The following is a 121,896-nucleotide window of genomic DNA, read 5'->3' as shown; positions in this document are numbered from 1 at the left end:
CTCCAAACCTGTTTCGATCATGTCTATAAATTGAAACTATATCAATATCTGAATTGTCTATGAAGTAATCCAGATGAGTTTCAGAAATCATAAGTATGTCTATTTTGTTTAGTTGCAAAAATAAAGACAGGTCTTGAATTTTGTTCCTTAGACTACATATATTAATATGTGCAAGAATTTGGTTAGTGAGAGTTTGCGATAAGTGTAATGTTCACTTCATTAGTTATTCTTGTTTTCTTTTTAAGTATTTGTTACATGTTGGAAATCAATGGATCAATCAAATTAATCAAAATGTCCATGTACGTAGAATGATGCCATAAAAAGAACACTTAACCTAAAATATGTCTGTCACAAAAGTGTTACACGCTCCTATGTGGTTTGAGGGCTCTCCGATTTTCCAAAAACAACATCATCCCCTTTACCAATTCGGTGTAGAAAGTACGAATATGGCTCCTCGTCGACGCAAATATTTCAGTAAATCAAGACTTTTTAAAACTGCATGTCTTTAACTCGCCTAGCATTTTGCATATGCTGACTTAGTCCTGATTTAGCCGTTTTTCTGTTGTTCTGTTTTTTTGTGTCAACTGGCTTCCTTTTTTCCTTTCCTGAATTTGACTACCCATCTGCAGCCGGTCTATTCTGGGTGTTCAGGTTTCTGAAGGTGGTAGTTTGGTTAGAGGTGTGATTCAGTAATCACAGAGCCGTCCTCTTGTGTGTGTGCAGTTTTTTTTTTTTAGCTCTTACTTTTTCACATACCCGTCAGTTTCTATGCACAGCACTCTGTTGGCCTGGTATTAATGAAGGCATATTTTTGTACCTTTACACAGTGCATTTTCATAAAATAGTTATCCTGCCTTCATTTCCTTTTGTTTCCGTTTTTTTTACTTTTACTGCTGCAAGTTGGCCACCTATTCACTTTCACCTATGCTGTAAAACTCAAATATATTGTACATCATGTATATTGTATAATGAAAAACATATAGCAAAAAGAAGTGTGTATACTTGTATATACTATGGCTGTGCTCGATTGAAGAAATTCTTAGTCGACTAACGCTCATTCAATTGTATCGACTAATCGATTAGTTGATTTAATCGACAGATCTGTAAATCTGAGTTTCTCCGCAAAGAGTCATGCAAAAGCACCACTTTAATTATTGTGTTTACCAGAGATGTGCTCGTACGTTTCTTGGAAATAAGTCATTCAGCATGAAAAAAGCATAAAACATGACTAATCGACTAAAGAAATCTAAGTTGACTAAGACCAAAACGACCGATTAGTCAACTAATCGACTAAGAGGGAGCAGACCTAGTATATACATATATTCACATATATATATATATATATATATATATATATATACATACACACACACACACACACACACACACACAGACACACACACACACACACACACACACATATAACTACTATTTACATTACTTGTTTATGCTTATATATTTTTATTTGCATGCTTCTGTATTTGTTCCTCCAACAGACCATTTTAGGTTTCATCGTTCTAGTTTTATCTGAGCTAATCTACCTCAGCACAGGTTGGAGTAAATGTTACATGTGAATAAGCTTTTGGCTGTGACTCAACATAGAGCCAAGTCATAGTTGTATCTGGGCTTCCTCAAATTCAACTTCTTGATTTGTTGTCTGACACATGCATTCACATGATTTACATACAGATGTGCCTGGAGGGGAACCAGGCACATTTACCACACGTCTCAGGTATGGTCCATAACTGCATTGTTTTATGTTTTAACACATTGTTCTCAGTCTATTGGAGAAAGCTTTTACAACTCCCTGGGCCAATCAGAAAGCCCATTATTGGACTGGTGTGCTGCAGGGACCCAGGGTCAGTTCTCAACAGCTGTATATCTCTAACTTGTTTGCTTGTGGGAAGCCAGTGAGGGATCATGTCAATGCATTAGTAGTCTCGCATTGCCAGATCTTCCTCCACAGCGCCGCGGAGGAGGGTCTGGCTAGTCCGCACAGCATTCCGGGATGGGAGAAAAAACGTGTTCTGGTTTATTGGCATTTCGTTAAACCAATCACAATCGCCATGGGTGGCGCTAAGCGGCGCACAGAGCCCCGGTGCTGCTGCAAAATAGCCTCAGGAAGGAACTTGTTTTGGTGAAACATGAACATTCAAAAGTTGTTTTAGTCGTGCAACAGAAAACTCTGATTGGACAGATAGTCTAGCTAGCTGTCTGGATTTACCCTGCAGAGATCTGAGGAGCAGTTAACCATAGTCCTCATATATCAAGCAAGTTTTAAACGTGCTTTTAGCCTCTTAACATGTTCGAAATTTCATCACAGGTGCCTACCCATGTGAAGTGATTCCTTCCGAGTGAACAAAGTGAATCTGACTGCAGTAGATGTGAAAGAAATGCATAAATGTTGTGCTTATTCAGCTCGGTTTAGTTCTGGTGTTGAGACGGCAAGACGAGTGCTTAGGGACTGTCTACAAAGTACAACACCGAAAAAGCAATACAAAAATATGTTAATTTAATGATTAAATAAGGTAGTGTCTCCAAACTTACCTCAATTATATCTTGTTTCCTGCTAGTTGTACTACAGCACTTACTTTTAAAAAATAAGCATATGCCTATTTTTGAAAATATTTTTGTATCTCTTTTCAACAGAGCTATGTGTTGAAATCTTTCTCCTTTAATTTCCGGTTACGCATGTGACGCTGAAGGTGACGTAGCTTTGTTTGTTTCGTAAAGTAAAAAACTTTTATTTTCAAATGGGACATAAACCCCGGTCCCTTAGGTGAAAGTCCTGTGTTTGTTTAACCAATCCACCACCCCAATCTGCCTCCTTATGCGGAAATTTGGCGCTCTTACACTTCGTCACCTTACTTCCTGCTATGCTCCCGTCATAATTACCACGGCCGCTAGTGGGGGCCATGACTATAAACGTAAATCCAGGTCGTAATTGCTGCTTGAACAAATAATCTATGTGGGCGTTTTTCAGGTAGGACAGTCTCTCTTATATATATTTTGTGCGCGTATGTTTGGAGGTTATTGTTTGATGACTGGTATGCACCAAAGTTACGGCAAGTAGGCCAAGTTTTGTAACCATAAACTACGTGCATCCATCCAAACGACTGTCAAATTAGTGACTGAAACATTTTAGTGCACGGTCCATCATTAATTTCCATAACTCTGTGACCATTTCTCTCTTCTAAAATACTCGCTGATCAGTTGAGGAGGGGGCCAACTTGAAGTGTTGTGTTTATAAACCGCAACGGACAAATCCCACTCATTCTGCCTTAAAAATGTGCCAAGGCAGAACCAAAATCGTATGTTGTAAAAAAAAAAAAACTAACACCTTTAACGACTTGTAACCCCAGAATTTCCGGCATCTAACAGCTGCACAGCAAAGCCTCGCCGAAAATCTCAGTGACAAAAAGTCTGTATGAAACCTAAAGCTTTTTATTCAAGTGCTTTGTGTTCTTGAACTTTAGGTTCTACTCCTTTTCTGATGCCCTCTCTTTGCTTTACTCACCTTGATCTAGTCATATAAATACATAATGAATAATTACAGTAGGTTATAGTTGAGCAAACAAGTACCGTGTGAGATTTATTTAATAGTTTAATATGTGGCTGCCACTTTGTTTGAATGCCACATGGAGCAATTTGCACAGATTAAGGACATTAAAATAAAGCTGTGCAGGGTTGTTGTTTTTTTTTGTACCCATACTTGGATCAAAATGAATCTCTGGTTATGTCTGGTTAATGTCTTTAATATCTGCAGGTGTAAGATAATTCAGTGTTGTATGTACTCTCAGTCTAAAACTAGGCTGCACATGGCCAGAAAGATCCTGAGAAGTTGATACGAGAAGTAAAGCAGAGATGAAACCGTGAAATCTGCTCTGTGTTCAGTGAAGAGTGAAACACATGGTGTGGGATTGTGTGACAGTTTCACACTGATGTCAGGAAAGTGGGCTTAATCACATCTCTCAAAAACCATTAATACCCGGTAAAAGTGAGTCACTGTGGTCAACCTGTGTATGTTAACTTTAGGTTAAGGGGGGGCACTACCAGAATGACTTGTTGTAGATTGATAGTTTTGTTATAATGTTTAGGCCAGTTTGTGAAAAGACATTTGAATAAATTGAACCAAAACGAGTGCTTGCATAAGCATTTATCCCCTTTTAACAAAACACACTTTTAAAAGTGGAATTGCGAGGTAAACAGATGAACAACTGTAATCAAGTGGCGATGGTGATTTTAATCCAAAGTAAACCTGTGTGTGAAAAGCTTTTCAGTCAACAGGAGTTTTTGTGGAGACATTTTGACTTGTCATAGCAGAAAAAAAAAAAAAAAAAAACGTGTTTAAAGGACAATTCTGGTGCAAAATGAACCTAGGGGTTAATAACACTTGTGTACCGTAGTCTACCGTTCTCTGGGATATGTTTTCATGCTAATCAAATGCGTCTCTAGCTTGAGACAAGCTATCGTCAAACCGGTGGTTAGCTGCTAACGCTACCTTTCGGGGCAGAGGGTAAATTGCTATTTCTATACCGCTAACAAGGCTCAAAATAGCAACACACTTCAACGGTAGCACAATGAAGCTCCCTACATGTAAACCGAAGCATTGAGAACTCTGTAAGTGTACAGGCAGTTTATTAAAAAGACAGTTTATAAAGACAGTTTCGTTCATGTTTACAAGCGGGCGCCATCTTGAAAACAGTCATGAGCAGTCGAATCACGAACGCCGTGAACGTACTGTCTTTATAATCTTTTTAATAAACTAAAATGATTAGCTAAAACCACACTATCACAGTATATTTCACATGCCAATGTCACCTTTTGGATTTTACCGGGCGGATGGGGTTTGTTGTAACGCTAGCTAGCTAGTCAACAAGGATGAGAGACGGGTGTGTGTGTGGGGATTGCAGGGGGAATCTCCAGGATGGCAAGGATGTTCTATTGCCGTTGTCAGCAGCAGGAGAACATTTCCCAGCTGCCCAATCTCCCCCTTCACTTTTCTGTAATCTTAACTATTCGTTTTGGTGCTTAACCCACCTTTTGTCGGGTTAATTTAGCTAGCTAACTGTATAGACAGCTAAACGCGAAGGGGGGAGAAATTCGGCAGGGAGGAGATTTTCGGTACAAACACAGGTAGCTAACATTATGGATGGCCGATGTTGTGACTAGGATGCCTGGGTCTGCTATTCTCTGTTTTCCGACGCTTCATTAAACTGCCGTTAGAGTCATAAGCTCCCGGCACCAGCTGGGGCAAACGGTAACCAGCTATTGCTACATGTCCCGGCTGTGTTGTCAGCTATCATCCAGAATGAAGTCTCTTTATGCCGGGGGAGTGAGGCAGGCAGAGCGGGGTGTGCTAGCTGGCTAAATTAGCATTAGATTAATCGTCTATCTACGTTAACGTTACTAGTGAACGTATTTGTGGGTTAGCGCAATGCTGCTTTTATCCATGGTCAAAACAATCATAGCCCTACTACTAATAACTTTATTAGCGTGCTGAACGATTGAGTAACCCTATAATGTTATCAACCAAGCATTAACATTAGCTAATTGTCAACCAGCACATACATTGTAGTAACATTAAGCTGGATTAATATTGATAGGTTTCAATAAATAAGGTCTCTGCTGTATTACTGTGTTGCAAAGTGGCATGTAATAATCACAAAATGATGCCTTTTGGCAGAAAAAGCAGTGTTACCAGTATCTTTTTCTGTGACATGGTATGATTTACAATTACTCTCGAACGTAGCATCTGGGTGACCGTGTTTTGATTGAAGTTACAAGTAACTAGATGGTGAAAGGTTATATGACGCCACTGACGGGCGACTAAATGAAACGTGATGTGTCTGAAAATAAAATGACAGATTTCTCTGGGTTTGCCATTTGGTGGAAACATTTGGGATAGTGTAACTACACAACTCAAAAAAATTCATAACATAGGTATGGTCGTTTTTAGACATGTTAATGCAGAAAAGTTACATATTGTACCTTTAACTCACAAGGGCCCATGAAACGTGCCAGAACTTTATATATTTTTGTAGATATTTATGTCCATTGGTAGAAATAGGTTTTTGGTACATTTTCTGTTGATTATTGTCAAAATGTCCTAATTACTGAACATCTGCTGTTCATGGGGGAAATTTTAAAGGCACTGGCATTGGTCTCTGTGTGTGTGTGTGTGTGTGTGTTTGGATGGGAGGGCACACATTTCACACACGGGGGGGGGAAGTCCCAGGTCAGGCAGAGAGCTGGTACCCAAATGAGCTTCCATTGCTGAAACACAGGTCCATCTCACTCTGGTCTTCAAACCGAGGAGTCCCCCACCGCTTCTTCATCTCGCCAGGTGAGTGGCCGCTCTTAATAATGTATTTAGAGATGGGTTTAAAATAATCCATTCTCCAATTGAAGTCTATCTTTGTTTGAGTGATCTAAAATTGATTAATACAATCACAGAATCGATCTTTTAAGTTATGCATTTCCACCATGGACGTGGTGACTGGATTTCAATTCGTAATGTAAACATTGACAGCACAAGTTCTCTTAGAATCTCTTGTATGCAAGAAAAATTGGCATTGTAACTGAAATTTAATACTAGTTTAATACTGAATGGGGAATGTAACTGAATCGGGACCTTTGGAATCGGAATCTATTTGTGAAATCATTGGTGATACCCACTCCTAATCGTTTTTAATCCCATACTTGGTCACATCAGCAAACTGAATGTTGTGTTTTCAGAATGTGGCGGAGGGGGGGGAGGGGTGTCACTATTTGTGGTCCAGGTAAGATTTGAACCCTCAACTTCAGCCAGCGTTGCCACACTTTCTACCATACTATACTTGTGACAGCTCTGCGGCTCATAGCGAGCTCTCTGATCACCAGAAACGTCTTCACTTTGCTGTGAACGCAGTCCTGTCTCCAATTACATTCGCGCACACACACACACACACACACACACACACACACACACACACACACACACACACACACACACACACACACACACACACACACTTCAACAAACTTCAAAAATGGTAAAAAGGGCAACAACAAAACTCAATAAGGAAGCACAAAAATAGATAAATACATGAAAAAAGAAGACAGCTAACTCTAAGTAATGAGTTTGGTTTGTATGGAAATAATGCACTTCTGTTTTGATATTGGCAAACATCAACTATGTGTTTGTGATAAATACACATTGTACTAACTTTACATGGAATCTGAAGGGGGCGTGAGTAAGACACTGAGTGCTGATTATCCGGGTGTGACAAATACACTGTAGTACACAGCAGTGGAGGGCGGAGGAGGGTTAAATCTTGTGTCTTTCACAGTCCACCGACTCAGTGGTCAACGGAGCGAAGAGGACTGTGGTTGCGAATAAAGACATGAGTTCTGAAAGGATGGAAGTTTGGAAGCCTGGCATGTTGTTGATGGCCCCCTAATCTTTCAGTCACTGGGCTCTTGTGCATGCTTTACAAGGATTGCAAACCAAAGGAAAGCAAAGGCATAAAAAGACCTTCCACAGTCCCAGTGTCCATCAAAACACAGGGTTTCACTGGTGCTAGTGCAGACTAGGGCTGCATGATATAATCGACTCAATATCGTTATCCAGGGCCGGATTGGGACTCATTTTCAGCCCTGGAGTTTCATGCCTTAGACCGGCCCACTTTAGTTCACGACTGACTATATTAAAATGTAATTAAAACCTCAGAATATAAGTCTGCAATAGGCGCACTGTTCTCTACAGCCTTGTAATTCATTGTATTTTTGAAAAATATAATTTCCAATTCAGTGCAAAAACAGTAGCCTAAGTTTTGCTTCACAGTGAACACATAATGGGTCACTAGTAACACTTGGGCATAGAAAGTTGTTATATTGTAACTAATGTGATCACTGCAAAAAAAGAAGCTTTTCTTACTTACGTATTTTTGTCTCGTTTCCAGTCCAAATATATATATATATATATATATAAAAAAATCTTACATCAAGATGCATTTACTAAACAACACAGATGGGAAGTAACGAAGTACAAATACTTCGTTACTGTAGCCTACTTAAGTAGATTTTTCGGATATTTCTACTTTACTTTACTATTTTTTTTTTGTGGCGACTTTTTACTTTTACTCCTTACATTTTAACACGAATATCGGTACTTTCTACTCCTTACATTTTAAAAATTGGCTCGTTACTTTAGTTTTGTACAAGAGGTCGTAATGTCGGAGAATAGCGCGGACACGCGCCTCAAACCGCGAGCGGGCGCGTGCGCCACACAGGAAAAAAAAGTGAGAAAAAAAGAAAGAGAATCTGCTGTCCGGAGGATAATCAGTTGAGATGGTGTGTGTGCGTCCTTGAGAACTGTAAGTCGTATAACTTATGTTGTCAGTTCATTTAAGCCTGTTGTTGTATTGGTCTATAGTTCCTGCACAGTTAAAGTAGGTTAGCTAGTGATTTAGTTGTTTGTGTTCTTCACCTGTTAGCTAGGTTTCACGTTGCTACACGCAACGTCATTCTCAAGCATCAAAAGAAAGAAGTTGTCTCTGTCCGTGTTTTACAGACACACCTGGGGGGTTTGGGGGGGGGGGCGAAGTTTGAAACCAGCATCAGCTTTAAATACGGTCCTAATCTAGTCCTCACTAGCAAATTTCAAATAATTTCACTGGAGTTACCGTTATTATTTATCACGTGATCAATACCGAATTCAATCTAATTGGATGGGAATATACTGTAGGCTACGTTGCATGTAACGCACCACTACAAGACGACTCGACAGATTCGGCCGCATTCTGCATTCATTTGCGGCAAATAATTGCAACATGATGGTGGTAACGTTAGCACTAGTAGTATGGACGGCGACATGATTGAAAATGAAGAAAACAGAGATCCCAGAGATTAGGCAGACAAGCAGCAAGACATTCCCAATCATCCCTGGCCTTATCTGAGAGAGATGTTTGAGATAGGCTAGGAGGCGTCAAGTATGACTCCTGGCCAATGTGCTGTGTAACTCTAAAAGTATGGGGAACTTCTTAATTAATCTATGTTTAGTAATTCATATTGTATCCTTTATTTTCTTTCTATATTTGAGCACACACACATGCATGTCGATTCCTTTAAATGTTAAGGGGACGATTAAAAAAGAGAAACTGGATCATTGAATTCATATCTTGCTACTCACATCTCATATCTTGTAACGTGTGTGGTCCAGGTAGCTTTGCATAAAAAGTGGTTGTCATTCGCAAGGCTACTTTTACTTTTATACTTTAAGTACATTTCAAAGCCTGTACTTTGTTACTTTTACTTAAGTAAAGAAGTTAAATCAGTACTTCTACTTTTACCAGAGTATTTTTTAACACAAGTATCTGTACTTCTACTTAAGTACGGGAAGTGAGTACTTTTGCCATCTCTGCTAAACAAGTATGAATGAATGATGAATGATTCTTTGCTTAAAACAAGCTACATTATCTGCCAATGGGGTAAGAAAAATAATAGTTTTAGATTTAGCTTGTTTTAATTAAGCAACAACAAAAAAACAATCACTTCACTTTTTTTTTTTTCAGAAAACAAGACAATTTCTTATGCCATTTCACTTGTCTAGTAAATGTATCTTGAATTAAGAATATTTAGATATTTGAACTGGCAACAAGTAAGATACTACGTAAGAAAAGCATTTCTTTCAGTGATAATGTTTGCTTATTCACACACTATGGTACAACAGCAGCTTACCTGTGTCTTTCACAGTGAGAGCATTATAGTCTGGGTCCTGGCTATGTTTCTGACACTAAATGAAATTTTTTACATTTATTTCTCACCACAAATATCCCCTTTTTACAAAGCTTTCAAATCAAGTCAAGTCAGTTTCATTAATGTATTGCTGAATCATCAGGTGTCATTAATTATCTCAGGGCATTTTTCATTGAGCAGGGCTCTTCATTACTATTAGTTATTCTGAATGACAATCCTACCTGCCCATTCTGGTGTGCTGGGCTCATTACTGGAGCTTGGTAACGTTACCGGGCCTTGCTCTTCACTGTTAGCCGCAAACCGGACTAGAGGTGGCTGCTGCTGAAGAGCTACAAGAAAAAGTTTGATACATGAACGGTGATTTGCAGACAACGTTGTTTTGCACGGTCGCTAGCATCTTGCACTGCTCCTAACGTTAGCTTACTTACCGTCCTCGTCGTCTTCATTTGTTTTTTTGAGGAAAAATGTGCTCAGCTTAGAACATTTGGCCGCGTCAGTTTCCAAAGCTTTCTTCTTTTTTATTCTGGTCTTTTCAGCGCCGCCTTTGCGCTTCCTGTTATCCATTTTTATCTGACTTTTTTTATTTTGAGCAACTTGCAAGGTGCCATGTCGGGGGCGGGGCCAGGGAGTCAAAAGATAATCACGTCATCATTATCCTGCAGGCTGCACTCTGCGAGAAAATATTAAATAAAAAAAGAGTGGGACTGCGGTAAAATAATAAATAAAAAGAGTGGGACTGCGGTAAAATAATAAATAAAAAAGTGGGGCTGCTGCGAGTGCAGGCAGCCTAGGGACAGCATCCATATTTCAACCCAGTGCCATGACAACAACGGCCCTCGCGGCCAAAAAAACAGACCGGCCCACCGGGAATTTTCCCGGTGCTCCCGATTAGCCAATCCGGGCCTGTCGTTATCGCGATATCACAATGCTCAACATTATATCGAAAGCGTTGCGATAAGTATGCAATATTTTGTTTATTTTGTGGAGCGCTGCGTCCCGTCCGTTGGCTGTGTGGCTTAGTTGTGTTGGATTTAGAGCCCGCTTGAAACGCTACAATGATCATCATTTCACTGGCCAGTTACCGTGCCACTTGCACACGTCAGCGCACGGGGCCACTATGTGACAAACCCTATGGAGCGTACCACGTGTGTGCATGCTTGTTGTGCTAACCTCGGCCCCATTGCCGTGCGCTAGTGTTAAGAAAATTCTGAAAGACGTGTCACTTAGATTTCTGAGGACGAAGGAGAGGCTGGGGTCGAATTGAAAGTTAAGCAAAAGGTTTAATAAAACAACACGATGAAAAACGACAGTCAAAACACAATCAAACATAAAACACTGCCAGCAGCAGACTGCAGACATGCTTCCCCTTGTGGGGACACAGATTGCAGCCACGCGACATGACAAAACAATACGCTGTAAATAGCGGACTTCAACTCGCTTCCCTTGCGGGGTCACAGATTGAAGTCCCGAATCTCTCTCCGGATCCGAATTATATGTCCCTCAGGTTAAGGACACACCTCTGATTTCCAGTTTGCTCCAGTTCACAGACAAAGGTCATTTATCATGGTAGTGCTGATTATATTCAAGTTTACAGAGATACACATTTTCTTTGTTCTAAACAAGTCTGGCCCAACAGGGGGTGGCTTCCCAAAAGCAGTAACAATAGTTACCTTTCCTGTGTGGACAATGAGTCTTCTTCATATGCTAAATGTCAGACATGACCTGATTAATTCTTTAGAAGCTAGAGTAGGTGTGAGCCAGACCAATGCTGATTAGGTGTGGTTTGATGAAATCGGTATTGATTCAGTGTTCATTTAACTAAAAGTATATTTTTTATCAGACATCACCAATGGTTTAACTTTTTATAACCTAACACTAGCCTCGTCTGCTAACTTGTCCGCATCCCGGGCCAGACCTTCAGACAGTCAGACACTCGCCCATTCTAGCCAACGAGCTAACGTAAGCTCGTTAGTAGCACGGTGCGAGGCGTTTTGTTTTATTTGCAGACAACTGGTTGATTCGCGCCCGAGCTTGGATGTTTAGGGCCAGAGCTTGCGCACCATGTCCATGGATTTATAGTATAGTAAAACACCATGTTGCGCCGTTATTATTATACATCCATTTGTCGCGCGCTCACCGCGCACACTCCATGGTCAAGAGCATAAATAAAAACAATGACAGAAACAGTACCCGTTGTATAACATCAGGGTGACCAGATGTCCCAATTTTAGATTTGCGTGTCCTGAGTCGGGAGTCGGGACGCTAAAATGTCCCGGTTTACACCAACCACTATGAAATGATCCCGGTTGTCTGCGATTACATAGCCGACGTGGTCTTCTCATAGCCCGACCATTAACTAAACCCATGTAGAAAGACTAATAAAGAATCCAGCGTATGATTTTAGCAATGTGTGTGTGTGTTTGTGTGTGTGAAGTGTCGATTCCTGATGATTCATAAGATATAAAGGAATGAAGTAATGCACAAATCATGAATTTATTCATGGATGAATTCATAATTCATGTACCCTTCCCGTAAAGTGTTACCATAACTTTAGTTCAAGCCTGTGGCAGCAGTTTGAAATATTTAGTTATATTTAGTGCCATGCAATTAAAAAAACACTTTTTCACAAAGGTTCAAGTCCAAGTTCAGTGGGTGTGTTTTCCAAAAGAGTGCTTTAATTCTGAAAAATAAAGTCGGTCGCACACAAAACTCACTCAATTTCTTTTAATATTATTTCTTAGATATGCAGGCTACATACAAAGAACATTCATTAATATTAACTGAGATACCCCATTATGTTGTGAGCAGTAGGCCTACGTGTGCTGTTGGCAAAATTGTGTCTAATCTGTGTGTCTATGTCTGACCTGGGCTGACACACCTTCATGCTAAAAAATTTAATCCTACGAAATGACAATAAATAATTGAAGACCTTTTGTAAAAGAAATTTAATAGCCTATACTTTGTGAACAAAATTTAAGAGAATATTAAATTTAAGAACACTGCAGTATAAAAACACAGTTAAGACTTCAAATTCACTGAACTAAGATTTCCCAACATTAGGACACCAACATTATTATATCAACAAGATACACATCGCTGCAGTGCCCACTGCTAGTTCCTCTTTACTTATCTTTCTGTGTATGTACCTTTGTGTGTTTGTCAGCGGGAGGGTCATCAGGCCTGATGGCTGGAAGCTGCCGTGGGGGTCAATACTGGGATGGTTTGCTCAAAGGATGTATTGGTTGTCAAACACAATGCAACAAACCACATGTCATCCCCAAATGCACCAGTTACTGTGGTGAGTACACACACACACACACACACACACACACACACACACACACACACACACACACACACACACACACACACACACACACACACACACACACACACACACACACACACAATGCGTTTTTCACTCTTTGTGGGGACCCATCATTGACATAATGCATATAGCCCCTTACCCTAACTTTAACCATCACAACTAAATGCCTAACCTTAACCCTTACCCTAACCCTAACCATAACCTAATTCTATCCCTAATCCTAAAACCAAGTCTTAACCCTCAAACAGCCCTTTAAAGTTGTGGGGTTCATTTTGGCCCCACAAAGCTGTCGGGACCCCACAAGTATAGTGTATCTCCGGTTTTTGGACCCCACGAATATAGTTAAACAAGAACACACACACACACACACACACACACACACACACACACACACACACACACACACACACACACACACACACACACACACACACACACACACACACACACACACACACACACACACACACACACACACAGTAGGTCAGAGGTTCAGGAATACATGAATCCATTGGTTGTGCCAGGAACATTTTCCTCACATTTAAAGGGTAACTTCCACATTTTTCAACCTGGACCCTATTTTCTCATGTTTTTTTTGTGTCTAAGTGACTGATGGGAACAATTTGTTTTTAAATTGGTCTAGTATTAAGCAAGGCCGCTGCAGTCGGCAAAACAAGCTGCAATGTAGCGTTAATGGGCAATTGTGCAACTTCAGTGTACTGTATGTCATCTTAAAGGGGCTGTTTTTGCCACCGACATGCTTAGATTATTTGGTTTTAACGTTATGGAAAATGATCCCTTCAGAGATAGACCTTTTTTTTTTGTTCAAGAATAAGACGACTTTTTTGTTAACATGAAACAGTCCCGAAATTGCTATCGCCAAATCCACCAGACTCCATTGCAATAAACGGTAGTTTAATCATCGTAAAAGTAAAAGTATAGTTCATTTAAATGGAGTCTGGTGGGTTTGGCGATTAGAGGGCGGTTTCTGGTTAAAACAAAAAGGATTTTACTCTCTCTCTGTAGGGTTCCTTTCCATGATGTTGGAATGTTGTAAAATACCTACCTGAGCCTGTCAGTGACAGAAACAGCACTTTAAGTGGACGGCAATTGACGGTGCACACACAGCTTTCTCACTCAATACTGGACCAATTTCAAAGATGTTTGTATTCTATTCCTCATTAGTCACTTAGACACCAATGCATGGGAGAATAGGGTCTGGGTTGAAAAATACCTAAATGTACCCTTTTATTATGGCACTTTGTAGGCTTTGACCATTGATAGAACCTGGGTATATACAGTGGTGGAATGTAACTAAGTACATTTGCTCAAGTACTGTACTTAAGGACACATTTCAGGTTCTTGTACTTCACTTGAGTCTTTTCTTTTCATGCCACTTTCTACTTCTACTCCGCTACATTTCAGAGAGAAATATTGTACTTTTTACTCCACTACATTCATCTGGCTGTTAGGAGTTTTGCAAACAAAACACATGTAATTTATAAAATATGATGTTTTATTATAAATTAAGCCACCCAACAATATACAGACCTACAAGTCCAGCTGAAATGATTAGCAGATTCAACACTTAGTTGATTGACAGATCTGTTTGGATCGTTTCCCATTTCTAAAATGTGTGGATCTTTTGCACTTTTACTTTTCACTTGAAATACTTCTAGCATTGGAAATTACCAGAATTACTTTTTAGAACAATAAATATATATATTTAAATGCTATATGGACAGGACAGAAGTACATTCAGTTTATTATATCTCCTTCTCCTTCTTTAGAGTCTGCACATTGTAAAGCACTGCTTGGCCACTACTACGATAGGCTGCTGAAGATATGTGTGAGGTGCGCTAAGATTTGTGGCAGTCATCCACCAGAATGCTCCCAGCACTGCCAGAGTGAGTACTGACCCCGCTGGCCTGGACTACAGCTTCAGTTATTTACTGACTATCTCGGTTTTCTGGAGGCATTACTGTCGAGCTAGGCCTCAGTGGACCAAGTGTTCAAAGCACGAGTTGAGGTCAAGAAAGGAACTCAAACTCAAACTAACTACAAATGAATACCGATCGCAGTAGTCTCGCATTGCCTGATCACAGCGCTGTGGAGTAAGGTCTGGCTACACCACACATACATTCTGGGATAATAGAAGAAAAACCGCTCTGGGTTGTTTTGCATTTCTTTAAACCAATCACAATCGTCTTGAACGGCGCTAAGCTCCAGACGGAGTGACGGTGGCTCTGCAAAGTAGTTTCTAAAAAGGGAACTTGGTTTGGTGGAACATTTGCACCCCGCTAAAGAAAACACCACATACAATATTAAATTAAGTTAACTGTTCACACAATATGTGAGCTATTTCAATTAGCTGGATACTTAAACGCCATTTGCTCTTACCAGTGTATCGCCGCGAGTGCTTCATCCACAGCAATCCCCACCAATCGTTCCCAAAACGCCCCAGTTAGAGAGGAAATGCCTTAATCATATTCTTTGTAAATCTTTACCATCATTCCCTGAAAGAAGGCCTGCCTTGTTGCGCGGTCCAAATTTCCTTCAAAACTTACCATTTTCAGCATGTAGCTTTGTTGTTGTTGTCGGGGGAACGGCAACACACAGAGAGCGGAAGCTAGAAATGTACTTCTGTTGATCCGGATTTGACTTTTCGGAAGGTGAGCAGCTAGCTAACAAGCTCACCCAAATCAGTCCTTCCAGAAAAATTAGGTCTTTTTTGTGATTGTTGCAGGCAAAAATCCTTGATTATGCTGCACGTTTTCTTAAAAAATGCAATGGAATATGCGGGATATTTATGCAATTTTATGCGATGAAATTGCGGGAACTTGCAAAAACTGCGGTTTGATGAAAAAGAGAGAAAAAAAGTGACACCCTGCTTTTCGATGATGTTCACGTCGCATAATTACGTCACTTCATAACGTTTTGGCAGCTCTTGTGTGAAGCGAACGCAACATTTGTCAACTTTCTGCTAAGATATATGTGACTTTTTTGCAACGAAAATGCGGGGATTAAGAAATCATGCAATAAATATGCGGAACTTTGGCTGATTATGCATTGAATTAGGCAATCACATAATCACGTTTTTCTGGAGGGACTGCCAAAGACATAAGCTATAGCTAGAAAACAGTGGTGTAGTCTAATGTATTGTAGTTGGTATACTGTACTGTGTGTGTGTGTGTGTATATATAAAAAAAAAAATATATATATATATATATATATATATATATATATATATATATATATAGAGGCCAGAATCTGCCTTCGGGGAGGTGGGGGGGATATTGGCCAGAATCTGCCTTTGGGGGAGGTGGGGGGGGGGATATCATAGTGGGGGGTCTGGGTGTCCTCCCCCAGGGAAGTTTTGAGCATCGACGACTTCATTTCCTGTATTCTGATACACTTTTATGCACCAATTTATGGTGTTAATACCTTTATTTAGCCTATGTGGAGAAAGTAAAACACATGACAATTCAAAATATATCAAAACTATAATGGAAAGTATGTTGTTGGGCATTTCTTTGTGGGTATATGGAAATCCTGGCACTTTCTTAGTGGGTATACTGCGTTTCCTGTCATTTATTTACTATCAGCTGCCCATTAAGGAATAAAATGCCCAAACAATGCTTGTCACCATACAGTTTTGTCTTGGTCTTTCAGAAGTATCCCTCCCATCTACCCCCCGAGCTCCGACACCTCCTGTGACTACCAAAAAGCTCCTGGTTGAAGTTACCTCACACGTGCCAAATTCCAGAGGGATCTCAGGGCTGACAGCCCTGGAAGACTCCACCATCCTGCTGTACTCCCTGCTGGGCGTCTGCTATTCTCTAGCTTACAACCTCGGTAATAGTCTACTAAGCGAAAAGAGAAAACCTCAAACAAACAACACCGCTGGTCCGCAGGGCCAAGACGTTAGTCGCAAACGAAGGCAGAGGTCCAAAGGTTAGTGCGGTATGGATACATCAAAGGCTACAAATCACTGCAATCAATCGGTGCGTTTACATGCAGTTTAAAAACCTGATTATAGTCAGGTTAAGGCAATACCCAGGTTTCTCAAATGCCACGTAAACACTTCTCTTACCCCGGCTAACAGACCTAGTAAGTCCTTTAGTAACCGAGGTATTCGTGCATGTTTACATCCAACAGTCTCACGGCAGTACGTGAAATGGTCACGTTATTTTTAATCTATTGATACATGTTCACAGGGACGTTTTTGCCATTTTTTTCGTGGTGGCCAGCACGAAATGGTCTATAGGGAGATTAACGGGGAAAGCAAACGCCACACCCCGGGGGAGGACGCCTCACAAGCCGGAAGACTGGATGGCGTAAGTTGGGTTTAGGAAAAAAAAACAACGGGGAAAGGACGCCTAACACGCGGGTCCGGAATAGTTTGACCCATCCACCACCCCAACCAACCTCCTTACGCGGATTTTCGGCATTTCATACTACTCGCTACCGTAGTCGTGCTGTGACCACGACATATGGTTCCCATTTCTATACAATAGTTTACATTGTCGCGCCTGCCACCACGGAATACTTAGATCTTAACCGGGGTAAGCTGGGGTTACGCGTCTGCGCACGCTCTGTAGGTTATAACTTCCCCTCCCCACTCCGCAGCAGAGGTTTATGACTCGGAAATACAAGAGAGCAGTTGGAAGCAACAAGCTTTAAACCTTTAAACCTACTGAGGTACTATCAAGAAGACCCAAGTCTAGACGGACGAGGAGGCACAGATTTTCTTTTGTTGTGATTTTGACAAAGCTCAACCTGAAGATTTAAGCCCTATTCTGACGAGTTGTATGTTGGCCGAGCACCACCTACTGTACCGGAGGTAGAGTCACTCCTCTCATTCTTCCCTGCTCATGTATTCGGAGAAAAAAAAACTAGCATATCCCGGTTATTTACTTAACCGGGGTAAGAACGTGCCCCGGTTACTGCTGTACATGTAAACACACTAGTATAGACAGTGTAGCCATTCTTCTTCAGAGAAACCTTTTTCCATTAATTTCTTGTATTTCAAAACTTGTGTTTTCTAAATTGCAGTTTAAATATATCATGGCATTTTTCTCCAATGTGTGCCCTCTACCCTCTCCATCTTTCCACAGATTTTGTAACAAATTCAAACCGCACCAGAGACCGTGAGCCGTCATATGACTCCATTCCTACCGAGACCTGCGTATGTGTCCACTGTTTCCCTGATCTGAAAGCACTGGGCCAGGGCAACGACAGGCCGCTGAGAGCCCCCTTCTCATTCTACCAGCAGCCCTTCCTCCATAGAGGGCCTGTCCGGGCTGAGGAGAACCTACACATCTCTGGACTGGAGGTGCTGGAGGAGGCGGCAGTTGGATGAGGCTCATTTAGCTGTCCCACGGGGACAACTGGAATGTCCAAATGTGTCCCCAGGTCATAGGAGAAGATTGTCAGCGTATTTGATTGTTTAATCAGACTGTGAGATAACATCACCGCAGTGTGATAGATTGTGAAACTGATAAAACAAATAGGGAGTTAAAAGGGTTGCACGCTCATCTACGACCCCCATCAACCTCACCTGACACCGATTGCCAACCGTCATCTTGGCATGTCCGCTCACATTTCCATAGGACATCATTTCAGTAACCTGTAGTTACAGGAAGACGCGACTTGCATGTCTTAAGTTCATGACCCCTGCTCTCCAGATTACTTTTCAACCAAAACAAGTGAACCACACCACCCATAACATTACTTGGGGTAGTCTAGTGCAGGTATCAGCGGAGGAGAATTTATAATCTGCCAACTACAGTTACATTTCATTTCATTGTCTACTAATCGGTCGATTATTATTATTTTCTGGATTAGTTGTTTGGTCTATAAAATGTCAGAAAATGGTTTTAAAAAAGTCAATCAGTGGTTTCCAATGCCCAAGTAACACACAACTCCAAAAATATTCCGTTTACTGTCACAGAGGATAAAATATTCACATTTAAGAATCTGGAATCGGATAATTTGGGCCTTTTTCACATAAAAAGAGACTCAACCCGATTATCAAATTAGTTGGCGGACAACTTATTGATTAATCTTTGCAGCTGTAGTTTTCCTGACAAAAATCAGTTAAGGGTGTTTTTTTTTATACAACCACTGGGAGAAATGTTGAAGTCCTACTGATTCCTCTGTTTGGGCTTCAAGTATAGAAATGTACATGTGCAAGTACTGGCACAACATGCGTACAATGTATGTATGTCAATTTTGTGTGATACTGTGAAGTATATATTTGTGGGGTGACTGTTTGTATTACGATTGAGAATCTTCTTGTACCACTAATAAAAAAAATAAAAATCATCATTGATATCAGAAACATCTGGAGAGAAGCTGTTCGAAAGTGTTCAAATCGTCATCCATTTTTAAAGTGCGTCTGCAGACACAGTTCAATTCTAGATAATAGTATGTTCAATCAGCAATATTCCATTAAATATTAGCAAATAGTGTACATTTACGTGGCCGGGTGGGTAGAGCAGGTTCACATATACTGAGAGGTTTAGGCCTCGACGCAGAGGTCCGACCTGTGATGATTTCCTGCGTGTCTCCCCCCCTCGCTCTCTCCCCTTTCTCACCTAGCTGTCCTATCAAATAAAGGCGGAAAAAGCCCCCAAAAATCTAAAAAACTGTACATTTACAAAACAAAATCTCATTAACCCTCATGTTGTCCTCGGCAAGTGAAGTTAAAGGACAATTCTGGCACAAAATGAACCTAGGGGTTAATAAAATACGTGTACCGAGTCTACTGTTCTCTGGGACATGTTTTCATGCTAATCGAATGGGTCTCTAGCTTGAAACTAGCTACCGCAAACCAGCGGTTAGCTGCTAACGCTAGCTTTCGGGGCAGAGGGTAAATCGCCATTTCTATACCACAAACAAGGCTCAAAATAGCACCGCACTTCAACGGTAGCATAATGAGGGTCCCTACATGTAAACCGAAGCATTGAGAACTTTCTACGTGTACACAGTTTATTACAAAAGATAGATTATAAAGACAGTAGCGTTAACGTTTACATGCGGCCGCCATCTTGGATAACAGTTATGAGCAGTCGAATCACGAACGGGGTGTTTGAGCTACGTTAATGGTTGCACGGCGTTCGTCCATTTGTCAAAAATAATTCATAATTTCAGCTTTTTTCTAGATCAGAAATGAGGTATAATTCCATATAAATGAGGCTTGTTGATTATGAAGTCCAAAATGGAGTGGAAAACTAGTGGAAGAAAAAAAATTGACGTTAGTAGTGAATCCGGTGGTAGTGAAAAAAAGCACAGAAAAAAAAAAAAAGCGACAAAAACTGAAAAAAAATCGCAACAAAAAAAAAAGAAAAAAAGGTCATTTTAAATCTTTTACCCGAGACGACAAGTTGCATGGTTGACGGGAAGACAACACAAGTGTTAAATGATCAAGGGCAACAAATAAAGAGGCACAAAGGTGTTAACAGATATAGATTTTCTTTATTTTGAGTGTCTTTTTTCCATCACTGTGTCCAGTTCTTGCAGCAGTTACGTGTGTGTGTGTGTGTGTGTGTGTGTGTGTGTGTGTGTGTGTGTGTGTGTGTGTGTGTCTGTGTGTGTGTGTGTCTGTGTGTGTGTGTGTGTGTGTGTGTGTGTGGAATGATTGACCGGGTCAAGTTCAAAGTTTTCTTCCGATTAACGAGCCCCGTTGCCCGGATCCGGCGATATATAGAAGGAGAAAATCCACTTTGAGGTTTCGCCATTTGTCTCTTTACATACAAACTGTACACGTATACTTTTACATACATCATCAACATGTGGATAAAAAAAAAAAAAAAAAATCCTATCAAACTGTGATGCCCAGCTCAGACGGCATGCTGAATGCAAGTACTGATTCAGTACACGAACATACGGTACACACGCACGACACACGTGCATACAAACGGGAACACACACGCACTTTATGTTTTTCTCCCTTTACGTGAAAATAACAACATTTTAATACAAACACATCTACGCTGAGCTTTTTTTTTCTTTCCCTTTCTCGGGCATATACAGGTACCCACGCACGCACGCACGCACGCACGCACCGAATTAGAGCAACATGCGGCCGACGGTTAACACTGCAGGATCGAGCTTCGGACCCATTACACCTACTCCATTTTTCATTTCTTTTTTGTTGTTGCCGTTTACCTGAAACAGCATGACGACGACATATCTCGAACATGAAGAAATATGCCTCTGTAGCGCCAAAATGTTGTCAAATTAAACAAGATGAATAAAGACAACCAAAATGAAGTTTCCTGACTGGGTAACGCTGTATTTGAAGGGGCGTGCTTTAAGACTGACACGACACGGTCATAACTGTGACATGACACCTGCCGTGAACATTGAAGGGAGTCTTTCTGAATGTTGACATCAAGTGTCACTCGTTGCATTTTGACACTTTTAATGCAAAGTTAGCATTGTTTGGCATTGTTTGGCATCGCTGTATTATGTCAACTTGACATTGAACCTTGTGAACCGTATTGAAACAGTCGTAAATATGTCATGGCGGGCCTAATTATCAAAGTTTAAGAAACTATTTAGCTTTATGTGTTGTGTGACATGACATTAAACTGCCATTGCGCTGACACAAACATCTCAAACAATGCGGTAACACTTTACTAGAAGGTAGCTACATAAGAGTGACATGACACTGTCACGAACACATGGCACTGTCATGACACATGAACCCTGACCCTAACTTGTCATGACAAAAACCCAATGACACTTACTGAAAGTGTTAGGTCATAAACGTTTATGACTGGTTTATAATGTTTTATGACACGTTCATGACCGTGTCATGTCACTCTTATGTAGATACCTTCAAGTAAAGTGTAACCAGCAATGCTTACTTAGCGTTAAAAGTGTCCTCATGTAGCGAATGACACTTAACGACAGCAGTCGGGAACATTCAAAAGACGCCCTCGTGTTCGTGACAGGCGTCACATCATGGTTATGACGGCGTCATGGCAGTCTTATGCCCACCCCTTCAAATGAAGTGGCACCTTGCCGTGACCGTTATCGGCACTATTTTTTGCTTTTGTGTGTACAAAGAAGAAAAAAAAAAAAACACGATTGACGGCGCAAAGTGATGCAGGCGAACAATGCCGAGAGTTAAGGGAGAACGCTACACCGTAAACAAGACGATTTAATTACAGCATGTAGAAAAATATAATATTCACGGCGTCACTTATTCCCCCCGGGGACTGTTGGGAAGCAGCATGAGAGGCAGAAAACAACCGACCCTTTGCGTACTACTTGTTAAAGACAACGTTTCCTATAGGTATCTGACTGACTACAAACTCACGAGTAATAAATGGAATTAACGGTCTCTCTGCACAAAGTTTTTTTTCGCCCCCTCCGCTTTCTTTTTTTGCATTCTGAACAAAAATTTAAAAAAAAGGATAATAAAGACAACTTCCATCCTTATGAAATATTTGGTCATTTCGAGGAGTGCGGGTGTGTCAGACAAGTGTGCTTGTGTCCAGGAAGTTGCGGTTTTAGGTCAAGCGCTTTCTTTAAAAAGCAGAGCCTCGAATCCCTGTGGAAGGCTGCGACGCCGCGTACGGTACCGTTCACGTTCTGGTGCTATTACAAATGCAGCGGTGCGAACGTGAAAACACGGTGAAGAACAGCATTTGTGATTAAGTAAACCTTCCCCGGATAAATGAAAGCATTTAGCCAAAAAAAAATAAAAAAATAAAATAAACCTTCTGCCCATCCAGACTGATCTCATGAAGTGGCGTATGTATGACACGCCAATTCGTATGCCGTTCCGGCGTGTTATCAAGACGCATAATCGCTTTTAAGCGTGTTTATCAACGCCGTTCGGCCGCCATTGACCTACAATACGTGTGAATTTTCACCGTAGCGAGTAGTACGGAAGGATGCGAGTCCGCGTGGCGGATGGGTAAAACACAGGACTTCCACCCAGGAGAGCCGGGATCGTGTCCCGCGTGTGGCGTTTGCAAACCTTTTTTTTTTTTTTAAGCCTTCCCCAATGTTCTTTTCCTAACCCCAACCGTTTATTGTTTTACACACGCGTGACATTGTTCTCGCGATAGCACGGCACGTTCTCGCGATAAGACTCCACGTGGCGCCGCTGTATACAGCGCAGACGTACACGTGGAAAGCTCAAAATGCGTACAGATAACACGCCATTTGGCTTTAGGAAAGTGGCGTGTATGTTTACGCAAAGTCATGATGCCACGTTGGCCCATCGGTCGGTTTCTTAAAAAAAAAGAAAATTAAAAAAAAAAAGTGGAAAAAGGCGGGAAACGGAGCTCTCCGTCCATCGCCTGAACTTGTTGAGTACACGCTGATTTTGCGGTACAGCAGGTGATCACAGCTGCTTTTCTCCTTTGAATTCAAGTGAACAACATTTTGTACAATAACCCATCAGGGCCCATACAAATGTCCATCCCAAATGTCTGGTTCCTAAACACTTGCACGCAGTTCTTTTCATTTTTGTTGTTGTTGAATGTCGTACGAGTGGAACTAGATTAGTATGGAGTAAGGGGTGGTTCCATGTTAAGAGTGAGAGTTGCGACTTAAAAGAGTGACTCAGGCAGGCGTTGCGTTTCCGTTTCCCATGCCTCTCTCTCTCTCTCTCTCTCTCTCATCACTCTGGGTTACCTTTTCCCATGCAACTCATCCTTGCATCATCCCTCGTCTCATCCCGCGGGCGGCGCTGGTGGAGGGAAAACTACTCGTACTCCAGGAACTGCTTGTGATAAAACAAAAGGTACCTGGGGAGGTGAAAGTACCGGGAGGTCACATCGCAGCAAATCTAATCAAAAAAGGAACACAAAACACCAAAAAGGGCAAAGTGCTGCGACCGGGCTCACCCTTCGCTATCCAGGACATCCTTGATGCTGGCCTTGGTGATGATGGCGTCGTCACATTTGAACCACTGGTCCTTGTGCTGGCGGATGAAGGTGGTGTAATGGCCGCTCTCTAGTGTCCCCTGGTGGTTCACTACTGCAAATAGACTGTACCTTGAAAACGGACAGGGAAGAGACAGAAAAGAAGAGGCTTACTGGTGCGTTCCATTTTACCTCGGAACACGGCGCTGGGAAGGACGCCACGCCCGAGTTGAACGCGTTCCCCCCCGGAGAAGAAAATAGAGGGAAAACAACATTTTCCCAGTGCTAAAACGATATATATATATATATATTTTTTTTTTTAAAAAGGAGCACAAAACGACAGTCAGCGACATTAAAGAACGGCTAGTTTATTGCTAATGATTTATTAAACATTTTATAACAATAACTTATAACAATAACTTATTTCACCAGTAAATAGATGTTTCGGTTGCCTCTAACGTCCGAGAGAAGCGCAGGCATTTCAGAGGCACCGAAATCCACGTTAAAATTCGGTCTGATAGATGATGGTCGTTAAGGCACCGGTGCTGTATTAGCTGGAATAGGAGAGGTTTTACATTTTTTCATAAAAAAATGACTCAAACCGATTCATCGATTCATTTCATAGTTGACAACTTATCGATTCATCTTTGCAGCTCTGGACTAGTTCCTTTTGGAATATCTGGCGGTACAGATACTGGTTTATTTGCCTTATTTCAAGATTCAAGATGTTTATTGTCATATGCACAGGAAAGACAACTTACACGGTGCAATGAAAAGCTTGCTTTGCTAGTCTTCCTTACTCAAGGAATAAAATGAAGTTAAAGCGTAACTCTCGCCAAAATGCAACCTAGGGTCGTTTTTATGAATGTACCCGAGTCAAACTTTGGTTTAAAACCATATTTAGGACAGAAGCGCCACTTTTAAGATTTACCGTATTTCCGTTTTTCGGTCAAATGGCCTTTTGAATGGGAGTGCTAGGGGCACTTTTATGCTAGCATCAAAATCACTATTTTTAAAACACTAAGAAGGCTCGACACAACATGAAACTTTGCTCTAAGTCTCACCAGGGGCTCTACACCTTAACAAAAGCATTGACAACATTGGTTGTGTACCCAGAGTTTACTAAAAAGAAAGGTTTTCAACAACTCACCGTTGTTGTTTCCGGCCGCAGCCATTTTATCAGTCAGAAACAATCGATGTCCGAATGCAACGTAACAGGGAGGAGAGTAAAGACGGAATTCTCCTAAACCTTAGTTCCATATGAATGCACGGATTATTTCTTGTTTTGTCGTTAGTGAAAAACAATATTGACCTTGTAGTTGAAAAAGGAGCCTCACATGGAGTCCGTTCATTCGCATTCAGATATCTGCTCGTTTTGACTGCTGAGGTGTTAGCAGCCGGAAACGACAAGCGCTACGGTGAGTTGTAAACTTTCTTTTTAGTAAACTCTGTGTACACAACCAATGTTGTCAATGCTTTCGTTATGGTGTAGAGCCCCTGGTGATACTTGGAGCATAGTTTCATGTTGCGTCGAGCCTTCTTAGGGTTTTAAAAATAGCGATTTTGAGGCTAGCATAAAAGTGACCCTAGCACTCCCATTCAAAAGGCCATTTGACCCAAAAACGAAAATACGGTCAATCTTAAAAGTGGTGCTTCCGTCCTAAATATGCCTTTAAACGAAAGTTTGACTCGGGTACATTCACAAAAAGACCCTAGGTTGCATTTTGGCTTGAGTTACGCTTTAAAAAACAAACAATAATAAAAAAAAAGTTATAAATAGTTTGAAAAAGAGATAAAAATAGAGATAAGAAAATGGATGAAGTGCCATGTGTGTGGACAGCTCTGTATGTGGTGTGAGTCCAGGGGTTTAGGAGGGGACGATGGAGTGTGTGTGTGTGTGTGTGTGTGTGTGTGTGTGTGTGTGTGTGTGTGTGTGTGTGTGTGTGTGTGTGTGGGGATATTGCAATGTTCAGGAGTCTGATGGCCTGTGGACAGAAGCTGTTTGCGAGTCTTGTTGTCCATGCTTTCACACTCCTGTAGCGCCTTCCTGAGGGCAGGAGTGTGAAGAGACTTTAATGATATCGGGGGTCCTCCTGATGACTCTGGTGACGTACATGTCCTGCCGTGATGGGAAGGGCTGCTTTACTGCTTACTTACTTGTTGTCATTGTTGAAGGGGTCCACGGTCTGCTGGTACTGCCCATTCATCCTGCTCTCTTTACTGAAACACACAGCAGAGAAAACGCGGTCACGGCAGCAACGACTGTTCCTGCAAGAGCCGGCAAAGTGGCTTTTATAAAGCACGTCAGCAAAGCCGACGAACAAAGTAAGCGTTTACTGCGGTGGGGCTTTCCGTTTGGTGCTCCTCGTCCTTCTTTTAATTCCTGTATCCTCATTCTTCTACATTCTACGGTCATACAGTCCGTGCGGATGTGAACAAATACAAATAGATTATACAGGGGTGTGAACAGATGAAGTGCTCTGAACAGATATGAAGAAATGTTTGGAGTTTGTGCCCACCTGGAGGCCATGAAGGGGGTCATGTCCAGCTCCAACGGGAAGGAGACATAAGTCGTGATCTTCCGCCGCAGTTTGGCGGAATGCTCAAACCTCTGAAAGCAAAACAAAGAAACACATTTTAGAAAACGCCGCTCTGATAACCAATACCCCCCCCCCCAGGGGTCCTTGAGGGGCTTCCAGGAGATCCCCAGCACAAAAGGGGATTTATCTTCATCCATAAGTAACACACAAAAACAGCATTGCCAGACCCTTTTCATTTCTTTGAAGTGCTCATATTATGATTTTTGGCCTTTTCTCTTTCCTTTATTGTATCCTTTTTGTGCACATTATAAGTTTACAAAGTGAAAAAGTCCCCCCCAAAGGGACTTACCATCTCCAACAGAAAACACTGTTCACAAACTGCTCCAAACAGCTCTATTGTAGTCCAGCCTTTACTTCAGAGACAAACGTTATAACTTTGTAACACATGTTATAATGCTCGCCTAGCTGCTAGCTAGCTTGTTTTGGTGGACCATGTGTACGTGCAAAGGTTGTTTTAGTTAGTCGTGCGAGAGAAAACTCAGATTGGACAGATAGTCCAACTAGCTGTCTGGATTTACCCTGCAGAGATCTGAGGAGCGGTTAACCATAGTCCTCAGAAATCCACCGGAGCTTAGAATGCCAACTCCGGTTCTAATTTGTGTCAGTTTAGGGTTCCTTGATGTGAAAAAGTTTAGGAACCACTGCACTAAAGTAGCAGACAAAGCAAACACTTACTTTGAGGTGAAAGCAGGCCACGATGGGCAGCTTCTTCATGGTCAGCTGCTTAGTGGACTCCTGGTAACTATGGCAACCGCTGCACTTGATCTTAGCACTGCTGCCGAGGTGCTCTGGCCTGGTGAACCTACAGTAGACGGGAGAGGAGGAGATTTAGTGCCCATGTGTTTGTGTCTATGGGGGTGCTTTTATGGATGCTGCTGCCCGTCTCATGCTGCTGCCCTCCAGTAAGAGGTTTAGAGTTCTTTGCAGCAGACTAGGGGTGGGGGGTGGTGGGTAGGGGTGGGGGGGGAATCAATGCAGTGTAGTATTGCAATATTTTCCAAGGCAATACTGAAACGATACTTTTTTTTTTTTTTAGATTAAACAGATATATCAATATATCACAAAAATGTCGCAATATGCTTGAAATCGCAATTATATCGTATTGTGACATTATTGTGACAGTATCTTGATAATATTGTATCGTGTCACAAGTATTGCAACAATATCGTATCGTGACATAAGCATTGTGACAATATCGTATCGTGACATAAGCAGCATGATAACATTGTATCGCGACATAAGTAGCGTGTTAATGTCGTATCGTGACATAAGTATTATGATATCGTAGCGTGACATAAGTATCTTGTTAATGCTGTATCGTGACACAAGTATCGTGATAATGTCGTATCGTGACATAAGCATGGTGGTAATGTCGTATCGTGACAATATCGCGATAATGTCGTGACGTGACATAAGCATTGCAATAATGTCGTATCGTGAAATAAGTACTGCGATACTATCGTATCATGGGGCCTCTGGTAATTCCCACCCCTACTGCAGACTTAACCGATTCCAGAACTAATTTATTCCGGTGTCTTTTAAGCTCCTAAATAGCTGCAGATAAAAGCCAGAACAGGCCTGGGTTGATGATGGGGATTTGGGGTTATTGTTGTGCTTGTGATCTCTGCATTGATACTTATTGGTTTTTATTTTTTATTTTTTGAGTAATGTTTAACACTATGCACTGGGTGACACCATGTTGTGTTTTACACACCATTAGGGCCATATTGATGGTTTGTTGTATGGTATTGTACAGTATCTGTTGTGCATGTTGTTTGTGTTTGTTTTTATGACTGCAGCATGGGTTAAGTGCCTAAGACCAATTTCCCACCTTGTGGGAAAATGAGGTAAATCTTGATCTTGATCTCCCTGTAGCTCCAGTCAATTTGGGAAAAAGAGGAATTAGTTTCCGGGGAACTGTGTATTAGGGCTTCAGAACCTCTAACCAAAGTAATTTTCTCATGACTTTTTTGACATCCCGTTAATACTTTCTCCACCGTGTGTGTATGTACTTTCTCCTTAAAAACACACTACCGCATGTGTATTTACGTGACTCCGCCCTGTCCGGTCTGTGGCGTGGATGCAACATGGAGGAAAACATAAACACAGTCAACTGAGGAACAGGAGCAACTTCTTCCTGGTCCACTCAAAATTTTCTCAAACTTAACTGCAATAAAATGGAATTTCTCCTCGTTGGCACCAAGTCCACTATGGCAAAATGCAACAACTTCTCACTTACAGTTGACAACTCCCTAGTGTTGTCCCCCCCCCCCCACCCATGTTAAGAGTCTGGGTGTTGTCCTTGACCACGCTCTAACATTCGAATCTCAACATTTGACAGTTAAGTTTAGGCACCAAAACAATTAGTTAGACAAAAGATTAGATTAAAAGATTGTAGTGTCGTAGTTTAGTTAAAATGCCAGTCCCCTTAAGTAGTATTTCCTGGGACACTAATCCCCAACAAAGTCATCGTTTGTCAATTGGAATCGAAGTAAAATGCTTAATTAATCGTCCCGCCCAACCGTGTATACGTATTGTCATTTATGAAATAATGATATGACAAACACGGTTATGTCAGTTACCTGCGCAGACAGTCTGTGAGTGTTGTGGCCCCGGTGGCGTGACTCTCTCCGTTGAGCGCAGATCCGTCTCCGCCAGGGCTGAGGGGCCAGAACGGGGTGGAGGAGCCCGGCAGGTCCAGGCTGATGTCCCAGAACGGGTCTATGGTTGTCGAGACACCGCTACGAGAGAGAGAGAGAGAGAGAGAGAGAGAGAGAGAGAGAGACAAGACAGCGAGTCTGCATTGAGAAGATAAAAAAAAAAATGCTGTAGATAGCTGATGTAGACTCGAGGGCGTCGCTGCTTGTTAATTAGCACGTCTTCCCGTCTGTTACCCACTTCATGGGAGGCACAGTAAGACACTGCACTTTGTAATTTTCCTTTATTCAGGCAGACATAAGTGAGAGGGAGAGGAAAAAAAGGGAGACATCAGCTACTTGGCACGGCGGCTCAGAGCCTTGCACTCCTAATGTTGGCAGCTAAGCTTGCTCATCTGGGCTATGAAGATAATTCCACTGAACATCGTACGCAGATGCACACTAAAGCTTAGCGCTGGCAGTTAAGGATACAAAGCTAACGGTATTGGCTGATGGCATTCGTGACCGTAGGAAATTTGGCTGGAGACCATCTTTTCTAAAGAGCTCCCTTTGTTACTGGCGTCAATCATTTTTCTAAGCTGCTTATCTTGTGCAGAATTGCAGGGAGTTGGGGCCTGTTCCAGCTCACATTGGACTAGGGGTGAGGGGGGGGGAGGGGGTGGTGGTGGCAGGTTGCCAGTCCGTCATGGTGCTAACACCAAAACATGCATGCCCTCGACTGTATAAGGAAATAAAGCTGGTCAATATAAAAAAAAAAAAAAAAAAAAATCAAACATCACTTTTTTTTAATTGAATTTTAAATTCGGTGGATTTATGAGGACTATGGTTAACTGCTCCTCCGATCTCTGCAGGGTAAATCCAGACAGCTAGCTAGATTATCTGACTGAGTTTTCTCTCGCACGATAATTTTGCAGCGGCTTTGTGCAAAGCTTAGCCATGGCGATTGTGATTGGTCTAAAGAAATGCCAATGAACCTGAGCACGTTTTGCTCCCATCCCGGAATGCTGTGTGTGAAAAAAACTTTTCCATGTAGAGGAAAACATGTTTTTAAAGTGATGGTTCGGAGTAATTTCACCCTAGGGTCCTTTTGCACCACGACCTCGAGCCAAACACCCCCCCCAGAAGCTTTTTTCACCTGGGTCGAACATTGGGCGAGTTAGCGTTATCAGCTGAACAGCTTAGCGCAGGCGCTAATGGATCCAAGAGTGTATCTTGTACATTACCCCACTAATAATGCCCAAACTTCTACAGTAGTACAAATAGGTTATGTACTCATAAAACGATGGACTGGAAAGTTTGTAAGTACACCAGAAGTTTATTTTAAGTAACACTTGACTGCTGGCTTCTGCTCTCTGCTGCTACTGCTACCGGCAGTAAGACGAGTGCTAGGGACATCTACAAATTACAACACCGACAAAAATATTTATTAATTTAATGATTAAATAAGGTAGTGTCTCCAAACTTACCTCAATTATAACTTGTCTCCTCCTAGTTGTACTACAGCACTTTCAAGAAATAAGTAAAATTAATAAATATTTTTGTTGTATGCTGTTTAGGGGGTACTTGGCTAAAAAAAAATATTTAAAAAAAGGGGAACATTATTGCAAAAAGTTTGAGAACCACTGACCTAGACTGAAAGGCTGAGCTCATTCTGTCTAAAAACAGCGACTAGTGGCAGTGTGCTATAATATTCTGGGCTTCACAGAATATCCAAGATCCATTTATTTTGTCGAAAAGCAAAAGGATGAGTAGGCACCATGTTAGGCTTACATTTTAAATGGAGAATGCAAAGTGAATAAATCATGAATCAGCAAAAAGCCTTGTGGCAGCAGGGTTTCTTTTAGAGCCGTGTCCTACGAGAGAACTTCTCTTCGGATATAAACAAAAGCAAGGCAGCAGAATCCACATTTGTGGATCACTGAGTTTGCTATGAAGCTTTTCTATGCGCCTGTTGTGGTGCTATACTAATAAAGAATTATTCAACTGTATGCTTAAAAATGAATTTGATCATTATTATCCACTTATGTCTTGCAAGCGATCCTATTTCAGACTCTAATATCTAGTATCTAATCGATACAGCATAGTATAAATCGCAATACTGTATCAATACGCAGATGCCAAGTATCAATCTCTTATTATATAGGTGTTGGTCAGTTTGTCTGCTTGACAGTTGCGTTTTGCAGCAATGAAATTGAAGGGAGATGAACAAACAGATTATGTATCTTTTAAGATAAAACAGATGTTGCCAACGTTTCCTTTTGATGACATTATTTGAAATTGGGAAATATATCCCAGAATATTGCAATATGTAATATCGTATCGTGACATAAGTATCAGGATGATATTGTAGTTGATTCCCACCCCTAGTAGCTAATACGCTGACTATGGAGAAGTAGCTCATACAACCCCACTTCAAAACATCCAAACTATCCCTTTAAGAGCACACTGTTTGTTTTTTGTTCCCTACGCTGAAGCAAACCCAAGTCACACAGAAACTGTGGACATCAATGCTCCAAAATCTGTTCATACCGGTTTCACCCGAAGGTGGCCTGCTTAATGATTCTGTCTGGATCCAAAGAAGAGAAACTGATTATAACATTTTCCTAAAATGTCTTAAATGAAAAATGCATCTCCGAGCAGAAAGATCAGACACTTGTTTTGATCACCAGGTGGAGCTAGAGATCAACTTGTACACCATGAAAGGCTTTTGCTGTTGCTGCAGTGTAGCAGTTGAGCATGTGTGCGCTTGTGCCTGATCAATGGGGGAGGCAAGGGGGCGGGGGGAGGGAGCATTCGGATCCAGGACGGTGAGAGGCGAGAAGTGTGTGCGAGTGTGTCATTTTGGAGGCACACTGTCACACAATGCAGCTGTAGTGGAAAGACACTGCCGTCGTGTACAAGATCACGGCTTGGTTTGTTTTTAAGATTTAAATGGCTTTATTCAGTCTCTAGTGTGGCCTAAAAGATTTGTTGCGTTGTGTTTTTATTTAGTTATTTATTTTTTGCTTTGGAAGAACCTCCCACCGGAGCGCACTTACTGGCAGACTTGACAGGTGACGTCAGACTGCAGGCCCCCGGTGAAGATTTGGTCGATGATGCAGTTACAGTGGTTGGGGTTGTTGGCTTTCTTCCCGTTGTCGTCTGTGTGGATACAACACACACACACACACACACACACACACACACACACACACACACACACACACACACACACACACACACACACACACACACACACACACACACACACACACACACACACACACACACACACACACACACACACACACACACACACAGTCACTAAAAGCAATGCTGTGTAACTTCCCAGCCACCCTCTGCTTCTAAACTGCAGAAGAGAGAAGCGGATCTGAGACAGATCAGCACTGTCTCTCCCTCCCTCCCTCTCTTCTCATCCTCTCAGCTCCACTCATCCAACCAGCCCTTCTCCTGTCTACACTCCGCTAAAAGCCTCCTCTCTGTCATTCCTCCTGCAGAGTTCTTGCACCATTTTTAAAGTAAAATTTAATACTTTTTAATAGTAATACCACCACACACGTATAGTTTAAAAAGGCCCAGACACACTGATCAGTCTCCCCGAGTAGGTCAAAAAAGTGCCTCGGAACACACCAAAGCGACGAGACTTAATACGTCTCCGTAATAGCAGGCGGCACTAATCTGTATTGTCGCCCAAAAATGGAAAACGGGCAGCTGATTGGACGAACACGTCACGTGGGTCTGGTTTCTCCGGAAATTTAAAGCCAGACTGTCATGGCGGCTCGTTCAGAATACGATCTCTTATTGTACTAAAATAGTTCACCGAAACATGTTTCTGAAAAACATTTTAAGCGAGAAATAGGCCGTGCAGTTGCTGAATCGGTCTTCATTTCAGATCGACAAAGGTCAGTTTGAAAGATTTTCGTCCGATTTTGAGAGACTGTAGTCACGCTCATCCCGCTGCCCGTTTCCGGGTGAGAACTCTACCAATCAGATGGGTCATTTGAGGCCGGTAGTGCCCGCCCCGCCGATTATACATGTCAAATTGGCCAAAATGAAAATGACTGCCCCTCGGACGGACGACGGCACGGAACACACCGAACAGACTCGAGTCACTGACCTCACCAGACTGTCCAACGGCCGATAATCGGCTTGGTGTGTAGTAGGCTTAAGACCCAAAAAACTTTGAAAAAAATTATTTGATAGAAAAAATAATTTATTGAGTCATTATAAAGATATTAATAACAAACTTAATAGCTTAAAAATGGTCCAACATGTAATGTATTTACTGTAATAAATCCAAAAATGCTAATGCCAGTATTTTCTCCTTCTGAAATTTCCGTTCCGTGATGGAATATCTGTCTGTGTTTTGGCCTGTGTGTTGTTATCAACTGCCCATTTAGACAGCTGGGCCGGGTTGCCAGATATACCGGTAAAAAAAAAAACGCAAACCCAGCGCGCTACAGCTGTAGTACAGCCATGAAAGCAGCATACGAACAAACCGGATCAACGGAGAAAGATTCTACCCGGCCTAAAAAAAAAAACTCTGCATGTTTCTAACAGTTGCGTGATCAGAGACGTAACAACCCCCTGGTAAATATTGGAGATGTATTTGAAAGATGGTGACAGCTTAGAGCCCAAAAGGACGCAGAGTTGGCCAATTTCCTCCTGAACAGTTAGCTAAGCATTAGCTTCAGGCTAATTTATCACGGCTACTAGGGACGGGCATTATATGTTATTTCAACATTCGTGCAGCTACTCACATTGAATTATATAGCTAGAGTACCCGAGTTGGTTACTCGCAAAAACAATTGAGACACAGCCAGTAAAGTGATCCCGACTGGTCCTGGCTACCGGCGCCATGCTAACCCTGCTAACTGCTAACGTTACCGGAGGACCATAAAATGTCCCGGTTTACACCAGCCACTATGAAATTGTCCCGGTTGTCAGCGATTACATAGCTGACGGGGTCTTATTACAGCCCGACCATTAACTAAACCCATGTAGAAAGACTAATAGACGTCCAGCGTATGATTTTATCATTTGATGTGTTGTTCATGCATATGTTGTTCATGCATAGGCTATGAACTCATCAACATCAATTCCTGGTGATTCATAAGATATAAAGGAATGAAGTAATGCACAAATCATGAATTCATAATTCATGCATGAATTCATAATTCATGTACCCTTCCCGTAAAGTGTTACCATAACAACTTTAGTTCAAGCCTGTGGCAGCAGTTCCAAATAATTCGTTTAGTGCCATGCAATGAAAAACACTTTTTCACAAAGTTTTTCGCACGTTCAGTGGGTGCATTTCCAAAAGAGTGCTTTAATTCTGAAAAATAAAGTCGGTCCCCCACGAAACTCACTCAATGTCTTTTAATACTATTTCTTAGATATGTAGGCTACATACCAAGACAATTCATGAATATTAACTGAGATACCCCATTACGTTGTGAGCAGTAGGCCTACGTGTGCTGTTGGCAAAATTGTGTCTAATCTAAAAAGCGTGTGCGTGGCCCGGTTTTAGTTCTGGGAAATCTGCTCACCGTAGGGCAAGGTAGTGGTATTTTTAGCGGTTCCAACTGGAACTCTAAGCCGAGGAAGTGTGTCTGTCCGTCGGGTGGAGAGGACGGCGAGGTTGTTGTGTTTTTAGCGGTTCCTACTGTAATTCTAAACCCAAAAAAGTGTGACGTGTCAGTTGGGTACAGCGCTCCTCGTGGGCTTTTATGACTGTCAATATAGCCAGCGTCTAACGTTAGCTACTCCGCTGTGGAGTAATGTCTGGCTATGTGAGACTAGCGTCTGGCAACACTTTTTGTGGATGCTGCGGTCTCAGCCTGGCAACCTCCGTGAACTTCGAGTCTGTGGGAGGAGGGGGCGGGGGAGACGACTCTTTCCAGTATTTTGAATTTGTACTGCAGTAACTATTTTAAACACAAGGTGTCAGTATTACATATTGCACCTTTGATAGTGTCCTAAGAGTACTTGTGCATCCTCAAAAAAAAAACAAAAAAAAAATTCCTTTCCTAAACCAAAAAGCTCAAATATGCACGGCTAATAAGACGAAATACATGCATCATGGCCGTCACTAGCTAGCTAACGTAGCCTTAAATTCCTAAAAAAAAGGCCTCATCTTTTATAGACTACAAACAGCTACGGCTACGGCTAAGGTAAGGCAACCAAAGACGTAATAGGTGATTTCTATCGTCTGTGACAATCAGTGTCAATTTACCCCACCATCTTAAAAACACTGTCCGCTAATTTGATACCTATAGCAAATTTACAGTACACTGAAGACAATTTACGACCTTAATTCAAAACCTAACTCAAGACATTTTTAGGACCCTGTCCGGCTTTTTCCTTCCGTGTTCTGGATGTGTGTGTAAAAATATTGATAGATGCATATCAGTCGTGTATAGGTTAGACTGACATGATTATTTCTTGTGATATGCTGCCTGAAGAATGCCACTTTTTTTAGGCAATTCTCCTTCACATTTCTCTTTACAAGTTATATATTAGAGCTGGGAAGATATGCCTTTTTCTTCATTCAATTCCTTCACGATACATGGGTGCCGATTAGCTCTGTATTGCGATTTTCATTTATTGCGATTCTAGATATTGCAATTTTCTTTTCCTTCTTTCACAAAAGAAAAAGTTGGATAATACACACAAACAATATAACATGATATGTTTCTAAAATAACTAAGAAGAATGCACATCCCAACATTTTCTGCTTTTGCACCGTTTAGTTGGAAACGGATCACTGTCAGCAGTACCATATAAACAGAAAATATTTAGGTGAATCATTGGTTAAAAAAAAGAAGAAAAATAAAAAGTATATATAAATTCTAGGGGAAATTATTGATTTTAAAAATTGTCGCCAAAAAAAAGAAATCACAATTCATACGATTTTCGATTTATTTTCCCACCCCCACTATATATGTAACTTTTTATTTTTTTTTATATGTGCAAATAAAGGAACAAAACCAGATGTATTGCCTCTGTGTACACGTGTGTCCAACCTTTGCAGTGCCTGTGCAGGACGTCCAGCGCCGCGATGAGGAACTCGTGGGCGTCCTGCTGCTCGTAGCCGGCCAGGTGGCGGGCGTGGGTCCACACCAGGTGAAGAAGACGGAAGGGGATGTGTGGCGACCGGTGGCCTGAGTAGAACTGGAGAAGGAAGGTTGTGTACAGTAGGTGGGTGAGAGAGAGAGAGAGAGAGAGAGAGAGAGAGAGAGAGAGAGAACGTTTCCTTCTACGCCTCGTATCCCTCTTCTTCTACCCATTTGAACCAATGGTTACACTTGACTTGAAGGTATCTACATAAGAGTGACATGACACTGTCATGAACGTGTCATAAACGTTATGAACAAGTCAGAAACGTTTATGACATAACGCTTCTTTCAGTAAGTGTCATTGGGTTTTTGTCATGACAAGTTAGGGTTAGGGTTCATGTGTCATGACAGTGTCATCTCACTCTTATGTAGATACCTTCAAGTCAAGTGTTACCGAACTCATTCTTTGTCGAGTGTTACCTCCTGGAAGAGTTGCGACATCTCACACACCAAACAGGAGTTGCTCTGCATCTCGCATTTGTGCCGGTCCGACAGGAAGAAGTCACGCAGCAGCGGCGTGTGCGTCAGCGCCTGGACGATGCAGTTCATGAAGCATGTGTTGCCAAGGTTTATCAGACCTCGCAGGCCTGGGGGTCAGAGGAATAAGAAAATAAGAAGCTGGAAAACAAAGAAAGATTAGACAAAGAGCACGGATGGATGGATGGATGGGTGGAGGCAGGGTCTAAATGCAGGTAAAATATGCGTGGCTATAATAATAAATATAAGTGGCTGGTAGATTTGCTTCACCTACCCGCCAGAAAAAAACAAACAGTTATTATCTATTGAGTGGCTGGTCAAATTTGAACATTCACTAGCCATTTGGCTGGTGGACAAAAAAAAAAAAAAGTTAATTTTGGACCCTTGGGTGGAGGGGTGAGGGAGGGATAAAGGAAAAAAAGAAAAAGAAAAGGGAGAACAGAGAGAAAGAGCTGAGGAGAGACAGAGTTTTTTCTTTGCTGCTGCAGCGGGGCATCTAAGCTGCAGTGCTGTTAACGGTCGACGACTAAAAGAGGGATTTATGTAGCCTAGTGTAGGGCCTGAAATTGTCGCCCGGGGTGTGACGCGTCAATCTTTTTAAGAGAATAGAAGGCCCCCGTGGGGGGGGGGGGGGGGAATTTTGTGTCTGTAAATGCGGGAGTGTGGTAGAGCGAGTGAGAGAGTGACGGGGATTAGCTTCGGAGCGAGTAGCGGCTCTAGAGTCATAGTGGGAGAAACAAAGCGTCTGCCCTGTACTTTCTGACCACGGTGGGAAATCTGGAGCAGGAAAAGTTAACCCTCTCCTTGATTTCACGTCGTTTAATAGAGAAGGAGAACCAGGAACGTGTAGTGACATTGTTTGAGAGGTGCGCGCACTAGGGCTGCGCTCGATTGAAGAAATTCTTAGTCGACTAACATTCAATTGTATCAACTAATCTATTAGTTGATTTAAATCGACAGATCTGTAAAATCTGAGATTCTCCGCAAAGAGTCATGCTAAAAGCACCACTTTAATTCTTGTGTTTACCAGAGATGTGCTCGTACGTTTCTTGGAAAGAAGTCATTCAGCATGAAAAAAGCATAAAACATGACTAATCGACTAAAGAAATCTAAGTTGACTAAGATCAAAATGACAGATTAGTCGACTAAGAGGGAGCAACCCTAAGCGACGACGCATCGCGACGCACGCGCCGCGGGCGCACGCACCCGGCACACACACACACACACACACACACACACACACACACACACACACACACACACACACACACACACACACACACACACACACACACACACACACACACACACACACACACACACACACACACACACACACACACACACACACACACACACACACACACACACACAGGAGGAGAAACAGCAGAGACGGTGGAAGGAAAGGAGGAAGAGGAAAGAGGACAGTGGAGGAAGGAAAGACTGAGGTAGCGTTCTCAGCGATGAGCAATCCAGGCGTGCAGTCTCCCTCGCCTAAGACAGTGCCAGGGATGTTAATGGGTGCTAGAGCACGTCGCTGCAGGCTGCTGCACGGTGTTAAACGTATGCCAGCTCTCCTCACTCCCACACATAACGCCACCACTGCTTCAATCCAGTACTCCCTCTGTTGCTTCCGATATATTCTGCAGCTTTTCTCTCTCATATTTGCGCGATTGACCAGCTGTCTCGGACATACCGTATTGTGCGTCCCCGTGTAGGATGTCCGCGTTGACTTTCACCTTACTGTCGGTTGGAAGTAGGGGCGGCACGTGACGCCCAGTTCTGACCAAAGGGGTCGCGACTGGATGAGCAAAAACGTGCGACTACTTGCAACACGCTGGCCTGTGACGTTCTGACGGCTGCCAGTTCACGCCAACGCACCTAGACGAGACGGAGCATCATCTCCGTAGCGACGACTCTCTGTGCCTCCGCTCTCACTTCCGACTTTTCAGGCTTTTTTTTTTTGTAGCTGGATTTCATTTGTAGCGTCTCAAAATATGAATAAGGATAGTGATAGTCAGATTCTTGTTACTAGAGCCCGACCGATATATCGGAGGGCCGATTATTAGGCATTTTCCAAACTATCGGTATTGCCATTTATAATGGCCGATAAATTAATATTTAAAAAATTAAATAAAAACCATGTTATGAGTGCGGCGTTGCATAGTTTGTCCAGCAGAGGGAGCTCTACACCACCCCTGTTCTCGTGTTTAACGCTTCAAGTTTCATATCTTAAGGTTGTATATTTTTTTATGTTATTTTTACATTTTATTTATATGCTGATTCCTTTATTGTTGTGACAATAAAACAAACAAGTTTTTTTTTGTTTTTTTCGATATATATATATATATATATATATATATATATATATATATATATATATATATATATATATATATATATATATATAAAAAGCCTACATATATCGGAATATCGGATTTTTAAATCACCCAATATTTGTATTGATATTGGCCTTAAAAATCCTTTATCGGTCGGGCTCTACTTGCTACAGCCGCATTTCTAGCGATGAAACGGCGTAAAACGTTTTCTTTCTCCGAATCACTGCTTTGTTCCAACGCCATTACCTCTCTTTTAGTCACTCTTTACTAACTCCCACTCATATATATATATATATATATATATATACACACACACACATATATATATATACACACACACATATATATTACACACATACATATATATATATATATATATATATATACACATACATACATACATACATACATACATACATACATATATACACACACACACACATATATACATACATACACATACATATATACACACACACACACACACACACACACACACACACACACACACACACACACACACACACACACACACACACACACACACACACACACACACACACACACACACACACACACACACACACACACACACAGCGCTTGCGCGTTGAGCCTCCGTCCGAAGGGTGCGCATTTCGACTGTCTGACAGTCTGCAACTGACTCGACCAGCTGACTTCTGCTATCGGCTGTTGAAACAAGGGGACGTCACTTACGCTCTAGAAGCAGCAACAGGAGACTTGATCAGCTGGGTCGCAGGCGCCGCCGCCATCAGCTGGCTTGAGTCGAGCCGAGACGCTCTCTGATTCAGACCGCTGCGTCTTTGCCCTGCGACGTTCTAAAAACGGTTTCGTCTCGTTGCGAATCTGTGGTCCGAACTGGGCTTAGTGCTGAATTTCTTTAGCGGTTAACCCTTCATAAATCTTATGGGTTACACTTTACTTGAAGGTATCTACATAAGAGTGACATCACACTGTCATGAACGTGTCATAAACATTATAAACAAGTCATAAACATTCATGACATAAAGCTTCTGTCAGTAAGTGTCATTTGGTTTTTGTCATGACAAGTTAGGGTTAGGGTTCATGTGTTCATGACAGTGTCATGTCCCTCTTATGTACACTACCGGTCAAAAGTTTGGGGTCACTTAGAAATTTCCATTCCACTCCATTATAGACAGAATACCAGCAGAGATCAACTGCATTTTTTTTTTTTTTTAATCAGGGCAGCAGTTTTCAGATGACATTATGTGCTTACATAATTGCAAAAGGGTCCTCCAATGTATTTCTCAGTTAGCCTTTTAAAATGATGTCAGATTAGTAAACAGAATGTGCCTTTGGAACATTGGATGAATGGTTGCTGATAATGGGCAATGTAGATATTGCATTAAGGATCAGCCACTTCTTTCTACAACAGTCGAGAACCCTTTTGCAATTATGTAAGCACATAATGTCATCTGAAAACTGCTGCCCTGATTAAAAAAACAAAAAACAATGTAACTGATCTCAGCTGGTACTCTGTCTGGAATGGACATTTCTAAGTGACCCCAAACTTTTGACTGGTAGCGTAGATACCTTCAAGTAAAGTGTTACCATCTTATCTTCTTGGTCAGAAAATGGTAAAAAAATTAAATTAAATAAACATGGCCATTACTAGTTCCCAGATCCCAACATGACTTCAAACTGAAACCTAAAAATCGTCAACAGAGACCAGCAAATTCATGTTTTGCTTCTTTTTTCAACAAATCATTAATTATTTTTCACTCATCAAAATTGCTGTCAACTACATGTTTTTGAAGTTTGAAGATTTTTTTTTTTTTTTTTTTTTCAAATATACCCAATTGTGCTTGAGAAGATGAAAGACCTGTTCAGAGTGACGGGTTTTACTATTCCTATTCATACAATATCCAGAATTAACTGTCTCTTGCCAGGAAACCAGATGAAAATGTTTAAAGAGTTGACATTTCTTGGCACTATAGTCTGTAAAAATGGGAAAGCGTAATTTACAAAAATGAGATGATATACATTATTTTTTTGGAAGCTTAAAGCAAATGAATACATTTCCTGAGTGGTAAACATTTGGTTTAGTGCTCATGGTTTTTAGATGAGACAATTTAAAAAGTCCCATTTTAATGCAAGTGTGCAGATGTAAACTTTGCCTATTTGTCGATGATGGTGGTAGTGGCGTTTCCTCTCTTTTGACATTAACAGGGACCTTTTGTCCCTCCGAGCTCTCCCTTCTGTCCCTCTCTGAAACTGAGCGAGTGGCCCCAGTTTGACACGCAGCCTACACAGCCATCCTCTCCAACACTGGGGTGCGTGTGTGTGTGTGTGTGTGTGTGTCCCAGGGCTTTGACTTTTGCCCAACAATCATTCGAAATTTGTTTGTTTATTAATATTCTAATATATTTGAATATTCATTTATAATATTTTGACCATTAAATGCCTTCAGTAAGACTTCTACTGGTATCAAACTTCGCATATGTTCTGTCCACCAGAGGGCAATGTATCGGTCAATAGGCAGGCGATGATGTTTTCAGAATAAACACACACTGCCACGACTGTTTTAAAAAAAATTAAAAGTCAGACCCTGGATTAAACACAAACCGTATGCTTTGACAGGAAGTTCGGAGCTTTCACCGTAGCCTACGTAAGCGGTCTGATGTTTATACTTTTTTTGTGTGATTTCACGTTGTTTATGGAGAAGGGGAACCAGGAAATGATTTGGGGCGAGCGCAACGCTACCACGCCACCGGCCCGAAGCAAGTTGCATTTTGAAAGTGTGTGAAAAAGCTTCAGAATCCGAATTGAAAACAACGTTTACAAGCAAACACACTTACAAAAAAAACAATGGCCATAACAGGCCTATAAGGGCTGCCTCATATTCGTTCGAATATCAATATTTTTTTCTTAAATATTCGAATTATATAAGTCAAAGCCCTAGTGTGTGCATGAGGGGGAAAGGAGATGCTACTAACCGATAGTACAGTTGGAGGTGATTCTCCTCCTCTTGGGGTTGTGGCGGAGCAGCTCTAGCTCCCTCTTGGTGGGCTCCCACGTTGAGTACTTCTCCCCTATGCCTGCGTGTGACACACACACACACACACACACACACACACACACACACACACACACACACACACACACACACACACACCTCAACATCTGTTTCGTCTAAAAAGATTTTTCTTCAGTTTGTTCCTCTCACTTCGATTGGATTCTAGTGAACTGAAGAAAAAAAACAATTTATTTTATTATTCTAGTACCAAAAAGAGAAATTGTCACGTGTAATTTATATATATGAAGAAGAAAAAAAAAAGATCCATACTTGGCGTTCGTGTATCGATACAGTACAGTGTCTCCATTAGGATTTTTCTAGGATCATTTAAAAAGCAACCGCGACTAGATTGTGCGTCTGCCCCATTTCTGATAACGTGGCAGCAGGAATTTTGCCATTGGCGGGCCGCCACTACAAAATCAACATAGAGGAAACACTGCAGTATTGCCAGGGAAAACCTCGCGATACTATGCTGTAAGGATTCCCCCCGCCCCCCCCAGCCCTACTGCAACAGTGTCCTGGTACGGCTGTGTGTGTTTTATGCCGTCATACCTTGCATTTTCCAGGCTTTCCTCTGTTCCTCTTTGGCGATCTGTTCCATGTCTTTGTCGTAAATGTAGTCTTGGCACATAAAACAGTAGATCCCTCCATACAGCAGGTCGATGGCTAGGAGGACAGACGAGGAGGAGAGAAAAGGGGAAGGAAAAGAAATAATGCATGAGGAAGCGGTAAGTCAAAACGGCAGGGACAGACAGTCTCGCACGGCGCGTCCCTACGAGCGGTGTGAACCGCCAACGGCTTCGTGTCTCGGACTTCCTCTATTCGGGGGCCGCGTTGCCATGGTGCTGCGGTGCCAGACAGCCAGGCTTATCTGCTGACATATCAGCTGTCTTTTAACACCATCCAGGAACGGCCGAGAGAGAGAGACACCCCGAGAGACGGAGAGAGAGAGAGAGAGAGAGAGAGAGAGAGAGAGACGAGTGGGCCCTTCCTCGGGACCTTTGTCATTCACTGAAGAGAAGAACACCATGTTTTTATGATATAGAGAGGCGTGGTTTACCTCACAGGCTGCCTACCTGTGTTATTACATTATCTGGGACACAGAACAGTGATAGAACCAAAAAGCTATATACACTCAGATTCATTCTAAACTTTAATCTGGTCTAAAAAGGAATACATATTTAATTTATTTTGACTAAAAGGGACAATTATATGGACCTTTTTCCACAGCAGACATTTTGACTTGTCATAGTAGGAAAAGCACAGCTGAAATTGATAACCTTAACGATGGCTCAGTTCCATCCAGTGTCCCAGTAAGCTATTTCAGTGAGTCAGCATGCACAACACCAGGGCCTCTCCTAAGTGGAACGCAGCCATCATTAATGGGTTTGAATACACCGGTGCTTTTCCTACTATGAAAAAGGGTCTATTGTCAATCGCAATTATTTCTGAGACAATTCATTTTACAGTAAAATTTGGAATTGTTACAGCTCTAACAGGAGGAGTCAAAGGGTGAGGAGGGGGGAGGAAGGAAGGAGGGAGGCGCCTATCTTTCACACTCACTTAAATGTTCAAACACTGACTCTCCTGACCTGCTCTATACCCCGCCGCTACCGGTTTCCTGTTGCCATGACAATCTCATCCTCTGCAGGTATGGAAGCAGGGAGCAGGGGGGTGGGGGCACAGGAAGCAGAAGGAGGAGGAAGACAGGACTAGGGTCGCACGATATGAGGAAAGCATGCGCTATGCGATAACGTTGTTGATTATCGTGATGACGATAGTACTTGCGATGAATAAACAGCAACAAATCACGCAAACTCAACCAATCCCCGTGAATTCGGTGCGACTCACATTTTTTGACCAATCACTGCAACTTTGCCGCAAGTTTGACCAATAACCGGAGTTTCCCGCGACTTCAACCAACCAATCCCAGCAGGCCCACGTGCCAGACTTTACATCAGTTTTTGTGACTCTGAGAGCCAACATTCTTTTATTGAACAAATTGAACTTTGAATTGGATATAAAAAGGCACCATTAAAAAATAAAAAAAAGGAATACCAGTTACATTATAAAAGTGCAGTTATCCGCTGATATTTTCTTTCAACTAACACAAAAAAAAAATCTTGCGAGTGTCTTTCACGCCAGTTGATATGGCGAGGACAATAAACATAAGGACATACTGTGCAGCCCTGGACAGAATGGAGGAAGGTAAGGAGGTGTGGAAGAAAGGCAGGAAGTACTCTCGAGTACAGAACTTAAATGAAGTTGAGGGGAGAGAGAGAAAAAGAGAAAAGACAGCGAGCAAGACAAATGCAATTACATGAAATCCTTTTTTACAATTCTGGATATCGACAAGGTCAATCGGGTAACCATGGGAACGGGAGGAGGGCAAAATCAGAGGAGGATAGAGACAGGGACGAGCCCAATACAAGGCCCGCAAACAGCAGTCACCACATCGCTGGGAGTGAAAATGCTGAAAAAAGGGTTAGATGAAAGAGATAGAAAGGCAAGAGAGAGAGAGGAGGAGGAGAAGCAGGAAGGAGGAGGGGCCGGGGGTTTAATGAAGGCTAATTCCACAGGGTTTGTTAAAGACGACTTAATTACCTCTTCGGCAGGCTGCGGAGAGCTGTCCCTTTTTTGAAAGAAAAATACTTTTCTCTCCCTCCGTATCAGACGGTTTCTCACTCTATTTTGCAGCGTTTGATTCAGCAGCTAACCTAATTAACACACACACACACACACACCCACACACACACACACACACACACACACACACACACAGGGGTCTTTCTGAGCTGAGCGATAACGTCGAGCGAAGGATAAAAAACAAACAGGCAGATTCTCAACATCTGCCAAACCACCCCCCCCTAGACCTTTATTCTTTATTCAAATCGAAAGTCAAAATGAAAAAAACAAGCACTGAATGGTTTTGCCACAAACTCAAATGACTGACTTCTCTCCTGGTTATAACTAGAGATGGTCCAGCGTTTTGATCGGAGCCGATATCGATACCAGTATCGGTATTGGCTCCGATACTGCCTAAAAGTTAAGGCACCGATCCGATACCACGTAAGAAAGCCCTAAAGAAAATCTACGTTTAAGTAGTTTATTTATGTTGTTTTTGGGTTACAGGCTGCGTCTGAAAATGGGAAATAGTTTCACATGACTTTAAAATCGACATCCACCGAGCCATGCTTACGTTATCATTAGTTAGCTCGTTCTTGTTTCCAAACTGCGTCGCAAGTTATAGTAGCGTTGGCTTAGCTGGGAGCTTCACGGAGACCGCTAAAGCTTACGATAGCTGCCCTACAGCTGTCAGAGTTAGCTTTGACTTCATATATTAATGAATGAATTAATTAATTACATTCTAACAGCTGTATTGTCATCAACATGACAATCTTGCAAGACACTTGTTGATTATAAATCACTAAAATGGTGGTGACAACACCGTTTGGCTTAGTTGTGCTAACCGAGCACCGTTAGCCTTTACAACAGAGCCGCTTCAATACACGTGTTAGATAATGCTACATTACAGAGTTCTCTGTCGATTTTGTCGCTGTGTGTTCGTGGAGGAAAATTTAAACAGAGCGGCGTGCCAGAAATGCGATGCGCCATGACATAGATCCCCTTCAAGGCCAGGCTGATGTTAGAAGTCCCATTGACGATGCATAAGCCTGAGCAGTGCAGAACATGTTAATAGCAGGCTGCATTCAAGCATTAAATATTCAAATATTAGTCAAATATAAAAAATTTAAAAATGAAATTCGAATGGTATTACATAGGAAGATTGACAGCTCTAATCTACAGTATGTCAAGGAGCATCGATGCTGTTCTGGAGACACTTGTGTTATTTCAATTGTCACCCATCTGTACGTGTATGACAATGTCACCTAGACAGCAGTTTACAAGGCTTCACATTCCGCCCGAGACTGCACACCTTCAGCAGTTGATTAACTGTGGGGGATCAGGCAATACGCAGCAATCTTCTCTGCAATCATTGGGAGATTTGTGTGCAATGCTGTGATTATTACAGGCCGTGTGGTGTGTCCCTGTGGGAGTAGAGTGGAGGGGGGAAAAGCAGCCAACAGTTCTTGGTGTTCGGCAAACACCCACCCCTTTGTTCAATTCCGGAGCCATCCCGATTGTGTCTGTTTGATGCAAATGTTGTTATTCAGTGACGAATTGAAACACAACTTTCCCCGTTCCTCACGGTGAACGCTCGCCAAACAAAGACTTCCACGCGAGGTGGTGAGAAGAACGCAGCGTGGTCGTGGCATCTCTGAAAATAGAAGCCTTCTCGGTCATTTAAGGGGAGAATATTTTAACAAATCCAATGCAGATTACCGCTCAAATCACTGATGTGCAGTGTTGTACCTGACCTGGAATAATAATCCTTTCAAAACAAGGTGGAGGCAAAATCTCATTTTTGTGTTATAATAAACCCCATAAACCCACACAACAATGGATGTTTTGAAGGGTTTTGGAGTAAGGTTAAACAGGGACGTCTACACAGTGAGGTAGAATCTTAGCTTGTGTATATGTGCTTAATTTAATCAGCCACGAGACGGCCCTCAGACCTTGTTTATTAGGAAGTTCACTAATGCATGTGCTTGCTCTAATGGGCTACATGAGGCCAAATACACAGGTGACATTCGAATCCCCCACGAGACCAAGTCTTCAGACTGAGTTGCAATTATGTTGCACCAGGTTGCGTTATAGCTCTCGCTCTGTTCCTCTTGATTATTTTCCTTAAATGCATAACAAAACCACAACTATGTCACAGCTAGGCAACGTCCAATATATAACTAACTTAAAGTGGCCATATTACGCTCATTTTCAGGTTCATAATTGTATATAGAGGTTATATCAGAATAGGTTTACATGGTTTAATTTTCAAAAAACACCATATATTTGTTGTACTGCACATTGCTGCAGCTCCTCTTTTGACCCTGTGTGTTCAGGTCTCTGTTTTAGTTACAGAGTGAGGCCTCTCACTGCTGTAACATCTTTGTTGGGAGGCGCACATGCTCAGTAGCTAGGTAAGGATCACATCATCTAGCTGTTTCTCCAACTTCGGTCAGTACAAGGCAGGATTAGCCGGGAGACTTCTTCTAAACGAGGGCGCGCTTCCAACTTTGCGTGGAATAGCTGCAGAACAGGGACATGGAAGTAGTTCCTTTGTAGATTATGGTGAACTAGTGTGTGTTGTAGCAGTGTTTTGCCATTCAGAACGAGCTAGCATGCTACGGTTAGCCACCTCGTTTCGGCAGCCCTATTTCTGATACTGATGTTGCCGTGGGGGGCCGCCACGGTCAAATAAACAGAGGAAACACTGTAATGGTATAATGGGCAATTACGCACCTTCAATTTACGTCCACTAAAAGTGCAGTTTTTGCCACTGACATGCTCCGATTATTGTGTCTAACAAAAAAGGTCGACCTCTGTAAGGATCTGTTCCATAATTTTGTCAAAGCGTAAAGATCCTTTTTTGTTTAACAGGAAGCATCCCCAAAACCTATATCGCCAAACCGACCAGACTCCGTCATTTTACCATCGCTAAACACAAAGTCGACGGACACAAAATAAAACAAAAGCCGTTTTGGTTCGTCTTACCGCTGTTCCACCAATCACCGCTCTGGTTTGGTTGAAATAAACCCTTAATTCACCCATTTACATGTGACACCATGCTGGCTCTTTACACGCTAACGGCATTATTTATTTACAGGGAGTATGGTGGGTTTGGCTATTGCGATTTTGTGGCCGTTTCGATCTTACACTTCGACAAAAAGATCCATATCTCTGTAGGAATCCTTTCCATAATGTCGACGGAAACTTATAAAAACAATCGGAGCCTGTCAGTGGTAAAAACAGCACTTCTAGTGGACGGAAACTGATAATGCGCATTTGCCCCATACAGTAGATTACACTGCAGCCTGCATCGCGGCTGCCGGTTACTAGGGGTGGGGGGGAAAAAATCCATACAGCATAGTATCACGATATTTTCTGTGGCAATACTGTATCGATACACAGACGCCAAGTATCGATCTATTATTATTTATGTGTTGGGTCAGTTTGTCTGCTTGACAGTCACATTTTACAGCAATAAAATTCAAGTGAGATGAACAAACGGATGTTGACAAAGTTTCCTTTTGGGAACATCATTTGAAATTGGGACAGATCGGAAGTTGGAAAATAGGTTATAAATTGCAATATATTGCAGAAAATTGCGGTGTTAAATCACAATAATATCGTATCGTGACATAAGTATCGTGATGATATCGTGTCCTGAGTCCTCTGGTGATTCCCACCCCTACAGCGTTCTCCCTCAATACTTGAACAAATTCAAAGATTTCTGTTTACATGAGTCACTTAAGACACCAATGCATGGGCAAATAGGGTTCAGGTTGAAAAAACAACAACAAAATAACCCTTTAAAGCTTAAATATAGAGACACATAAACAAACACACACACACACACACAGGTGTTTCTGAACCGTCAGCGCTTTATGCAATCCCACCGAGCTACATCTTCATTAGCTATACTCAAGTGTATAATTAGCCCTTTTAGCAGCCTTTGTTTTGAGAGAAAAAGCATTACACAGTTTGTGTGTGTGTGTGTGTGTGTGTTTGTGCATTGTGTTTATACGGTTAGCGTGTCTGTTTAGGAGGCAGGGACCAACTCGTTTAAGCTAAGGGGGCTAATAGCAGGTCTGGATGCCTGGTGTTACACCATCATGGCCCTCCAAGCACACCTGCCTCAACTGCACCCTCATTTGCCATTGTGGATGAGAGTCGCCATTTTCGAATCGATGGCTAAATGCAAATTTGGTCCGACGGTGTCGGGAGTTCAGAAGCTCCACAGTCTGACGTAACAGCCGGCGGGTGACTGCCGGGGTCGCTGGCTGGCTTGCCGGTCGGCCTGTCCACCTTCGACCGACAGACCCCGCTGTGAGCTGACTGGAGCTCTCTCCGCAGACTCGCGGACAAGGGGCACTTATTTCCCCGTTTCATTTGTCCAAGTTATAATGCTAGACTAGAGATTGCGGGCGTAACGTAACAAGCTCGCTGACCGGATAAACAAAAAAAAAACACACACACACACACAGGAGAGCAGCGTCTAAATAAATTGTAACATATACAGTGCCTTGCGAAAGTATTCGGCCCCCTTGAACTTTTCAACCTTTTGCCACATTTCAGGCCTCAAACATAAAGATATAAAACTGTAATTTTTTGTGAAGAATCAACAACAAGTGGGACACAATCATGAAGTGGAACGAAATTTATTGGATATTTCAAACCTTTTAAACAAATAAAAAACTGAAATATTGGCGTGCAAAATTATTCAGCCCCCTTAAGTTAATACTTTGTAGCGCCACCTTTTGCTGTGATTACAGCTGTAAAGTCCGCGGGGTATGTCTCTATCAGTTTTGCACATCGGAGACTGACATTTTTGCCCATTCCTCCTTGCAAAACAGCTCGAGCTCAGTGAGGTTGGATGGAGAGCGTTTGTGAACAGCAGTTTTCAGTTCTTTCCACAGATTCTCGATTGGATTCAGGTCTGGACTTTGACTTGGCCATTCTAACACCTGGATATGTTTATTTGTGAACCATTCCATTGTAGATTTTGCTTTATGTTTTGGATCATTGTCTTGTTGGAAGACAAATCTCCGTCTCAGTCTCAGGTCTTTTGCAGACTCCATCAGGTTTTCTTCCAGAATGGTCCTGTATTTGGCTCCATCCATCTTCCCATCAATTTTAACCATCTTCCCTGTCCCTGCTGAAGAAAAACAGACCCAAACCATGATGCTGCCACCACCATGTTTGACAGTGGGGATGGTGTGTTCAGGGTGATGAGCTGTGTTGCTTTTACGCCAAACATAACGTTTTGCATTGTTGCCAAAAAGTTTGATTTTGGTTTCATCTGACCACAGCACCTTCTTCCACATGTTTGGTGTGTCTCCCAGGTGGCTTTTGGCAAACTTTACGCGACACTTTTATGGATATCTTTAAGAAATGGCTTTCTTCTTGCCACTCTTCCATAAAGGCCAGATTTGTGCAGTATACCGACTGATTGTTGTCCTATGGACAGAGTCTCCCGCCTCAGCTGTAGATCTCTGCAGTTCATCCAGAGTGATCATGGGCCTCTTGGCTGCATCTCTGATCAGTCTTCTCATTGTATGAGCTGAAAGTTTAGAGGGACGGCCGGGTCGTTCGTAGATTTGTAGTGGTCTGATACTCCTTCCATTTCAATATTATGCGCTGCCCAGTGCTCCTTGGGATGTTTAAAGCTTGGGAAATCTTTTTGTATCCAAATCCAGCTTTAAACTTCTCCACAACAGTATCTCGGACCTGCCTGGTGTGTTCCTTGTTCTTCATGATGCTCTCTGGGCGCTTTACACGGACCTCTGAGACTATCACAGAGCAGGTGCATTTATACGGAGACTTGATTACACACAGCTGGATTCTATTTATCATCATTAGTCATTTAGGTCAACATTGGATCATTCAGAGATCCTCACTGAACTTCTGGAGAGAGTTTGCTGCACTGAAAGTAAAGGGGCTGAATAATTTTGCACGCCCACTTTTTCAGTTTTTTATTTGTTAAAAAAGTTTGAAATAGCCAATGAATTTCTTTCCACTTCATAATTGGGACCCACTTGTTGTTGATTCTTCACAAAAAATTACAGTTTTATATCTTTATGTTTGAGGCCTGAAATGTGGCAAAAGGTCGAAACGTTCAAGGGGGCCGAATACTTTCGCAAGGCACTGTATATACACACACAGTAGGGTATCACAACAAAGTATCGCTAAACGTGCACTTCCAACCACAGCTGAAGAATAAAATCTGTTTTACGTCTGTGGTACAGTCTTGTAATACCACGGAAGCTGACTGGCTGCAATGTAAGTTGTGGGTTCGTCTCATTTGTAGTCGTAATACAGCAGATTATATTTTGAATAGTGAAAGAAAGAACTACAACAAAAAAATAACATTCTAAAGCGCTGTGGGAGCATTAGATGTAGCATTACGTGGAAGTGGGAAAATTAAGACCTAGAACACAATACTCCACTAAATCTAAGAGACTTTTTAAAGCGCCCATATTATGCTCATTTTCATAATTGTATTTTAAGGTTGTACCAGAATAGGTTTACATGGTTTAATTTTCAAAAAAAACACCATATTTTTGTTGTACTGCACAGCTCTCTCTCACTGCTGCAGCTCCTCTTTTCACCTTGTGTTCAGGTCTCTGTTTTAGCTAAAGAGTGAGACATCTTTTCTTCTGTACTATCTTTGATTGCACTCGCACATGCGTCAGCTAGCTCCATAGACAGTAAAAGAAAGGCTGTTTCTCCGACTTCGGTCAGTTACAAGGCTGGATTAGCTGGGAGACTTCTTCTAAACGAGGGCGCACACGTAAGTAGTTCTTTTGTAGATTGTGGTGAACTTGTGTGTGTTGTAGCAGTGCTTTGCCATTGAGAACGAGGTAGCATGCTAGCGCTAGCATGCTAACGGTTGCGGTTTCTCGGGCTAGTGACGTAGAAAGCCGTGCAGATTTTGACCAGCTCACCCGGAGACTGAAGGCAGGACACATTCAGAAACCGGATCTCACTCAGAACAGCATGGATGGATTTTTTCAAAGTTTATATGCGTGTGGAAGCACCAGAGACACAAAATAACACCCAAAATCAAAAGATTTTTTTTTTCATAATACGGGCACTTTAAGGCCTTAAATTTTGATTTTGAAATTTTTGACTTTTTAAGACCCCGCGGAAACCCTGTACTATGCACTCATCGTAAAGTGTCTTGTGGAGGTTTTTTAGGTGAGGAGACAGGTTGGTTGTAATGTTGGCCAATGAAATATGCCGGCTCTAAATTGATCACAACACAGAATATCACATACTTTTCGGTACATTTTAGATATCGATACTGCACAACGCGACAGTGCAAAAACAATGTTTAGTCGATATGTCGTGCATCCCTTAAATACATTAGATTTTATATTTTAGTTCATAATTAGGGTTTGTTTCATTTGCTTATTTCACATAAATGAAGCTGTAAGAAATTAAGTTTGAGTTTCTTACATTTTCAGCATCTTATAAAGTAAACAAACAAAAATTGCAAAGCTCAAGAAGCAGTCGTCTTTTTGCCATACCTAGGTTATGCCTTTTGCTCTTGGCGTGCTCGTGGATGTGTTTTTTGGCAAAGCAGGCGAAGAAGACGCAGTAGAGGCATGAGTGGAGTCTGTTGAGGTGGGCACCGCACATGTGGCAGATACACGACTTGGCCTGGAAGAGAGGGGGAGGGAGGGAGAAAACAGAGAGGGAGGAGGGAGGCATTAACAGAGAGACAAAGGGAATTATTACCACATTTGTTTGCACAATATTCTAATGCACTATGTCATTTAAACAGCCATACAACCACAGCAGGGAGATCTACAGTACACGCGTAGGAAGTTGTGGTGGACACAGTTTTTTTTTTTGACATTTCAAAATGTCAAATGTCTCTTCAGTTACGATGTAATGAAATGTAATCATTTGTAAGGGCCAACCCTAACTTGGCTTCATCATTTTAGGCTTTAACTCGCTATCAAAATAACTTTTCTATCAAGTAAAACAACATCCTACATAGCTTTTCTTTAACCGTGTGTGTGTGTGTGTGTGTGTGGCTGTACAGTACATGAGACTTTGTCATTGAGTAAAAGAGCATAGGCACACACACAAAAAAAACTCAGGCCCTTATGCGTTTTCTCTTGATTTCTTTGCTGCTATGACGGCTAACGAAGCCCATGGTGACCATTTAAGATGCATGTGTAAACCTAAATTGCATCATGAATAATACATACAGTATCCTATATATTCTGTTTGATAGTCGACAGTGTGATGTTGGAAAGACGAGATGTGTGTGTGTGTGGGGGGGAGGGGGGGGCGCATGACTGTGGATGGAGGGTTGATAGTGTGGTTCAAAAGCATGCAGATGAGAAGCTGGCATGCCAATGAGCCAACATGAATATGTGCAGGTGAGAAGAAATGAGCATTGCGTGGAAGAAGAAGAGAGGAGGGAAAATAAGAGAAAGACAAGAGGGAGAAAGAAGGAGAAGGAAGAAGGCATAAAGGGCAATGGAGAACATCTAAGAGAAGGGGATATTTGAAATTGTAGATGCCAACTGCAAAAGGTTGATTGCAATGTCAAATTCTGTCAGATGTGTTCACAAAATGTCTTCTGCTAACCATATATACAAACTGGGAACTATATTCTCAGAAAGGCGAAGCACTGCTACTACTTGGGCGGAGTGATTAGCCCCGTGGCGAGGAGCAGAGTGTAACAACGGGTGCTTTTCAGGTGTTGCGCTAATCCCTCCGCCCAAGTAGCAGTGCTTCGTCTTTCTGAGAATATAGTTCCCAGTATGTATGCGGTTAGAAGACGGCTGTGTGTCATGTGACCTTGTTATTGTACACGCTGTGACTCTACAAATCATAACATGTAAATAGGAACATGTTGCCGTTATTTTGGCACTTATTGGGAGCAGCAGGCTAGATGGAGCCGGTTACCTCCAGGATCTGTGCTAAGCTAGGCTAGATGGAGCCGGTTACCTCCAGGATCTGTGCTAAGCTAGGCTAGCGGTGGGGGCATCAGACAGAGTTACGACACGCACCGAGATGAGAAGGGTACGTATGGACTCCTCTAACTCTGGGGGATACGGGGAATAAGGTCCTTTAAAAAGAAGATTTGTTTGTTTTGACTATTCAAGCTGAAAGTTTGGGGATGCAATGATTTCCTAAGTAAGTATATAGGCTATTTTTTTTTCCAAACTTATTTTTAGAAAATATAGTTTACAGATAGTCAGTCATCACACTTCGTAATCAAATAAAAGTATACAAAAAAAAAAAAGATGTGCAAATAATATAGTATGAAAGTAAGTATGAAAGTAATCTAAACGGAGAGAAAAAAAATAAAAATAAAAATAAATACAAAAAAGGTATGAAAGTGACAGACTTTCAAACTGCGTTAATAATAATCAAAGAAATTTTAATAGACTTCAGATATTAAGATAGCTTTCTTATTGGACACCAACTTAAAAGACTCAAAGTACATGTCAAATTCAACCTGGAATAGTCTGAAGCACGGTGCCGATCTGGAAAATGTTGCCTTATGGATATGGAACTCACCTAATAAAATAAAGAGATTTACAATATTACATAACTTTGTTAAGTATATACGGCTATTTAGATGGTTTTATCTGTAACCTCTGACTTAAGCACGATTTATGGTTCACAGGGATAGGCTCCACGCAGAACTGAAGTGGCCTGTGGTTTATACTTGGCGTTGGTGTGTGTGCGACGAGCCGGCGTGTGTGTGTGGGGAGTGTGTGGTAGAGCGAGGGAGAAAGTGAGAGAGTGACAGGGATTAGCTTCGGAGTGAGTACCGACTCTAGAGAAACAAAGTGTCTCCCCTGTGCTTTCAAACCATGGCGTGAAACGTTAACCCTCTCCTTGATTTCATGTTGTTTAATGGAGAAGGAGAACCAGGAAATGAGTCTGGGGAGAGAGGGGTGCGACACTACCAAGCCCCGACGTGAGTCGCCGCGACGTATAGTCACATTTTTCGAGAGGCTGCACATCAGGCTACGGTGTAGGGTCTGGCGTAGGTCCGTGTCTCCACGTACCTACATATGTAGTAGGGTTGCCAGATATTGGCAAAATGTGATATATTGCGATATCGATTATGAATATTGCGATATCAATATTCATTTCGATATTTTTAAACATATACATACAAATACAACACAAGGTTTATTTCAACTGACAGTCATATTGGACTGGTCCAACATGAATAAATAAATAAGGACCACGTCTACAGAACAGGACATGTTTTACTGGTTGGACAGTATAAAATATATAAATAAAGAGAACAGGACATGTTTTACTGGTTGGAACAGGACATGTTTTACTGGTTGGACAGTATAAAATATATAAATAAAGAGAACAGGACATGTTTTACTGGTTGGAACAGGACATGTTTTACTGGTTGGACAGTATAAAATATAGAAATAAAGAGAACAGGACATGTTGTACTGGTTGGACAGTATAAAATATAGAAATAAAGAGAACAGGACATGTTGTACTGGTTGGACAGTATAAAATATAGAAATAAAGAGAACAGGACATGTTTTACTGGTTGGACAGTATAAAATATAGAAATAAAGAGAACAGGACATGTTGTACTGGTTGGACAGTATAAAATATAGAAATAAAGAGAACAGGACATAACTTTTTTTTCTCTTCTCTGATTCGTTCCATTTTGTTGTCTATATCTATTTCTTCACTCACACCGTCACTCTGTCCAAACATGCACACACGTGGTACGCTCCATAGGGTTTGTCACGTAGTGGACCCCGTGCGCTGACGTGCACCAACGTGTGCAAGTGGCACGGTAACTGGCCTATGAAATGATCATTATAGAGTTTCAGGCGGGCTCTAAATCCAACACAACTAAGCCACACAGCCAACGGATGGGACGCAGCGCTCCACAAAATACACTAAATATTGTATACTTATCGCGAGGCTTTCGATATAATGTCGCGAACGTGATATCGCGATAACGATACAGAGTCGATGTATCATACACCCCTAGTACGTAGCCACGGTGTAGATTTTACGCAGAAGTATAAAAATAAAAAAATTAAAATCACACTTTACTTGTGTTCTTTAGGGTTTTTTTTCTTCTTTGTAATTTAACTGCAATTAAATTTTTTTTTAAAAAAGCACATACTTGACATGGCAGCGTAAACATGGATGCAAAATGAAAAATTATTCTTATTCCATTCACACACACTAACACACACACACACCCCTCCACGAGTAAGTGCTTAGACAGCACATGAATTATAAAAAAAAAAAAAAAAAAAAACAACTAATTCTTCCAACTGGCAGGTTCATGTTTACTTCTCTGGTCCTCTGGAGAACACTGGATTCATGTAGGAATGTGACATCCTTACATCCTCTGCTGTCATGGCAACAGGAGTCAGTCCCATATGGAGTAGTCTCGCTTTGCCGGACCTTCCTCCACAGCGCTGCGTTACATGTTTGCGTTACATGTTTGCGTTACATGTTTGCGTTCAAAAGTCGTTTTAGCCGTGCGACAGAAAACTCAGATTGGACAGATAGTCTGGCTAGCTGTCTGGATTTACCCTGCAGAGATCTGAGGAGCAGTTAACCATAGTCCTCAGAAATCCACCGGAGGTTAGAACGCCAACACAAAGAAAGAGGAAGGAAACTGACATCGGCGAAAAGAAGGACATCCGGCAGAATTTTTCGAAGACACCAGAGCAATCCCGGAAGTGGAGCGTCGTGGATATGGACTACATATTTTAGCTAGTGCGGTCAGTTAAACGAGTTACTAACGGCGTTAACCAAACCCATTTTAACGGCGTCAATTTTTTTATCGCGAGATTAACGTTCTTTTTGGCCTAGCAAACTTTGTAATTCTTTTTCACATGCTGTTGTAACAACTGGTAACGTTAGAAAAACTACAACACCACGACCGGATCTAGCTAGACCGGAAACAAAACAACAGGCACGCCGCACACACTTCTTTGGGCTTGCGATCCGGCCAAAGAGTAGCAGGCTAACGTTACGTTTTGAGTGGATGGCGAGCGCGAGACGCCGAAATGGATGCCAATAAGATTCTGAATGGAAAGTTTACTTTTAAAAAGTTGCCAAATGGTTCCATTGACGAGACCAAAGTGATGTGTGTGTCTTGTCGTTGTGAACTGAGCTATCATCGCAGCACGTCCAGTCTGAAATACCACTTGATGGCCGAGCACACACCTGATGCCAATTCTCCGACACCTCGTCAAAGCCAGGCGACAAAAGCACAAAGCAAGCCGATCCACTTTTCCATGTTAATAAGAGCATGTAACTGAGAAAAAAAAAAAAAATAATGGGACTAACAGAAATCAAGGGACATTTAGAATAGATAAAAATGTGCAATTAATTGCGAGTTAACTATGACATTAATGCGATTAATCGCGATTAAATATTTGAATCGTATTTTAACAAAAATAAAATTACAACGCGTCACCAACTGGGAAACTTGGTTAGCAAAATCCAGCCCGAGTTTCCCACCTCCGATTCCCACAGGACGTTACGTGAATGGTGACGTTTTCACTCGGAAAAACGTTTTTCCGATGTCCATGAACGCACGGTGAAACTGGGTATGGACCTTTTTCACAGCAGACATGTTTTGACTTGTCATAGTAGGTAAAGCACAAAAAAAGCTGAAATTGATAACCTTAACGATGGCTCAATTCCATCAAGTGTCCCAGTGAGCTATTTCAGTGAGTCAACATGCACAATACCAGGGCCTTTCCTAAGTGGAATGCAGCCATCATTAATGGGTTTGAATACACCTGTGCTTATCCCACTATGACATGTCAACATGTCTGCCATGAAAAAAGGGAGGCATTTTTCGATACTCTATACTAAAGAAGGCAATTCTCTGCAGGTCGCTGCCTAAACAGTATTGAATTCGGTACCCAGCCCTAAGTCATGGACGTACATTAGTTCTGCTTTAGCACACTGGCCATGTACTAACTAACAGGCCACACGCTCAGTAATGCCTTGGGGTCTTCCTAACTCTCCGAGCTCTGTCCATGTCATTTTTCTGCGAACACTGCCATGTCAGGGACGAGCCATCTGCCGGCAGGATGTTACGCGAGAAGAGCAGCAGAGGGTAATGGGCTGGAAAGATCCTTGTTAGAAGTGTAAGTGAGGACATTATCGCACTGTCAGCCGAGTGCAACATCATCTATTTTGTGGCAGCTTGGCGCACACGTATTAAACGCGCTGCTCCTACCTAAACTGAAGAAGTGGGATTATTTGTAAATGAAACATGGAGGATGAGTGATTATGAATTTACTTGTGGCATAATGCATTGTTATAGCATTGGGGAAAATAGAATGCATTATCCTGCAAGGCTCCACTCATTGTGCTCCATTGCAGTTATCTTGAGAAACATAGGCTACATTTGTTTCGTGGTGGACTGGTAATATCCAACGCAACTGTCATTCAGATGTGATTAGTCAACTCTTGGGATTGACCGACTAAAGACTGGAGATTATGAATTGTCATGGTTAACAAATGCTTAAAATTCAATCTGCGGGCGCCCGGATAGCTCAGTTGGGCGCCCATATATAGAGGTTTACTCCTCGACGCAGCGGGCCCGGATTCAACTCCGACCTGCGGCCCTTTGCTGCATGTCATTCCCCCCTCTCTCTCCCCTTTCATGTCTTCAGCTGTCCTGTCAAAATAAAGGCCGAAAATGCCCCAAAAAATAATCTTTAAAATTCCATCTGTGTCCGAGAGGTCGATCGTGAATATCCAAGGCCGACACAACTCTCCGACTGCAGAGGAAAAGATGGAATCTTCCACTTCAAGATTATGGGAGTGCCAAACTGCCAAAACGTACGCAGACGCAATGATTTTTTTTTTTTTTTCGCGGGATACGAAACATTTGTCTTTCTCTCCTGTAGTAGCCATAGAAATAGCACCACTACAGTTAACCCGGAGTGGATCAATAGTAGGAGCAGCTAGATTGGAATAGCTGGGTAAACCCATGGTATTCCCCCCCCCCAGAGGCTGATAAAGCATTATACAGTACATAAGCATATGGGTCTTGCGGTCGCTTCCATACAGACACAAACAAAGTGAAGCATATATGCTGGAGGCTGGAGCTCAGGTTAAACTGGAAAATGACTAATGAATGGGATGGGAAAACATCAATCAAACCCTCTTTATCGAAGTGCCAAAAGATGTGTAATCACATTCTTCAGAGACATTTTAGAGTAAGTTTCCCATTGCAGAAGAAAAAAAAAGAAAAAAGAAAAATAACTAAATGTGTAAGGGCTTCCTGTGGGCCGCATGCTTCCATCTGAGTGGAAAACTGAGCCACAATCAATATCAATAAGAATGCACTGCCATGGGGAGGTAATGCCCAGGAGGGATGTGAGCCCTTTTACCAGCCCTGTCTGCTCTTCAGGGTAGGGTGGGGGGTAGGGGGGGCAGGAAGAGACCCTGCTAATATTTACACCATTTATTTCAGTAAACGTGCCTCCTGGACTACAAGCTCCCCACTGATCCAATGACAGATGACAGGGGGGGGTGGGGTTGTCCCAGAGCCCATTCGAGTGCAGGATGCATGTAGGCAGCCAAAACACGCACGCGCGCACACCCACAGAAGATACATGCACAACATGCTGCTAATATTGTGCAAATCTGCTCTGCATCCATGTGTTGTTGATCTTTACAATTAAATTAGGACTCAAGAAAATGGGTTTCCCTCTCTATAGAATGCGAACTGTACCCATGTGAAAGAAAGACTGTCTGATTATACACACACACACACACACACACACACACACACACACACACCTTTAACAACGTCGTATTGATCCCGTCACGCAGTGCAAAGAAGATAGCTGCATCTCTGTCGTTAATGGCTTAGGGTCTGCAGGAGAACAGGTAGAGAGTAAGCGGTATACGTGCCCAAATTCCCCATACAATGTCCTTAAGTAATTATGAACCTGCTAAACCACCTATGCTACCCTAACCCTACCCCCTACCCTTAACCCTAACCTGTCTCAAATAAGACCCTTCATCATTTGGGACGTTCAATTTTTGGATAATAACAACTTGTGACACTAAACTGCACGTAAGCCGAGGGTAAGCTTAGTTTTTAAACAAGTTATTATTGCCCCCGTAAAGCGAGGAAATAGCACGGTGTAATGCTGGTGGAAGGAAGTGGAGCCAGTGCAGCTTTCTAATCTATAATTGCGGTCTCTCTAGCTAGCTTCTGAAGTAAGCTAGCGGTCGGCTGTACGTGGGGTTACCACGGGGATGCTCTTATAGTTTGCTTCACTTTGGTCTGCTGTGCAGCTGTGGCGAGTCCCGTCAGGTGTTGTGGCTGCTATGTAGGCTAGTTCTAGCCCGATAGATACCAAGAGGGGAAAAAAAAAAAAACTAGAGCGTGGGGAGCGTTTGACCGAGAGCAAACAAGTACTTTGGCATTCACAGTGTCGGATGTTTGTGTGTTGTTTTGGAAAGGGCGGGGGGAAGAAGTGTCCACGCACGGGACGCCAGCTCGCAGCTCACACACATGTACACAAAAAAAAACACTCGGTCTGGCGTAGCTACGTTATCTGGGTCCCTTTCTCTGACCACTCGTCTCCCGCTTGTCACTTTTGTTACCTTGCGTTTTCTGGTCTCGGCTGAACCGCTCCACACGAAACACTGATAAATAACCCTCAGGTTCTGCTTCCAGTTGTCCACTTTGAAGCCGTTGACATGGGGGCAGCCCGCGGGACTCATGGTAGTCACTACAACCGGCTTTTTAATTGTCCTCTGGGTGGATGAAACCTGTCAAAATCCCTCAACGCTGACCTCGTTGGCTTTCCATACAGAAGAAGCGGTCTGGCTGGCTTGGCTTGGCTAGCTTGCCAGGTTCGTTATCCACCGATTGCTGCGTTCTGGCTAACTGGACATGTCCTGGTTGCAGTTAAGGAGACATGCGCAGTAGCAATCATCGAGACGATTTTTACAATATTGTTATATTGGCAATAAAATATTATTTTTTTGCATTAAAATCCAGATTAGCGCTGTATATGTAGTTCTTCACATTAGCTGAATTACATGTTAGCAAGCTGGCTAAAGTTGGTTAGCCCTGGAATTTCAACAGTGGCTCGACACGGTGTGTCGTCAAGACCCACCTCATTCATAACGGCCGACCAATGAGTGGCGAGTGCTGCGCATGATTGGCGTGTGCCAACTTTCTTTTTTACGGTTAAGTCCCGCCTCCGTGAAGTGGGTGCTGCGTCGCGATTGGTGCAATTTTCCGGCAAAACCACATCCGTCTGTGTGAGGACGTTCATTGGCTGAAACATAAATCAGCTTCATTGTATCAATAAAGAGCGTTATAATGTGACAATCAAGAGCAGCAAAGAGTGGATGGGAGTTGCAATCAGTCTTAATAAAGTACACGTCGAACCAAAAGGGATGAGAAGGCATGAAACCCAGAACTATAATTCTTAAACAATTTATTATTAACAGATCCACAATCGCAAAAGCTCAAGCTCCCAAATGACATGACAGTTTGGTTTCATCTGTTGACTTCACCTCTTGTAATAACAAGCTGTCTAAACGGGTTTCTATACAGTGCTCTAACGACCTCTAGTGGATCCAACCTAAAAAAAAAATAATAATAATAAAGGAAAGGGGGAAAAAACAAAAACAAAACAGTGCACCAGATTGTGAATGACTCCTCCATTGTGCCGAGTTTGGTCAAGGGCATGTCCATGTGTACAGATTTGCTATTGATGGTTATCTGCATTCTACCCAAAAGAAGTGAGAGGAAAACGGTGATTGCAGTCTTTACAAAAATGTAGAATATATCCCTCACCAGTCATAGACGTTTTACCTCATGTGAGGTCCCTCTCGTTAACGGCCATCATGCAGCAGAACCAATACAAACAGTGAGATTATTCACACATACGTTTGGAACAAATAAGTCCAGTTTTTATTATTGTGGTTTCTGTTAATGTAGCAGTGGCGCTCCAACCTGAACATTGATAAATAAAACACTGACAAAAATGGTAATTTTTTTTTTTTTTTTCCTTTTCTGTAAGGATAATTTGTTATCCTTAAGACACTGTGAAGAAAGAATAACCAAATGTATCATCATTCCACACAATTAGATTTTCCTTGACCAATGTCCTTATGCAATAGAATGTTTGTTTGTTTGTTTGTTTGTTTGTTTTCTCTTTTAAAAAAAATCCAACTCATCCTGGGAAGAACGGGTTGGGCGGCTGCGGCGTTCTCTCCCTGTCCAAGGCCCCTCAGGAATAACTTGATGTTTTGCTACCAACATCGTCCTCCTGCGATCCCATACTCTGGAAAACAAAAGTGTCACAGGTAAAAAAAAATAATAAAAATGCTGCCTGACCGGCAATAACTTAAAAACCGCTTCCTGCCCGCGTAGCCACAAACAATGGATGATAGTTTAGTTTTTTTCAAGGGAGCAGGTTTAGGACTGACTTATCGGGATATCTTTGCTGGGGAAACCAAAAACTTTATTAGTCCATGTTCCAGATTTAAAAAAGCAACACGCCGACTTATTGGGACTTTGTCTTATTCACCGTATCCCCCATAGTTAGATAAGTCCATACATACCCTTCTCATCAACTTTATGAACCCATGCTAAAGTTGACTAAAAAGAGGAAAAAAAAAAAAAGAATAAAAAAAAAAAGAAATCATCTTTTGGAAATCTTAATGCCTTAATTAAATTTTTTTTGGAAAAATCCAACCTTTGAGGACACCAATTTTGTAATAATGCATCGGAAATAAATAAATGTTCTTCCTTAAAATACAAGGGGCACAAGTATAAACACCCCTATGTTAAATTCACATAGAGGCAGGCAGATTTATGCATCCTGATAAAGTTCCCTTGGCCTTTGGAATTAAAATAGCCCCACATCATCACATACCCTTCACCATACCAAGAGATTGGCATGGTTTTATTTCAGTTAGCCTAATAGCTAGTTTGATTTGCATTGAGAGATGATCTAATGGAAAGTACCCCATGCCTAGGTATGGTGAAGGGTATGTGATGATGTGGGGCTATTTTAATTCATATAAAGTATACGGGAATAAGACAAAGTCCCAATAAGTCGGCGTGTTCATTTAAGGGTGTTCTATATTTTACTCAGAGAATTTATCCTCTCAATAAACCTGCTTATTGGTACAAAACCTTGAAATATATAACCATCGACTTCTTCAAGTTTTTGATTATGTATTATGTATACAAAAAAAGAGCATGTTTTTTTTTTACTGATTCCAACACTAGCTACCGTTGTACTACACTGTTCATTCCTTTGATCATGTAGAATAATATAAAATAATTCTACCACATATAAAGCATATTTGCACCATAAGTAAAATTGTTAATTTAGCAATGAGCCACAAGCTAAAAACCCACGATATTCGCAAGGAAAGATATGTTGAGATTCTAAAAAGCAAAAGACATAATTTAATTATATGTGTAAAACAATTTTTTTTTTTTAAAAGAATTAAAAAAAAATCTTTATATATTATTTGATTGTCTCACCTTCTGCACAAATTGTGGGTTTACTGTGATTTCTTGATCCATAGACTTTAGTTTCTCATCCAGCTCTATACATTTCAACATCTGAAAAGGAGAAAACAATAACAAAAGCTTCCCTTTAAAAGTAGTTACATAACATAGCATCATGACAGGACGTCATGCAAAGCAAAAGACGAGGCTGCAAACGAGAGTTGGACGTCCTCACCTCTTGGTCAATTTTGTGGAGCATTGCCGGGTTGTTGTATTTTTCGGGGTTGTCGTGGAAGCAGACCATGCCGTCCTTTTGGTTAATGCTAGCGTAGATCTCACCGTCTTCAATCTGCAACGGAAGCACGACGAGGAGCGTTGAAACATTGCTTTTGATTTAAGGTTAAAAAGGTGCAGTAGGTAAGCCTTATAAAACTAACTTTCTGTCGTATTTGCTGAAACTGACCCTATGTTCCAGTAGAACTACATGAAGCAGGTCATTAGAAAAAAATCCGGCTCCTACAGCCTGTAGTGCGATTTGCAAAAATCCACGCTCCCTGTTCAGATGCACCAATCAGGGTTGGGGGGTGGGGGGAGTGTCTAACAGCATGTCAATCACTGCTCATGCACACGCATTCATTCTCCCTTTATGGGGAGGGGCTTAGGAGACCATTTTGGGCTTTAGCAGAAAGGGGGGAGGGACTGCGTAAGTCCGGGATCTTTGCAATCCTACCTACGGCACCTTTAAGTGTACAGATGGCACGTTAGATTTTCATGCTTTGATCTTTCCGGACCAACTCACCATGTGTAAGACGTATTTCTCTGCTTCCAGGGGGCCGGAAAGCTGCACTCGACTCGCCATGTCTTGCAAAGACAGTGTCAGAAAGGTCTGCAGGAGACGCATGGAGTGAAATTAAAAACAGATTAGACAAAAGGATCTGCTGAGCCCTATGAGCGTAACATCGTGTACGGTTACTTTTCTTTGGTTGAGCGTTTGTGGGATCTTTGCATTCGGTTGATTAAAGATAACACAGCTCGATTTAAAAGCAAAATATTGCACCAGCCAACTGTAGCAAAGCATAAAAAAAAAAAATAAATAAAAAAAAAACAGAAAACAAAATACACAAATCAAAGCTAGGTTGTGTTTAATGTATGTAACCGGGTGTAAAATGTAATTTCCCCCTTGGGGATTAATATAAATATCTCTTCTTCTTAAAGTGCTCATATTATGCTTTTTGGCTTTTTCCCTTTCCTTTATTGTAGTAGCCAAGGAGGACATGGAGGATTAAATAAACATGATGGACTCTTCAGAAGAGGTCATTATCTTCACTTGAGTTTCTGCGCGGGAAAGTCACCGGACGCCACAATCTTCTGAACATAGCCATACTGAGAAATCCAGAGAGAGTTGTGTGGAGCTGATAGTCTTAATTAGATTTGTAGCAACTCATTTGGCAATGGCTTGAATGTAAAACGTTCATTAATATTAAAAAAGTTACACACTAAAGTTTTAAACGTTCTGTATACATTCCATATCCCTCTGACTAAACTTAATTTAATCCTTAACCCAAATCCAAACAGCGGTTATACAGTACAGTTCAATCCTTCACCACCTCATCCCCACATGAAGAAGTAAGGAGTGGATCAATTTCACTCATATTTCCTCGCGAAAACATCCGGCTCGCATTAAGAATACGAGGACACACAAGCGCGTCCACCTTTGTTAGCCTCTGGATGTTCTTCTTGTAGAGGGAGGAGAGGCACTGTTTGACCAGGCCTGTGTTGCTGTCTCGTGCGGGCGGTCTCGCTGTGTTTGTTGACCACGCCGCGCAACTCGGCCGGGTTGTTGGTGGTGTAGACCTGAGCCATCTCGTGGTATGCATTGCTCAGGGGCTATGGGCAGCGGGAAGAGAAAAACAAAGAAGAAAGAACACAGAGAAAAAGAAATTACTTAATGGCACACAACCAATGATCAACTGCAGAACTAGATCTTCCCTGGGTTTTACAGTGTGTTCACACTGCAATCAACACTATTATTATTATTATTATTATTATTATTATTATTATTATTATTATTAAGTCCCTATAGTCGCCTCATTTCCTTTGGAGCTGAACAGGATTTGGTACACGTGGAGACACTCCGTCTGGAAGCTAAGAAAAAAGCCGGCCACAGTGAAATCTCTTGTGGGCATTGGCTGTTAACAGCTCATTTATTACATATACACATGGTATAAATATGAAATAAAAAAATATTTTTGTATTTGTATCTTATTCTATTTTAGCCTGTTTTTATTTTCTCTCTCTTTTTAAAACGGCTCTTTTATGTTTCATGTAAATTGCCTTGTTGCTATAATGTGCTGTAGAAATAAAGTTGCCTTGCCTTACAACCTCCAGCCTGTCAGTCAGTCAACAGGGCATAGAGAGCATAGTGGTGCCTGCCTGTCGCAGAGGAAGTCTAACGTTAACCGTGCCGTGACCGCCTTCGCCTCGCCGTTATAGACGCTGTCTGCGTGGAGTTTTGAAAAGTGTAACCACGCTTTCACCGTTGACTTAAACAAAGTCAACGTTGTTTCGCCCCGTCAACGCACCACAGCTCTGAGTGTGTGTGTGTGTGTGTGTGTGTGTGTGTGTGTGTGTGTGTGTGTGTGTGTGTGTGTTGGATCGCCGCTCTCGTCAACATGCCGAGAGGACAGATAAGCTTGCGCTTATGCGCTCTGGGGGTACCGAAATTTGGCACCGTTTGATTTGAAGTCAATCGGTCCTCGGTAGTACTGACGTAATTCGGTTGGTACCTAAAAAAGTACCGATTTCGGTACCAAACCCTAGGGATAATGTCAGTAAATTTGAGCAGGGGATTTCTAAATAACATGAGGTCCACTGGTAATACTAGTCCCGAGCCAACAGTGCTTTACTGCATTAGTTTCAGCTGTGTGTACCTTTCTTCACTAGCTTCATCTGGTTATTCTAACAGGGTTATAATGAGCTGGCTTGCATCAGCTGAAAATCCGGTTACTGACATGTCTGCAGATGTAAAGGTAACCGCTGTAAGCGAAAACAGCAAGGCCATAATACTACTCATTCCATCCGTGCTACTTGCCCTTACCTTGATGAACCTCCCTACTATCTGTGAGGTGTATTTGGGCAGCGGCTGCACTTTGCCGTGGAGAATGAGTGACACCAGGATGTATTTCTTGTAGGCTTCCAACATGATGTGGCTCACTGCCATGGCTGGAGTGGTTATTGCCTGGACAAGAGAAAACGAGACACACACACATGATCATCTACGTATATGCCGGAGCAAAATTAACTTGTATGCATTCAGGGCAAACCGTACATAAGGAGGGGTTACAGCAAGAAGCCATTTGTGAGCCTGACATGCTGCCCTGGAGGAAATGTGTACAATGCATTGAATTAAAGTGCTCATATTATGCTAATTTTAGGTTCATAATTGTATTTAGAGGTAGGGCTGGGCAATATATCGATATTATATCGATATCGTGATATGAGACTAGATATCTTTAGATTTTGGATATCGTAATATCGTGATATGACATAAGTGCTGTCTTTTCCTGGTTTTAAAGGCTGCATTACAGTAAAGTGATGTACTCTTCTGAACTTACCACTGTTGTAGCTGTTCTATAATTTGCCTTTTCCCCACTTAGACATTACATCCACATTACTGATGATTATTTATCTAAAATCTAAGTATGAAGATATTTTGTTAGAGCACCAACTGTCAACCCTAGAATATCGCCGCAATATCGATATTGAGGTATTTGGTCAAGAATATCGTGATATCCAATTTTCTCGATATCGCCCAGCCCTATTTAGAGGTTATATCAGAATAGGTTTACATGGTTTAATTTTCCAAAAACACCATATTTTTGTTGTACTGCACATTGCTGCAGCTCCTCTTTTCACCCTGTGTGTTGAGCTCTCTGTTTTAGCTACAGAGTGAGACATCTCACTTCTGTTCCATCTTTGTTGGGAGTCGCACATGCTCAGTAGCTAGGTAAGGACTACTAGCCAGTCAGAAGCAGAGTATGAGGGCGTACCACGCTAGCAGCTAGGCGAGCATTATAACGTGTGTTACAAAGTGACCACATTTGTCTCTGAAGTAAAGGCTGGACTACAATAGAGCTGTTTGGAGCAGTTTGGGAACAGAGTTTTCTGTTGGAGATGGTAAGTTCCTTTGGGGGGGACTTTGGGCTTTTTCATATTGTAAACCTAAACATGCACAAAAAAAAGATAAAATGACACAATAAAGGAAAGGGAAAAAGCCAAAAAGCATAATATGAGCACTTTAAGTCATTATAAAAATGTTAAAACTGCACCATGCCTGGATTCAGGCGTAGTGCCTGAGAATTGTAAGCCCTGCGCAAGTACGAGAAAAACTCTGAAGAATTAATGGTCACATTAGAAACCAATTGCCAAAGAATGTGTGCTATGCCATTGCACGCATGCATGTCAGTACATGTAACTGAGTGTGTATCTGGGTATTTTGGGAGTGTGAGAGTACCTGTTCATAAAAATACAGTGCTCTTTCGAAGTTTTTGAGGCCCGTGTAGATCATGCCACCGTAGTAGTAGTAACATAAAAAGTGCTTTGCGTCGTAAGCTCCGTTCTCCTTACAGATGTCCATCATGTCCAATTCCAAGAAGGGCAGGGCGGGCTTGAAGCACTTTGCTAACAAGCACAGCTGCAAGGAGACAGGTACGTAGTGAGGACAGCTTAGAGGGGTTACACTGGATGCTCACACCAGAAGGCAACTGTGCGTTTCAATTATTCAACACAACCATTTAAATGCTTTGCATTTAGGTGAGGGAGATGTACAACAATTAAGATAACTGGGGGAGAACTTGGATGTTGATTCACAAATGACAAATATCCCTCAAGGACAATAAAACTAAATCTGAAATCTAATACAGCTAAATAGATCCCATTAGGCAGCTAAATTAAAAGTTAGATCATGAGGCCATTTAGGATTCCAGCCGTGGTGCTGATCAGGCTCCGAAATTTAGCGCCATCTACCAGCTAAACGCTGGTGGAATATGCAAACGGCTGGTAGATTTGCTTCACTCGCCAGCCCCAAAAAAACAATGGGAATCTATTAAGTGGCTAACTAGGGCTGCACAATATATCGTGTTTTTAATCGTCATCGCAATATCAACTGGCGCAACACGCAGTGCATATCACGATAGACACTACGAGATTTTGTTGTGCTAGTTGAAAGAAAATATCAGTAGAAAACTGCACTTTAAAGTGTATATGTCACTTTTTTAGTACTGCCTGTCATTGTCAATTCAATGTTCAATTTGTTCAATAAAAGAATGTTAGAAATGATTAGTTGTTTTAAATTCAACACGCAACATACAATTTGTTGTATTGTAAAAGAATACTGAAAGCAACAGAAAGGCAGAACTGAGCACACTTTAATGTCTGTTAATGTATTGCAAGTAATATTCGCGATATTCAACAACGTTACCGCGTAGCGCATTTTTTCCTCATATCGTGCAGCCCTAATTTGAACATTCACTAGCCATTCGGCAGGTGAAAAAAATAAAATTAAAATAAAAGTTCATTTTGGACCGTGGAGCTGATGCAGCAGGGCCAGAGACTCACCTGACACAGGTCTGCATGAACTGAGGTAAGTTGGTTTGTGTTCATCTGCATTTTGTCTATTGCCTGTTTTAGGATGACGACGCCCCTCAATGGCTGCCGGAGGAGGGAGGGAAAAAGACATTCGGTTAGTGATTCAGCGGTGGCTGTCCTGAGACATCCCGACCCTGGAAATGACCTGGGGCCTGCGCCACACTTTAAAAAAATGCAGTGAAATTCTTTGATCGAGACGAAAAAAGGAAAGCACGCTGCTCCTGGATGCGGAGGCTCGGCGGCGCTCAAGCAAACAGAATGACTCATGTGGGACTTTGTCGGGCGGCGGGGAGAAATAAAATTCAAATGTGTTAATTATTTAGGGTTATCGCCGTAGGGGGAAATTGCTTTTGCATCAAGGTGCATACAACATAAAAAATTAGTTTTCAGCCGCTCACAAGCAGTTTCCTTTAACACACATAATGGGCTAGAGGTGTAACGATACATGGATTTGGATCAATACATCGATTCAATCTTCAGCTATCCAATATTATCCATACAAAGTGAAAATATCAATAATATGTATCGTCATCTTTAAGATGTGCCTTTATTTTGAAATTGAGAAGCGCCTTTGTTATATTAGAAAATTTTTGATTCCTCTTTTTTTACAAGATAAATGCTGGAATTGTGTTACATATCCCAGACTGATTTTTCCATTTATTTTGTATATTTTTATTTAACGTGATCATACAAGGTGCAACATGTAGATGCTGCTATTGAACTGAGGCGGATCAGAAATTGCGGTTTACAGGAAAATACTGATGTTTTTTATTGCAATTTTGTTTTATTATAGCTCTTGTGGTCCAATGAAAAATATATATATGCAATTCATAGCCATGTTATCATCCTTGCATAAGAATGTAGTTAACAGTTTTGATAGCGTTTCATGTTATAATGCGCCGTGGCATTTTTTATCTGTTACACAGTGAATATTGAAAATTAGCTATACTTCTATACTATCTGGCAGAAAAAAATTAAATAAATCGCAATTTGATTTTTTCTCCCATATCGTTCAGCCCTACAATGTGATAACATGAGTCCATGGTCCTGCAGTGTTTGGAGCTGGTAGATAGTCTACAATAAAACCGGGCTCTGTCCACAAATACAACCTGTTCACACGGTGTCAGTCCTATGTTCCCGCATTTCTATGAATTTTTTTTTTCTTCTTCTTAAAATTAGGCCCTATGTTAGGGTTATATTCCATCTGTAGTCCATTGCTAATGGATTGGTGGATTGGTGGTTGGGTGTAATTGGCTACCAAATTGGGAGAAAGGGGGATCAAATCTGATACAAATTTATGAAAAAGGAAATGTGGGAACATAGGGCCTAATTTTGGAAAAAGATCTTAGAAATCTTGGAAATGTGGGAACATAGGGCTGTGGGACCTAGGCCTGTAGCGATGCGTCGATGTCAAAATTTCGTCGACGTCAAATTTTTGTGTCGACGCTTTGCCACAGCTCGCCACCATAGACAGTATATAACGTGGGAGACCAAAACATTGCAGAATGGAGAACGAAACAGCAACCTCCTCACATAATTCCCAACAGTGCCCTGCAAAAAGCCCCAATAAAATAAAAAGTCCTAAAAAACAGCTCGCCCTAAATCATCGAAGGTATGGGAATACTTCAAATTTAGTCCCAAACGTAAAAGGTGTCGTTATGTGCGCCTCTTTGCCAAATGGAGTTGGCATACCACACCAGCACAACAGCAATGTGGGAGCATCTGAAACGGAGGCACCCCATTGTCACTCGTGAAGGAGACAATAACGTAATAACGTTGGCTAAATTAATTTCATGTTTGCGTAGTGTGTTCTGTTGCTTGAGCTCTGCGCACTTCGGTGGTGCTAGCTAACTATCTTAGTTCTCCGTGCAGTTTGTTCGTGCTAGGCTGGCGCTAGGTTAGTAGCTATCGTTAACTAGCTACTGGCGCCTAGACAGCTGTGTTTAGCTAACGTTAGTTATCATCTAATGTTGGCTTGAATCGTAGCTAGCGTACGGCTGCAGAACAAAGCTATCTATAGTAGCTAACGTTAGCTACTAACCTAGCACGAACAAATTGCACAAAGAGCTAAGATGCGTTGGTTAGCCTTGCACCACCAAAGTGCACAGCTGCTAGATCTAGCCAACGGTAGCAAACAGATTGCGGTAGCTTTGTACAGGACAGAGATTTATGTTGGGACTGTTTTTGCACTACAACTTATACATTTTAAAATTTTTAGAGTTATGAGAGAGTTATGTTTGTACTGTAAAAGATTAAACAGGCTAGCCTTTCATTTTGTATAACAGTAAAATAATTGTATTTATTTAATTTTGTGTAAAGCAGAAGATTTTTTGCTGTGCAGAACTGTTTAATAAAGTATATTAAGATTTTTTTTTGGTACTTCTTTGATACATTATGGTTTTTATTAATCCAGCAACAGAAAAATAAACGTTAGATTAATCGTTCAATTAGTCGAATAATCGATAAAATAATCGCCCGATTAATCGTTTATTAAATAATCGTTTACCCCCAGCCCTAGTGGGACCATAGGGCTGTGGGAACCTAGGGCAGTGGGAACCTACACTATGTTCAGCTGTGCAGGTGGTCTTTGATGGAAGCTCGAGGTGTATGGCTCACAAACCAAAGACAGAGGCTGAACAAGGGGCAAAAGACTAAAGAAAAGAAAATAGACGCCGCTCTAAAATAAATAAACCCCGTTCTAATTCTGCATTAGAACTATTCAGGCTTCATTAGCAACCACATCACTGCGGACTACTGCTGCAAGTCTTGAATGAAAACAAACAGTTTTGCGCAACCATGACAGCATTATACATTCATGATGTATAAAGAAGTAGCCACTCAAGAAAGTGCTTTTTCCTGCGAGGATGTGAAGCCTTGCGCACAGATTCTCGCTCTCTTTTTTTATACTGCCAACTCTTAGGAAACATAGCTGCATAAAAATATGCTGTTTTTCCTCCATGTCATATTTCATCCAGCATTAGGTTTTGCATTTTAAACATTAAACTAGAAATTTAAGAACATCTGATTCACTCAATTATCAAACGCAACCAATCGATGCTGATTCATTTGGACAGTAAAAAAAAAAAAAAAAAAAGGTTAGAGTTAAATCTTCTGCTCTGCAATAACAACTAGTTGGGCAGTGTGCTCCCACCGAAGTCGGAATCAACAGTCTTACCTGTTTCCGCTCTACGAGGGCGTTTGTCAACTGGTGGCAGAGGCCAGCAACTGGGAGAGGAAACACAAGTGAAAGAAGGTTATGAAAACTTGTACAACATATATAAAAAAAAAAAAAAAAAAACACCAGCAGAATAGAAACATGCATCCTAAACATGGAGGAGCGAGAGCTCTGGTTAGTCTGGACTTACAAGTGTCTGTTGCATATCTAATGTGCTCCCCGTTGCAAGTACTGATGAAGAGCTGGACTTGGGAGAAGAGCGTCTCAAAGTCAGGGATGTTTGGCATGGAGAACTTCACAAATCTGAGGGCAAAGAGAAGGAGGTGAGCAAAGACATTTTTTAAAAGGAACCAAAGAGACCTTAATACAGACTAGGGGTTCACTGATCCGATGTTAAGATCGGATATCGGCCCCCGATATTGACAAAACTAGCTGGATCGGGGATCGTTCGTCATTCGTCAGCAGCACGTGTGTCGCATGCTGAAAGAGTAGGCACTATTTTGTTTCTACTGCTACATTTTCTTTATTTAAATTTATTTTAAAATGTCCCATGGCATGAAAATGTCACTTAATGAGGTTTTTTAACATTAATATGCGTTCCCCCAGCCTGCCTATGGTCCCCCAGTGGCTAGAAATGGTGATAGGTGTAAACCGAGCCCTGGGTATCCTGCTCTGCCTTTGAGAAAATTAAAGCTCAGATGGACCGATCTGGAATCTTCTCCTTATGAGCTCATAAGCAGCAAGGTTAGGAAAGTGAAAAGAGCAGCGCTTGTTCCTCCCTCATTACTACCACTGAGGTGGCCCTTGAGTAAGGCCCTTAACCCCCAACCGCTCCAGTGGAGCTGCTCAGTGGCCAGCAGATCAGACTGTGGTTGTGCTGGGCAGCTTCCAGGTATGAATGTGGAACTGCAAATGAGAAATTGTTGTCAATCGACTTAGCTGGATAAATAAAAAAGGTTTAAAAAAAAAATAAAAAATAAAAATAGTGTTTACGTTGTAGTCAAGGGGTAAGTATCTCTCCACAACACTTAGCTCCTATGGCACCATTTTGATGCTAACAAGCCATCACCCGCCTTTAGCATTCCATTGACTGCCATTCATTTTGGCATCAAAATCTTAACAGAGAATAACTTTACATCTGAAGCGTTTAAAGACTCTATAAAAAGGCTCCATTACCTTGTACCTCACTTTATGGCTCCGTAGCAGACGTTTTTGTAAAAAATAGGCTAACGATTGAGTCATAACCACGCGACTTTCTGTCGCATAGTAGAGGAATTACCGTATAGTACAGGAGAAGATCGCAGGCAGTTTCAACTTACATTAACTGTTTAAGTTTAATTACTAATGTTAACTAGAATTTTAGTTAGCAATAATTAGCCTGTGTCTATGTTATCTCCTTACATATACCTACGCTCTCCGTCTCTGTAAGATTGGGAATGATTGAGATTTCTCTTGGCACAGCTAAAGGAAGACTTCCTACTTTCAGACAGGTTGCTCACGTCATATTTACGTCTTCGAGCACAGCCCTCACCGGAAAAGTGCTTCTAATATCCTTCACTGGTCTCCGTCCAGACCAAGGGGATTTGTTGGTCCATTTCCTTTACGGTCTATGGTTATAGTAAGCAGGTTAAAACTAAGAAAAAACACTTAACAGCCATTTTAATATTCAATGCAGCATCGGCATTTCTTGATTCCAGGGTTTCTGCAGGTTTCACCAAGTCAAAGTTAAGACTTTTTTAAGACTTTTTTAAGACCCCGTGGACACCCTGTGATTCACTGAATGATGAGAACTAATCCCTTTCTTTGTTATAGTTCAGGCCCACATTAGTTGTATGCAACAGGTGGCTTTGCGCTGCTTTGGGTCTACATCAGATATTGCTACGCTACATGCGCAACAGGCAGCCTATAATAATAAAAAGAAACATAATACTGTAATACTGAGAAGAAGGAAATGCCACCCGGGATTCAAGATGCAAATACTGGATCATTTGGGTGACTTGTTTTAACCAACTCACATTTTTAACCTAGAAACTGGCAACAAAGTCGGGTTTATCGGTCTCTCCTTGTTAACCATCTTCCTCCAAGGCTCGTCATAAAAAAAATAAAAATACACTATGACCTTTAACAGACACAACAATAACACAATCTCTCGACCCAGTTGAGAAAAGAAAAAAACAAATGGAGGCGGGAGTGTAGAGGAACGAGACAGGACTGAACTGAACTCTAAGGCAAACAGCAGCAGACTTCACTAGACACAGGGTGGGAAGAAAAACCCATTCAGGTAGGTATCATGGGTTGGTATTTTTTTGCAATGAGTTTTAAAATCGATTCTTTTCCCTAGAATCCATATCTTTTATTTATTTATTTTTTTACTAATGATTCACCTAAATATATCCGTTTCCAGTGGGTCATGATGACCACTAAAAGAAAAACACGTTTGCTTCTGCCTCCTTGTTGGCTCGTAGAAGGATAGTATTGGAGTGGAAATCTCCTCAATCACCAAACGCGTCAGTCTGGCTAAACGACCTGATCTTATTCCTGAAATTAGAAACAATTTAAGTATTTCTCTAGAGGATCACCTGACACATTCCATAAAATACGGGATCCGTTGTTGTTGTACTTTGAGAGGTTCAACACTCCCCCCCCCCAGATAATATATGGCCCTAACAGCTTTGCCCAGTATGCACAGTTGAGTTGTCTGATACCTGATATGAACTTTACACAAAGTGGGGAATTGCTCCCTCTCTCAACCTTTTTTTTTTACTTTTGTTTTGTTGGTAATGGCAGTATGTGGGTGGTGTGGGATTGATTCTCAAATAAGAAAACAGAAATCAAGACACTGTACCTAAATGAATGGATCTGTGTTGTCTTGTCTTTCTTGAATAACATTTTTTTTTTTAAACTTGGAAAATTTGGTTTTGAATCAGATCATCAGTTCCAAATTTAACGCGAGTTTTGGTTTCCGTAGCGGCCAGGTGCTTGTTGTGTTGCAGCCATTGGAGCACAGTAAGCGGAGCTCTAAAGTGGGGCTGAAAAAGCCCGGAAAAACACCATTGAATCAAAATAAAAATGTTCCTCTTGTCTGTGAAATAAGCATGTGACCCGTTTCATCTCCACCCCTCAAAGAATCGAGAACTGATAAGAACCGAATTAAAAAGGTCCAATGTGATTAAAAAGGTCCAATGTGTGGGAATGTCTCCCATCTAGCGTTGAGATCATATATCGCAATCAACTCTCTCGCACCACGCAGTTCAAAGTACGTATTACAGCTACGGTAGCCAGTGTTGGGAAAGTTCACTTTCTACATGAACTAGTTCAAAGTTCAGTTCCCAAATTTTAAAATGAACTAGTTCAGTTCATAGTTCATACTTCAAATTTTTTGAACTAAGTTCACAGTTCCAAAAATGAACTAGTTCATAGTTCTTTTTTTCCCATATGTTGCTTCAGTTCAATGTGCCGTTTCAGGTTTGCTGTGGATGCGACTGAAGAACTGATTTTCTTTTTGAAAGGCGGCGCAGAATGTAAGATTTTTCCCATCCTCACCGACCTTTGTCATAAAACTGGTTTAAATGATCATACGAAGCCTCCATGCTGCTTCGCCTACACGCTGCTTTTTGTTTTGATGACGCATGTGGCGGTGCGACACTGGTGGCTGGTGTTGCCAGATTGGGTGTTTATTCCACTACATATTGTGGCCTGTTTTAGCCGCGTTTTGGCCTGGAAGGCTCTATAGAAATCTGGCACCCTATTGAACGAAGTTCAAGAGAGCGTGCCGTTCACAGACACCAGAATGAACGAGTTCACAGTAACGTTCATCAGGCAGTAATACAGTACGTTCAGTTCACGTTCACCCAAAATATGAACGAGTTCATGAGCTATCGTTTAATGAACGTGTTCAGGCACAACACTGACAGTAGCCTTCACGCTTCAAAAAGCCGGTCTCTTGCTCTTTTCAATATCCTTTTTCTGGGTCGAAGAAGAAGACTCCTGTTCCTGAAATTATGATTTTGAATACGTGTGGTCCTCCATGTTTCCTTCTTCAAACTTGCCGGGGCCCGGGAAGCTACGATACCCATTAGCATCATTAGCAGCACCTGCGAGTTTATCATGTGACAGCGAATACGCGGAAGGCGGGGCAGTATGTCCTGTATGTTCCTTACCGGCTAATGTATTTCAAGATGGCGCATGAATATGGAAGCGTCTACCCCAGTTCATGCAAATGCAAATGTAAAATTTCAAGCCAATAGGAATACTTCGAATTGATGGTGGTGGTAAATATTCATGAAAAAAGGACAAGTTTGTGAACGGGCAACACCGATTTAGAGAATGAACACGTTACACACGGGACCTTTTAAAAAGGAAGAATCCAAATTGAAATCAGATTTGTTCAAATCCAAACGATGCCCGACCCTACTAGACACCAAGGAAGAGCTCTCGACCGTTGCTGACTGCACTGAGGTTGGCAAACCTGGAAAAAGACCTAGGACGGAGCGGGCTACTTACAGCACAGCCAGCACGCCGAGGGAGTGCTCCTGGATGTCCAGGGCCCCCAGCACCGTGTCCAGGTGGGACAGATTTTTGGCCAGCAGCTCTCCACTCTTGTTGATCAACTCACACAGCTGAGTCATCTGGCCTGGGGGGGAAGGGGGGGGCAGGAGAACAGAGAGGAATTAAACCATTTTGAACCTTCTTGAGTGTCCTTTAGATCTTTGGAAGAACACAATTCTCATATCAAAGAGAGTTTACATTTGCAATGCTAGATGCAGATCTTCTTTTCTTTTTTATTGGCAAGTCCGCTGATTTGTAATTAAATTAGGCCAGACATCTTCAACAGGAGGTCAGAGTAAGTGCAGTGTGTGTGTGTGTGGGGGGGGGGGCACCGAATTAGGTTAAAAAAATACTTTTTTGAAAGTTTTTTTTTCAAAAATGTAAATATGTCTGAAAATAAACATTAATAGCAAAGATAAATTGGCCTATTTGTGAATTTTTTTATTTACACACTGAAAAGATCAGATTACTATAGGTAAGGTAGCCATACAGTTAAGCTTGAGGATTTACTGTGCCTTCTACATGTAAAGGAAGTTTAACATTAAAACGTTATGTTTATGTATAAATAATATACATTCATTTCCATCCATCTGGGCCCATGATTAATATGCAACTCAAGTATACAATATATTTAGTAGGGGGTCCCTACTCTGTCTCTTTTTCAGCTAAAGGGTCCTTGGCATATAAACCGTTGAAGACCTCTGAATTAGGCTGTTAAACTGGAATTTAATCTCATTAAATGTCAACTTTCAAATGTCTAATTACAGGTTGTGACACACAAGAGGGACACATGCACACAGATGTAACTGCACTTAAAACTAGAAAAAAATAAGTATTATAATATATATTTCCCCTATCATTGTAAATGTTGACGTTAAATTAATAAAATCCACAAAGGATAAGGGGGGCAAGTTTTTCCGCAAGTATGCCTAGGCATTTTCTTAATTTTTTTTTTTAAGTGGTCGGATTGATGATAGAATTGCATTTTTGTTTTGTTTATGGCTGTCAAGATGCTATTCTTCACAAATGTAGAAAACAACGGTGACTTACAACATTATTTACAATCATCGCGCTGTGGCGGAGTATTTCAATATAAATCGCCCGGTCAAGTGTCCTGTCAAGGCCTTGCAACAGAGGTAATGCAAGCGGGATTGACAGATGACTTTAAACCAATCATATTCGCTAATTCCGTTCGCCAACCAATCATGTGTGCCCAGGGCGGGACTACCGGTAGGTAGTCATCAGAAATTATTTTCTAGATCAAAAACAAAAAGTATGATTTTGACATTTAGCATGAGGAACCACCCAGTTCGCGGTTATCATAGGCGTCCCTGTGTACTAACGAATCTTCTGGTGATACTTTACACAACTCTCGCAGCCAGAGAAAGTCATTTTTTACGGTGTGTTTACATGATAAAGCAAAAAGAGGGCTCTAACCAGTTTGGCTGCCTAGCTATCGGCACGGCATTGGATAGCATATGCTAGCTAACTAGCTAATACTTCCGACTCTAATGACTTTAGCAACCCTACCTTGAGCGGAGAGCTGCCGCACATTGTTCACAAACTGCTCCAATGCTGAAGCCATTATTTCCTGGGTCCAAAGTGGAGGTAATGTGCACTGTTTTTCATTCAAACGTCAAAAACAACTCCGTACGGACTAAGACAGGGGGCCACACAGCCGCCACAGAGGTGAAGCTATCGCGAGATCACAAAACAGAACAGACTGCAACGAGATTTACGAACCGACCATTGGATTCTTAAAGGGCCAGACACACGATTATATTTCATAATTTTCACAATTTCTATAATTGTATATATTTTTTAGGAATTTATTGTGTGTCACTTATTGTGCTTATCTAGCGAATTAAGGGAACTCCGTTTATTTAAGACTGCAGCGCCAGTTCTCCCTTTTAATAATAATAATAAAAAAAACACAGGAACTGACGTAAAATGTACCGGGTTTTCAGCAAAGATGTTATAAGCTGTAAGAGCACCTGTCTAACTGACTTTAAAGCATCCACTGAATATAGACTGGACATCAAAGTCTATTTTACTTCTAAAAAGATACTAGTACTATTGTAAATTATCTTGTCTGGGACTGGGACTGTTGTACTTCTTTTTTTGCAGATGAAATACATAAAGTACAGAATTGTTACTCTGAGAATAGCTTTTAATTTAAATTAGAGCTATAATAAGCATTAACGGCACACTTATTCATTTGTGGCTTAAGACTTGCTATTTATTCACTTACTCTTTCCATATGGAAGCCTATTAGGTTCATCACCTTCATAAACTTGATTTTAATTTGGTAATCTTTGGTAAAACTTACTGCATACTTAATACTGATATTTTATTTTGTTTTATTGCTGTACTACCATTATGTCTTTTGTAGTGTTCTGAAGTCTACGGTGATTTTTGACTGGTGGAACATGTCTAAAATGTGTTTACAATTATTGAAGATAAGCAAAGGAAATAAATAAAAAATAAAAAATACCACAACTCAAATATAGAAAAGTAAGCATTTACTTTGGCAAAATTTCAAATGTCATGCATTTTATGTACAGCTGATGGATCCCCGAAAGCGTCACTGTAGACTGCAGAGCAAACAATTGTTGCATCTCGAGTCAATCCAGCAGTCCAATCAATCACTTTTCTTTTTAGAAAGGCAGAAATATTGCTTTATCTGCTCAGAATTAGATATTAGCCTACTGTCACATTTAGGCAGAGGTAGCATACCTATAATAATAATAATAATTATTATTATTATTATTATTATTATAATAGTGGGGGTGGTAAAATGTTTTCTTTCTTACAAATTTGCAAAATTGTATAACTGTAAATTGCCTATACATGGCTGTCACACAAAATAACGGAGGAGTGAGCCATCGCACTCATCTAAAATATCTTTGCTGCAAGCAGGACTTTTTGTACAGTTTGTTCTCACTGCCGAGCTTTTCTCTCCATGGTGCCTCAATATCAGTAACTCGTTTCTGCTCAGGTAGCACCAGCAGCCACATGTTTCAGATGCTGTGGCTTTGAGAAAAGGCTATGGATAGCCGCCCGAGCAGTTAATACACACAGACAAACGATGCTAACAGCTCACATTACACTGTGGCCAAAGGCATGTCACATTTGACCTGCCCGTTGCTGTGCGGCTAGCCTGCCAGCTAAAGTTAGCTAGCTATAGCTACCGAGCGTTAGCTAGCTCAAATGCAGTTGCCTAGGAGAGAGACATGGCCATAATGATAAAGTTACACTGGCAGTGAAACAAAAACTTAACGAAAAGGCAAATAACACAAAAATGCTAAGTAACGAAAACGACGAGGTTTAACTGCCACAGCGTTTAGAAAACTTATCGGCTGTTTCCATCGTCGTTTGGACAGGGTTAACGGTAGTGACAGCTGTCGGGAACGTTACTGCAGTAGCTAGCAGCCGGGTCAACAGTCAACAATGCTATTACTGTCCAGTTCTACACGCCTACTCGGAAGAGGGAAAACTTTGCTCCGTGATCCGTTTAAGAGGATTTGCGTAGATATGTCGTCCTCCTCTCCTTCGGGTAAGAGACTGCGGGTTCTGGTTGACATGGACGGGGTCTTGGCCGACTTCGAGGGGGGTTTCTTAAAGAAGTACCGGGCCCGATACCCGGAAGATCCCCACATCATCCTGGACGACAGGAGAGGGTTTTGGGTGTCAACGCAGTACGGGCAGCTGAGGAGTGACCTGTGTGTAAGTGACTGAGTGACATGCATACATGTGCTATGTTAATAATCAGGGTTCAAAATTAGCACCGTTTACCAGCCAAATGCTGGTGAAATATGCAAGTGGCTGGTAGATTTGCATCACTCACCAGCCAAAAAACCAAATGGTAATCTATTGAGTGGCTGGAAATATTTGAACATTTACTAGCCATTTGGCTGGTAGACAAAAAAGTTAATTTTGAAGCCTGTTGTTAATGTTCTAGGAATTCACATTTGCAGTCCGACACAGAGCCTTGAGGCCTTGAGCTGGTTCCCCCGGGGTCCCCAGTTAAAAAAAGTGACATTTTAAACATAATTTCATTGTATTTATTTACAGACTGTATCAGTGGTGTGTCAGAATGACAGGTGTCCAAGTTCTCACTCTCACTTGTAGAGTTTGCGGTTGAATCTTGGTATTACCCAACATGCAGTGCATCTCCTCCAATGTCCCATGTAGGCTAATCAATTGGACAGTGCTGACCAGTTGAACTACAATTTGATATTTTTGTTTATGAATTTCATTCAATATCTGAGCGGACAGATAGCCTCTAAAAGTAGCCAGTATCTTAAAGGTGCCCTGCCACATGTATTTCATGACTTTTGTGGTAATGTCTGAAGTTCTACCATGGACTCTGTAACATTTTTTTGTGGAAAAAATGCCTTGGCTACCTTGTTTCAAGCCATTCTAGCGTGGTATAGAAAGCCTACAGGAAGACTCAGCTCGATTTCTGCCAGTTCTCATTAATATTCAACAAGCTAAGCTGTTTGAATCTGATTGGCTAAGAGCCTGGCTGTCAGAATCCTTTACCCAGCCCAACTGGGCGAGCTAATGAATAGTAATGAGCTCAGGCAACACCACGTCAGACTGACCAGCTTTTGTAATTGGCTTGATTTCTCCGCTTATTTCTTCACAGTGGCTAGAGCTGACAGAGGAGGTAGCAGTTCATTTTCACATTCACAACATAACACATACGGACTTAACATATTACAAAAAATGCCAGTAAAAACGGTTTTGTATGGCAATGCATAAGGAGTCTTGAACACATTCGTATACATCCCATACAATAAATAAACTACTGCCATACTGAACCATTACACTTTTACATAGTTATCTGTATTGGTTTGAGTCCAGTGAGCCAAATGCATATCTGTTTTGTGACTTCAGTGTGCGAATGTCACATTCATATTCATAGTTTCTTCTGTTGAAAATATGTATTTTCTCAAAGACTTTGGAGGTAGCGATGAGGTAGATTACTAAACCAATACATCCACAACAGACTATTTCAGGCTTTCATTTTAAGAAAGTATATTTTACGCTAGAGCTGGGCAAAATATCGATATTATATCGATATCGTGATATGAGACTAGATATCATCTTAGATTTTGGATATCGTAATATGACATAAGTGTTTGTCTTTTCCTGTTTTTTTTTTTTTTTTAAGATTATTTTTGGGCATTTTAGGCCTTTATTGACAGGACAGCTGAAGACATGAAGGGGAAAGAGAGAGAGGAGGGGAATGACATGCAGCAAAGGGCTGCAGGTCGGAGTCAAACCCGGGCCCGCTGCGTCGAGGAGTAAACCTCTATATATGGGCACCCGCTCTACCAACTGAGCTATCTGGACGCCCATCTTTTCCTGGTTTTAAAGGCTGCATTACAGTAAAGTGATGTCATTTTCTGAACTTACCAGACTGTTGTAACTGTTCTATTATTTGCCTTTTCCCACTTAGTCATTATATCCACATTACTGATGGTTATTGATCAAAAAATCTCATTGTGTAAACATTTTGTGAAAGCACCAATAGTCAACACTACAATATCATTGCGGTATCGATATCGAGGTATTTGGTCAAAAATATTGTGAGATTTGATTTTCTCCATATCGCCCCAGCCCTAGTTTACACTAGTACGTCTGTCCTAATTTGTGTTATATCACGCAAATAAAACATGTCTCAAAAGCGAAACTAGGCCAAGGGTACGAGGTCCATGTTGAACATGAGCACAAAATAAGAACTTAGACCACAAATGTGTTTTTCTCAGTTCCTGCCTTGTCGTAATTGAAACATTCAAGAACGCTGTACAGTACCGTCTCATTTAAATATCAGCTTTCCTTAATAAAAAGTCGACCTTCGAAGATTCCGCCTTCAGACACGTGAACACTTTATCAATGTACACTGACATAAAGCTGTGTGTGTGTGTGTGTGTGTGTGTGTGTTTTTTTTTTTTATTACTCCAGAACAAAGCCATCAGTATCTGGGAGTCCAAAGACTTCTTTATAGAACTGGAGCCGCTGCCAGGAGGAGTGGAGGCGGTCAAGGAGATGGCCAAGATGGATAAGTAGGTCTTGAAGATGCAGTTCACTCATCTAATCTATAAGCTGATTGTGATGCTGCTGATCTAATAGTAAAATGTTGATATGGACAGGTTTTATTCCGAGCGCCATAATGCTGAAATATGCGCGCACTACGCGGAAAACCAACCAGAATGTCTGAGATGATCACGAGGAGTTGATTTTGTGCTTTAAACTGCACAAAACTCAAAAGTAAAGGGTGTGGAGAAAAAAAAAAGAGCGATATTGGTAAGAGCACTAGACCGAAACACTGTTTGAGTCAAGACGGTTCCCACCAGAAATAAATATTGCAAACGTTTGTTAGGCTCGATGATCAATACGTTGGTGTAGTTATAGCTATTGGCCACTCGATGGCGCTCTAAGATCACAAATGGAACACAGCAGCAGCACTCCGGTCCAACAGTCATGTGATAGCCAACCGTACGAACGTGCATCCATGAATAAAGTATTAAAGGAGAACTCCGGGCAATTTTTACGTTAATCTTGATCGCTATACCTATGTGAGTACTGTCGATAGCAAAAAAAAAACAAAAAACGAGCCGAATTGGTGGTAGCAACACGGAGCTGCTGCAGCTAATGCCCAGAGCTCCCACTTTGCTAAAACGGCAGTTATGGGGGCATAAGATAAAGGCTGTGTCTCAAACCGCCTACTTGCACACTTCAAACACTTAGTTTTAAGTATCTATAGTGGAGATAACGCAAAAAGTCAGTGCACTGAAAGTACCCCTAAAAACCGTCAAAAAGTTCAGTGTGGAACGATAGACGCTACGCGCACTAAATGGGAGCCATCTGGACTACGCAGCGGAAAGGGGAGGGACCAGGGACGTCGACCGGCAGCTGATTGGACGAACGCGTCACATGGGTCTGCCTTCTCCCGGGATTTCACAACAGAGCATAATGGCGGCTCGTTCAGAATACGATCTCGTATTTTACGAAAATAGTTCACAGAAACGTGTTTCTGAAAGAATTTTAAGCGAGCAATAGGCCGTGCAGTTGCTGAATCTGTCTTCATTTCAGATCAACAAAAGGTCAGTTTAAAAGATTTTCGTCCGATTTTCAGAGGCGGCGAGGGGCGACCGCTCGTCATTTCCGGTAAGTGTTTTAACATAAGTGTTCCGTTTGGGACGACGCTAACCATCCAAAGTGGGCACTACGGCAGTAAGCGGCAGTATACTGACAGAAGTGTGCGGTTTGAGACACAGCCAAAGAGTGCCTTTGTGCGTCTTAACAGACACAAAAGCTCCGTGTTGCTACCACCGATTCTGTTTCTTTTTTTTTTTTGCTATCGACAGTACTCACATACTTTATACCGATCAAGATTTACGTAAAAATTGCCCGGAGTTCTCCTTTTTAACTATTGTTTCTGAATGATATATTTGTTTTATCGATGCACATGATGAGGCACTTCTTTACTTGGGATGCACCGATTTGGAATTCATGGACTGGTAATTATCACCGATGCTTGGGTTGCAGTGTGAGATTCTGATTATCAAGTCACTGATGGAGAGGTGTAGTGCCGCGTTGTGTTGCTGTTTCCGCTTTTGGCGCTCTCTACGTGCTTTGGTGAAAGCGTCCGTATTCCGTGACTTCTTTGATTCATGAGAGTGTAGTCTTAGTCAACACGGAAGGGGCTGCGATTGCCATTTCCCATAGCATTCTCCACCTCTTTGTTTTCCTACCAGGGAAGGTCCACTGCCTGTCTCCAAATTAGCTATTGCTCCCAGTTATAAATAACCAGTGTGTCTGTCAGGTATAAGCAGCCGGAATATGAAAATGTTTGTTTTGTTTTTTTAATTTTTCCACCCTGGTCCTGTTGTTTCCCTTTTTCTTTCTGCAGCACAGATGTCTTTATCTGCACCAGCCCCATACAACATTACAACCACTGCCCGTATGAGAAGGTAAGCCCTCTGCCAATTAACAATATAATAACCACTCTGTTCCCTTTGGAGACCACTTCTGGGTTTCCTTTTTCTAATTACAGTAGATCTCATTTTGTGTGTGTGTGTGTGTGTGTGTGTGTGTGTGTGTGTGTGTGTGTGTGTGTGTGTGTGTGTGTGTGTGTGTGTGGTGTGTGTGGGGTGTCCAGTATGCCTGGGTAGAGAAGCATTTTGGCCATGACTTTCTGGAGCGGGTAATCCTGACCAGGGACAAGACAGTAATCACCGGAGACCTCCTGATAGACGACAAGCCGGACATTCTAGGTAAGGTGTGTGTGTGTGTGCGCGCGCGTGTGTGTGTGTGTGTGTGTGTGTGTGTGCGTGCGCGCGCAATGAGTGATCATTTGTTAAGCTCCCCCCCTCTGGCATGTCATCTCTACCAACGGAAATCGGAATCGGCCTAGAAAGTTGTAATCGGTGCATCTGTAATTATTATTTTTATTATTATTATTATTATTATTATTATTATTATAAAAAATTCTATGTTTTCTATTTCTTATACTTTATGTATATTTGTTTCTCCTATGTCTACTTAATGTGCATTTGTGTTATTTAAAAAAAAAAGCTGCTGTGTGATTTAAAAAAAAAAAGTCTGTCTTATCTTATCTATCTTAGTGCGTATAAGACAGCTGCCACAGTAGTGGATCTGCGGGGCTGGTCTACACAGTGACATGTATTATAGTGCTTTTCATTTAAGTAATGTTTGTACCTGTCGTGTCTCCCTGACCAGGCGTGGAGCCCAAGCCGACGTGGGAGCACATCCTGTTCACCGCCTGCCACAACAAGCACCTCCCCCTCAGTCCCCCGCAGAGACGACTCCTGTCCTGGTCGGACGATTGGAGGGCCATCCTGGACAGCAAAAGGCAGTGAGGGAACTCCTTCACCCACGACCCCCGGCGGCCCTGGCTTCCTGGTTAGTGGACGAGTTGGTGGTGGTGTGGGGGGGGGGCGTCATCACCACGCTGGTGGGTGTCGTGGCTCGGAGGGACCGCTGTCTTGCAGAGGCACCAGCAGAATTCATTTCTGAAAGGAAGGAGGGTCAAATTTTAAAAGGGTGGGAACGATCAGCCACATTCACACAATATTATACAGGTTTGACTTAAAAAAGAAAAAAAATTGTATTCACTCTGCTGGGTATGGACATTCACGTGTTCAACCACATGGGGGCACTCTGAGACCGAGTGCGATGGGAACCACCTTTCCACCTATTTCACTGAAGAAACTGTGACAGCAGGACGTTGAATTTCAAATGGATACACGGGGAGTCTAACATTGAACTTGTTGTGAGCTGCTCTGTGTCTGCATGCAATGTTTTTGGGAGACGTATCGTTAGGATTTTTTTTTTTTTCTTCTCTTCCTCATTCAAATCAGAATTTTATTTGGGAGACACTGGGGCTGTTTACCTATGGTCTTGATGATGATGATGAATCATTTTATTTCGGTTAACATTGATGAAACAATTATTTACCACAATTTGCCACTGTATCTAACCGAAAAAAAGGAATAGGCTGAAAGCCAAGGCGTATTTTTGCCTATCCTATCCCATAATCCCTGTAGAATCACCCAGAAATTCAACACAACTAAATGAAACCAAATACTTAAACCTGCATTGTGTAATTGTTTGAGTTGATTCTTAGCAAAAAAAAAAACTTTGTTCTTTCACAAATGTGTAATTACTTCCACCAGCTAATCAAAGTATTCTAGTAAGCGTAGAATCTGACATTCAGAATCATTCAGAATACAGACGGGCGAGTTGCTCGAATGATCGGCAGCCATGTAGTGCCTCCATCTTTAAAATACAGTAGCCAAAGAGGGACATACCAACGCATTTCGCCCTCTTACACTCAGTGGCACTGTGACGAATGCCAGGGGGAGATTACTTGCCAGGGAAGCGAAAAAGAGAATTAAAACGACAACGCAACAGGCAAAGCAACAAGACCAAAGTTAATATTGGAGTGGCTAGAACAGCTGCGTGTAAACGATGGAGCTACTAAGAGATCATTTTGGGTTTGACCACCGTAGGAGGAAGGGCTAGAAAGTAATATTCAGTTTGGTTGTCATATACAATTTCACCGCTAGATGGGAGAAATTCTTACACAATGGAGCTTTAAGTACAATCCTAGAATAAAAAAAAATAAAATTTACAATCAGTTTACATTTTATTCAACTTACTTCTTAACCGTTAATTTATTTCGATTTTAAAGATTGTTTTCAAACTCAATAGAGACGGACACATTTTCAACTCATCTTTAAGTCCATTCCATAACGGAACCCCCAAAACTAAAACGCATCTATATTTTACATTAGTCCTCACTTTACCAGTTTCAAAGATAGAAAACCGTCTTAAATTATAATTACCTTCTCTTAATTTAAAAATTGTTTAAAAAAAAGAAGAATACAGACAGACAGGCCATTGTTCACCACTCGAAAAATTATTTCCAAGGTTTTTAAATGGTGTTCTTAACAAAAGGCATCTCACTAGTTGACAGTAATGTGTTGATGAGTTAGTGGACAACACACCACTACACACTGACATTTACAAGAATAAAGTCTCCATGAGTCGCAGGCACTGGCGAGAAGGTGCAATACGTAAGCATGCTGTAAGAAAGGGGCCTGGACCTACAGGCACCGTAACTGTGATGTCAGGTCATCCTTTAACCCTTGTGTTGTCCTCTCGGGTGAAAACTGAAAACTCTTCTTTTTTTTTTTTTTTTTATGTTTCTTTAAAACATATTTGCTGAAACTGACCCTATGTTCCAGTAGAACTACATGAAGCAGGTCATTTAAAAAAAATCCGCCTCCTCTGGCTCCACCTACAGCCTGTAGTGAGATTTGCAAAAATCCACTGCTCCCTTTTCAGGCCGGGGGGAGGGGGGTGTGTCTAGCTGTGTGTCAATCACTGCTCATGCACACGCATTCATTCTCCCTTGTGGGGGGAGGGGCTTAGGAGACCGTTTGGCCTCTAGCAAAAAGGGGGGAGGGACTGAGAAGTTGTCGATGTTCAAATTTTTTGGCTAAGTCCTGGATCTTCACAATCCTACCTACAGCACCTTTAATATTCTTTTCTTGCTTTATTCAACGTTTTCTACACTTTTCCCCCCAGCTACCGCCAGTATGTACACCCCTTAAACCAACTTATTACAGTTTTACAATTATTGTTTTTCAAAATCCATGGTCAATAAACCTCATTTATAGGATGTTATACCTAATTTTTGAGTTAAAAAGCAGAAATTATGAAATATTTTGACAATTAAGTTAAAATCCGAGGAAGACTTTTTTTTTTACATTACATTACATGTCATTTAGCTGATGCTTTTATCCAAAGCGACTTCCAATTAAGTGCTTTCAACCCTGAAGGTGCAAACTCCAGACAACAAGTAGTAAGTGCAAGTACATTAGCTTTATATAAGCAAAGCTACAGCGAGCCATATGAAAGTGCAGCTTTTTTATGTTTATCCGAGGCGTAGTCGGAAGAGATGTGTTTTAGCTTTTTGGGAAAAAAGATTTTTTTTTTTTTTTTTTTTTTTTTTTATATTAGCTCTTTTTTTTTTTTTTTTTTTTTTTTTTTTTTTTATTTTTTTTTTTTTTTTTTTTTTTTTATTAAAAAAAATTTTTTTTTTTTTTTTTTTTTTTTTTTTTTTTTTTTTTTTTTCTATTTAAAACCCCATAAACCCACCCATGCTGTTTTGAGTGAGTTTCTGAATGTGTCCTGCCTTCAGTCTCCAGGTGAGCTGGTCAAAATCTGCACGGCTTTCTACGTCACTAGCCTGAAACGAGGTGGCTAACCGTAGCATGCTAGCACTAACATGCTAGCTCGTTCTGAATGGCAAAACACTGCTTCAACACACACTAGTTCACCATAATCTACAAGAGAACTACTTCCATGTCCCTGTTCTGCAGCTATTCCACGCAAAGTTGGAAGTGCGCCCTCGTTTAGAAGAAGTCTCCCGGCTAATCCTGCCCTGTACTGACCGAAGTTGGAGAAACAAACCGCTAGATGATGTGATCCTTACCTAGCTACTGAGCATGTGTTCCACCCAACAAAGATGGGTGATGCCTCACTCTGTGGCTAAAACAGACAGCTCAACACACAGGGTGAACAGAGGAGCTGCAGCAATGTGCAGTACAACAAAAAATATGGTGTTTTTTTGAAAATGAAACCATGTAAACCTATTCTGGTACAACCTCAAAATACAATTATGAACCTGAAAATGAGCATAATATGAGCACTTTAAACCATTTAAACCGTTTTTATTTTTTCTTCTTCCAAATGCTGTAAAATATAACAATCTGAATTCAATGATGCTGCGAAGAATGTTGCATTGAACCAACCGTGTTGTTTTTTTGGGGGCAATTTGGTTAAAAGAAACCAATATTTTTTTTTGTGTAGAAACTTTGAAAAACGGGTCAAGTTTGACCCCCGAGGACAACAGGAGGGTTAAGATGTACTTTTTGAGGGAGTACTGCAACGTGACTTTGGATCACCGAGTACCACTGTCAATGTAAAAGCCGATATACACGCACACACACAAAGCTATCTCTTAAGGTCGCTCAAGAGCAGACATGGTGCTTAACTCTTTTTTTGTGTTTTGTTTTTGATTTTTACATATTTCATCTTTTTCACAATGAATCTATGCATCTTAACTGATACACCGATAGGGAAAACATAGAACTGCACACATACATGATACGTTGCCAAAACCATCCACCAGTGTTGGAAATAGATTAAAATAACAGTCACTGAAAAATTCAAATATAATAGTTTTTATTGGGGGTTAGGTAAGAATCTTTATTTTTTTATTTTTATTAAATGAATGTAAGACTTAATTTCTTGATGTCAGAATGAACTTCAACTCAAAACAGAGGGATGATTAATCGTGTTTTTACGTGCTCTACTTACACACACACGTCTGTAAACTTTGAACTTTGTTTTGAACACACCATATTTTATGAATTTCTGGATCAAGCTCTTTTTCAGGGCATTTTTTTTTTGGTGTCTATTGTTAATACACTAAACAAGAAAGTTGTCCTCAATTAACCAAAAGCCAATACAGTAGCATCTGTTTTAAGACAAGCTATTCACCACATTTGTATAAGTAGTGCTCATGATCTACGCCAGATCATATTAGATCTGTGTCACAAATTCACTTATACCTATTCTTAGGCCTCCTGCACACTGGCTGCGTGGCGTTCCTGTTGCGTGTCAGTTGCGTGGGCGGCTGCGTGGCGTTTTCTATGTCTTTGCACACCAGAAACGTGTCTGACGCGGCGCTGTCTGTACACATGTATGTTTCCCATTGATTAAATGAAATAATAGATGGAAAGCAAAGACAACGTCGGCAGTATTGACGGCAAAATAGGCTGCAGAATATTTCGTTCTGTGTTGACACATATTTTTTAATTACATTTATATCTGCATTTATGTCAAAACCTAGAGACTTTGAAACATCAACATGTCATTTATTAATATGTATTTGTGTCTAAACGACATATAAACATCTTTTCCTATTCTATTTTGCCTGGAACACGCTCATGTGTCGCGTGAAAAATAGGCGTCTGTCCTATTTCTAGCACGCATGCGTTTTCGGCGTGGCTCGAGCCGCGCCTGACACGCTCACGCCACGCAGCCAGCGTGCAGGAGGCCTTATATTTTCTCTTTGTTGCTCGTTCACATGAACACATTGCATCCGATTTAAACCAGGTTTTTGGGTTAATGAAACGGAATACCTCCACAACAAAATAGAAGCTATATGTATTTATTTTAGCATGCCATTTGTACTGTATATATATATATATATATATAAAAATAGAAAAGATTTTGACTGAAAATAATACATACACAATATCCACATTTTGTGTCGCTGAGTCACATAAGCCACAAAAACTGCATTTTGTCTGAAGAACATATTCTGTCTGAGGTGTATGTAACTAACATTTGAGAGAGAAAAAAATTGCATTGTTATTCACGGTCATTTAAGACATACTGTAAGTACATTTGAATCCACTTTGGCTATTTTTGGCAGGTCCAGTTCCAAATGTGCCAGTTGCTGCTAATGTGCTTTATAAGAGCAAAGTGGTGGATGCTGAACATGTGTTATGTACTTAGTGCTGTGTTAATGTGCCTAGTCTAAAAATGTTTATTTCTGTCCATGAGTTGTGTGTTTTTATTTCACCAAAAAAAAAAAAAAAATCTACGGGATGACCAAGGTGATTTTAATATGGTCCTCTTTTTTTGGGTGCAATTAAAGGTACATTTTAATTTTCTTTGTGTGTAGTTTTTTTTTTTTTATACACTGTCTTTTGGCAAAAGTTGGAAACTCCAATATCCTGAGTTGACCCTCTGGCAGTATGGGACATTTTGACTAAACACAAGGTGCTTCCTCTTTGTTGCTCTTTGTTGTTATGTCCTCTCTCTCTGCTGATCATATCAGTTAAGAACACACGGGAAAAAAAACAGCTGAATAGGAACATTAGTCTAGACTGCAATTTGCCCTCAGTCCGTTTTGTAATTATCAGGATAGACGCATGGGAAACTGCTCACTATCAACTGTCCCCATCTGCCTCTTTATGCCCATTCATCCTTGCATTTTGGTCGTGAATATCCTACACACAGTAATGTGTATTACTATTCAGGGTCAGGGTCACTTCACAAAGAACTGTGGGAGAAAACCCAAAGAAGACATTGTGTACAGGGCCACGATATCTGACCAACTTCACACAAAAAAAACATCTCTGTTATTATTTATATGCATCCCTGTAGCTCTCTCATATTTTGTGTGTGCGTGCATGTGCGTGTGCGTGCAAAAGACTTGCACCCAGGAAATGCTTGTTCCTCAGGAGTGTTTTAACCCAAACCACGATCTTTTTCCTAAACTTAACGAGACAATGTGGCGCCTAAACGTAACTGTTGTCCCCGCGTAACGCTCATTTTTTGTCGCCTAAACGCAACCGCAGTGTCCGCCGAAAGGACCGGCAGCTCGCAGTGCCCTGTACCCGGCTCAAAGACTCCTATTCTCGGGTTAACTGAACCACCAACTACCGCTGATACGACGGAGCACCATGCGTAGCACCATGCGTAGCACCATGCGGAGTACCGTAGCCAGCGTCGCAGAGCTCTGTAGCGGCTTAAAACAACTAGCGACTGCCGCTCGGCATCAAGGAGTTTGTAGCTGGTCGCTGTAGCCGGCGTCACGTGACCAGCCGGGCGGTCGCCAGGTTTCATAGGATATCATATGTATTGGTGTGCATACATTTCCGTACTATATCATACGGACCTGTTCATGAGAACACATGGAACCACAACATAACCTTCTTACTGTACTGTGTCAGTGGTGCACAGCAGCTGGTGTAGCCAATTGTGTGCAATCATCCTCTGTAGCGTGAACTGGACAGGATGTGTAGAGAGACGGAGAGAAGTTGGATAATTACACAGCATCGGGTCAGATCTTTACCTCAGCATGTAGCAGAGTGCTGTTGTCTCCTGGGTGTTTTTGTTCTTGAATGGAACAAAACCTTCTATCCATCCCAGCATGCATTACTAAAGGGCACAGAGATGCTCTGAATGGTTTCTGAACAGGTTGACCGAACGCTACGAGACAAAGATGAATAAAGGCAGTTTTATGTTTTTCATGCCGAGGAACTTGTTTTGCCATTAAAGCCTGATGAGATGTTCGATTTAGTAAAGATAAGATAAGACTCCTTTATTGTCATTGCATTATGCACACCGTAAGATTCAGGTGCGCTGCCTGAGACAGTGCTCAAAAATACCTAACAAACATCTCACATTCAACATGGCATCATGACTTTGCGTAAACATACACGCCACTTTCCTAAAGCCAAATGGCCTGTTTTTCTGTACGCATTATGAGCTATCCACGCGTCGCCACGTGGCGTGTTATCGCGAGAAGGTGCCGTACTATCGCGAGAACGTCACATGCGTGTAAAAAATAAAAATAAAGGTTAGGTTTAGGAAAAGAACATTGGGAAAGGCTTTAGTAACACGAAAGAAATCGACAAAAACACGACGGTGTCAAACGCCGATTATGTGTCTTGATAACACGCCAAAACGGCAAATGACTTGGCGTGTCATACATACGCCACTTTATGAGATCAGTCTGCTGTGTAGGGATCTTCAGCTAGGGAGTTTAACAGGCAAATCCTTCATTTGTTGTGACTTCTGAACTGCTTTTGGTATTGTATTAAACATGTAAACATGCTATATCTGACTAGCAAAGGCTGTACTTTATGTTGAGTTAAATACATCTATTCATTTCCTTTATTAACATTAACAGAGCAATATAAATAGCAGAATATGCAAGGGAGGCCAAACGCCTAAAAGGCTTATCAAGGGTCTCCCTAAGTTTTGATTAAAAAACAACTAAAATAAACTTTTCAGAAATAGAATTTTGATGCAGCTTATCGCAAAGCATTGTTTTCGTTGAGTTTTTCCTATCATAACTGGGACATTTAATTTATTTTATTTTTTCCACATTCTGCACACATTCTGTGGAAATAAATGTTTACGAAACATAATTGGATCAAAATGCTAGTGAAATCTGTTTGGCAGTCGACCAGAAATATCCTTTGGCCAGCTTTTCTCAGCCATCAAACTCAATGGCTGTTTGTTTGGCTCAGCTATTGAGCAGATGAACAGAACTTGTGATGACTGCTCAGTCTGAACGTTTCCAGTCGGTCCGTCCCTCTGTCTGTGGACGTCAACGTGCAAGCGCCACTCAAACCAGGAGAATGTACCCGAGTCAAACTTTCATTTAAAAGCATAATTAGGACGGAAGCGCCACTTTTAAGATTGACCGTATTCTCGTTTTTCGGTCAAATGGCCTTTTGAACGGGAGTGCATCAAAATCACTATTTTTAAAACACTAAGAAGGCTCAACACAACGTTTCAGTGTTTTCAGTGTTCGTAGTGTTTTAAAAATAGGTAAACTAGGTCATTATCTTCACTGGAGTTTCTGCGCAGGAAAGTCACCGGATGCCACAATCTTCTGAACATAGCCATGCTGAGAAATCCACAGAGAGTTGTGTGGAGCCAATAGTATTAATTAACTTTGTAGCAGCTCATTTGGCAACGGCTTGAATGTAACAGACGTTCATTAATATCAAAAAGTTACGCACTAAAGCTTTAATACTGACATATGATATCTGAAGCTATTTTCATTCCAACAAGCAGACTCAGGCCTGCGCACATTTCCAGCACATGTAATACTTATTTGTTCAGAATGAGGACTGTGGATTTTGACCGTATTACTTCCATTGCAAGCATGTTGAGAAAGGATCTCTAAAGCCCTGACGCACCGAGCCGATAATCGGCCGTCGGTCAGTCTGGCGAGGTCGGTGACTTGAGTCTGTCCGGTGTGTTCCTTGCCGTCGTCAGTCGGAGGAGCCGTCGGTCCTTCATTTTGGCCGATTTGACAAGTTGAATCGGAAGGTGGGCAGTCAGACTCAATGACCCATCTGATTGGTGGAGTGCTAACCCGGAAATGACGAGCGGGATGAGCGTGACGAACGCCTCTCAAAATCTGACGAAAATCTTTTAAACTGACCTTTGTCGAGCTGAAATGAAGACCGATTCAGCAACTGCACGGCCTATTTCTCACTTAAAATGCCGCCATTACGCTCGGTTGTAAAATCTGAGAGCAGCCAGACCCACGTGATGCATTCGTCCAATCAGCTGCCGGTTTTTATTTTTTGGGCAACAATACAGATTAGCGGCGCCTGCTGTTATGGAGACGTATTACGTCTCGCGAACGCGCAGAACGTACGCTCAAGTCGGCGTCGCTTCGGTGTGTTCGGAGGCACTTTTTTGACCATCTCGGGGAGGCAGTCAGTCCGACTGCCTTTTCTGCTGATGGTCGGCTGTCGGGTTGGTGTGTCAGAGCCTTTAATGGCCAGTAAGAGCAGGAGTACTGGCCATTAAAGGCACTGTAAGCCTTACAGTGACCAAGAGCTGTATATGGGCGTGTGAGTATCGTTATGTCTACATTCAATTATTTGGCATAAGTGTTCAAAACACACCTATAGCCTTTGTACTCTGAAATGTTAATTAACGAGTGTGTGCTTCCTCTGCCGTAATCACACCAGAAAAGCCTCTTGTAACGTCACAGTCAACAATACAGAATACACAACGTCACTGAAATAGGATGCACGGCTGGGGAATTGGCCAGGGCTTGGTTTCCTTGGTTTCTTATTTTTGTATTGAACACTTTCCAAGCGGTACAGTAGATTCAAATGGAACTACACTAGCACACATGCTGATGTAATGACATTACCTCACACAAATTGTGGCCTCAGAGAGCACAGAGCTCCGATAAAATATTATAGACTTGTCTCTTGATGGCAAAACATTGTGTCGTGCTGTTTGATTTAAGAGGGTTGTAAAAAAAAAAAAGTATTTTTCTTTTTTTTTTCTTTTCTAGTTCCAGGAAAACTGTCTGGCACTTTAGCCCTGACTACTGTTGTTTTGGCAAGACTTGAGCGACTTCGGTTTGATAAAGGCCAAATGTGTGTTCAGGCTGAAGTGACCAATCGCAGGTGTTCCAACATTCTTAAATTCTGTTTTATTCTTGTCTGGCATCCAGCATGATGCAACACTACAAACGCTGTACTGCAATAACAATTAGAATAATAAACAGATACAGAGAAATTCAAGTTTTATTGCAACTTTTAAAGCAGTACTAATTGACTTCTTGGGGGCAGCAGAAAACCCTAAAGATAGTATTGAACAAATGATACATGTGTGTACATGTATCATTTATCTTACATCTTATGTAGTTGATTTCGCAAATGTATTAGCAAACAGTTGCATATTTAGTAGGGCTGTCCTCAAAGAAATTCTTAGTCGACTTAACGCTCATACGATTTTCACGACTAATCGATAAGTTGGATATTATCCACAGATCTGTAAAACTGAGTTTCTCCACAAAGAATCATGCTAAAAGCCCCACTTTACATCTTGTGTTTAATTAACAGAGAAACCCCAGTAATATCGCCTTGTTCACACATCCAGCTGACATGGAAAAACACTAGGAGACATTTAGGGATGTGCCTAATATTCACACCTCTTTTAGCTCTTCTTTGCTCTCCACCAACTCCTGAGATAAACATCTGTCTCTTTAGCCGCCAGAAGCTCCACTATGTTCACATCATTTTGGTACAGAGTGTCAAGTGTCAAGCTAAATCCTTGAAACCTAGACACAAAGTTCCAGTTAATCAAGAACAAAATAGCAGCAGACACATTTGGTTGCTTATCCGGAGTAGATCTGATTCAAGATCTGCAGACAGCCTTGGAATAAAGAATACAGCCTTGAACTGCAAGTGCATTGTGCAAGGGCTTGTCCTCGTTGGGAAAATGCGTCAGTGTCCCAGGAGAGGAAATCCCAACAGAGCAATAAATGTCTGAGCAAGAATGTCTCTTTACGATTAAAACAGAGATCTTATGGGAGTGTACTCCTATTGAACATACTTAGGAAATAGTCTGCGCAATACAGTTTTTTATTGGAGTTGTGGGGATATAATGTACAAGATTTCCTTAAACTGGACAGAGGGGACCATGAGTCAGCATAATGTTCAGATTAGACTCAAGGTTACGGTTAACCACGTGCTGCTGATGTTGAAGTTTAATAATTATGGACTGACAATTTCCGTGGAAGCTTCCCTGGTTGTGTTTTGTGGAACATATACCAATGATTTATTTTTTATAGATGGTACATTCCATGGAGTAGAACGGTACAAATGCAGGACCGGAAAAAACAGAAGTAGACCTACTGAAAGTGCAATCAAGCACATCAAATAGAGAGTCAGGTGGAGCTTTTCCTGTTTGCTGAGTTGTTTTTGTTCCTTCCGACAGAGGCCTTCGGCTAACTCCCCCTTTATCTCACACTCTGTTATTCTCTCGATCTGTTTGGATTGCTCTCCTTACGTTCGTCTAATTAAAACAGAGAAAGAGAAAGGAGGAGTGTGTTGCAAAATCTGTTCCAGAGAGGACCATCTGCACATCACAATATTAGAAGTCTGTTTTTATAGCCTACAGTGTGCTTTTTTTCTTCTTCAAGAGAAAGAAGTTGCTGTTGGTGAACTGGGTCATATTTTGATGATGACACAACTCGCCTCTTTAAAGCAGCTATATTTTTTGTAATAACAATGTATCAGATAACAATGTGAAAACAATGTGAAATGCGTCGCTGGTAGCGATGAACCGATATACCGAAATATCCCCAGAATCTGCAGCTCCCCTCAGCATTACAGAGCTTTATAGTGAGTTTCAGCTCGTTTAGATTCACGCCCTCTGCCCCCAAAGTGTTATTTACAGCAGGTGCAGGCAGCTGTTTTTAGCACAACAGCTTTAAAAGCCCACGGTAGACTACCTGCTCAGCACCCTTCCTGGGCCTGAAAAGTAAAGCCAATAAGGAAGTGCCCTAAACCTGCATTCCATTTAATTTCCAGCAGTGGGCGACTCCACTGTTTGCAAAAAGAAGTCTGTTTATGGGGGAATGACCCTACTTCTCACTTGATTTGTTACCTCAATAAAAATTTTCATAATGAGTTTATGGCCTCAATTGCTACTTTCAAGTCTTCTCATGATGTTCATTTTGTAAAGTATGGTCCCATTTATTTTCAAAAGGACGATAAAGCAGAGGATGCTTTAGGGGCGTGGCTACACGCCAAGCTGTCAATCATGACCGAGGCTTAGCAATGCTAATCGTGACACTATGTTCATTAAAATAGACCTGAACTTGTTTTTGTGGTGTTGTCCATGTTTTAATCCTAAACTTTAACTCCTATCAGTGTGCGTTTTCACCTAATCAAAGTTAACTGGAACATTTTGCCTTGTTCAGCATTCTGCCAACCAAGCTAGCTAGCTACCGCTAGCATTAGCTGGTAAGTTAAGGGAAGAGTTTGCAGATTAATGGCCGCCAGTACCCCGGAGGTCTGCGTTTACCTGTCGGTAAATCTCCACTGGATGACTCGCGTCCGAAGGGTTGAAAATCTGCAACTTTCCCTCGTTAGCATTTAGCTTAGCGCAGCACCATTGCAACCATAAACAACACTGGCTGAGCTGCCTCATCCTCCCCAGCTCCACACCTATGTCCATTAATCATTTATTTATTTATTTATTTATTCGGGACAGTGCACATTAATGAACAATCTAACATTTCTGTACAGACTGTAAATGAGCCAGGTTATAGCATAAATGCTAATTTTCACCTGTAGTCCCGAGGCAGGAAAACAACAACATGCAAGATAATGCATAGGTGAGAATATGACAATATACAATATCAAACAAGGAACACATTAGCACACATTCAGACAGATTACATTACATCAGTAAAATTAGTCAAAATGATGACATAACTGGGAATTTTTAAGAAATAGTTTAAAGTGCTTTTTAAATGTGCATTAAGTTGGACATTCTCTAATGTTCGTTGGGATGGTGTTCCAGAAATGACCTCCTCTGATAGACAGAACAGTTTGTCCAAAGGTAGTTTTTCTATGCGGGATCTCTATATCATGACATCCGTTTCCAAAAAAACAAGATGACGACGGAAAAATTGCAACCCGTTCTCACTCCCAACTCGTCAAATATTGACGCTTGGTCAGTGGCTCTCAGCGTCGGATACTGACGCAAAAATCACCCGTCGGCGTCTTTATGGAGCGCACCGGGCAGAGCAGCAGGTCGACCGCGGCGCTTTAAGATGACGTAGTATTAAGAACGACAACGGTGGCGAATAGTATCCAGGACCAAAATCCGCGTAAGGAGGTTGGTTGGGGTGGTGGAAGGGTTAAACAAACACAGGTCTTTCACCCAAAAGGCCGGGGTTCGTGTCCCGTGCATCACTGAAACGTAGATTTTATAACCCCACCCACCATCTTTTCCTAAACCTAACTGTCCCGTTTTTGTGCCGCATGTCAGGTAAACATATTTCCTGACCCACAGCGTCAAAAAGTGGCGCCAAACGTCCTGACCCAGAGCGTCAAAAAGTGTCGCTAAGAGTCCCGACCAAGCGCGTCTAAATATGGCGCTAAAGGAGACTTTTTGCGTCAATAACAAATGCCAAAGGCACCTGACCAAGCGTCACTTTTTGACGCAAAGCGAATGAGAATGTGTTGCCAAATGGCAAAACTTAAGACTTCAAAGGGCAGTCAACAAACCAATGGGTGACATTACTGATGCTACATCCATTATTATTACAGTCCTTGGCAGACAGACATGGTTAGCGACTAGCTGAGGAACATAATGGAGCATTTAGCAGCTAAAAATCCAGATATTTCCCTCAGGAGTTGGCGGAGACAAAATAAGAGAGGATAAGCAACTGTTTGCTAACAATTACACCGTATCCACTTAAAAGGTGACATGTCAATGTTGCCTTGACAGCTAGCTTGTTCCTGCTGCCCCCAGTGGCCAAAACTAAATGAATAATGCAGGTTTGAGTGATGAGAACATAACTTCTGCATGCATGTGGTTCCTCCTGTGTTGATGCTAGTATGTAATATCTGAGTCGGCAGTGAGCACGTTTTTTTTTGCTAGTGCCAAAGTGAGTGATTCATCCACAGGCAGCATTCTGTCAGTCTGTTGTTCTGGTTTATTGTCATCTGCCTGCCTCCGTCTGTGCATCAGTCATCTATCCATCTGTCCGTGTGGCTAAAGGAACAGGACACTGTGTTTTGCTGAGCTGGTGTTATGGTTGGAAGTCAAACACTGCAAGTAATTACTGATCAAACACACAGCTGCGCTCGACTACAGAACTGTAACACTGATAAGCTTATTTTGTGGTGTTGCTGCCCTTATGTCTGTATCTCGGTCCACTGTATTTACTGAAAATATTTTTTTATTTTTTATTATTGGCATGCCACTTTTGTGTAGCCTGCAGAAATACACACGCAACTCAGTGTTTTCTTTTTTGTAGGAGTTACTGAAATTTGCTGGGGCAGCATTAGGAAGCTAGATAATGGTGAACGTTGGCTCCTGTGTGAGCTTCTACGCAGATTCCCATGTATTGTTGTAGAAATTAACTCCGGATTTCCACTGAATGCAGAACGTCTGTACCTTAAAATAATTTTTCCAAAACTCGTAACAGGGTGAGCAGCACTTCTGCATTCCCTTTGCGCCCCTCTACCGGCTATAACCGCACTACGCAAGTTTGCCAGATCGGGTAGCGGATCTGTAGTTTGAATGAGACATAATGAGACATTATGACAGTGGTAATGGAAAATTCTGCTTCCAACTTTTAGGGGGACCGAAGCGGAAAAGTGCTTTAGTGTTGCTTTTAGTTTAGAGGAAGATTATGGTTTAAGTAAAAAAAACTTCCGGTAACGCACATGACACAGGACGTGGCGTAGTTCTGTTTTTTATGTAAAATAAAACTTCGTAAAAGGTTTATTTTTATTTTCAAACTGTGTGTTTGACCCATCCACCTACAAGTATAGTTTTTGCGCCCTATACTTTGTCACCTTACTTCCTGCTTTGCTGCAGTCATAATTACTATGGCCACTAGAGTTCGCCGCAACTATAAACATGGGTCATAATTGTGGCTTGAACAAACGACCTATAGGTTTTATTTTATTTTTATTTTTTGGGGGGCATTTTAGGCCTTTATTTGTATAGCACAGCTTATATTTGAAAGGGGAGAGAGGGGGGGGAATGACATGCAGCAAAGGGCCGCAGGTCGGAGTCAAACCCGTGGCCGCTCCGTCGAGGAGCAAGCCTCTACATATGGGCGCCCGCTCTACCAGGTGAGCTAACCAGGCGCTCAGGTTTTATTTTTTAAAGGGGGGACAGTCTCTGAAAGACACTTAAACTCTCCGTCGAGGAACTGCAGAGTTGGTTGATAATTCTCAAAACACCTTTCACACAGTCATTTGATCCAAAAAATATCAATTATAGCACCTTTGATTTTTATAATGACAAATAGCACAACATTCTGTACTCTGTCTTTTTTTTTTTTAGAGCGGCCATTTTGCATCAATGTTCAGCAGTCAAAGAGGGAGACCGCCATCAAGAAAAGAAAAGAAAAAAGATCCCAGTTTCTGCACTGACAGCAGCTTTAGTAGACCAGAATGCAATGCAGCTGCAAGTCACGTTGTGTTTTGAGTACGGTGCATGATTCGCTAATTCTCTGTTGGGAAACAACACGACTTTTTCACCACTCACTGTTGTCAAGGCATTCTGAGAAACGTTGGCAAACACTAAGTAAAGTAGATGAGGCACATTTAAGGGGAAGAGGGTCAGGCAAGATAGAGAAGTCCATTCCTGGAATGCAGATGGATCTAACTATATACTATCATGGAGCAGGGATGAAACAAAGGTTGAATAACAATATATTTCTCCTATTTGTCTCTTTTTCTCTGTGCTGCTTCATTAGGGAGACAAAGAGTTGGCAGTATTTCTGTGAAAAGCTGCTCTTTGGAAACCATTAGCATGTTATGCCGGGCGCACAAAAAGATGGGACTTCATTTTCTTTTCAGAGGAAGACAATGCGTCGCAGTGATCTCGGAGTGGTACACGCTGTTAATAAGTACAGAACTGAATCCTAAGCACTTAATTTCTGGGCTTTTCATGTTCTTTTCTAAAGGAAGGAACCTTGCCCCCTGCGCCACATTTACTAATTGTGAATAAGTCCTGTATCGGCCCGAAGCTCCCTGGAAATGTAATTCACTTCCAAGTGAGGCTTGCTGATATGTGCGGAGATAGGAAGAATATAGAGTGCAGGGAAAGTAGATTGTTATGCGAGTCAGAGATTGAGTTGAAGAAGTTCAGTTGTCAATTTGCTCTACGCACACTGACAATGACAGAAGAAGAAAACATCGTCAAACGCTGCACATCGGCTGGGGTTGATATGGTGTGTGTTTTGCGTGCGGCTGATCGTGATTCATTTCCTATATGTGTTCGGTCAGTATGGGACAAATAGCACAGCTTGTGTGTTTGGTTATGCCTGCCTTCATGCAGTGTGTGTGTGTTGTGTGTGTGTGTGTGTGTGTGTGTGTGTGTGTGTGTGTGTGTGTGTGTGTGTAGGAAATGGAAAGAAACAGCAGGTGAATTTCCACGACGATGGACGCCCACGTCGCTCTGCCATCTATCTTGTCAATTCAGTTTGTAGTATCTGAAGGTCCTCTGTGTACCAGCATGGTGTTAACCTTATTAAATCTGACACGTAATCACCAAGCACATGTTCCCCAGCAACCAGTACGGTATACAAAGAGAAACATTAAAGGGGCTACTGTTTGAGTAGCCTGACATTGTCAAACCAAATTGCAAATGTGAGTTAGTCTGGAACCTCTCAGTTCATTTTCACGGAGAAATGTAAACAGACTACAGCGTTGAGAGGTGAGCGGTGATGGTGTAGCATCAATTTGCCACGAGTTTTGGCATCAGAATTTGAACATAGTATATCATCAGAAAGTTCCACATCAGCTGCAGCCATCTTGGTTCGTCACTATTTATTCTACCATTTTCTTTTTAAAGTGGCAGAGAAAATGTCTATTGTATTTGGATGTGCAATTTGTTTAAAATAAAAACAAGTGAAATGAATAATGAACATGATGTTTTATTGAGCAGAATTATATTGTGTTGTTCTATCCAATATTTCCTATATTTCTAAGCAGATTTTCTATGCTGTATTCAGATAAAGTGGAGGGGGACCAGACCATAGACAGTAAAAGAATGGACACAACGACGCCTTAGACTTCGACGGAGACCAGTGAAGGATATTAAGCACTTTTCCGGTGAGCGCTGAGCGTTACTGCGCAGCCTCCAACTGAGCTCGAAGACATAGATGTGACGTGAGCAACCTGTCTGAAAGTTGGAAGTCTTCTGGTAGCTGTGCCAAGAGAAATCTCAATCATTCCCAATCTTACAGAGACGGAGAGAGTAGGTATATGTAAGGAGATAACATGGACACAGGCTAATTATTGCTAACTAAAATCTTAGTTAACATTAGTAATTAAACTTAAACCGCTAATAAGTCGACCGTAAGTCGAAACTGCCTGCGATCTTCTCCTGTACTATACGGTAATTCCTCTACTGTGCGACAGTAAGTCACGTGGTTATGACACAATCGTTAGCCTATTTTTACAAAAATGCCAGCTACGGAGCCATAACGTGAGGTACAAGGTAATGGAGCCTTTTATACATTGTCGTGTTTCTTTAAAAATAAACAATGGACAAATAGAGTCTTTAAACGCTTCAGATGTAAAGTTATTCGCTGTCAAAGTGACGTCAAAATGAATGGGAGTCAATGGGATGCTAACGGGAGGTGATGGCTTGTTAGCCCTAAGAGTCTCCGGATGCTCGCTTTACCCCCTTGGACCAGACGCATCTGCTAAAGCAAATAAAATGAGCTCGCGGATTGGTCTGGTTCCCAGGCTGACGTTTGAGTACTATTGCCTAAAATAAAGACCAAGTTTGCATTGAAACCCTCAACTTCCTGTCAACCATTAGTCCACATTTCTTGACATATGACTTGATTATGGAGCTGTTCGGTGGTGGTATTACCCTCAAACGTTGCATGCCGTGTGACTCAAGCTGCTGAATTTTTTGTTTTCATTATGTTCTCCACTGATATGGAAAGGATAAATAATGCAGCGAGCTCTGAGAAAAAGAAGACTCAGACTATATCAGCGCAGGACCCGTGGAAATAGAGGATGACGCAAACGACACAGCGCACGTTTGTAGCTTTGTGTGCATGTGTGTGTGTGTGGCCTGAGAAGAGAAAGAATAAAGAACAGCAGTACATGGCAAAGATTGACTCACAAAGATCCTTTCTTATAGGATAACAAAAATATCCTCTTTTTTTTTTTTTTTGGAGTAAGATGAATCATAATTATTGTGAGAATGTGAAAGCTAAGGGAATGAATTTCATAGGGATGTCCTGTGGATTTTAAACCTCCGGAGGGGTGTGAGACCAAAATAGCAGCTTGGTCAAATTGTTGGCTGTGGATGTTTGTGTCGTCTGCCGTCCAATATCCATAAAACGTGGTGAATTATCACACTGTTTTATTCTATTTGAGTTAGTGTTAGGTACTTTTTTTTTTTTCTTTTCAGCTGTGATGGCTATCGCAGCTAACCCATTTTAACCGGCCCACTCTCCTGCGTATCTGTTTGTATTTCATATGCGTGTTGTTTGTGTTGATGAGTGTGTGTTTGTGCGTGAGAGAGCGTGATGAGCATCCTCCATTCAGAAACACATTTTCTGTGCCAGGAAACTTCACACATTGACGTCTTTGCCCAACAGATTGAGGCTCACAGTGGGATTCAGCACAGTGATGCCAACTTGTCACTCACAGTGTGTATGTGTGTGCGCGGGCGTGTGTGCGTGTGCGTGTGTGTGTGTGTGTGTGTGTGTGTGTGTGTGTGTGTGTGTGTGTGTGTGTGTGCGTGCGTGCCACACCTCCGAGCCAGTATGTTAATCCTTACATGGCATTCCCTCCATCACCCTGGTGTTTTGCCGTTTTTAGACATATTGAAGCTGTGTGTCGTCATCAGGCTTAGGGATGCCCAAGGGAGCCGTGACGCTACGACACAGAATACACACCCAGGGTTTAAAAAAAATACCTGTACCTAATTATATACATACCTAAATTAGGTAATACTTGAAGGTATCAGCATAGTCATAACTATGACATGACACTGAACATTAGAAACAAGTCATAACGTTTATGACTTCTGTCGTTAAGTGTCATTCATGACAAGGTGACATTGTTTGGGGTTGTCTTGATTATGACAACTTGACATGAATCAAAGTGACATTACCAGAAGTTGTCTTGTATTCATTTTGTTTGGGATGCCTGAATGACTTACAATTGCTATATACAGTACAGGCCAAAAGTTTGGACACACCTTCTCATTCAATGCGTTTCCTTTTTATTTTCATGACTATTTACATTGTAGATTCTCACTGAAGGCATCAAAACTATGAATGAACACATATGGAATTATGTACTTAACAAAAAAAGTGTGAAATAACATAACGTCTTATATTTTAGATTCTTCAAAGTAGCCACCCTTTGCTTTTTTATTAATAAGGGAAAAAATTCCACTAATTAACCCTGACAAGGCACACCTATGAAGTGAAAACCATTTCAGGTGACTACCTCATGAAGCTCATTGAGAGAACACCAAGGGTTTGCAGAGTTATCAAAAAAAGCAAAGGGTGGCTACTTTGAAGAATCTAAAATATAAGACATGTTTTCAGTTATTTCACACTTTTTTGTTAAGTACATAATTCCATATGTGTTCATTCATAGTTTTGATGCCTTCAGTGAGAATCTACAATGTAAATAGTCATGAAAATAAAGAAACACATTGAATGAGAAGGTGTGTCCAAACTTTTGGCCTGTACTGTATGTCAGAGGTTGGAGCAACTATGGATTAAGTTCAGGTTGATGTATCGCAATGGGAATCGAACCTTGGTCTCCCGCATCAAATATCCACTGTGCCACCACCACATCCTCTGACATTACCAGAGGATGTCTTTGTCATGTCAACTTGACACAATGTCATCCTGTTTAATGTCAAGTTGTCTTAATAAGGACACTCCAAAGAAATCTAATACATCTTCTGGTAATGTCATCCTGGCTAATGTCAAGGTGTCATTACAGAGACATCCCAAACTAATTTAACGTCAACGTGTCATGACCAAGACAACTTCTGGTAATGTCACTTTGATTAATGTCCACTTGTTATAATCAAGACAACCCCAAACAATGTCAACTTGTCATGACGAAAACCGATTGACAATTAATGACAGAAGTCATAAACGTTTGACTTGTTTATGACACGTTCATGACAGTGTCATGTCACGATTATGTCGATAGTAAAGTGTTACCCTATATTATTATGATATAATTTGATCTGATCAACTCTCAGACTAATCAAAAGTTTGACGGTTGGACAAGGTCCTCCATGCAGAGAAGCGTAGATTGAGGATTGCTGGGAGGACTGTTGCTATTTACTACTATGTGTGTATTTAGAATCCGCCAAAAGATTACAACTGTATGTTCTTGCTTGCTGCTGTATTGTTATTATTGTTATTGTATGGAAAAGAAAATGGAAAAAAATGATATTGCTTAGTATGAACCAGTGCGGAACAATGTTGACCTGCAATAAACTTGTTTAAAAAAAACTCCCAGATTAATTAGTCTTGTTTGTTTCAGAGCTAGAACCCTGTTTCAGCCACCTACTCTAAAGTGAAAAAATGCTCACGTGGCATTAAAAATGACTCTATTTACCTCCCTGCCCCACCACCCCCCCACGATGTGTTAGCTGTCCATACCTAATTTCTGCCTCAATTATTCAGCGTGGGTAATCTAAAGAAGAAACGTGTGAAATACGTCAGCGTGTGTGACGCAGTGACTAAAAATAAATACTGTATGCAGTATTAGTAAAGAAGTACAAATTTCACTAAACCTTCTCTACACAGATCACAGATTCTGTGAACAAGGCTCACGCCTCATGTCCACTGGATGCGGCTGTGTCTAGTTCCAGTTGCACCACATCTCCAGAATTTCTCCTTTGTAAATCAAATGTCCATCCTTTCATTCAGTAGCGGCATGTTAATCAGCACTGTAAAGGTTTACTTTGTCAACCTTTTGTGTTTTTCAGTCATGTTGACCACACCGTTGCAGCTTACACTTATGATCGAGGTGGCATATCAAAATAACCTATTTTCAAGTTGCAACTCTTTATTTGTGCACAACAATTACAAATGGAGCTCTCGTTTCGCCCATGTTCAAAAGTTGTTTTAGTTGTGCGAGAGAAAACTCCGATTGGACAGATAGTCTAGCTAGCTGTCTGGATTTACCCTGCAGAGATCTGAGGAGCAGTTAACCATAGTCCTCACAAATCCACCGGAGGTTAGAACGCCAACACAAAGAAAGCAGAAGGTACCGGACATCCGGCCGAAATGAGTGACATCCGGCGGAATTTGTCTACACATGTCCTAATCGGAAAATACTAGACTCAGAAAAAGGCCTTATTCAGGATATCCACACGGTTGCAGCGCAGAGGCAATCCTAGCTTGACTTCCCTGGCTCCCTATCTGTTTAAAAATTGATATTAAGATTTTACTGATCACTTTTAGGCTCGTCAGGGCCTGGACCCCCGACTATATCTCGGAGATGCTTGTCCCATACGAGCCTGTTCGCAGCCTTAGCTCCTCGGACGGGGGCCCTTTTAACCGTTCCGAGGCTCAAAGCCAGAGGTGATCGTGCCTTCTCCATCAAGGCGCCTCGGCTTTGGAGCGACCTGCCCAAGGAGATAAGGCTGGCTTAATCAGTGACGTCTTTTAAATCACTTCAGGCTTGCTTTTATGTGATGCCGTCTTATTTATCGTCATCCTCATTTCATATTTTGTGTTTATCGAATCATGATTCTTTTTCTGTCCTTTACTGCCCCATCTCCTGTTTTCACTATTACAGTGTTGTGTACGTATTAGAGTGCGGATCGAGTCGCATTTTTCTGTCCGACCCCGGCCCGCGTCCAACAGAGCAGTAACCGAACCCGGCCCGAGCCCGACAGGCATTAAGATATTTATGTCAGAGCCCGACACAGTTAAAATCTCGTTTTTTCTCATGCTAATGACACATGTACGTTTGTTTGTGTGGAAAGCCCGCTTTTATTAAGCAACTGTAGGAAGACATTCGGAAATTTCAACAGATGAGCGCATCAGCGCACACGTTAATACGCTTTTTTAATTTAAAATGTTCAATGCCTTATTGCGCTGATGTGACCGAGGCCGACCCGAACCCAAACATCATTTCTTTTGTTTCCTCTGTAGAAACACTTTGTAAACTATTGTTTTTGAAGGTGCTATACATATAAAATTATTATTATTATTATTGTTATTGTTATTATCCAAACGGAATACGCTGTTTACATGACCTGTATCAAATTTGGAATATTGTGATATTCTGAATAATAGTGGAATATAAGTGTGCACCTAAACGTACACAATGCTACTACAAAAGGTAGAAAAGAAAAACTAATCCAAGACACATGACATAAAACACAACATTAGTGCATAAGAGGATATAAGAAACACACAGAAGAAGGAGCACTAATGCATGTGATGCCCCTTCGGGGCCCTATCTTGCACCCGACGCAAGTGTCTTTGCTAGTTTAAGACCGACGCAGTTGTCAATTTCCCATCCAGCGCCCACGTCATTTAAATAACAAATGCACCTGGGCTCATCTTTGCGCCCATGGGGGGTGCTGTTCTTACAGGGAGGTGTGTTCAGGTGCATTCTTGGCGTATAGCTATCTAGAGGCAGCGGGAAGAGATCGCGCCATTGACCAAAAAAAACCTGGTCTAAAGTCAAACGCGCAGCACTTCATTGTTATTTTAACAGCGCATTAAATGCGCCTAGGCTTATGCACAGTGTGTGCACACCATGCTTGTTACACACACACAGGGAAGCGCAGCAGCACACAAACATGCAAAAGATTACAAATAAAAATATTACGGTGCAAATCTGCAATCATAATAGCAATGCGCCAAGGTCCAAAGGCGCATGGCTTTTAAAGGGAATGGGAGATGACACTCTGATTGGTTTATTGCATGTTACGCCCAAAACACACCTATGAATTAATGAAGACACTAAATACAACCCTTTTGAACCATGCGCCCGGCGCACAGACCCTTTTTTCCGTCATCAAGCTAGCAAAAGTGGATTTGGACACGCCCTGAACGCACCTGCGCCATGCGCTTCACACCATGCGCTTAGATCGTTAAAATAGGGCCTTTGGTGTCATTTGAGTGTTTTTGCTGTCTACATGGTGGAGGTGTGTCCTAACTTGTTCCTCTTGTTTGCAAGTTACTAATCAGAGTAACTCAGCTCATCTGGGTCTGGTGTGCTGAGGCTTCTTTAGCTGCAGTATCCTGTTTCTCTCCCCTCTCACTCTCTCCCTGCTGTCTCCACAGGCACACCAAGGTTTGGTTAGGTTAGGCTATGGTTGGTTATGTTATCCTAGGTTTTGCTGAGTTTACACTGTACACAACACCAATACTGGTGTAGGGTCACCACGGCCTCCACTGATTTCTACATCTCATTATTTATATAGTTAATTTGGTCTTATTTGGTTCACTTTGGTTTAATAAAGTATTGTTTAAAGTGCTCATATTATGCTCATTTTCAGGTTTAAAATTGTATTTAGAGGTTATATCAGAATAGGTTTACATGGCTTTTCAAAAAACTCCATATTTTTGTTGTACTGCACATTGCTGCAGCTCCTCTTTTCACCCTGTGTGTTGAGTTCTCTGTTTTAGCTACAGAGCGAGGCATCTCACTTCTGTTCCATCTTTGTTGGGAGTCGCACATGCGCAGTAGCTAGGTAAGCACTACTAGCCAGTCAGAAGCAGAGTATGAGGGCGTACCACGCTAGCAGCTAGGCGAGCATTATAACGTGTGTTACAAAGTGACCCACGTTTGTCTCTGAAGTAAAGGCTGGACTACAGTAGAGCTGTTTGGAGCAGTTTGTGAACAGAGTTTTCTGTTGGAGATGGTAAGTCCCTTTGGGGGGAGACTTTGGGCTTTTTCACTTTGTAAACCTATGACGTGCACAAAAAAAAGATATATGACACAATAAAGCTAAAGGGAAAAGCCAAAAAGCATAATATGAGCACTTTAAACATTTGACATGGTGTTGTCTCCTTCTTTGTTATGACCACCTGAGCCAGGTCATGACATGCAGGTAATCGTCACACGTTGGTCATATGCCTCCGTTATGTAATTCCACTGGCTGTATACTGTATGTGCTATGCTGACAGCTACTGTATGACTGCGAGGATGTTCTATCACATGCCTGCCCCTCCAGCCACAGACCTCCTGACACCTCCATGGCTGGGTGTACAGGCTTGTGTAGATGAGAGGCCATTAAGTGATTCATGAGGCTTGTGGGCTACAACCAATCATACACTCTCGAGCCACTCTCATCTGCTGAGGTTAGACACCTCTGTCCATTTGTTCCTACATAATGACTGTGGAGACATGCGCACACACGCATGCACTCAAGTCCCTGATCAAAAACATTCAGCTTTCATTCCTGTTGTTTTTTAATGTTGGTACACAGTACATCACCCACAGTGAGTGCACCTGTTCCTAGAAATACTGTCTCTCCGGTGTTGCTAAAACGGTGCCAGTGCCTAAAAGGTTCCTGAATCAATACTTTAAATAAGATTATATTTTGTTAATTTTTTAGACAACGACAGCTGCACGCTGTTGTACGTGCCGGTGTTGGAATCCTCTACAGTGAAATACAGTCACACTTTACAGCGTTTAGCTGTCAGCGTTTTAGCCATGTTTAAGCTAGCTGCTAGCTAACGGTAGGCTAACGTTACCTGCTGTCAAGTATAATGCTAACTAGTGCCACATGCAGCGATGCCTCTGTTTCCTCTAATGTCTGTTTCGGAGCATCAGAGGGCAGCGCAGGCAGTTAAGTGTCATAGAAATGAGGCACTAAAATCTGCGTTGCTATCCGGTCCGGTAGATACCGATCGTTACGGCACCGGTGTCGTATTAGCACCGGGTCTTCGTACCCAACCCTAATAACCACATTGTATGCTGCCTACCCTGCACCAAATGGTTGCCAGAAAAAGTTAGCAACTATCTGGTGGATCGATCAGCAGCTATAGCCACGTTTCCCTCGGGAGTTTCTGGAGACTAAAACGGTAATAAGGAACATTTGACTTACACTGATCAGGTGACCGGATAAAAATGAATGCTAATGTTGCTCCGTATCTTCGCAGTATGTAAATACGCAAGTGTTTGCTAACTTTTTCGCAACGGTATAATTATCTGTTGTTACGCTGCCAACAAGCGCCCCCAAAAGAAATCCAATTGATGCTTTAATCTTGCAAGACTGAAGAAACAGGATGGTGAAAATAAGGAAAGAGATACAGTCAATTGCTTTATCAACAAAAAAATAACTTTTTATACAGCACTTGTAAAAATCAGCATTCCATATTGCTTTACAAAAAGCAGCATTAAACTATAACATTGAGTGAGCTCCAAAACAGTAACAACACAGAAACAGTCACAAGAATAAAAACAGGTCAGCACAAACATTTAACAAATTACATTTATAAGTATTGTTTTTGATCTTGGCTGGGATATAATTTAATCCAGTGCAAAAAAAATAAGACGCATGTGATTCTCCATTCCTATCGAACATTTCCTGGTCATTTAACAGAGGCGCAAACAGCCTACTGAACAGGTCCTATTGCCCCATGCTTAACCAGCAGATGCCATATAAAAACCTCTCTGCAGCTAGTGGATGAGGATCCCTATGATTTCTGTGTGATGTGTGATGCGTCGCCTCATGTTGCGGTCTCAGTGCGCTGCCGTGAAGTCCCACTTCTCAAGCAAAACAATGTCAACAGGAGCTCCAGCGAATGGCTGAGTTGGCAAAACTGTGTCGTCATTTAGTCTGATGTCTCAATCCTCACCGCTTTGCTAACAGCTGTTTTCTTAACCCTCCTGTTGTCCTCGGGTCAAATTTGCCCTTTTTAAAAGGTTTCTATAGCAGAAATTTGGGTTTTCTTTCAACCAAATTGCCCAAAACTAACATGGATGGTTCCATGACACGTTCTTCACAAGTCAACTGAAGGATCGGTTCACTATCATTGACTTTTGGGTGTTTTATTTAATTTTATAAAATTATTCAGACTAAACTTTGACAGTCTGTGATTGCCCATCAACAGCCTCTGATCTTAAATATTAGTCTAAATAATTCAAACTTTCTGCTTTTTTAACTCAAAAATTTTATGTCATTTTAATATAGGCTACATGAGGTTTATTGAACATAAAATCCAAAAAATGGGTGTAAAAATAGTGGTAATAAGTTGGTGGTAGTGTATACTGGTGGTAGTGCGAAAAATAGCACAGAAAAATGCTACAAAACATTGGAAAAAACGTTGAAAACAGACAAAAACTTTCTTTTTAAAAGTGGCTTCCCATCTCTTGTGGGTGATTACTCTAGCTTATGTGCTTTAATAAACAGTGTTTCAATGGCTTCCTGTGTGGCAGGTGTATCAGTTTGATAGATGTGGAACACAAATGTCTTGCTTTTCTGGGTCCATTTTGTTGTTGTTTGTCTGCAAAGATAGATTTCAGCAAGAAAAGCTTGATATTTTGGGATACACTTATTACACTTGAGTTGGATGCCCTTCCTTTTCATTCTCTATCAGCAGACTAATCCAGCTACTCTGGTGTACTGTAAAGATGTAAAAAAAAAAAGGGGGTGTTTTACGTTATAAAAATGGGCTTTATAAGCTCAAATCAAACAATCAAATCAATATTAAATATTTCTAATCTGACAGCCTGGATGCTGAGTATTTATATGCTCAGATTAACAGATGGATGTAAGCGGAAGGACACTTTTAAATATGTTTATTTGCAAATTAAATAAAACATACTGATCCTTTGTCAATGGGACTTTAGCTGTGTTACATTTACCTCGGATGTCGGAGGTCGGAACTAAGAATGGCATCCCACCGAATTGACCGCGTTCCAGAAACAAGTCCCAAAACTATTATATTTAACAATGTGATAGGACTCTAGCCATGTTAGCCATTGTTAGCAAAACCAGTTGAAAATAATGCATTATGCGGTATTTTGCGCGCACGAAACCCGTAGCAACTTGTCCACAGACTTAAGGACAGTACTATGTTTACGGCTGATTTAATAAAACACAAAAAAAAGACAGAAGTGCTAATAATCATACAGCTTTCACTACTTTTGATGCTCGGAGCTTCAGGGGGCATTCCAGTTTAAAGGTTAACTTTCGGTATTTTTCTACCTGTCAAAGTGACTGATGGGAACAAACAGTTTTTGAAATTGCTCCAGTAATAAGCAAGACCGCTGCAGTCAGCAACGCCAAAGCAAGCTGCAATGTTACATTAATGGGCAGTTGCGCACCATCAGCTGTCCACTAAAAGTGCTTGTATTGCTTACTTAAATGGAGTCTGGTGAGTTTGGTGATGGCGATTTTGCTGTTTTTAGTTAAACAAAAAAAAAGTCTATCTCTGTAGGCATCCTTTCTATAATGTTGTCAGACACTTGGAATAATAAAAATACCAAAATGATCCTTTAAATTTCCAACTGGGAACTCTGAAATTCCAACTTCCTCGTTAAACCGGAACACACCATTTGACTTTACCAAAACTCACTCTTTAAGGCTACATTTACATTGCTACGTTTTGGTTTTCAAGCCGAGTTTTGAGCCAAAAGCGATCGCCGTTAGTAGCTTACTCTCAGAGAACAAGACATCATGAATGATGAGAGCAAATCAGGTGGCGAAACATTGGCGTCAGCGTCGGGGTTGCCAAAGGTCTCTGTTTGCGGCCGTTGAGACTGCAGCACAACCCCGGAGGCTCAAAAACAAAACTGTGTGAGTCGAGTGCAGATGTGAGTTGCGCGCGTCACTTTGCGACAAGTGGCCTACAAGAACCTGCTAACGAGAGACTTCTGTAATGTCAATACAATACATAACGAAGTTCGTTCACTGCTAGCTACAAGTTAGCAATCAAACACAACAAAGGCTGTCACTTGAATGGCATTTTGAGCTAACGTTAGCAATCAAACAATCATAGATAGCTAAAACGTTTTTGAAATGACTGCTGGCTACAAGTTAGCAATCAACCACAACAAAGGCTGTCACTTGAATAGCATAACGTGTCATACTGAAATTTGTGAAATCCATAAAATAATAAACTTTTCTCATTACAAACAATAACCAAAGATGGAAATCATTTAAAAAATGTTTTAGCTATCTATGATTGTTTGATTGCTAACGTTTAAATCTGAGCATGTGCAACTCACATCTGCACTCGACTCACATCGGGTAGTGACAACGGGGCCGAAGCCTGTCTTCCTGTCATCTGTTGACATCAGAAAGCACTGCAAGTAGGATAATAAGAAGAGGATTGGAAACTTTCCTCGAATTAGTATTGAGACTACTTCCATGCAAGACAATTGCAAAGTGACCTTTGGATAATGCATTATTCTCATGGAGTGATGATAGCAGGTCAGAAGATTTACGCTTAAATGTCAGACCACATGAGCTGACATTAGGCTGACACTAGGCCTTCTACATGTCATGATGTACAGCAGCTGCTTGGGACTTTTTAATGTCAGCGTATTACATGATGTTCCCTCATGTACTGCTTTGAATGAAAAAGCCACTTATCTGTCATTTACTGAAAGAACCTATGAAAAAAAAAAAGATGCTTGGACACTGTAATTAAAGGGAGTGTCGGATCTATAGCAAAGGTCACTGCACTAACACTGATGGTTGCTCGGGAGCGCTGGCGTGTGATGCTGCTAGTCATTTAACTGCAGTTTATGTGACAGTTTTACGCACAATTTAGAAAGACTGTAACTGAATAGAATAGAGCAAAGATATGGGAATGTGCAGATAAGGAATTTATTTCTAGGAAGATGGCATAGTTTGAATGCAATTTTCAGTAAACATGGAACTTTTCCTGTAATTTTACCGCAGTTTATCAGTGTGACAGTTTTACGCACAATGTAGAAAGAATGAAACTGAATAGAATAGAGCAAAGATACGGGAAGGTGCAGATAAGGCATTGATTTCTAGGATGAAGGCATAGTTTGAATGCAATTTTCAGGATACATGGAACTTTTCCTGTAAACTACCAACTGTATGGATTACATTCAAGGTTTAATTTCCATATACATTTTTTCACTAAAAAACTGCATAATTTTGTCCATGCACATTATTAATACTGGAAAGAGAGGAGGATAAAGTGATGTCACACACATCATAGTGACATCACGCATCAATCACACACAGCCTGTGTGATAACTATGTGCATAGGGCTCATTACTCTGTTTCTTCTCATTTTGCTGATAGTGTAACTCTGGGAATTTATGTTGAATATTAAAGTTCTGTTGAAAATTACATTGCAGAAACATAGTGGCTTTCAAAATATGCACTATATTTAACCATACTTATGTTATTATTTTAGTTTCTCCCCTACTAGACCAAATTCTACCGCATTCCTAGCCATCTGGAGGCATGCCAGGCTCAAACAAAGCTGATAATGGGGTTGATATTATTCATTATTCAGTCTGTTGGGACTTGTCTTCGCTGGTTCAAGTCTTCGCACAGATTAAGTATGGAGTGTTGATTGGTAGCTGAAGAGCTGCCAGTTCACCCTCAAAGAGCTGCCAAAAAAAAAAGACATTGATGGGTTGGTCCCCCAAAAAAAAAAAAAAAAAAAAAAAAAAAAAAAAAAAAAAACACATCTTCCCCCCCCCCCCCCCCCCCCCCCCCCCCCCCACCCCCCCACACCCAAAAAAAAAAAAAAAAAAAAAAAAAAACAAAAAAAAAAAAAAAAATTTATATAATTTATTTTTATATAACTATTTGACTGAAATGCTTATCAGAAATAATTTCAGAAATGATTTGTTATTTAAAAAAAGACTAAAATGTTTTGACTAAAACTTGACTAAGATATATCTAGTTCTCTTTTGACTAAAACTAGACTAAAATGACGAGACTTTTAGTCGACTAAAACTTGACTAACAAAAAAAGATATGTGAATGACTAAATATGACTAAAACTAACAAGGACATTTGGCACAAGACTAAGACGAAGACTAAATTAAAAATAGGTGACAAAATTAACACTACTACACTGCAATTCTTAGAAGAGCTTTATTGTAGTCTGAGTCAGTACATAGCCCTAGATGGACCAGTACAAGACAGGGATGGACTGTGGAAAGTGTACCATCCCCATGTGCGTGTTAACTGAAACACTGGAAATTACATTAGTACTGAGGAGATATGCCTCAGGGAGCTATCAGTCTAGGAAAAGGGGATTTTTTTAAGTAGGCCTAAGGCTCACAGTAACGCTGATCATATTTTCTTTACAGTCAAATAACGTACAGGGCAGTCCTTTGAAGCAATGATTTTTTTGTTGAGAGCATAACAGCAGAAATGTGGCTTCACAATGGCTTTTGTCACAGATGGATGCAATAACGCATGATGTTCAGACAGACACCATATGTATAAATACTTCTAGGAAATCATGTGTTTTTTCCCCTTTAAACACATGACAACAAGAACTGCAGATGTTAAACATGTTAAAGCTGACTTTTTGCCCTGGGCGTAGACTCCCACTGCAGCAACGAGAAGTGATTGAAATTCCGTTTTAACAGCAGTAACAGTTAAGTAGCTTGTTTATTTGAACCGGTAACTGCAGAACTTGAGAGGGCCCCCAGCACGCGTGAAACCGCTTGGCTTATACTGCTAATTTCCATGTGTTAAAGCTGTCAACATGGTGTGAAACATGTTGCTCCAAGTGTGACCGGAGAGGCATGACTGAAGAAGCCAACCTGCTGTCAATTTACCATAGAAACACAACATTTATATCACATACAGTACAGGCCAAAAGTTTGGACACACCTTCTCATTCAATGCGTTTCCTTTTTATTTTCATGACTATTTACATTGTAGATTCTCACTGAAGGCATCAAAACTATGAATGAACACACATGGAATTATGTACTTAACAAAAAAGTGTGAAATAACTGAAAACATGTCTTATATTTTAGATTCCTCAAAGTAGCCACCCTTTGCTTTTTTATTAATAAGGGAAATAATTCCACTAACTAACCCTGACAAAGCACACCTGTGAAGTGAAAACCATTTCAGGTGACTACCTCATGAAGCTCATTGAGAGAACACCAAGGGTTTGCAGAGTTATCAAAAAAAGCAAAGGGTGGCTACTTTGAAGAATCTAAAATATAAGACATGTTTTCAGTTATTTCACACTTTTTTGTTAAGTACATAATTCCATACGTGTTCATTCATAGTTTTGATGCCTTCAGTGAGAATCTACAAAGTAAATAGTCATGAAAATAAAGAAACACATTGAATGAGAAGGTGTGTCCAAACGTTTGGCCTGTACTGTACATTGCTTTGCGCACATTATGTGTATTTGACTAAGCAACACTAACCTGACTCCGCCAGATGGATTGCTTCACATTTGCTTGGCATATCCATCTGGGGACTTTCCGTTGGAGAACTTTTGGGAAGGGGTGAAAATACCGGTTAGCTGATTGGATAAACCATCTGTTTATTACCACCTGTGTTGGCGATAGACGGGCCAAATCAACCAATCAGATCAAACTCTTGCCGGGAGAAGAGCAAAAACATCTTTTCCTCAGAGAAAAGCCTCCAGTGCCGTTTTTTTTCTCTACTTTCAATGAAGGAATACTTTCTAATTTGGATAAAACTTGCATGATAGCTACGCTCATCTCAAGCTGCCACGTTGTTTAGACTAACAGTCGCTTCTCGTTGTGTCACACCTAAACCCGTTTCAAAACCAACGCTGATTGGTCGGTCGTTTGGCGAATGGCTCCAAATTTACTCTATCTCAAGATGCCAGACTGATCTGGGAGTAGAAAACTGGAGATCGCGAGATCAGGATGGTCTCACAAGGCCAAAGCAACACACTCTCACTCCCAATATAGGTCACTTACGGCCGTCTACCGAGTCAACACAGTCGCAAGGCTGATTTATGCTTCTGCGTCAACACCGTGGGTACGTACGTAGGTACGTGGAGATACGGACCCTACGTCGTAGCCTGACGTGCACCTCTTAAAAAATTTAACTACACGTTGTGGCGACCCACGTCGCTTGGCCATGGCTTGGTAGCATTGCATTTCCCCCTATTTCCGGGTTCTCCTTCTCCATAAACAACATGAAATATTTCTATCTAGCACACCAACGCACATAAATAAACTTCAGGCCACTTACGTATGTGGGCTACGGCGAAAGCTCTGCGTGGAGCCTCCGCGGAAGCTTAATTCAGCCTTTGCTCCCAGCTCTTGGAAAACCGACGCTTGGTCAGGGGCCTTTGCTGTTAGTTACTGACGCAAAAAGTCTCCTTTATCAATATTTGAATGATTTCGACAATGTGGATGAGGTCATTATAGTTCGATGACCACCTGTATTCATTTGAGCAAGAGTATACGACAACCTGTTCATGTCTTTTAGTAAGGTTAATAAGGCTGTGTCAATTTGCATATAAGTTTACATTTGGGCCACCAGAAAAGTACTTTGGCATCCAAATTTGGAGGCATGGGGCCAGTGCATTCCTGTCCAAAGAGGAGGAGATGTGTTTGCCAGTTGTGTGTCAGAGGTGGTGTTGCAACACCATAGCCATGACTAACCGAACATTTCATTAGCACCTACCCGAGTGAGAAAGCAAACTATTTGTAACTTTTTATTGGAAAAAACAGCATGCTGACTTGGAGCATTGATTTCCCGTGAAATGCATTATCTCCCGTCAGTTAACAAAATCGAGTGTGCTTACGTTTCTCCGTGGCCCGTCTCATTTTTAACAGGTCACCACATAAGAGAGCTTCTCATCTACTGACGCAGAATCTCCAGCTCCACGCAGAGCGAATAGGCCCTTACAATTGATGTTTGTTTGTTCTCCACTCGAGGAAAGAGAAATGTTTGTCTGGACTGTGGTGCACACAGAGAGCCTTGCATGTTAGTGCCGTGATTGAATGATTTGTGTGTGACGTTGGCACATTCTGTCATCATCACACGACATGCTCTGTTCATTTTCTCTCACGCACACTCTCAACTGTGGAGAAACACGTGTAGTTGGCTTTCAAAGACAACTTTGTCTGATGGTCCATGATTGCGAAAACAAAAGCCCACTGTAGATGTTTCCCCATAAGCTAGGCTTTATTACATTTAACATTATGTTAACGGGGGTTTTCCTACAACAGTAGGAAGCAGTTTAAGACCGGATTTGCCTTGTATCAGTCATTTGTGTATTTTAACTTATCAAACAGACTTTTCAAAATTCAATCAGTTCTTTTGATTAATGTTTCACAATGCACAACTTGGATTTATTGAAATCACATTTTATAAAAAGTTAGAAAATAAAAGGATGGAATATAATAATAAATGGCCAAAAAAATGAGACACCCTCCTCTCTGACAGTGGGCTGCAGAAGAAGCCATGAAGGAGGAAGGGCTTTAAACTCAAACCTTACAGACACACAGAGTACACCTATACTTACTTTCAGATATTAAATATTTTGACCGATTTTTTTGTGTTATCATATTGACAAGAGATTACTATAAATATGATCAGGTTACGCCCTGAAGCAAGAAACTGGTTGACTATTAAAAAATAAAATCCCAGATTACAAAGGCATATTGGAATTTGCCTCGGTTTTGTCAGTTTGAAAGTCAGAAACAAGGACAGATGACAGCCCAAAGAATAGCCTGACAAGCCAGACCCACATCAAGATGTTGGGTCTGGGAACTCACCATTGACAGGGCTCAATCTGAGTTGCGGGATAAACGGTTGTCTTTCAAATTATCTCTGCACGCAATAGGATAGCACTACAACCAACAAGAGCAACGCTAGTTGATAGAGTAAACTTTTACCGTATCCGGTCGGCAAAACTCCGAACACATCTTCCTTTTTTAAGAATGACTTCAGTGCTGTTCTTTGTTCTTTTCTCAAAGAAAAGCTTAACTCCAAGTCTTCCGGAGTCGCAGGTGCGGCCAAAGCCGATTCGAAGCAGCAGCAGCAGCAGCCATAAGCCCTCCCACTGACTCTATACACAACCTGAGTGGCACGGCCAGAGTTTGGTTTTTCCAGCTCGCAAGCCAACCTGGCTGCAAATTGCATTTGCTAGGGTGCGTCTAGATTTCTAGGCTACCCAAAGAAGAGAATGGTGTAGAAAGTGTTTTTATTGATGACTGGGCGAAATAGGGAACTACCAATCATCTAATACTCGAAATGGCATCTGTGCCAAGCCAATGCCTGTTGAATACTTTGTCCTTTGTCCTCTACTGTAATATTCAAGGAATGTGGTGTAACAGAGTTAAAAATGTAGTGTATTGTTATATATGATTTTCGCCAAGAATGAACACCCTTGTTTAATAGTTGTGAATGGAGCCACCTTTGGCCGTATGGTGTACTACAAATCTGCTGCGTGTAGTCTCGCGTTACTTCCCAACCCGATCAGAGAAGCTGTATACCTTTGATCGGGTAGGTTCAACGTACAAAGTACATCACCCAGTGTATCAATTTTCTAAAAGTAAATTGATTTAGGTTGATAACTTCAATGTATCTAATGTGTTATATTATTCCCATGCACTGTAACGATCGTACTGCACTTTGCATGGTTTGACAGAAAGTTTGTTTGTTCTTTTTGACCGTGAGTTTCTGTGTACTGAGGCCAACGTGGCTAACGTGGCTAGCCGTAAACTCCGCTAGTCACGTCCATACATTGTAACAACAGTGTATGTTAAGCGAGTATTCCCAAACGTTAATTAGTTGTCGTTCCATGTGTGTTAACATTCTGTCTGTGTGCCTTGCTTGCTAACAAGCACTGATAGTGTACAATGGGATATTGACGTAGTACATGTAGCCTATGTAACGTAATGCATTCTTTATATTTTGCTTGTGCAGATGCTGTAAATGTGTACACCAAAGTCTGAAGACAATGTTCTGATTTATTTTCCAAAGGTATGTGGCTCCATAATGTAATTAGGTTTTAATGAAGTGTTATAACTTTATGCATTTAGGCTGTAGTCATGCCATTCTATATGAGAAGTTTAAAAGTTATGATTCAGATGATGGTTTTGTATGCATTTTCTATTGCTGAAAGAGTGATTGGCAGAGAAGCTGTATACTTTTGATCGGATGCTCTAAATGTGTACACCAAAGTCTGAAGACAATGTTCTGATTTATTTTCCAAAGGAAAAATAAAGAAGAGAAGTTCAACATTTCGCCTCTGTTCCCCTGATGCTTGACAATTGTTACAGTCGCTTTTAAACTTAATAACGTCACAGAGCGTGGCTCACTGTCAGCAGTCAAAGAGTGGATGCTGCAGAGGCGGTGAGTAATTATGAAAGCCGAGACAAGAAAGGAAAACAAAGAGGAGACAGATGGCGGGAGGGGTGAGGAAGAGAAACACAACACACTCTGAAGCTGTGTAGGTGTGAGCTTGATCTGCGCTAAACTGTTACAGCTGATTACAATCATTGTATATCTTTCACACTTTCCCTGTTGCCGGTATTGAATAGTAGCTTCCCGCTGATCAGTTTGAGTCATACTTGTGGCACATACCGTACTAACACCATTCTTTAACCAAGAAGGTGTTTCGCTACAACAACAATTCATAGTCACTAATTGCCTTTCTTTACAGAATGTAAACATCAGAATGTGGGTTGTAGGATATCCTGTCCCGGCTTGTAAAACCATCCACCTGCACCTACACTATTTACTAAGGGAGCAATACCAAACTAAGAGTTACTGATTAATCACAGACGATCATTTAGTTATTGACAACTACACTGGAACATTACCGAACAACTGGAATAACACACATATCTGGACAAACAGAGAGCTGCTGGAAACAGGCCCATGGTTCTACATATCTTATTTCATTGTAAAAAAAAAAGAAGCTTTATTGTTTATATTACATATACTTTACTAGGGATTTGCCAAATAACTACACTGCATTACAAATCTCAAATTTTCTTCAACTAATCTTGACTTTGAAAAGTGAAAATTTTCATTTGAAAGCATATATCTAAAGGACAATATTTGAATGTACAACAGAGAGTAGTGGAAGAAGAACTCTAAAAGCAGCACCACCACAGTATTAAAGTACTCTTACTATTACTGGACTGGAAGCTGTGGAATTAATTACTGTTGTATTGGTGTCATGTAATTCCGTGTAGAATAGGCCACTTATTGGCATGACACGTAAATAAAAATATCAATCAATCAATACTAACAAGTAAAAGTACTAAATATGCTGAATGGTCCCTTTAAGATTGATATATTATATTTAACATATTATTGAGTTATTATTACAGAGGTATTATTTTATACATTTGGCATTTTAATATATCTTTTAATCTTAATCAGCTCAATAACCAGTAAAATATGTACTGGAGTAAAACTCTGAGGTAGAGTGGTTGCCCCTCAACCACAAGATTGGCGGTTTCATCCCAGGCTCCAAGTGTTGCTCAGTTCAGTGTCCCTGAGCAAGACACTGATCCCTGACTTGCTCCCCTGATGCTGTATGTATAGCTGTCGACTGCTCTTAATACTTAGGGCCCTATTTTAACGATCTGAAACGCAAGTATCAAACGTGAAAC

The 121,896-nt window shown here is 41.4% G+C and overlaps 4 protein-coding genes across 6 annotated transcripts; 2 read left to right on the top strand and 2 right to left on the bottom strand.

Annotated features, from left to right (window-relative positions):
- Nucleotides 1-6,282: 6,282 nt before the first annotated feature.
- On the top strand, nucleotides 6,283-19,409 carry LOC120550592 (tumor necrosis factor receptor superfamily member 13B). 2 transcript variants are annotated; one of them, XM_039787190.1, is made up of 5 exons: nucleotides 6,283-6,346; nucleotides 12,902-13,036; nucleotides 14,857-14,973; nucleotides 16,739-17,020; nucleotides 18,184-19,409. In XM_039787190.1, the coding sequence occupies exons 2-5, from the start codon at nucleotides 12,922-12,924 to the stop codon at nucleotides 18,426-18,428; spliced, it is 759 nt and encodes a 252-aa protein (XP_039643124.1). In that variant the 5' UTR covers nucleotides 6,283-6,346; nucleotides 12,902-12,921; the 3' UTR covers nucleotides 18,429-19,409. The 2 variants fall into 2 exon arrangements, with proteins under 2 accessions (XP_039643124.1, XP_039643125.1); XM_039787191.1 differs by lacking the exon at nucleotides 6,283-6,346 and adding an exon at nucleotides 8,324-8,357.
- Nucleotides 19,410-23,068: 3,659 nt separating this feature from the next.
- usp22 (ubiquitin specific peptidase 22) lies at nucleotides 23,069-61,160 on the bottom strand. Of its 2 annotated transcripts, none has more exons than XM_039787943.1 (13): nucleotides 60,445-61,160; nucleotides 52,353-52,485; nucleotides 42,754-42,867; nucleotides 42,122-42,223; nucleotides 36,751-36,917; nucleotides 36,238-36,385; nucleotides 32,251-32,353; nucleotides 29,138-29,296; nucleotides 27,231-27,357; nucleotides 26,475-26,566; nucleotides 26,113-26,175; nucleotides 23,938-24,087; nucleotides 23,069-23,838 (listed from the first exon to the last, which is right to left on the bottom strand). In XM_039787943.1, exons 1-13 carry the CDS (start codon nucleotides 60,562-60,564, stop codon nucleotides 23,796-23,798), a joined length of 1,521 nt encoding a protein of 506 aa, XP_039643877.1. In that variant the 5' UTR covers nucleotides 60,565-61,160; the 3' UTR covers nucleotides 23,069-23,795. The 2 variants fall into 2 exon arrangements, with proteins under 2 accessions (XP_039643877.1, XP_039643878.1); XM_039787944.1 differs by lacking the exon at nucleotides 60,445-61,160 and adding an exon at nucleotides 59,629-59,806.
- Nucleotides 61,161-61,741: 581 nt separating this feature from the next.
- On the bottom strand, nucleotides 61,742-78,409 carry cops3 (COP9 signalosome subunit 3). The gene is given in 13 exon segments (XM_039787945.1): nucleotides 61,742-62,141; nucleotides 63,356-63,436; nucleotides 63,558-63,671; nucleotides 64,122-64,208; nucleotides 65,035-65,112; nucleotides 65,114-65,209; nucleotides 66,420-66,560; nucleotides 67,836-68,015; nucleotides 68,939-69,031; nucleotides 72,144-72,193; nucleotides 72,334-72,446; nucleotides 76,647-76,776; nucleotides 78,222-78,409. Coding segments are annotated over 13 exon segments (1,272 nt in total). The 5' UTR covers nucleotides 78,277-78,409; the 3' UTR covers nucleotides 61,742-62,087.
- A 1,126-nt stretch (nucleotides 78,410-79,535) lies between these two features.
- Nucleotides 79,536-86,322, top strand: LOC120550941 (5'(3')-deoxyribonucleotidase, mitochondrial-like). The gene is made up of 5 exons (XM_039787941.1): nucleotides 79,536-80,417; nucleotides 82,665-82,765; nucleotides 84,616-84,676; nucleotides 84,865-84,979; nucleotides 85,446-86,322. The coding sequence occupies exons 1-5, from the start codon at nucleotides 80,142-80,144 to the stop codon at nucleotides 85,583-85,585; spliced, it is 693 nt and encodes a 230-aa protein (XP_039643875.1). The 5' UTR covers nucleotides 79,536-80,141; the 3' UTR covers nucleotides 85,586-86,322.
- The last annotated feature ends 35,574 nt before the right edge of the window (nucleotides 86,323-121,896 follow it).

This window comes from Perca fluviatilis, chromosome 21 (assembly GCF_010015445.1).
Source record: "Perca fluviatilis chromosome 21, GENO_Pfluv_1.0, whole genome shotgun sequence".
NCBI lineage: Eukaryota > Metazoa > Chordata > Actinopteri > Perciformes > Percidae > Perca > Perca fluviatilis.
This window is presented reverse-complemented; position numbering and strand designations above follow the sequence as displayed.

Excerpts from the sequence above, each read along its gene's own strand:
- usp22 (XM_039787943.1), bottom strand. The coding sequence starts at position 60,564 with ATGAGTCCCGCGGGCTGCCCCCATGTCAACGGCTTCAAAGTGGACAAC. Across the intron at positions 24,088-26,112 it reads CCCTTCAACAATGACAACAA|GTACAGTCTATTTGCAGTAG; the intron begins GTAAGTAAGCAG and ends TCCGTTTTCAAG. Across the intron at positions 23,839-23,937 it reads GATGTCCTGGATAGCGAAGG|GTACCTTTTGTTTTATCACA; the intron begins GTGAGCCCGGTC and ends TCACCTCCCCAG.
- LOC120550941 (XM_039787941.1), top strand. The coding sequence starts at position 80,142 with ATGCTATTACTGTCCAGTTCTACACGCCTACTCGGAAGAGGGAAAACT. Across the intron at positions 84,677-84,864 it reads ACCACTGCCCGTATGAGAAG|TATGCCTGGGTAGAGAAGCA; the intron begins GTAAGCCCTCTG and ends TGGGGTGTCCAG. Across the intron at positions 84,980-85,445 it reads CGACAAGCCGGACATTCTAG|GCGTGGAGCCCAAGCCGACG; the intron begins GTAAGGTGTGTG and ends CTCCCTGACCAG.
- LOC120550592 (XM_039787190.1), top strand. The coding sequence starts at position 12,922 with ATGGCTGGAAGCTGCCGTGGGGGTCAATACTGGGATGGTTTGCTCAAA. Across the intron at positions 13,037-14,856 it reads CAAATGCACCAGTTACTGTG|AGTCTGCACATTGTAAAGCA; the intron begins GTGAGTACACAC and ends CTCCTTCTTTAG. Across the intron at positions 17,021-18,183 it reads ACGAAGGCAGAGGTCCAAAG|ATTTTGTAACAAATTCAAAC; the intron begins GTTAGTGCGGTA and ends ATCTTTCCACAG.